The sequence below is a fragment of the Choloepus didactylus genome, chromosome 25 (genome assembly GCF_015220235.1).
Source record: "Choloepus didactylus isolate mChoDid1 chromosome 25, mChoDid1.pri, whole genome shotgun sequence".
NCBI lineage: Eukaryota > Metazoa > Chordata > Mammalia > Pilosa > Megalonychidae > Choloepus > Choloepus didactylus.
Genome location: NC_051331.1, coordinates 176,823 through 321,001, shown reverse-complemented (window position 1 = coordinate 321,001; position 144,179 = coordinate 176,823). Strand labels below are relative to the sequence as shown.

At 39.2% G+C, this 144,179-nt stretch overlaps 1 long non-coding RNA gene and 3 pseudogenes across 1 annotated transcript; all 4 read left to right on the top strand.

Annotated features, from left to right (window-relative positions):
* The window catches only part of LOC119520176, a 60,771-nt pseudogene extending 17,250 nt beyond the window's left edge, over positions 1-43,521 (top strand).
* Positions 43,522-52,066: 8,545 nt separating this feature from the next.
* LOC119520174 lies at positions 52,067-59,628 on the top strand (annotated as a pseudogene).
* A 19,409-nt stretch (positions 59,629-79,037) lies between these two features.
* LOC119520173 lies at positions 79,038-135,178 on the top strand (annotated as a pseudogene).
* Positions 135,179-135,241: 63 nt separating this feature from the next.
* Positions 135,242-139,160, top strand: LOC119520471. Its single transcript, XR_005214186.1, has 4 exons — positions 135,242-135,426; positions 136,435-136,503; positions 136,961-137,091; positions 139,059-139,160. It is a non-coding gene; the product is annotated as an uncharacterized LOC119520471 (long non-coding RNA).
* The last annotated feature ends 5,019 nt before the right edge of the window (positions 139,161-144,179 follow it).

Below are 144,179 nucleotides of genomic sequence, written 5' to 3'. Positions count from 1 at the left end.
ACTTCTATAAGTTGATAGTCTATAGACAAAATGCTAAAGAAAGAAAGATATTATGTAAGAAAAATGGCAATAAAAATTTCCTGAAAACTATGGTAATTCTTTTAAATGTATATCTGTGTCCTCAGGAATGTACGAGGAGTTATCTGAGAGCAGTAAGTGAGGACCAGGAGTTTCACTTTTCTAATGGCTGAAGGAGGTCTTACAGGATTCAACCCTCCTGTAATTAACAACTACAACCTCAGGGAAGATAACAAAAACTGTGACCTGAAGTCATAGAAGACTGAACAAAATCAGAGAGATTCTTGAGTAAAGTTTACAAGAAAAAAAGGACAGCATGAGTGAAGTATCTAGTTTCTTGGCTTTTAGCTTGGAGACATGTAGAGGCTAAAATTCTTATAACCTCCCCTTACACAAACAACACGTCTACAGTGCTTTTGGATGAAGAAACAGAAGACTGAATCAGAGAAACCATATTTACTAGAAAGGGAGAGTGGGATCCCAGAAAGGAGAGAACTTAAAAGGAGATCTCTATAGTCTGTATTTAAGCCATTCCCAAGTATAACTAACTACTGAACAACACTTGAGCAGGGCAAAATCTATGCAACCAAACCCAACTGTGGATACATAAATGAAGATTTTATCCGTCACTCAGAAAGCAGAGTTTGCAATTTGAATTTAAAAGTTAATTGCCTCCTAAAATAAAATAAAACACTCTTCAAAATACTATAAGGGAATCTAGAATCCCCACAACATAACATCATAATACACAGAATAAAATCCAAAATTAATCAACACATGAGGAATGAGGGAGATATGACCTATTCTCGAGGAGGAAAAAGCAACCAGACCAATATGAAGATTTCCAAAATGATGAAATTAGCTGATAAGAATTTGGAAGCAGAACAATAATTCTAGAAAAATAAGCCCTGGGGGAAAATGAATAGATTCAGTGTAAAGAGAGCAGAAAGAGAAGAGAACATGGATAAGTTTACTTGAGGAGTAAGAACAAATGCAAAGAACAAAGAGAAGGAGAAATTTTGAATCATGAGACTCACCATGAAAGTTCCCCCTCAACAGTGTGAAATAGACTTTATGAAGAAATAATCTTTGTGCTGCTCATGCCACTGAGATATTGTACTCATTTTCAGGAAATAAGGCCTCTTTGGAATTTCTGATCATTAGAAAAGAGAAATGTCAAAAAATATAACTTAAAGTACAGTAAATTAAAAAAAAATTTCTCCCATCTGTGGAGTCTGTTGAGGCCAAGGAGAAACTGGGAATTCACTGATTCAAATAAATAAATAGAAGTTTCTACTTGGGGAAATATTGAAGAGAGAGTAATGACAGTCACATTAGAAATCAGAGAAGATCTACCCTCTATGAGAAGCAATAGCTGAACTTGAGTTTTATTGTTTAAAATGAAGATTCAAAAGAAGGATAAATACAAGCTTTGTGGAGGTTTTTCAAGTTGGAACTCAAGCAATGACCCTTCGCATTTTCCTACGGCTATCGAGTTAAACTGAAGGTGGAATATCACAGTATGGCAACAGATATCCACCATCAAATCTTGAATAGCTTTATGGGTGATTCTCTTGAACACAAGTGAAGAACACAGACTCATTTCACAGTAATCTTCTATTTACATAAATCCTAAAAAGATTTAACTACCTTGCCTGGGTCCAGTTGAGTCCACTGAATCATTTTCCTTTTCAGTTCCTCTTCATATTTCTTTGCATCTGTACTCTTGATGACTACTTTATTTTTGAAGCAAATGAGTTCTTCAGGTTCTAACTCCTAGAAAATGGAAACCATAGATACCAAAGAAATTGTAGTCATCATGCTTTCCAAATTTTCCACATGCATCACTATCAGGTAAACTTATCAAACTGCTTAATTCCCCCACCCCCAATGTTCAGTTACAGCCTCAATTGCATATATGATGACAGTTCTGTTCTCTAGATTATTGTTGCTTTTTTTTCTCATTACTAACTACCAAGACATATAATAAGTCATTTTTAAAAGACATTATGGTTAACTTTAGAAATATTAAAAAAAAAGAAAATTGTGTAGTGCTTATTTAAAAAATACATATTGTAGGTATTATTCTTTCCTTTTGGCAAAATGCTATATAGAGATTTTAATTTCCCGGTTCTGGAGAAAAATGTCTCCAGAGTTTATGCTCTTAACAATGAGCTAGGCTGCCTTTACCTATTACCAGAATAAATGCTTTTGGACAATCTGCTTATTATTGATGTGCTGCTGTAGCCAAGGGACCTTAGATGCCAGCCACAGCATATATATACACACACCTGCCTTCTTGATCATTCGGGCCAAATGTGAACCATAGATAGCATCATAAAGCAGTAGGCTTTCCTGAGAAGAAAATCCAAGATCCAAAGGGATTCCATATTTCTTTATCTAAAAGCCATAAAATGCAAAAATATTAATTTCACATCCTTTATGCAGATGTATAACAATCTGGAGAATTACTCACTTTCCAAAGTGGTTTATACTTGCATGATTGACTGTAAGTGCAGCAAGTGGTGATAGTGTTCAATAACAAAGTCATTGTCCTTCAGAGAGCACACGTACTTTACTAGATCATTGTACTGCTCTTTGTACCATACTGTAATTACAGGATTGAAATGATAACTACATTCTCTTTGTGTTTTCAAAGCTATCATGTAACTTTGATTTTCTGTATACAAGCAAGTCTAGGGAGAGCTGTACGTGAGTTCATTCTCAATACAGCTCTAGAAATAGTGCTGAATAGTGAGAAGAACCTTGAACAGGAGTCAGTTTAACTATAAAACATAACTGTGCTTTACTTTTCCTCCTGTCTTTATCTTCAGTTATAATCTATAATTGCCTTTCAGGTCTTGGTTTTTAATTATGATTTTTCTACTTTATTTTTGTATATATTCTTGTGAAGCATGCCTTTGTGTAAAGGAGCATAGGATGAATAACTAGTTATATAGTTATATGATTATTTAATTTGTAGCTTTAATTATTAATATTATTTGTTATTGTATTATGTCTCTGTCATTGAGAATAACAAGTCACAAGATGATAATGAGCTTTTGTTCCTTGTCCATTTTTTTGAAATCTAAATATTTGATATTCCATTATGTCTATTAATATTATACTTGGCTTTATTTTTTCATAGGGTTATCATCTAACTGCTATTTGTTTTACTTAACTATCTTGTTTATTTCCTTTATTCACATTAAAATTTAATGTAAGCTCTATGAAACAAAGACTTTTGTTTTCTCTTGTACTTCTAGGAACTAGAGTGGGGCAAAGTACATACTAGGCACTTTAATATTTGTTCAGTGAAAATATGAATGTCACATTAGGGGACCTGCAGATTTTGGTTGAATGTAGCCAGAAAAATATGTTTTTATATTACCACAGAAAATTATGAAAATAGTCATAAATAAGCTATAGCAACATTGATTAATTCAATAATAACATAGTGCATATAAAGTATAAGATATTAAAATATGGATAAAAATATCAAAAGGTGTGGTCTCTGTGAATGTCTAGTGTTTTCAAAGGAAATTAAGGCATACACAAAAATAACTAAAATAGACTGTAAAAAATCTCATAATATAGGAAATAATATAGGACTTGAAACTGAGGAATCAAGATAGTATTTGAGCTATGCCTCAACAGAGTATTTTTTAGATAATGGATAGAGCTTTGCTTCATAAAGTGTAGAGGTAAGATAAAAATGAAATGTTAGTCATTTCACCAAAAAGAATTAAAGCAAAGTCAGTCAAGCATTGGGTAACAATGAATAATGCATATATCAAGAAAATTCATGAAAGGGAAGACTTCTGAGATATGAAACAAGAATGATAATATGGAACTGAACCACATAAATAGAATATTTTGAGGCAATCATTTCACAGTGGTCTAAAATTGCCTGTGGATATGTTTTTACTTTTTTCTTACAAAAGTTTGGAGTGAAAAAGTTATCATTGCTATTATTCCTTCCTTAATCACACTAAACTTACATAGGGAATTCACATAGACTGAAATAGATAAACATGGGAGCGCCTGATCTTAGAGGTTGATAGATCCACCATCATTTAGCTGTGTGGACGTAAGCAGGTCATTTAACCCCCTAGAGACTAGTTGTATAGTCTGTAAATAAAAGTGAAATCAACTACCTTTCAAGGTTTTATTAAGGATAAATTGTTTTGCATATAGAAGATGCGAAAATACAATGCAAGAACAGAGTGTTATAATAATTTTGAGCTCCCATTCTCCTATATTAAGATATCCATACCCAATCTAATTCTGTATGATGGTTTTCCTGTCCTTTTGTTTTGTTGTTTTTTGAACATTTCATGGTATTTTGTGATAGACCAGAATTTTCCATTTTGCTCTCAAACTGTTGCCATTATCTTTAAATTAACACCACCCATCTAGAAAGAAAGAAAAGTATTGTCACAGTAAACAAATTGACATTGCTTGCTTTTCAAGAAAATAAAAAGCTAAAAAGACATTTTAAGAGAATAAAAATATTCTCTAAATCCTAAATATATTAAAAATGTATGTGTAATAAAATAATGTGTGGTTAATTTTAAACAATCACCAAAGGCTGAAACTTTGAATTTCATTGACCAAATATAGTAATTATATCCATTTCTGTAATGAAATTTTGACCAATTTTGAAAACATTTCTAGCTTTTTTGTATGGGGAAGTTAGCGATGTGCATAGTACAAAAGAAGGATCATTCTAAACTGTCTCTCACTTCTCTCTGAGAATCTAAATATCAAACAATAAATGGAAAAATTAAATCACTCTAACACAAACTTCATGAGGTGTCATGTAAGGATGTATAATTATATTATGTCAAGTGGTGAGAGGAGATGCTTTCCAGTTAAATATAACCAAACTCAAAGAAAATAAATCTTAACTTGAGGAGGTTTTATTTCATTTTGTTTTAGAAATTAACTGAATCAAAGATGAGATAAAATTACTTATCCATTAATAGCAACAATAATGAATTCAAAATTCATTCTTAGTGAGAGCTTCAGGATTACTGATAGTAGATAGTGCCAAAAAGGGACATCGGATCTGAAGAAGAAGGTAATCCCAAACTTCTGCTCCAATTCTGTCCCAAGACAGTACACCATTCAATGTAAAAAAATAGTCTGAAGAAAAAATTAGTGACAATTTTTCCAAAATTTTAATAGATTATGCCACCAAAATCTATTAGTCCCTTCTCCGCCATTCAGTGTTGTTCATTCTCCCACTGACAAAGTTGGTCAATGATTCTAACAATCTTTTAAGCAGAATTAAAGTGGATTTGAGACTTTTACCAATAATATATCAAGAGAAGTCTTGATCCATCTTGTGTATGATAGCTGAACTATATATATTTTATTGCCATGGCAGTAAAAACTCATAGAAAAGAAAGATGAATGAAAGAAAAGGTTTTATAAGTCTTATTTATGAATTAAATATTGGTTAAATTATAGAGATTGCCATAAAAAGATAGTAAGGTGAAGAAAAATCTCTGTAAAAATAAAATATTTATTCATGTGTCTCTAAACCCATCACTGAAATACAGTTAAAAATTTTTGATGAAATAAACTAATTTGAAACAACTTTTTCAGTCTTTGGTCTACAGGTTTTATAAAAGCACCTATTCTACAGTAGTGAGAAATCAAGCAAAAGTCTGAGTTCCCTGACTGTTACTGGAGGCAAGATGAGTGCAGTGATTAGTACAATTATTAGTTTGGCAAAATATGTGTGATTAGTAATACATGAAAGCAAGAACAACTTCATTAGACTTGATTATGATTAATTTCTGTGAAATTCTCAACTAATAAGCCTATATTTCCTAAAATTAGATCCTTCTGTATATTACACCCTAGTTTTAATAGAGCAAGAAAAAGAATTTAAAAAAACCCATTTCAAAAGGCCTATGTTTATGCTTCATTTCTGATTTTACTAAAGTATTTATCCTTTACAGATTTGAAACAGGCACTGTGGAGAGGTAACAGAAGATATCAAAGAGCTTTTAGTCAAAATAGGAAAAAAAAGGAAAACAGATATAGACACCAGAAACATGTTGGTAACAAAGTCATTTTAATAAACTGCAACATTTATGAGTGTGTGTATGACCTGTCAAAGAATAGTCAATAAATCGGAGATGGGCATGGAATTTATAATGATGACATGAGAACTTGATAGGAATCACTATTACTAGTATTTTAACCAGACTCAAAAGATAAGCATCAAAATACTTTGACATAGACATTTCACAACTTTTAAATTCATTGTTATGTTTGAGAACATTAAATCTTGTCATTTTGCACATGGAGATAACTCTGTGCTAGAATGTGACTTAACCATTAAAAGTACAGAAAATGGAAGCAGGCTGCCTGCATTCTAGTCTTGCTCTGCCACTTAAAAGTGTGAACTTGAGAAAGTTAATCTCTCTCTGCTTCAATTTAGTAGCCATAATAATGTCTTCATAGGGTTTCTCTGAAAAGTACACAATGTTAGAGTTGGAAATTGTACAGATGTCCATAATAAACTTTAAAATGATGTTAGCTATTATCACTCTCTGTATAGCAATATGTGTAATATAATTATTTATATCTAAATCAAACTTTACATTCTTTTTCTACCTTTATTTTATTGCTAAATGTATCAGTCCATGTTATATAAAACAAATATTCAGATTAACAAAGCATGATAAAGCAAACATCTGTGTAACTTTCCCTCTAAATTAAGATAAATAATGTTGCCATCACTTCAGAAGTCCAGGTAGCAGTGCAGATTATAACAGCCCCTTCCTCTGGAGGTTACTGTGTTGCTATTTTTATTAAGATTTGCTTAGCATGTTTTTCATTATATGTGTGTGGGTCAGTATGCTCATTCATAAGCAATATAAGTTGGTTTTTCCAATCTTCTAATATGTTATAAATGGAAACACATAGCATGTGTTCTTACATGCCTAGCTAACTTTGCACGTTATGGTTTTAAGATTAATCTCTGTAGCATTCATTTCTATTGCTCTCTGTACTGTATTGTGTGAAATTATATATTTTGGTTATAATATCTACTTTTGTGGACATTTGAGTTGTTTCTAATTTGGTGCTTCCATTAATATTTCTGCTATGAACATTTTGTACACACATCTTGTGATCCATGTATGTAAGAGTTCTTAAAATTCAGTCTTATTTCTAAAACCTTACAGATTATTTTTCTAGTCCTAGGATGTATCATCAGGAGTGGAATTCCTTGTTCATGAAATATTGTCATTTTCCTTATATTTTGTCCGAAGAATTTCCAAAGCAGTACCCACCAGCAGAGTATGAGCCCACCTGTTGCACTATCTCCTCTGCAACACTTTTTATTGTCAGATTCTTATTTTTGCTGATCTAGTTGAGTGAGTTTCATTGTAATTTTAATTTTAATTTTCAGGGGTATATTGGGCATTTGGATATTCACTTTGTGAGTGGATTTTTATCAATTTAAAGTAAATCTTCATATTTTTATATGAATGTTCTTTATCCATTATAAAGTTTCAAATACTTACCACTAAGTGGCTTGTCTTTTTCTTTGCTTAATATTATCTTTTGATGACTGCAAGTTCTTAATTTTAAAATAGTTAAATTTGTTAATTTATTCTTCCCAGGTTGTGCTTTTTATGTCTTACTTACAAAGCCTTTCTCTATTTCAAAATCATGAAGATATTCAGATATTATCTTCTAAAAGTTTCATTTTACTACTTTTCACAACAAAAAAACAAATCCAAAGACATTTTAATTATACACCTTGACCCAGTAGAATTTGTCCCTGCTATGAAAGTTTGGGTCAAGATAAGAAAATCAATTAATGTAATCACCACATTAATAGAATGATGGAACAAAATCACATGATCATCTCAGTTGATGCATAAAAGGCATTTGACAAAATCCAGCACCCCTGCTTGATAAAAACACTTAGAACAATAGGAATAGAAGGAAACTTCCTCAACATGTTAAAGGGACTATATGAAAACATACAGCTAATGTCATACTTAATGGTGAAAGACTGAAACTTTCCCTCCAAGATCAGCATGAGACAAGGATGCCCACTTTCACCACTGTTATTCAGCATTTTACTGGAAGTTCTAGTCAGAGCAATTAGGCAAGAATGAAAGGCATCCAAATTAAAAGGAAGAAGTAAATCTTTCCTTATTTGCAGATGGCATGATCCTATATACAGAAAATTCATACAAATCCCCAACAAAATCTTAATGCTAATAAATGAATTCAGCAATGTGGTGGGGTACAAGATCATTACCCTAAAATCAGTAGTGCTTCTATACACAGGTAATGAACAATAGGAAGAAGAAATCAAGAAAAAAATTCCATTCACAATAGCAAGTAAAAGAATCAAATATCTAAGAATAACTCTAACCAAGAATGTACAGAGAAAACTACAAAACAATGCTATAATAAATTAAGGAAGACCTAAATAAATGGAAGCATATTGTGTTCATGGACTGGAAGATATCAATCCTACCCAAAGCAATTTATAAATTCAATGCAATCCCAATCAAAATTCTAACAACCTTCTTTGCAGAAATGGGAAAGTCAACCATCAAATTTATATAAAAGTGTAAGGAGTCCTGAATAATATGAGCCATCTTGGAAAAGAAGAATTAAGTTCGAGGTTTCACACTTACCTATCTTAAGACTTATTACAAAGCCATGGTAATCAAAATGATTGGTACTGGCACAAGGACAGATTTAGAGACCAATGGAATAGAATTAAGAGCCCAAAACTCAGCCTTCTTTTTTTATGGCCAACTGATTTTTGAAAAGGTGACAGAGACGGTTCAGTTGGGAAAGAATAGTTTCTTCAACAAATAGTGCTGGAAAAACTAGATCTCCATTTTCATAAAAAGAACAACACTTCACACCATATACAAAAATCAACTCAAAATGGATCAAAACCCTAGAGGGAGGAGCTAAGATGGTGGCATAGGGAGGAGTGGAAGACTGTTAGTCCCCCCCAGAACAATTTATAAATGACCAAAAAACTAGTAAATAACCTGGAATAACAGTGGGGAGACAAACATGACTGTCCACTCATCATCCACCAACCTGAATTGGGAGGAATGCCCGAGATCACAGCATAAAATCTGTAAGTAAAACTGCGGACCCGTGCTGAGAGCTGAGAGCTGAGAGCCGAGAGTCCCTCCCTCATGGAAGCCACGTGGTGCACTCTCTCAGCCCAGCTCCAAGTGGGGTTTTAATGTTAACTGCTCATTACAGACAGCGAATCCTCAACAAGCAGACAGAGGCTTTTGGTGACAACTGACCTTGGGAGAGTCAGGGAACATATCTGTCTCAGGACAGGGAGCCCAGAGGATTGGGTGCTATCTCTGGCTGATGGGTGAACCTGGGAGTTTTTCTGTCCCTTTCTCTCTCTCTGGAGAAAACCTCAGCTGTGCTCTGCCTGCAGCACTTTGCAGTAAAGACAGCCTCAGCCGTTTTAAAATCAAAACACTTTATCAGCAGAATCACAGAAAAAAAGAACTTATTGATATACAGATGACATCTCTGGAGGGGGCATAGCTACCCAAGAGGAAAGAGAGGGGCCCAGCACTACTGCCCTTCTTTTAGTCTTTCTGGAACCAGACCCCAAAGCCTGGGGGAGGAGAGCCACAGGCCATACCCTCTTACACAGGCAGTGACAGGCTGACAGGTGCATCTGCTAGCCAGAAAAGCACAGGTGTCTCAATCCTCTAAGAAAAGCCATAAGGGAAACCAGATACTGAAATATTACCTCCCTCTGTGACCTGAGCCTGTTCTCATCTTGGAAAACCTGATTGGGGTGGCCTGGGAGGTCAGATGCCTAGACAACAGAAAACCACAACCTAACACTAAGAAAAATGAAGCTATGACCCAGTCGAACAAATGTACACTTCAACTGAGATACAGGAATTTAAACAACTAATGTTAAATCAATTCAAAAAGTTTAGAGAATATTTCACAAAAGAGACAGAGGCTGTAAAGAAAACACTGGGCATATATAAGGCAGAAATTGAAAGTTCAAAAAAACAACCAGTAGAATATATGGAAATGAAAGGCACAACACAAGAGATGAAAGACACAATGGAAACACACAACAGCAGATCTCAAGAGGCAGAAGAAAACACTCAAGAACTGGAGAACAAAACACCTGAAAGCCTACACGCAAAGGAGCAGATGGAGCAAAGAATAAAAAAAATGAGCAACATCTCCGGGAACTTAAAGATGAAACAAAGTACAAGAATCTACATATCATTGGTGTCATAGAAGTAGAAGAGAAGGGAAAAGGGGCAGAGGCAATAATAGAGGAAATAATCAATGAAAATTTCCCATCTTTTATTAAAGACATAAAATTACTGATCCAAGAAGCACAGCATACTCCAAACAGAATAGATCTGAATAGGCCTATGCCAAGACACTTAATAATCAGATTATCAAATGTCAAAGATGAAAAGAGAATCCTGAAAGCAGCAAGAGAAAAGCAATCCCTCACATACAAGGGAAGCTTAGAAAGACTATGTGCAGATCTCTCAGCAGAAACCATGGAGGCAAGAAGGAAGTGGAGTGATACATTTAAGATACGGAAAGAGAAAAACCGCCAACCAAGAATCCTATATCCAGCAAAGCTGTCCTTCAAATATGAGGGAGAGCTCAAAATATTTTCTGACAAACAGACAATGAGAGACTTTGTGAACAAGACACCCAGCCTACAGGAAATACTAAAGGGAACACTGCAGAGGGATAGGAGAAGATGGGAGTGCATGGTTTGGAACACAGTTTTGGGAGATGGTAGCACAGCAATGTAAGTACATTAAACAAAGATAACTATGTATATGGTTGAGAAAGGAAGGTTGGGAGCATGTGAGACACCAGAAGAAAGGAGGAAAGATAAAGACTGGGACTGCATAACTTGGTGAAATCTAGTGTTCAACAATTGTGATAAAATGTACAAATATGTTCTTTTTACAAGGGAGAACAAGCAAATGTCAACCTTGCAAGGTGTTAAAAATGGGAGGCATTGGAGGAGGGATGCAATCAATGTAAACTAGAGACTAACTAACAGAACCATTGTATTATGCTCCCTTTAATGTAACAAAGGTGATATACCAAGGTAAATGCAGATAAGAGGGGGGGGGGGATAGGGAAGGCATGTTAGACACTTGACATTGGTGGTGTTGTCTGACTCTTTACCCTACTTTGATTTAAGGTTACTTTTCCTTTTGCTACTTCCTAGCTGTCATTTTTCTCCTCTTTCTTTTCCCTCTCTACCTTCTTTGATGCTCCCTCCTGCCTTGCAGAAGAAATGTAGATGCCCTTACATAGATAGTGGTGAAGGTGGTGAACACATAAATATGTGACCATGCAGAGAACCATCAATTGTTTACTTAGGATGGAATGTATGGGGTGTGAACAAAACCATCTTAAAAAAAAATGGGTTGATGTCAAAACCTCAAGGGCAATATACTGAGTGAAATAAGCCAGACACATACGGACAAATATTGCAGGGTCTCACTGATAAGAACTAATTATAATATGTAAACTCATAGACATGAAATATAAGGTACCAAGATATAGGATGAGGCTTAAGAATGGGGAGTGGTTGCTTAGTATGAGCAGAATGTTCAACTAGGATGAACTTAAATGTTTGGAAATGAACAGAGGTGTCAGTAGCAAGATGTGAAAATAACTAACAGTGCCGAATGGCATGTGAATGAGGTGGAAATGGGAAGCTCAGAGTCATATATGTCACCAGAAGGAAAGTTGGAGGTCAAAAGATGGGAATGTATAAAACTGAATCCTATGGTGGGCAATGTCCGTGATTAACTGTACAAATATTAGAAAACTCTTCCATGAACCAGAACAAATGTATGACAGTACAACTAGAAGTTAATAATAGAGGGGCATATAGGGAAGAAATATATACCTATTGCAAACTATATACTACAGTTAGTAGTATTTCAACATTCTTTCATAAACAGTAACAAATGTACTATACCAACACTACGAGTCAACAAATGAGGGGGGTTAATTAGGGATATGGGAGGATTCGAGTTTCCTTTTCTTTTTCTTTCTTTTTTTTTCTTTTTTTTTCTACCTTTAACTTTATTTCTTGTCTGGAGTAATGAAAAGTTTCTAAAAATTGAACAAAAATTAAGTGTGGTGATGGATGCACAGCTGTATGAGGGTACCGGTGGCAACTGATTGTACACTTTGGATCTTTGGATAATTGTATGGTATCTGAACAATCCCAATAAAAATTTAAAAAAAAAGTATCAAAAACCTAAATAGAAGAGCAAGAACTATCAAATTCCTAGAAAAAAAATATAGGGGAGCACCTTCTAGACATTGTTTTAGGTAATGGTTCTTAGACTTTGTACCCAAAGCACAAGCAACATAAGAAGAAAATATACCTCATCTAAGTTAAAAACTTTTAGGCTTCAAAGGATTTTATCATGAAAGTAAAACATTAGCCTACACAATGGGAGAGAATATTTGGAAACCATATATCCAGTAAATGTTTATTATCCAGAATATATAAAGAAATCCTTCAACTTAACCACAAAAAGACAAACAACCCATTTAAAAAATGGGCAAAAGATGTGACTAGACATCTCTTCAAGAAAGCTGTACAAATGACCAGAAAGCTCTTTAAAGGATGCTCAACTTCATTAGCCATCAGGAAAATGCAAAACAACCACAATATGATACCAAATCTCACACATTAGAATGGCTGCTAAAAAAAAATGAAAAATAACATGTTGGAGAGGATGTGGAGAAATAAGAACACTCATTCATTGCTTGTGGCAATGTAAAATGGTGCAGCTGCTGTGAAAGACAGAGCCTCAGAAAGTTAAGTATGGAAGTACCATATGGCCTGGCAATCCCACTAAAAGGTATATACTGAAAAGAATTGAAAGCAGGGACTTGAAGTGAGATTTGCAAATTGATGTTAATAGCAGCTTTATTCGCTATTGCCAAAAGTGTCCATCAACCAATGAGTGGATAGACAAAATGTGTTAATACGTAAAATGGAATATTATTCGGTCATAGAAAGGAATGAAATCCTGATACGTGCAAGAACATGGATGGACCTTGAAAACATCATTTTGAGTGAAATAAGCCAGACACAAAAGGTTATATAATATATGATCTCACTGATTTGAAATAATTAGAATAAGCAAACTTATAATATCAAAATCTGTAATATAGGTTACTAGGGAACAGGTAAGGATAGAGAATGGGAAGTTACAGCTTAAAATGTACAAGGTTCCAGAATGATTGAAATGTTTTGGTAATGGATGGTGGTGATGGTAACACAATTTTGTGAACATTATTAATGGTACTGAAATATTTATCTGAATGTGATTTAAAGGGGAAATGTTAGATTGTATATGTGGTATATGCTCCATCTGAAACCTATAGGGAGGATCCTTGGCATTCCCCAGCTTCTATAGTGCATCACTCAAGTTTCCACTTCCATCTTTACATGGCCATCTGCCCTCTGTGTGTGTCTGTCTTTCTGCAAATCTCTTTCCTTATAAAAACCTAGTCATTGGATTTAGGACCCACCCTAATCCAGTATAACATCATTTTAACTTGATTACATCTGCAAAGACCCTGATTCCAAATAAGCCCCATTCACAGATACCAAGGATGAGGACTAAAATCTGTCTTTTGGGTTGATACAATTCAACCCACAATAGCCATGTGAATTCTTCAACCCCACCCCAAGCACACTCATCCAGAAATTCTGGGGGTGAGGCCACCCAATCTGTTTTTACACCCTTTCTATGTAAGGCTAATGCATGCTGAAATGTGAGCACCACAGCTACATGGCTCTGGGCAGCTCTCTTTATTTTTTTTCTTTGTAGATAAAACTATACTATAATTCAGAGATTCCTGCTTCTTTGATATTTTTTATTTTGTTGTGAACTTTAGGTAGCCTCCTGACTCACCTGGTTAGAGCTAAGCTGTCCAATGCAGTAGCCAACAGCCAGCCAAAAGTTGCTAATGAGCACTTGAAATGTGGGTAATCTGAATTGAAATATGCTGTGATAGAAAAAAACATCAAATTTTGAAAAATAAGTATGAAGAAATGTAAAGTATCTTGTTAATATTTTCATATTGATTACATGTTCAATTGATAATATTTTGGGTATAGTAGTTTAAATAAATAAATTATTAAGATTGATTTCTGCTCTTCTTATTTTTTTAAATGTGGCATCTAGAAAATTTAAAATAACTTATGCAGCTTGCCCTTGTTACATTTCCCCTGGACAGTGCAGGGTTAAAATTCCATATCAATACAGATAAATAAATAGTTCACATGTGGAAAGGCATTTGTTTTTCATCATCAAGGGAATATGGAGCAGATAAGTCTCATTTCTTCCTCTCACAGATTAACCCTTACACACTATTGTGACCAAAAGGTTGACCAGATGCTCACTTGCCAGTGATATGCATTTATGTCTACTGTGAACTAAGCAAGTGGGTTGGTGAGGACCATCTGCTAATGGGAACATAGCCTCATTTTTTAAAACTGATAGCTGCACACCATTTTCGGTGGAAGGGATTCTTTCAGTTTGAAGGATTCAGCATCTTCTAGATTCCTAACAATCAAAATGCTCTTTAAAAATGTTTTTTTGATATGAAAGCAAAATTGGAAAACAATAAAGCCTACATGAAATCAGAGGCACACTGGAAAGCAGAAATCTTCTGTGGCCTTGGGACTGTACCTGTGGATTACAGTGTGAGAAAATAAATCATACTAAAATTTGAATACTGATTTCCCCAATGCAGAATAAGGGACTATACTGAATCTGCTTGTCAGTTTTTATTTTATTTTGTACTTTAATCTTTTAAGGTAAAAGCCTTCATTATTACCCAGCCAGAATGGCCTTCTGTTAAATAATGGGATAGCCCTGCCACTCTGCCGTTCACCTGGATTACCATAGGGTATGCAGTATTTCTATAGTTTATTGCTAATATAAAGAATAACAATAACTTTGTCTTGTTTTCAATTTTCAGAAAAAGTGCTGTGACTATTTCATCCTAAGTTATATAAACAATTTTGAAATTGGGAATCTGAATTTAATTCATCTTTCCAAATTAGGTGATGAACTTTTCTTGAAGAATATTACATTTTAGTATGAAAATGAAAATGTTCAATGTACCACCTTAATACATATTACAATAATTAAAATTTCACCCAGAGATAAACATACTAAAGGATTAAATACTTCAAAAACATTTCCCCATACTTCCAGCATATAAAAAAGCAATCAATTTCCTTTCTTCCAATATTTGTTTATATATGTATATAATTTTTATTTAATAGAAATCACTTAATTTTTAAATCATGAATTTATTTTCATTTAATATTATTCCAGAAGAAGTTTTGGAAAAATATGAAATTTGGTTGTTTGGCATTTCTGCATAATTTTAACAATTGAATTTTTCATTTAAATGCATGCATAATATTTCTTCATAACATTTGCCCTAAAGTAGTCATTCTGTCAGTATTATCTATTTATGATGATTTAATTTCTCTTCCAGAGATAAAGCTCCTTTATAATCTGTTGTATGTAATTTGGTTTTCTTTTTTCAATTACTTCCTTAAAATATATTTTCTAGTGTTTCTTGTTAGTAACACACACACACACACACACACACACACACACACTCTACTAAAAGGACTGTTACTGACTGAGCATTATTGAAGCTTCTTTGACCTCTAAGAACTGGTTCGTTCCAATAGAAAGCATTGGAATTAAATAGCTACACATATATTTAGCAATATTCTACAAATTTTCTGGCCTCTTAAAAACCATAGTTTTTATTCAGTTTTATTGATTGCAAACTTGTACTTGGTATAGCATTTTTTGTTACCTTAAAGCATAATTAAATATTCAGCATCTGTTCTTGTTAGTTAAGATAGTCATAATGTTAATACTTAGTTATCAAATATGAAAACAAGATACACTTTTAAAATCTGCAATCACATGGTCAACACTAGTGACTATTTTCATTTAGGTGCAATGGGGCAGTCACTGAAAATTTCACTGTTTGACAAGTATCTTGGGGCTCTATGAATTTGGTTAAAATATATGTTTCTGTAAATACATGAAGAATTTTCAATATTTAGCGTTTTTAATCATTATGTAGCCCTAAATTTGAATTTGAGCAATGTCATTATGAAGGAATATGAACATCTCTGGAAACCATGTCAAACTTGGTCAGAGTTTGATGTTGGAAAGCCATTTCCTCTCCAAACACTAGAACTTCATTTTCTTATGAACAGTCCATCACCAGTAAAATGTAATAAATCCTTAAATTAATTTGGAGTTAAAGCATCATTCCCCTGAATATGTTTTGAAAACACCATTAACTCAGTTCTACAAGTATAAACCATTTCCTGGCACTATGCATTTTAATAACAAAAATAAATTATCTTTATTGTCATTTTGAGATAGTATGTGATGACTCTGATTTTGAAGATTTATATGTTTTATTTGTAATTATGTTTTTGCCAGTTAAAGAAAAGCCAGATATATGTGACTTCCATTTCCAACAAGAGTGCAGTGTAGATAAACTGAAAAATCTCTTTATGCAAAACACTTGAAATGCTGAATAAAGATACCAAAAAATTTTTGGATAATTATAGTTAAGCTTAAAAATGTAAGGAAAATCCTAGGGGAGCAGAAATGAAAGGGGTGTGTGTGCTAGAAACCATTGTGGAAACTCAACCCTGAAGCCATCACTGGCCTTGGGAACATTTGCTGAACACAGTGATACAGAGGCTTGCAGTAGAACTGAGGACCCTGCACAAAGCCATGATCTCAGGAGTATACTGAAAAGGGTAGAGGCCCCAAGACTGCTTTTCAGCAAAGGAGTTCCACAAGGCTTCACCAGGTCTGGTCTCTGGGTAGAACAAATAAATCAATCTGAATATTTGTAACCATAGACCCACCTTCCCAAGAATCTGGGGATTAAGTTTACACTACTGATAGGCACAAGACGACCATTAGCCAGGAAATTAAAATGGCCAAAGGAATCTGACAAATTCTCTATAGAAGAACAGACAACTTCTCTATAGATGATTTCCAGAGATAAGACACTACCAAATGTGAGCTCAAATACAAAATTATAAAACATAGAGGAATTCAGCCACTAAGAAAAACAGTAAGCCACAGAACTAGAAATCCAAGTACTTTAAATTTTAGAATTATCACAAGCATGGTATATTATACATGTGTTTAAAAATGTTTAAAGAAATACAATATGAAATTTGAAATATGGGAAAAGAAGAAATATAAAAAATTAGTCACAGTTTAAAATAACAAAATAGAACTTTAAAAGTGAAAAATATCGCCAATACATGGGTTCAAAAGTTGCTTGGAGAATTCATGAACTAGGAATAGATCAATAGAATTATTTAGTTTTACCACTCAGGGTTCTCCAGAGAAACAGAATCAACAGGATATGTATCTGTGTGTATATATGTTAAATGTATATATAAAGAGATTTATTTTAAGGAATTCACTTGCAACTGTATGATTGGCATGTCCAAATTCCATAGGGCTGGTCAGAGGCCAGAAATTCTGGTGAGTTGATGTTGGAATCTTCTGTCTAAAATCCATAGAGGAGGAAGCTCAGAGAGAAGTAGAGTGTGTAGTCTTCAGGCAGAATTTCTTATTTCTGGAACTCTCAGTTCTTTTCATTTAAGGTCTCCTACTGATTGGATGAGACTCACCCACATTATTGAGGGTAATGTCCTTCATTTAAAGTCAGATGATGGTAGATACTAACCCCATTTACAGAATACCTCCACAGTTTCATCTAGGCCAGTGTTTGACCAAATAACTGGACACCATAACTTGGTCAATTTTATGTGTAAAATTAACCATTACAGTAGTTAAAAGCAGAGATGAAACATATGAAAGAGATGGTAAGAAAGTTGGAGGATAGTTAGAGAAAGCTCAACCTTAACCATGTGGAGGTTCAGAAGGAGAGAAAGGACTTGTGTGGGTTGGGCAATATGTGAAAAGACAATAGCTGAGCACTTTCTTGGATTAATGAAAGACAAGAATTTGCACATTCAGGATGTATTATGAGTCACAAATGGAATAAATTAAACACATGCCCATATACACTCACTAATAGACAAGCTAGACGTGACATATTGAAATTGCAGAATACCCAAAAAAAAAAAATCTTAAAAGAGCCAGAGTTAACTACAAAGGAACAAAAATTAGCCTAATAACAGAATTCCCAATAAAACAGATAGAAGTCAGAATACAGTGGAATTACATATGATTCTTAAAATATTATTTAAGAGTGAAGAAGTAATTATGGACAATTTCAGAAAAAAACAAAAATTTATTTATCCATCAACACATCACTGAAGGTATTTCTATATGATTAATTGCAGGCAGCAGGAAATGATCCTGGAAGGATAAAAAAAGCAAAGCTCATGGGCATTTAGGATGCTTTGACATAGGATATTTTTCAGAATATGGGGGAACAACATACACCACTTTCCCCTTTGTCAGGATAGGTTCCATCAGACAAAGACCCTGGAGTGCAAGCCCTTTATTGATCCCAAGGAGCCCCAGTAGGAGAGTGGGGAGGTAAGATTAGGAAGAAGAGAAAATGAATGCAGGATGTGTTAATGAGTAGGTTAGCACTGCAGGCAAACAGAGGTAAATTTCAGGTTGAATCTCTGGGAATGGTAGATAGCTATGGTATTAGTCCTCTGAAACCTGCCCAGTCTTTAGCTGAGGGCTGTCCTCAGCACTTCTAGCAGACTTCACATGTGTTGTAAGAAGAAGTGCAAGACAGAGAGCTGAGAGCTGCAGGGGCTCATAGCCGGTAGGCATCAAGGCAAACAGGAACATGGGCACCAAGGGGACAGCAGGCAGGGAGGTAGCGGTTTCTACTATATTTAACTAGAATACAAAACAGAAACCAAGTAAAAAGTTATTCATTAGCCCATTGTGTTTGGATTGTTATATACATGTATCTTTATATAATAGGATATATATATGATATTTTGCATGTAATACTCAAAAATATAACATAGACATGTATTTGGAATGCAATGTATACACACCCACATTTATGTACACACACACACACACACACACACACACACACACATACATATATGAAATCAAGGATTGCCCAAGAGAATACTGTAATGGAATCAAGTAATTTCATTAATATATGCATTTTTCCCTACCTTTTAAATTTCATTTTCATAAAAGTGTGTGTCTGTGTGTGTGTGTGTGTGTGTGTGTACACAGGAGATCTCTGAATGAGACTTCCATCTTTGAGATTCTTATCTCATATAGGGAATTACAAAAGGAATAAACACTTTAAATAGGAAACTTAGGTAACTTTGTTTCTCCCTTTCTTTTTTTTCTACTGTCTACCCAGCTACCTGAATGCTTAAATGTCATCTATACCTTTATACTCTGCTTTGTGCCAAAATGTTTAATGTGAGAACTAGTTTTATGGGAAGGGCTGAAATTGATCTATGTAAATAAGAATAATACAAATGTTTTCTAATGTGAATTTTAGAAAATAATGTGTAATATTTCTAAATGACAGTTTTACATTTGACTTTGTCTTAATTTTTGATTTGCTTACAGAAAGCTCCAAGGAAAATATTCCTAATTGGGCTTTATTGCAAGGTCATCTAATATGGTTAATACATTTGTGGGAGATATTTTGAAAGAGTTGCCTTTTTGAAATGGGTATAGAACCAGAAGTGTGCCTCATGAGATACTTGTGAAATTTGTTAATCTTTAATCAAAGAATATTTAAAATCAATATATTAAATCAGTATATTAAATGGAATATGTCTTTAACACAAAATAAATTTAATATTAAATTTATCAATGTCCTTTAGTCATTGCTAGATAAAAATCTATGTGGTCTTAATCTTAGAGCAAAATCATTCCAGCCACATGTTTTTAATGAATATTTGTTGATGTTGATTGTACACTTAGAGAAATGAAGAGGATTCTGGATTCTTAAACCTCTAATCAACTAACTCTTGGATTTTATCATTCACATCGTATCACAGAAAGAGAAAAGTGAGCTATGGATTTTTAAAGTACTATAAAGTTGAAATCTTTGTGTTGTATCTGGAGGCATGCTATTTATAATATACATGTGTTTCCTTTTGTCTCACAGTGATGATCCCATTGTTACTTCACTGGTTAAACAAAAGGAATTTGATGAACTTGTACATTGGCATTCTCATAAACACTTAGTGATGATTGTGAAAGCACAAAGTATCAGTTTGATGGTAAGCTTTGTGACTCTGATTAAATAATTTAAATTAATTTCACTTTCTGCTTTTTATTGTACACCAAAAACTTATTGTATTATCAGGAAGGAAGTTAATAAAAATTACCCACTTTGTTTACTGATGTGTACATATAGTTAGGTATGCAGATGTCTTAGGAGGAAGTGCACAAATATGATATCTGTCTCCTCAAATGTCAAAACTGTTTAAAGGAAGGATGGTAGTTTAAAAAATCTGAGTATTCTTTGATGTCAAGCATTTTGAAGAACCATAGACTTTCAAGTAATTTCAGCTGCTTTCACTCAGTCCAATTCATGGCAGGTAACAAGTGCAAGCATTTGATCTATATTCATGCTCAGGGGGGTTGAAACTGCACCAGGAGTTGGAACCACTCAGAGTGGGTCACCAGAGATTGAAATAGGGGTTTTATCTCTCTGGCTAATTCCTTGTCTTCATCCCATCTTTTTCTACTCCCATATTCACCCTACCCTTTGGGCTGACAATTTCAGATGAGTGTAAAAGTGTGCACAGTAAGCATGCTTTTATGGCATACTTACCATTCTTGCTAATATAACCAGCTACCAATACTGTGCAAGATGTGAGGTGACACTATGGATTAGCCATTAACAACCTTTAATGTGGCTTGATTTGATATGTGTAGATTCAGGCACAGAAAATTTTAATCAACTAGATTTTTTCCCTTTAAGTGAGTTTTCTTTTGGTATGAGAGTTAATCATACCTGGATTGCTGGGATTTCCTGCCACTGGATTTTACAGTAGTGAATGAGATTTTTGCTTTTCTCATGTGCCAACCTCCTGACTTTATGGCTATTTTCCCCAGCAGGGATTTTCCTACATGGGGATGCAAGAAGCCAGAATGTCCTGTATGATACCTTCTCATCTCTGCCTCTACTTTCTTCTCAACACCATTTTCAGGGCACATGGCAGAGGTAAAGTCCAGAATTTGTCATTTTTTGGTAGCACCCTTATATTTGCTTTTGGAGGTGGACCATGAAAGACTTTTTTGTCACCTCCCTATTATAATAAGACCAGGAATTATTTTACATGCAAGAGCTAGCTGAACTAATTATTCCTCTTTAGCAAAGGTAATCAGTTTAAATTATTGATTCAAAACTAAAAGGTTCATGTGTGGTTGGATGGTGTGAAGAATCAGTAATAATGTTAATGAAAAATGTGGGAATGTTACATTGAAGTCTTTCTTTTTCTTCAGAAAAATCTAAGGATCCTAGTATTCTTAACTCTGTGCAAAAGTTTCATGTTTTCCAATGATTTTATGGGAATTCACTAGAATCAGCCTCATCAAAACTCACTGTAACTCAGGCTATGGAGCCAAAGAAGGGTTTCAGTCAACCCAAGAGCAAAAAGGCACATGTAGTTTTATAGGTTTAGCAAATTCTATCAAGTGTTTTCACTGTGCTTTTCTGTTTCTTAAGCTGTTGTTTGTTTACCCCTTCGGTGTTTCTTTTAATGCTATGCTTTTTCCTTTTATATATGATTGCTTAATACTTTACTTACTTGTTAAGAAAGTTAAACCTGCATATAAAAGTATGTGTATGGGTCCTATGCATAATAAAAATGTTTATTTAAAAAAGATCATAAAGCATTAAATGAATAAAGGCATGGATTTAGAAATGTTGAAATAAGGTTAAAATATAGATGTTTACTAATTAGTGACAAAGAAACTTTTTATACATAGGTAGATAAAATGGATATACAATACTTTTCTGCTTTTTTTGGCTTGAATTATAAAGTTTGTCTACACTTTTCCAAATATTTAAGTAATTAATCAGTCTACCACCTTGGTATAAGTGGAAAGTAAGAACTCTCAATTTCTTACCATCTGATCTTCCTTCTTAGGATGTCATTCTTCAACCCCTTTCCCAGTTGTGGATTGTACTGGGAGTAAATAAGGAAAATTTAAATGCATTCTTGAAATAGTGATACTAATAACTTGTGATGTGAAAAATGATCAGCTAATAGTCCTGATAGTATTAATATATAAGTAAAGAAATTTTTATGTTAAAACTGTATTTTGTGATTTTATGTTTTTAGGGTAATAATTTTGCTATCTTTTTAATGAAAATGGACCTCTCATTAGGCTGCTGTATATTTCTGCTTGCCTCAAAATTGGTGAAGACATCTGTACTCTTTACACTAAAAGCTCTTCTTAAGGTCAAAGGTTTTAAATATTAGTGAACACCCATTTAACTAAACCAATCATGAACAGAGGCATTGGCTGCACATCTGCCTTGCCAAGTCAGCAAAGTAAAGTTATGGGAAATGAAACTAAAGTAAAATTGATCAGAATAAACTAGTTAAGTGGTGATAACTGTAATTTACTTCATTATAGGAAACATTTACATATATCATGACTTAGTGGTATGATGATGACTGTTTTAATTCTTTTGCTATTAGAACAGTTTTAATTGGTGGACTAATAAATCAATTTGTTCAACATAGTAAAAGTAGTTCCAATGGGCACTTTAAGTAAATCTTTAATGCATTTCTAGTTTCCTAAACAAATCAGTTGGATTTATATTGTTCTTCTATCAGCACCTTTACTTGATTCCCTTCCCCTTTTCTCATTCATTCATCAAACATTGTGGATGAACTGCTTTGTACTTGGGACATTTGGATGATCATGGTAGATTCTTGACTTGAGAATCTCAGTGTAGAGAGGAAAAATGGTAAGTAAATCATGACTACAGGACATGTTGGTGAGTACTTTACTAGAGAGATGCTTGGGTTATAAGAGAAAAGCAGGCTAGGGAGAGTCAGGGAGGGGTTTAGGAAAGAAGGTCTTCAAAGGTGAAGAGAGGTGGGAGAGGAGACTGGGGAGGAATGAAAGAGGAAAGGGGATTCCAAGAAGGCAACAGGTACCGGTGCATGGAGATGTGAAAGAACCTCCATCTAGTGTCTCATTAATTTTTGTAACATTTACTCCTTTATATATAATCTATGGCATTGGAAATCTAGAACATTATCTTAACAGAGCCTTTATACTTACTAAATTGAATTTTCCTAAGGTTTCAATTAATAGGTGCTTTGATTATAAGAAACAGATATGGAAACCAAAATTGTGCCTATTCAAGAATATGATAATGGTAAAAGTCATCAATACAACCTTTAAAATACTGTCTCATTAATGAAATGTCTTTTGGCATACTTCCATTATGTTTCATGATGTGTTTCTTTCCATTTTGGGCAGGAGACCAAAGCTGAAATAATTGCTAGAGAGAAAAAGAAGAGGTTATTTGCCAAAGAAGAACAGAAACAAGAACAAAAATGGAATGCTCTCTCATTTTCTATTGAACGGAAAAGGAAAGAGAATTTAAAATCTGAAATAAAGAAGTTGGAAGATGTTTTGAAACCATGTAAGAGTAATTCAGTGACATTTCAAGTTGAAATGGTAGGGTTAGCTGTGTGCTTGAAAGCATGGAAAGAATATTGCCAAGATAAAGGTATGCAGTTCTATTTTTCTTGCTTCAGTGAATTGGAAAATTAATAAAAATATAATGATGATAGCTGGCATTTATTAACCAGAAATTTGCATGGAAGCTTTGCATACATAATCTGATTTTATCTTTACAAAAACCTCTGTGCCAGTTTGAATGTATTATGTCCCTGAGAAAAAGCCATGTTCTTTCATGCAATCTTGTGTGGGCAGACCTATCAGTGTTAATTAGATTGTAATTCTTTGAATTTTTCCACGGAGATGCGCCCCACTCAACTGTGGGTGATGACTGACTGGATATTTTCCATGGAGGTGTTGGCCCACACAATCAGGGTGGGTCTGAATTAAGTTACTGGAGCACTATATAAGATCAGACAGAAGGAGTGAGCTTGCTACCACCAAGAGGGACACTTTGAAGAAAGCACAGAAGCTGCAGATGAGAGACTGTTGGAAGATGGCCATTGAAAGCAGACTCTTGCTCTGGAGAAGCTGAGAGAGGACAGATATCCCAAGTGCAACTAAGAGTGACATTTTTGAGGAACTGCAGCCTAGGGAGGAACGTCCTGGGGGAAAGCCATTTTGAAACCAGAACTTTGGAGCGGATGCCAGCCATGTGCCTTCCCAGCTAAGAGAGGTTTTCTGGACACCATTGGCCATCTTCCAGTGAAGATACCCAGTTGCTGATGTGTTACCTTGGACACTTTATTGCCTTAAGACTGTAACTGTGTAACCAAATAAACCCCATTTTTTTATCTTCATTTTATTGAGATATATTCACATACCACGCAGTCATACAAAACAAATCGTACATTTGATTGTTCACAGTACCATTACATAGTTGTACATTCATCACCTAAATCAATCCCTGACACCTTCATTAGCACACACACAAAAATAACAAGAATAATAATTAAAGTGAAAAAGAGCAATTGAAGTACAAAAGAACACTGGGTACCTTTGTCTGTTTGTTTGTTTGTTTCCTTCTCCTATTTTTCTACTCATCCATCCATAAACTAGACAAAGTGGAGTGTGGTCCTTATGGCTTTCCCAATCCCATTGTCACCCCTCATAAGCTACATTTTTATACAATTGTCTTTGAGATTCATGGGTTCTGGGTTGTAGTTTGATAGTTTCAGGTATCCACCACCAGCTACCCCAATTCTTTAGAACCTAAAAAGGGTTGTCTAAATTGTGCGTAAGAGTGCCCACCAGAGTGACCTCTCGGCTCCTTTTGGAATCTCTCTGCTACTGAAGCTTATTTCATTTCCTTTCACATCCCCCTTTTGGTCAAGAAGATGTTCTCCGTCCCACGATGCCGGGTCTACATTCCTCCCCAGGAGTCACATTCCACGTTGCCAGGGAGATTCACTCCCCTGGGTGTCTGATCCCACGTAGGGGGGAGGGCAGTGATTTCACCTTTCAAGTTGGCTTAGCTAGAGAGACAGGGCCACATCTGAGCAACAAAGAGGCATTCGGGAGGAGGCTCTTAGGCACAATTATAGGGAAGCCTAGGGAGGCCTAGCCTCTCCTTTGCAGCAACCATCTTCCCAAGGGTAAAACCTACGGTAGAGGGCTCAACCCATCAAACCACCAGTCCCCTATGTCTGTGGTCATGTTAGCAACCATTGAGGTGGGGTAGGCCAATACCCCTGCATTCTCCACAGGCTCCTCAAGGGGGCACTATATATTTTTTTACTTTTTTTTTTTTTTTTTTTTAACCCTTTTTTCCTTTTTAAATCAACTGTATGGAAAAAAAAAATTTTTAAAAGAAAAACATACAATAAAAGAACATTTCAAAGAGACCTTAACAAGGGAGTAAGAAAAAGACAACTAACCTGAGATAACTGCTTAACTTCCAACATGTTCCTACTTTACCCCAAGAAAGTTACCTAATATAGCAACATTTCTGTGAACTTGCTCCTACTATATCCATCAGAAATTAACAGACCATAGTCATTCCTGGGCAATCCCAGAACGTTAAATAGCATATCTGTTCTTGGATTACTGTTCCCCTTCCTTAATTGCTCTCTATTGCTAGTTCCCCTACATTCTACATTATAAACCATTCGTTTTACATTTTTCAAAGTTCACATTAGTGGTAGCATATAATATTTCTCTTTTTGTGCCTGGCTTATTTCGCTCAGCATTATGTCTTCAAGATTCATCCATGTTGTCATATGTTTCATGAGGTCGTTCCTTCTTACTGCCGTGTAGTATTCCATCATGTGTATATACCACATTTTATTTATCCACTCATCTGTTGAAGGACATTTGGGTTGTTTCCATCTATTGGCAATTGTGAATAATGCTGCTATGAACATTGGCGTGCAGATATCTGTTCATGTCACTGCTTTCCGATCTTCCGGGTATATACCGAGAAGTGCAATAGCTGGATCGAATGTTAACTCTATGACTAGTTTTCTAAGGAACTGCCAGACTGACTTCCAGAGTGGCTGAACCATTATACAGTCCCACCAACAATGAATAACAGTTCCAATTTTTCCACATCCCCTCCAGCATTTGTAGTTTCCTGTTTGTTTAATGGCAGCCACTCTAATCGGTGTTAGATGGTATCTCATTCTGGTCTTAATTTGCATCTCTCTAATAGCTAGTGAAGCTGAACATTTTTTCATGTGTTTCTTGGCCCTTTGTATTTCCTCTTCAGAGAACTGTCTTTTCATATCTTTTGCCCATTTTATAATTGGGCTGTCTGTACTATTGTCATTGAGTTGTAGGATGTCTTTATATATGCAAGATATCAGTCTTTTGTCAGATACATGGTTTCCAAAAAGTTTTTCCCATTGAGTTGGCTGCCTCTTTACCTTTTTGAGAAATTCCTTTGAGGTGCAGAAACTTCTAAGCTTGAGGAGTTCCCATTTATCTATTTTTTCTTTTGTTGCTTGTGCTTTGGGTGTAAAGTCTAGGAAGTGGCCGCCTAATACAAGGTCTTGAAGATGTTTTCCTACATTATCTTCTAGGAGTTTTATGGTACTTTCTTTTATATTGAGATCTTTCATCCATTTTGAGTTAATTTTTGTGTAGGGTGTGAGGTAGGGGTCCTCTTTCATTCCATTGGATATGGACATCCAACTCTCCCAGCCCCACTTGTTGAATAGACCATTATGACTCAGTTCAGTGACTTTGGGGGCCTTATCAAAGATCAGTCGGCCATAGATCTGAGGGTCTATCTCTGAATTCTCAATTCAATTCCATTGATCTATATGTCTATCTTTGTGCCAGTACCATGCTGTTTTGACAACTGTGGCTTTATAATAAGCTTCAAAGTCAGGGAGTGTGAGTCCTCCCACTTCGTTTTTCTTTTTTAGAGTGTCTTTAGCAATTCGAGGCATCTTCCCTTTGCAAATAAATTTGATTACTAGCTTTTCCAAGTCTGCAAAGTAGGTTGTTGGAATTTTGATTGGGATTGCATTGAATCTGTAGATGAGTTTGGGTAGAATTGACATCTTAATGACATTTAGCCTTCCTATCCATGAACATGGAATATTTTTCCATCTTTTAAGGTCCCCTTCTATTTCTTTTAGTAGAGTTATGTAGTTTTCTTTGTATAGGTCTTTTACATCTTTGGATAAGTTTATTCCTAGGTACTTGATTTTTTTAGTTGCTGTTGAAAATGATATCTTTTTCTTGAGTGTCTCTTCAGTTTGTTCATTTCTAGCATAGAGAAACATTACTGACTTATGTGCATTAATCTTGTATCCCGCTACTTTGCTAAATTTGTTTATTAGCTCTAGTAGCTGTATTGTTGATTTCTCAGGGTTTTCCAGATATAAGATCATATCATCTGCAAACAATGACAGTTTTACTTCTTCTTTTCCAATTTGGATGCCTTTTATTTCTTTGTCTTGCCGGATTTCCCTGGCTAGCACTTCCAGCACAATGTTGAATAACAGTGGTGACAGCGGGCATCCTTGTCTTGTTCCTGATCTTAGAGGGAAGGCTTTCAGTCTCTCACCATTGAGTACTATGCTGGCTGTGGGTTTTTCATATATGCTCTTTATCATATTGAGGAAGTTTCCTTCAATTCCTACCTTTTGAAGTGTTTTTATCAAAAATGGATGTTGAATTTTGTCAGATGCTTTTTCAGCATCTATTGAGATGATCAATTGATTTTTCCCTTTCAAATTGTTAATGTGTTGTAATACATTGATTGATATTCTTATGTTGAACCATCCTTGCATGCCTGGAATGAACCCCACTTGGTCATGGTGTATGATTTTTTTAATGTGTCTTTGGATTCAATTTGCAAGTATTTTGTTGAGGATTTTTGCATCTATATTCATTAGGGAGATTGGCTGGTAGTTTTCCTTTTTTGTAGCATCTTTGCCTGGTTTTGGTATTAGATTGATGTTATCTTCATAAAATGAGTTAGGTAGTGTTCCATTTTCTTCAATGTTTTGAAAGAGTTTGAGTAAGATTGGTGTCAGTTCTTTCTGGAAAGTTTGATGGAATTCCCCTGTGAAGCCATCTGGCCCTGGGCATTTATTTGTGGGAAGATTTTTGATGACTGATTGGATCTCTTTGCTTGTGATGGGTTGATTGAGGTCTTCTATTTCTTCTCTGGTCAGTCTAGGTTGTTCATATGTTTCCAGGAAATTGTCCATTTCCTCTACATTATCCAGTTTGTTGCCATACAGTTGTTCATAGTATCCTCTTATAATTTTTTTAATTTCTTCAGGATCTGCAGTTATGTCACCTTTTTCATTCATTATTCTGTTTATATGGGTCTTCTCTCTTTTTGATTTTGTCAGTCTAGCTAGGGGCTTGTCAATCTTGTTGATCTTCTCAAAGAACCAACTTTTGGTGATATTTATCCTCTCTATTGTTTTTTTGTTCTCTATGTCATTTATTTCTGCTTTAATCCTTGTTACTTCTTTTCTTCTACTTGGTTTAGGATTGGTTTGCTGTTCATTTTCTAGCTTCTTCAGTTGATCCATTAGTTCTTTGATTTTGGCTCTTTCTTCCTTTTTAATATATGCGTTTAGTGCTATAAATTTTCCCCTTAGCACTGCTTTTGCTGCATCCCATAGGTTATGGTATGTTGTGTTCTCATTTTCATTCGTCTGTATATATTTAGCAATTTCTCTTGCTATTTCTTCTTTAACCCACTGATTGTTTAGGAGTGTGTTGTTTAACCTCCAGGTATTTGTGAATTTTCTAAGTCTCTGATGGTTATTGACTTCTAATTGTATTCCATCATGGTCAGAGAATGTGCTTTGAATAATTTCAATCTTTTTAAATTTATTGAGGCTTGTTTTATGTCCCAGCATATGATCTATTCTGGAGAAAGTTGCTTGAGCACTAGAAAAGTATGTGTATCCTGGTTATTTGGGATGTAATGTTCTATATATGTCTGTTAAATCTAATTCATTTATCAGATTGTTTAGGTTTTCAATTTCCTTATTGGTCCTCTGTATGGTTGATCTATCTATAGGAGAGAGTGTTGTGTTGAAGTCTCCCACAATTATTGTGGAAACATCAATTGCTTCCTTTAGTTTTGCCTGTGTTTCTCTCATGTATTTTGTGGCACCTTGATTGGGTGCATAGACATTTATGATTGTTATTTCTTCTTGCTGAATTGCCCCTTTTATTAGTATGTAGTGGCCTTCTTTGTCTCTCAAAACATCCCTGCATTTAAAGTCTATTTTATCTGAGATTAATAGTGCTACACCTGCTTTCTTTTGGCTGTAGCTTGCATGAAATATTTTTTTCCATCCTTTCACTTTCAATTTCTTTGTGTCCCTGTGTCTAAGATGAGTCTCCTGTATGCAACATATTGATGGTTCATTTTTTTTGATCCATTCTGCGAATCTATATCTTTTAATTGGGGAGTTTAATCCATTTACATTCAACGTTATAACCGTGAAGGCATTTCTTGAATCAGCCATCTTATCCTTTGGTTTATGTTTGTCATATATATTTTTCCCCTCTCTCTATTAATATCCTTTATTGTACCCATACCGAATCTCTTTAGTACTGAACCTTTCTCCAAGTCTCTCTGTCCTTTCTTTGTCTCTCTGTCTGTAGGGCTCCCTTTAGTATCTCCAGTAGGGCAGGTCTCTTGTTAGCAAATTCTCTCAGCATTTGTTTGTCTGTGAAAAATTGAAGCTCTCCCTCAAATTTGAAGGAGAGCTTTGCTGGATAAAGTATTCTTGGTTGGAAATTTTTCTCACTCAGAATTTTAAATATATCATGCCACTGCCTTCTCGCCTCCATGGTGGCTGCTGAGTAGTCACTACTTACTCTTATGCTGTTTCCTTTGTATGTGGTGAATTGTTTTTCTCTTGCTGCTTTCAGAACTTGCTCCTTCTCTTCCGTGTTTGACAGTGTGATCAGAAAATGTCTTGGAGTGGGTTTATTTGGATTTATTCTATTTGGAGTTCGCCGAGCATTTATGATTTGTGTTTTTATGTTGTTTAGAAGATTTGGGAAGTTTTCCCCAACAATTTCTTTGAATACTCTTCCTAGACCTTTACCCTTTTCTTCCCCTTCTGGAACACCAATGAGTCTTATATTCGGATGTTTTATATTATCTATCATATCCCTGAGGTCCATTTCGATTTTTTTCAATTTTTTTCCCCATTCTTTCTTTCATGCTTTCATTTTCCATTCTGTCATCTTCCAGGTCACTGATTCATTGTTCAGCTTCCTCTAGTCTTGTACTATGAGTGTCCAGAATATTTTTAATTTGGTCAACAGTTTCTTTAATTTACATAAGATCATCTATTTTTTTATTTAGTCTTGCAATGTCTTCTTTATGCTCTTCTGGGGTCTTCTTGATATCCTTTGTATCCCTTCCTATGGTCTCATTGTTCATCTTTAGTTCTTTGAGTAGCTGCTGTAGGTGCTGTGTCTCTTCTGATCTTTTGTTTTGGGTGCTTGGCTTGGGTTATCCATATCGTCTGGTTTTTTCATATGCTTTATAATTTTCTGTTGTTTTTGGCCTCTTGGCATTTGCTGAACTTGATAGGGTTCTTTTAGGATTTGTAGACCAATTGAAGTCCTTATCTCTAATTTATCAGATCTACAGCTTCGTGGAGTACACTTTCTCTAACTAACCAGCAGGTGGCGTCCACGAGCCACCTGTTCTCCACAAGCCAGTTCTCCCCTGCTTTGCCTTTGTGGTGAGTGGGGGAGTGAGTCTTGTGGGGTCCAATTGGTGTACCAAGCTTGCGTGTGTAGTTGGTATTGCCCGCCCTGTATATGGGGCGTGTTTCTGGGCAGTCAGGGAGGGGGGGTGGCTCTAACAATCAAATCTCCCTGGTGATCCAGGAGTTTTAAAGCTGCTGCAATAGTCTAATCCTTCAGTTCAGTCCTGCCACAGTTTGTCTCTGCCACTGACCCACAAGTCCTTGGTATTGGCATATGGCTCCTGAGACTTGCAAGTGGGTCCCTCTTCCAGGCCGTGCACCCCGGGTCCTCTGTTGGGGGATGACTGTGCTTTGTCACAGGTGAGTTCCGTCCCCCCAGGGTGGTTCTGGGCTGCTGGGCCATGTAGGGAGGCTCCCAGTCTGCTGAAATGATGGCTGAATGGGGCTTTGTTAATTCACACTGCTCCACCTTCCCAACTCTGGGACAATCAGCTGAGGTTGCAGGGAAGGCTAATGTCCATGCCCAGTTTTGTGGAGTATGCCTGTTATTTGAAGCACTTCTGTCACACTGGGTTGTGTGGGGCAGCTCTGGGCTGTGGGGCTGGCGATGGGCAGGAGTGTTTCCTGTCCACCAGGATGATGGCTGTGAGTGGACACCCCCGTTTTCTTGGGAAGTTATGGTGTTTAGTGAATTTTCTCAGCCACTGGATTATTGCCTTTTGTCTCAGAGCTCTCTTAGTTCTGCTCTTGTCTTGATCTGCCCAAATTGCAAGTCTTTGAAGCTTTCTGTATTGGGCTTCTTAGAGTAATTGTTTTAGAAAAGGAAAAAAGGATTAAAAAAAAAAAATGGCCCTCCCCACAGATCTAATAGGTTATTGAAATGCTAAGAGACAAAGCAGTTAGGGCCATTAAGGAAAGGTCCACAGGGCAGAGAGATCAGCTTTTCTTCGGGATTTGCATATGAGCCTGAGGGCCTGAGCTCTGTCCTTCCCCTTTCTATGTTCACCAGAACTCCAAAAATCCTCCACTTTTAGTTTGGAGTTTTTCGTGGTGTTGTTTTCTATGTCTGTCTCCTCTCTGCTGGGCTGGCTGCTCTCAGATTCTCTGGTGTCCGGTCTCAGTCTATCTATGGTTGGAATTTGGATCAGTAGAATGAGTTTCCGATAAGGGCTGCCACTGCAGTTCTCCCTTCTCCTTCCCAGAGCTGACAGCCCCTCCTCCCACGAGACTGAGCCTGGCAGGGAGGGGCGCGGGTCCCCTGGCCGCAAAAACTTATAGATTTCGCTGATCTCAGCAGTTCGACATTTTCATGAGTGTTGTATGAAGTATGCCCAAAGTCAGATTCCTCTGTGGTGTCCAGTCCACACAGTTCCTGGCTTTCTACCTACTTTCCTGGAGGATTAACTAAAACATACAGCTCACCAGTCCACCATCTTGCCCCTCCTCTAAACCCCATTTTATAAAAGCCAATCCATCTCTGGTGCTTTGCATTCCAGCAGCATTAGCAAACTAGAACACCCTCCAAGACAAGTATTATTGTTTCTATTTTACTAATGAGTAATGAAATCTCAGAGAGGGTCCTAGCAGAAAATATTTTGCATATTCAAAAGCAAAATCAATGGTAGTGTTTTAAAAAGAACTGTTTACAAATTCTGAGCATTGCTAAATGGACCAACAAAGATGGTGAGGCACTCAGGTAGAATCTGTCACTCACCCTTGCAAGATCCAAACCATAATTATTCCCCCTGTGTAAAACTAGGATCATGCCTGCCTAGCACATAGAATTCTTCTGAGGGTTTCTGTGGCTTTCCATTTTCTGTGCTTTATCAATCCCTATAGCAGGTAGTAGAAAAGAAAAGAAGACACAGCAAGAGAAAGATAAGGTGGAAATAAGGCTAGGTAGAGATGGGTAAATTGATAACAGTTGAAATGATCAGGAATCAGAACACGCCCAACCAGCAAGTCTTCCAAGTAAACCTCATTGATCTCTCAGTCTGGAGCATCTCCAAACTCAAATCCATTTTACACATCATCACAAGTTCTTAGTTTTCATTTTTTATCCCAACCCTCATTGTATCCTGAATTCTGCCCTCAGTGTAGCATGACAGCAAGAGAAATAAGATTTAGCTTATGTATTTTGCCCCATCCAGAATGTTAGGATTTGTAGTTGGCTGCCTCTAAGAGAGATTGGAATTGACAGTGGCCAAAGAAGACAGATGTTCATTTCACTCACATTTAGAAGAAGTCCAGAGGCAACCAGTCCTGGGCTGCTGTGGGAGCTCCACAGGGCCATCAGTGACCAGTTTCTTCTATCTTTGTACTCCATTATCCTTGGTGATTGACTTCCATTCTTCAAACTGCCTCATATTCCTGGATGACTCCATTCCAGCAGAAATTAGGAGAAAGGGAAGAAGACAAAATTTTTTCATTCCAGCTGTATGTTTCTCTTTAAGGAGCTTTCCTAGAAATTTCATCAAACAACTTTTACTTAGATATCATTAACCAGAACCTAGTGACAGGTATACATCTTACTGTAAGGTGTATTGGAAAATGTAGATTTTTTTAACCTGGACACATTGCAGATTGTGATGCTATAGGGATATGTAAGGAACATTGGGTGATATATATTGAGTAGACAGCTAGCAGTATTTTCTACAGATATTTTCCTCTTTGTCTTTCATCTTCCTAAATTCTACCTGTCTTCCAAGTCCATTACATGGGACATCTTTCCATAAAGCTTTCCTAAAATATTCCAGTTAGCAAAAATTTCTATTGCCTCTAATGCTTTATTTGTGGAGGTCAAGGGCTGTGCATTCTCTCTATATGGACAGCAGGCAACTGGAGTGGAAGAGCTCAGCATTATGTTTCTTTTGGACCCACTTACAGCATTCAGTAGGAGTTCAGTAATGTTTGTTAACCATGTAAAGCATGAGGTTGTTAAAAGAAATGGGGCACCAAAACAGCCCTGACCTAGTGAGTATGAAAGCATTGACAGTGGCAGTGGAATGAAGAGGATACACATGGTACAACTCAACATACGGTAATGGAGAGATTAGCAAAGTCTGTATTTGGAGGTTCAAATTGGGAAGGTTGAAGTGATTACTGAAAATGGTTATCCATAGACAAGAGTAGGATTCAAAACATGTTAAGATTTTGACTAGATATTTAAAGCCATATGCATATTTTTATTTGAGCATAGTACAGAAGTAATATGAAAATAATAGGTGGAGGGAAGATTGTATCCTAGAAACTTATACAAACCTGAGCTTTAATGATCTTATTTCTGTCATGAACTATGAAGGTTTTCTTTTTATCTAAATACTTGCTGTGCTACTTCCCATTATCCATGGAGGTGATGAAGTGAGGATAGTTGCACTTTAAAGTTACATTAGTCATTAAGTTCAGTCCTCTCTCCTCTAAATAAATCTTCATTAATATCAAGTAAGATATAAGTTCAAATAGTCTATCAATTAATTGATAGACTGAATGATTAATCTTAGATAATGAAACATTTGTTAGTTCTGATCATCTTTATAAAGCAATTTTATTATTTACTTTTAATAATAAAAATTTTATAAAGCAATTTTTATTATTTACTTTTTTGAGGCAAAACCTCAAAGGATCTAAGTATAGCTTTTCAAATGATGAAATGGATCCAATCCTTAATGAAAAAATATCCAGAACTTTTGCAAGAAGCAGGTCACCAACTTATAGCCAGATGTCTTAAATATTTAGGATTTGATTAATTGGCAAGTTCTTTATATCCAAACCAGGTAATGTGTTTAAAATAGCTACACTTTAATCTACTAGAGTAATTTTTGCATATACATAGTGTCTTGTAAATAGTCATCAATGCAAATTTTTTTTACTGAAAATATTTGCTTTGTTCATAGTCATTATTAGTAATCAAGCTAACCAACCTTGAAGTAATCAAGAATTAGGAAGTTTGTATAAATGTTTACCTGGAAAAAGAGATTAAATGTCAGATAATCTCTGGAGACACTTAAAACAAACCCTATACTTAATTCTAGCAAAATATCTCAAAACTGTAGTGTGAAAAAAAAAAAAAAAATCTGAAAAAAAGTCCAGACTTCAATTAGTGATATAAATGAAGCAGGTCTGGTTAAGACCAGGGCAAGTCATGCCAAAGGGTAAAGGTTGAAACTGACTGTGTTTTAAAACTTCAATTTCCATATAAGACCAAGGGAAGAGATATCTATTTGGTACAGGATCTAAATTTTCTAAATGGTACAACTCTACAGTCGATTTGTTCAAACACCACAATTGCATGGAACTTTGAATAGGAAGTGAGATACGGTAGGTTAGTATAGGCTGGAGTGAAATAGTGACACATCCCAGAGTAATTTGGGCAGATAATAAAAAATATATTTACAGCCTCCCCCTCCCCAGTCCCGAGGATCTGGGGGAAGGTGCGGATGTGTTGGACTTCCTCACCTGGACTGGTGTTGATGTTGTCACAAACATTGGGACTGGTGGTTTGATGTGCTGAGCCCTCGATCATGGGACATGCCCTTATGAAGCCCATAACTGCAAAGGAGAGGCTAAACTTGCATATAATTGTGCCTAAGAGTCTCCCCCTGAGTACCTTTTTGTTGCTCAGATGTGGCCTTCTCTCTCTCTAACTGAGCCATCTCGACAGGTGAACTCGCTGCCCTCCCCCCTACATGGGACTCGACTCCCAGGGGTGTAAATCTCCCTGGCAATGCAGAATATGACTCCCGGGGATGAATGTGGACCTGGCATTGTGGGACTGAGAGTATCTTTTTGACCAAAATGGGGATGCAAAATGAGATGAAATAAGTTCAGTGGCTGAGAGATTTCAAATGGAGTTGAGAGGTCACTCTGGTGGACATTCTTATGCACTATATAGATAACACCTCTTAGGCTTTAATGTATTGGAATAGCTAGAAGTAAATACCTGAAACTACCAAACTCCAACCCAGCAGTCTGGACTCCTGAAGACAATTCTATAATAATGTAGATTACAAGGGGTGACAGTGTGATTGTGAAGACCTTGTGGATCACACCCCCTTTATCTAGTGTATGGATGAGTAAAAAAATGGGGATAAAAACTAAAGGACAAATGGGGTGGGATGGGGGACGATTTGGGTGTTCTTTTTTCACTTTTATTTTTTATTCTTGTTCTGGTTCTTTCTGATGTAAGGAAAATGTTCAGAGATAGATTGTGGTGATGAACGCATAACTATGTTATCATACTGTGGACAGTGGATTGTATACCATGGATGATTGTATGGTGTGTGAATGTATTTCAGTAAAACTGAATTTAATAAAAAAAAATAAAGATTGAAATATACTTTGGCATGAGGAAGTAGATTCAATAGTAAATGACCTGTTAGCACAATAAAAATTCTGTTGCTTCCTGTGGAAAAAAAAAAACAAAAAACAAAACTATAGTGTGATTATTCAACAATCTTTAAACATATCTGGTTGAGGCTATAAATACAATGACATGTTTGAAAATCTTGATGTCTGCTAATTTATTCATAGTAAAGGTCATTTCAGTGGCAAAGAATTTCTTTAATAAAAACGACAGTTTAAAATGTGTTAAAAATGCTTTTCCCATAGGAGGTAGTCAGTAAAATATAATTATTTAAATATTATACTTAAAATCTCTTTCAAAATAAATAATAAAGATTGTAGGGGAAGACATAAAGGAGAAGAAAAAGAATAAATATTCAACTGGCATTGGTCCAGTTCAGTTTCAGCTACAATTCATGGACCACCATTTGATAGGAGATGAGAGGAAAAAACCAAATCCCTGAGTCCTGGATTTTATTCCTGACACTTGACAGGTAATGATGTGAAGTGAAACTAACATTCTGGTATTTTCTTCTTAAACGTGATCTCAAGAGTTTCTTATGATTGTGTCTCCACCTATTATATTTCACATGAACTTCTTAGTATTGCATCATGACACTGTCATTTAAAATCATTCTGTTATTGAAAATGTGAAATGGAGACATTTTCCATTTAAAGAAATTGAAATTTTTATATATAGACCATTTTCTTGGAGATCTCTTGATGGATTCACAAATATGTTTTTAACACCTTGCAATGTTGACATTCATTTGTTCTACCTCATGTAAAAACATATTTATACTTTTATTATAATCGTTGAGCACCCTAGGTTTCCCTGAGTTACACAGTCCCAGACTTTATCATTCGTCTTTTGTTCTGGTGTCCCACATGATGCCAACCCTCCTCTTTCAACCATATTCACAGTCATCTTTGTTCAGTGTCCTTACATTGCTGTGCTACTATCTCCCAAAACTGTTTTCCAAACCGCTCACTCCTGTCTTTTCCTTTCTGTTTGCAGTGCTTCCTTTAGTGTTTCCTGTAGAGCAGGTATCTTGTTCACAAACTCTGTCGTTTGTCAGAGAATATTTTAAGCTTTCCCTCATATCTGAAGGATAGTTTTGCCAGATACAGGATTCTTGGTTGATGGTTTTTCTCTTTCAGTATCTTAAATATATCGCCCCACTTCCTTCTTGCCTCCATGGTTTCTATTGAGAAATCCAAACATAGTCTTATCAAGCTTCCTTTGTATGTGATAGATTGCTTCTCTCTTGCTGCTTTCGGGATTCTCTCTTTATCTTTGATGTTTGATAATCTGATTATTTAAATATTATACTTAAAATCTCTTTCAAATGTCTTGGCATAGGCCTATTTAGATCTATTCTGTTTGGAGTATGCTGCACTTCTTGGATCCGTAATTTTAAGTCTTTCATAAGAGATGGGAAATTTTCATTGACTATTTCCTCTATTATTGTTTCTGCCCCTTTTCCCTTCTCTTCTCCTTCTGGGACACCAATGACATGTAAATTCTTGCTTTTCATTTTGTCTTTAAGTTCCCAGAGACGTTGCTCATATTTTTCCATTCTTTTCTCTATCTGTTCTTTTGTGTATAGGCTTTCAGGTGCCTTGTTCTCCAGTTACTGAGTGTTCTCTTCCACCTCTTGAAATCTGCTGTTGTGTGTTTCCATTGTGTCTTTCATCTCGTGTTTTGCCTTCCATTTCCATAGATTCCGCCAGTTGGTTTTTTGAACTTTCAATTTCTACCTTACATACATCCTGTGTTTTCATTATACAGTTCAGCTCTTTCACCATATCTTCCCTAAACTTTTTGAACTGACTTATTATTAGTTGTTTCAATTCCTGCATCACAGTTGAAGTGCAAGTTTGTTCCCTTGACCGGGCCATAACCTCATTTTTCTTGGTGTAGGTTGTAGTTTTCTGTTGTCTGGGCATGGTTTCCTTGGTTACCCCAATCAGGCCTCCCCAGACCAGAATGGGCTAAGGTCCCAGAAGGAAGAAATATTCAGTATCCAGTTTCCCTGAAGGTGTGTCTTAGAAAATTGGTACACCCTCTGATGTCTCCGGTCACTGTGCTTTTCTGCCCAGCAGGTGGCACCTGTTAGCCTGAAATTCTTGACTGGTGTAGAGAGGTGTGGCTCTTTTTTCCCCAAGTTCTGAATGAAAGGCGGGTAGTAGAACTGGGCCCCACCCCTTTCCTCTTAGAGAAGACAGACCCCCTACACAGAGGTCATTAGCATTTCAATGGTCTCTCTCTGTCTGTGCTATACCCTTGTCTGGGTCACAGAACTGGGAACTGAAAATGACTGAGGCTTTCTCCACTGAGTCAAAAAAGGAACAGAGAGTCCACTTCAGAGCTAGTCTGAGGCAACCCTCTGACTCTCCAAGGTCAGTCATCACCCAAAGCCTCTGTCTGCTTGTTGGGGATTCATTCCTCATAGTGAGCAGTTCACACTCACTAATTAAAACCCAGTTGGAGCTCGGCTGAGCTATATTCACTTGCTGGGAGAAAGCTGCTCTCTGGCACCAGAGGCTTTGCAGCTTGGATTGCGGGGGAGGGGTCTCCCGATTTGGATCCACAATTTTCACTTACAGATTTTATGCTGTGATCTCAGGCATTCCTCCCAATTCAGGTTGGTGTATGATGAGTGGACGGTCATGTTTGTCCCCCCACAGTTATTCTGGATTATTTACTAGTTGTTTCTGATTTTTTTAGTTGTTCCAGGGGGACTACTTAGCCTCCACTCCTCTCTATGCAACCATCTTAGATCCTCCCACGTATATGATTTTGATATGACATCCAGACATATCATTAGGGAACAACCTCCAGGTTTTGTGTGTGACAATAGGAATTCATGTGCAAAAAATAAATGTTTGCAGAGAAATTTGAGTAGTGTAAACAATAGGACAGTTGTTTAAATGTTTCACACATCACATGTCACTGTAGTAGCTATTCTACCAATGTATATAAAATCAATATTGACTGATATAAAATTTGAATAAAAAGTGTCTTCCTGTACATATTGAACTGTATAAAATTGCTGATAAATTGAACATAAAATGTGATTTCATAGATTCAGTCTAATTGAATTTCCCATTCAGAGTCTGACTTTATCTTTCTTATGTTGATGATGGTGGAATATCTTTAAGGATTCATGTCTCCTTTTCTAGAGCTGGGGGATCATTTCCTCAATTCAATGCAGGGCACAATGCGGCCAGGTGGTCCCCATGACTGCCCTGCTCACTGTCATTCTCCTGAGGCCCACTTTGCTCTGAATCATGGCCAAGCGTGGACCTGGATTGAACAGGGGGCATAGGGTGGGGTCTTTTTCCATATTCTGCCCATCAGACAGGCTTTTGGTTCTTTGACTAGTCATTTTTTTGATGTGATAAGAGCATAGGCTGATGGAATGAGAGCCCATGAAGCTTTCACATGCTCTCCAAGGTAAGCACTTGGCATTTTCTTTATAGAAAATAGGAAATAAATAGTAAAGGTACGAGTCTTTTATGTTTTCTATCCTGGCATTTTTTACCATCCGATGAATACATATTAGCCACTTCTTAGAACTTAATGTCTCACAGCCATTCTGCACTTACTAAATGAAAAGTAATTAGAAAAATGCCTTTGCAATAAAAAAGATAGTATTTTCTTTAGGCTCACTCTCCATTTTTTTCACTCTCTATGTTTTAAGCAGAAAACTCACCTTCCAGATACCTAGTAGAATAAAATGATCTCTTCTGGGAGAATGACACAAGTTCTTCTCATTTTCCTATGAATCTCTCTATGTATTTACAGCACCCAGTCATTCCATTTGAGGCTCAGATAACCATATTGAATTATTTAATCTACTTCAGTAATATAACACTCACTTTCTTGACACAAATTGTCCTCTGAACCTGCAATGAGAGTTCCTTGATGTTGTGGATAATAATGAATCAGCAGCAATTATTGCCTCAACATCTTCAGGAAAAAACCTATGCTTCCTTCTTGCATGGAGAAGGTCTTGAAGGAGAGCGATGAAGGGGTAGTTGTGTATGTCACATCAACAAAGGTAGAGCCTAAGTGACTATATGACTATAATTTTCTCTTTTTCCCAAAACTCCTATTTTCAAATATTTCACATGGCCACCTAGGGGGTCTATTTTACTTTATTTTTTAACCTGTGTGTTCTCCTTCCTGTTTCAGAAGCCATGACAATACTTTCCTCAGAACTGCAGTTTGGAAAATTCTGGCCATCCCATGTTGCTATTAGGTATTCTGTTTGGAGTGAGAGAAGCATCCACACTTTTGTTGGGCTATTTGGCAAGTCCCCAGAGGATCTAACCTTGCCTGAGCAGGGTTTTTGGGATGTATCTGAAGTGTTGCTGGGTACTAGCAACTGGCCTGTCTCTCAAAAGAGCTCATTTTGCCATTTTTCTTTTATGTCTAGCACTGCTTGATTTTGAACCTGAAAACAGAAAAAAACAGTCTTTGTCATTTAGGAGACAGTCTGATTTACAGGAAGTTTGCATATTCTCATTATCAACCCTTTGAATTTAATTTGGTTATTGTTAAGAAAGACCAGTTTAGTTGGGTTGACTAATTCTTTCCATTTTGCTCTGTAGAAAAATGTGTGGTTATAGAGTGACTTGTGGTTTGTCTTAGAGTGGAATTGAACTATATGATTAATTTTAATTAATACTTCATTTTTGAGTAAGCTTTCTTTGTTTTTTATAATGATAAATGTAATATGAGCCCATTGCATGATATTAATAAAATATAACAAGAAAAACTAAAGTTACTAGAAGTGGAAGCGCTAGGTCAAATGCAATCTTATTGCCAAATTACTATTCTAAAAGTTTGAGTCCATGACATCTATGAAAAGTTTTGCCATAATTATAGGTGAAAACTGTTATACTTAACTCTACATTTCTGTGATTAATAGTAATTTGAGCATCTATAAATGTGATTTTGGTGCATTGATGTTTCTTTTTTTTGTGAATTACCTGTTATTGCATTTTCCCATTTTTCTTTTTCTTGAAGGGCATTGTGTTTTATTGATTTATCAGAGCTTTTCATTAAAAGCTTATTAACTCTTTCTCTGACATAAATTTAACAAATAATCTTTCACATTTATCATTTTATCTTTTACTGTATTTAAGTTATTTTAATGATAATGCTTAATTAATATCTTTGAATAGTTAGATATATCAATATTTTCATTTAGGGTTTCTGGTGTGTGCACAAAAGTGTGAAAATATATGAAAGTGTTCACTTTGAGTATATTTATAGTTACCTTTTAAAATTTACATTTTAATCTATGTGGTCTTTTTCTTTTTGCCTAAAGTATGAAATAGAGGGAGCTCTGTAGGCATCTCCACACTCAGAATCCACTGGCTAGGCTACTTGCTTGAGCTAGAGCATGGTTCTACTCATGGAGGCATATATTCAAACTGAAGAAATTGGGGAATTCCTCAAACATATGAGGTGCAAATCTATTTGGGCTATGTCTTACTTGACCTTTTCTTGTATAGAAAACTCACAGCTTTTTTCTAAACTTGGATCATGCAGGCATTCAGCAGTTTGTTCTGATGTGTAGGGATCATTTTCATTTTTTCCTTCTGATGAAGGCATCCTTTTTGTTACCATTTTACTGAAGTTTGAGGATTTTCAATAAGCATTACATGTTGGTCCAGAACACTTTAGTGTATCTAGTGTAGATGAGTATAAGAAAAGGATTATTAAAATCCTTTACATTAGTAAAAGAACATTCTTTCAGACAGATTGTGTTCTCTAAGGTTTCACCTATCTATATTGAATTACATGACTAGTGAATCTCTTTCTTTTGTCAATCAGGCCTTTGTTAATCAAGTGGCAGCAACTGTCCAGAATCATTTTAGCAAACACATGCCAAATGGTGCATCTCTGTGGTGTTTTTACAAGAGATTATCATCTTGATGCTTTAAACTGTTAGGTTGGGTGTATTAATTAATTTGTTGTCAAGTTATGGAAAAGCTCTTATATATATATATATTTTTTTTTTTTGCTATGAACTCTACATCTTCATAAGGCATTGGGAAGTAATCTCCTTGAATTTATGAAAGACAAAATGACTTTGTTGGAAATCATTATCCTTACATCCCAAAGAGTGAGAAATATAACTCATCTTTCCCTAAGGACACTTAACATTTTGAATTCTATTTCAATTAAATCATATTTTTTATAAATGGATTCAGAATGATTTGAAAAACTGAATATGTTATAAAAATTAACAAAAATCCCAATGAGTTAACTTTTTCTTGATAAATGTATATAAGGTTATACATTGTAGTTTCAAAAATGATGAATAATTGATGTTATACTTGGTGTTACGTAAATCATAGAAAAATATATACTTTCCTCCTTAGTAAACTCATAGATAGACAAGACTAAACAAAAAGTGAAGACATGATTACAGAACATTGCATTGTAGATTTGTAGATGTGCTACCCAAGTTGCCCATTGAGGATGGACTTTCTATCTGGCTGAGGGAAATGAGGTCAAGACAGACTCCAGCTATCAGCTCCCCCACATCTGCCTCCATAGTCCACATTGTGGACTGAGATAGGCAGGAATATAAATGCCTAGCCATTTCAGCTTGATGTGGGACACTCTGGCAGGCAATATGCTCTCCAGAAATCTGAGCTGGGTAGGCCAAGTCTTTGCCAGGCCTGATTTGCAGTTTGATTTCCCTCCATACAACCCAGCTTTCTCCCCCTTCTTTTCATAGTTGTTAATCCTTAATAAGTGTCTTGCACCCCAAACTCCATCTCAGGGTCTGATTTTCTAGAACCAAACCTGTGATATGAACTATTTTTGTGTTTATTACTCTGAATGCTTGCTCCTAAATAAAGGAATTTAAACTTCAAGTCTGATATTTTACTTCTATTGACCTGCAAAAATGTAAATGTAATGTGGGCAACTATTACATCACAATTTTAATGAAACTAAGTCTCAGAAGCAATATCATACCCTAATTATCAATAGTTGCATTCAATGACTCATAAACCTACCTGTTATTGTCTTGTAACTATGCCAGCACATAGTAAGTGCTCAGCAATGTTAGCTCACACAATGTTATTATTTTTAGGCCCATATCACAGTGCCTGCCTGCTCTGAAATTCTTCTGCTTGCTCCAGTAATGCACACCAGGCCATTAACCCAGAGAAACAACACCAAACTTACCCATCACATATGATGTATGGAAATACCCTCTAGGACCCAAAAGATACAGGTGTATTGTGCAAACACTATGCTAAATACATCGTCATGTTTAAGTCTCACCACAACCCTTGAGAAGTAGTTATTGTTATCTCTGTTTCATAAAGAAATTTTGAATTTTTTCTGGCCTTTATGAATGTTACAAAATAGAGACTTGGAATTCTATTAAATTCCTCCAAAGAGTGTTCATTTATTTTAGTAGGCAATAAACTTGTTAGAATCAAACTTCAGACTCTGTCTTGCCTGCAGTGGGTGGCAGCTGAAGTGTCAGTTGAGTTATTTTACCCTGTAGCTGTGCTGTGTGCAGGTCTGCCCATGCATGCATGGTTCAGGGGTCAGCTGGAGACTTGAGTAGAGTACACAGAGAATACCTTTCTCTTTCTCCCTGCTGGGCTTCCCTCTTTACTCTCTGGAGGCTATGCCCTCTCTGGGTCTGTCTTCTGATCTTTCAAGCCAGAAAGATGGCAGGTTTTCTATCAAAGCTTCAGCTTGTCTGTATCACACCATGACCATGGGTCACCCTAAAGACAAAGTTAAACTGACCCTCTGTTGGTCTCTCCTTCAAAGTTTCAGCTCCTCTCTAAAATCTGCCTTCCTTTGTTGGCTCTCCTGAGCCTTCAGCCTTATTTTACTTCTATTATACCCAACACATCCATGATTGATCCTACCATCATCATCTGCCCCCTTTTTAGCAACAAAGCTCCCAAGGCGCAGAGGGGTTAAACACAGTTCAAAGGTGCGAAGGATAATAGAATTGGTATTCAAAACCTGTCTAGCTCCAGAGTACATTCCCTTAATTATCATGCTATATTGCCTTCCTGTGTGTGTGTGTGTGTGTGTGTGTGTGTGTGTGTTGTGTTCATAGAGACATTGAAAGTATGTTTTGTAGGTACACAAAACACAGGGAATTTCTGTAGTGTGCAGCCTTGAAGACTAAGGCACTTACTCCCCCATCTGCCCAATGCCTTAGGGGCTGATGGCTCGCAGCTGAGTCCCTCCCAGCACCCACCCTCTGCTGAAGGAAGCTCTTCCAAATTCATACCCTCCTTCCACAGGGGCTGAGGGGCAACTCACATCCAATAAACAGTGGAAGGGGGTAGCATGTGAAGACCTGGCCTTCCTGCCTCTTTATGGGAGAACTCAGCTGCTGTGCTTCCCCTTGGAATCAGTTGAGGCCATAATTGTAATTACATCACCATTTTACTTAAACCTCTGTTTTGTCCTAGGTTCTGCTTGCTTCTGTTCTTCTTCAGTCTGGTTACCAAGGGCACATTGCAGTAAACTTCCTGCACACTAATCTACTTCAGAGCTATGCCTCAGGGAGCTGGAAGGTGGGGAGTGGAAGGGATAGGTGAAAAAGGGAGTTCCATGTAACATATGGTTCTATTTTATGTGAATTTTGTTTAATGAACATTTGCTAACTTTTTAATGTTTGTCTCCCCTCCTGGGTTGCAAATTTAGTCATAACTTTCATTGTGATGCATGCTACCATCCCAGAGTCTAGTGCTCAGCAATACATAGTAGGTACTCAATAAACATTTGTTAAAGGATGAATTAATTAATTGATTAATTAATTAAAGCCAATTCTGAAATCTGGGTCTATTGAGACCTGCTCTGAACTCTTTCTTTTATATCATGCTGCAGAGAACAAAGTATTGGCTCCAACACATTCTGCAGGAAAGGGAAGGGGGAAAATCCCTATTTAAAAAGTCCAATTTCTCCCCAAATATGAGGACACTCCTAGCAGAAGTTATTGCACTTACACACACAGAGCCTGGGTGCCTCACGCTGTCCTACCACCATAGCAGCTGTATTTGCAGAGAAAGCACAGAGCTCCCAGTTCCTGGTTGGGAACCATGGTGAAGAGTTTCTTAACAGAGCTGGGCTGCCACAAGCTGGAGCCTCCAGGATCAGCCTAGAGGCCTTGGTGCACTGACTGGCCATCTCCAGCTGCTGGTGGTAAGTCTGCCCTGTCTCTGTGGGATTCAGGATGAGCTCCTGGTGGGGTCTCATTCATCTGGGACCACTTGCCCTGCTCCTTGGGAGCCTGGCCACTGGCCTCTTAAACCTGAATGGGAATCCATTTTCTTCCTTGCTCTGACTTGGAGGGAATCCAAATCTCTGCCCTCCTGCCTTGTTGCACATTCCCACCCCACACTGCGGACTCCACCTCCAGTGAGGTGTAGCTAGTCACTTTCCCACTGGTTAACTGAACCCTGGTCTACCAAGAATCAATGAGTTGCTCACCTGCCTCTCTCACAGACATTTATCCATCAGACCTGCTCAAATGATACTTAGTTGCTGCTCACTGCCTTCCTGCTTTTCCTTCAGTCTCTGAGTCTCTCTCTTTGAGATATGATCTTATTAATTTTTGCTGAGAAATGCATGATATATCCAAAAATAATATAAGTAAATATTGAAGCCAAAACCTCTTATAAATGGCCAAAAAAGAGAAGATATGTAGAAAAAGGTGGATTATTAGGAACAAATCCCATGATGAAAATGCATATGGGAGGGAAAAATAAAACAGACAAGCAAACAAAAATAGATCAAGAGAAAATGAAGAATCGGCCACCTCTAACAAATGGAGACAGATCTTTGTGCTCTGCTTTGGGAGTGGTGATAGGCTTAAAACACAGCAAAACCCTAGTGGCAGAAGTCATTGAGTTATTCCATTAAATCAGAAGTGCACTTGAGATCAGTATGAGCAGAATAGTTGCTTCAGCAGCACAGCACATGGACCCAAAGATAAAAATGCTAATCTGAGAGAGAATCTATAGACTAAGTGAAGGGTTTTGCCATGACTAGGTGTAAGGCAAAACCCTCAAGTAGCTAACTACAGATGAAATCTTCTTTGCTTCATAAATTAAATTCATTCATGCAATGTTATGAATCTTAGTGACATATAGAGACAGACATTTTAGGACAATCATTATTACAAGTCAGGTAGTGTCTTTTATTACAGTAAGAAGTCATTTTTTACCCATCCAGGAATAGTTGGGCATTTTATAGTTCTAGAGCTTGTTCATTGGCTAAAAATCAATATAAGGCCATTCCTGAGGGAGCTGACTAACAAAGAATGGCCCCCTCCAGAATGGGGAGACAGATTTAGCCATGGTTGCTACTTTAATCTGATTTACTGTTTATATGAGTCATTAATATGAGGAGCTAGTCTGGTTGTCACTAAAGTCAATATTCTCCAGCTTATGGTCTTCTCTTTTTCTCTCATTTTTGTTTTTTAGTTACTAAAGTAACACATGATTGTAAAATAGTCAAGCAGGAAAGATATATGCAGAGTAAAAATGTAATTCTCTTTTCAACACATATGCTGAAGACAAATTAATTCCCTTCCCTTTCAAGAAATAACCAACATGATCTGGTATGTATCCCACAGATAACTCTTTTCTTAACTTACACATCAATATACACACAGAGATTATACATAATAAGTACACATAGCAATGTTGGATTGTTTTAAACTTGTAAATAAAGTCACACTATATAATTTTGTCTTCAAGTAGCCCTTTAATGTAAGATTATACATGTCTTGGAGATCTTTTCATGCCAATATGTATAAATAGACCTAATTCATTTAAACGATTGCGAATTATGCACTCTAAATTCCCAGTTTATTATACTTTTCTCCCATTGCTGGATTTAGATTTTCTTCATTTCTTAGGATAAGAAACATGTGTCAAATGTACATACATATGCACATATGTGTATATGTGAGTCTATATATAATCTATTTATATGCATATATATAATCTTTATGCATATGTTTGAGCATTTATGTAAGATAAACTCTGTAAAGAGGAGCTAATTGAGGTAAACTGTACGTGCAGTTTAAACTTTGAAAGATACTGTCTCACTGATCTCCAAAAGCTAGTTTTTGCTGCCACCAATGGTGCCCTTTCCCCACACCTTCACTACTATTGTATATTATCGATCATTTTCATTTTGGCTAATCTGAGAGGCAGAAAATTATGTGCCATGGGTGATTTCACTTGCATTTCCTTGGTTGGGAGTGAGGTGGATCCAGCCTTTCTTTAGGTATTTTGATGTCTCTTCAGTCTAAATCAAAAACAGTGAGTGAGAATTTCACCTAGAACAAGAGACTGAGGTCCCAGAAGGAAACAGAACTTCATACAACAGGAGCTCTTTCTTCACAGTGGAAAGGAGCCCCAGGTCAGCTTCTTTAATGAGGCAGTGCTAATGATGTTTACAGAGAGCAAGACAAACAGAAAGAGCTCTGTTTAACTTGTCACATACTGTGTAGAAAACAGATAAATACCAAAAGAAACAACCCTCCCCATCCAAGGAAAACCTCTACCCTCAGACATATTGAAAGGAGAAAGAGAAGAAAACCCCCTTCCCTGTAGAGGAACAGGGGTAAGAATCACATGGGACATCTTATCAGAAATCATGCAAACAAGAAGAGAGTGGAGTGACATTTTTAAAATGTTGAAAGGAAAAAGAAATGCTGTCAACCTGGAATTCTTTATCCAGTGAACTTATGCTTCAAAATTAAAGAAAGATACTTTTCAGAAGAACAAAAAATATGGGAAATCTTTCACCAGTACATCACCCTTGCCAGGGCTGCAAGAAGTTCTTCATTAGAAAGAAAATGGCAGGCGTCAGACACTCAGATCTACATAAAGAAAGGAAGATCCTCAGAGAAGGAAGAAAAGAAGGTAAAATAAAATAATTTTTAACTTTTTTTATTCTTTCTTGATCAAGTAATAACAGTTTGTCTAAATAATGGCAACAATGTATTGGGGATTATACGGTATGGATAAGTGGAATTAATCCCTGCAAGGTTGAAAGGCACGGGCGGGAGGGAGCCCGGCCGCAGCTGAAGCTGGTCCCGGCGGCGGGGTTGGCCCGGGCGGCGGGGTTGGCCTGGGCGGGCCGGCGGCTGGGAACCGAGGCTGGGGGCGGGCGGCCTCGGCCCCTCGCGGCGGTCAGGCAGGGCTGTGCTCCCGCTCCGGGGCAGTCCCGGGGAGGATGCAGCCGGGGCCCCCGGGGCGCGGTGGGCGGCGACAGCTGCAGCGGTAGCCACTCCCCCGGGGCGCCTGGGGCGGGCGGCGGCGGGAGCTCCTCAGCGCCTCCTGCGGGAACCAGGCCCTGCCCGCGGCCGCGTCGCTCCCGCTGCAGCTGCTCGCGGGACTCGCCCGGCCCTGCCCGCGGGGTCCCGGCTACTCACGCCCTGCTCGCCGCCTGCGCCACCCCTGGTGACCATTCTCCGTGCAGCCCCGGAGGCTGCTCACGTGCCCTCCCCCAGGACACGCCCGCGGAGCTCAGGCCCTTTTCGCCAAGGCCGCGGAGACCACGCTGCAAGCCCGGGGCGGCGAGGTCGGAAGATGGCCTGGGTGCTCGAGGTGGAGGGGGTGATTGAGCCCGGGCTGGTGCACGACTTCGCCGCCAGCCTCTAGGACAGTGCAGGATCTGGGCGCCGGCGCCTACAGCATGAGCGATGTGTTGGCATTGCCCATTTTCAACAGGAAGATTCCAGCCTCCCACTGGATGGTGAAACTAAACATCCACCCTTTGAGCAGGTAATGTGTGCTGCAACATCACCAGTAATACAATTGCATGATGAAACACTCACTTCAACCAAGGTCAGTCTTATGAAATTTGATGCTGGATAATCAGAAAATGATACAGTTCCCAGAAGTAGCCTGTGCTGTCTTTTTACACTGTATGTGGTCTGGAAATGAATGTAAAGACTTACTGTGGGCACTTCCCTTTCTGTGCCCGTTTGACTTTTATTGCCTGAACTTCATGCTGATTTGGGGCAGGGGTTGGGACAGCGCTGCTGCGGGGCCCAATGTGATCTGTCTGTGGGGAGCTGCGCTGTGCTGACGTGGCACACAGTGGTCAGGTCGGAGAGGCACTGCACCTTCTCGGAGGAAGGCATGTCTACAGGTGCACATCTGATGCGATCATGCCAGATGGGGGAAGATCCAAGCCAGAAAGGTGGGTTGAAGGAAACTGCATTATCATGAGTACCTTGGTGAGACCATCAGTGTAAATCCTAATAGTTACAAAGACTTCCGTGTTTTTGCTTTATCACAGATTTATTGAAAAACTTTCGAGGACTGTAGGAATGAAGTTGAGAGCTCTTCTTCCTGCTACCAACTTTGAATCTCTCTGCGTCAGTGATAGAACTGTAAGCAATATGGTGATGGGTCATCACAGTTTTCAGAGCTGACACATTCTCCACATTGTGAGGTTGAATGGCTGCTATGTAGAACGTGTTTTTGCATGGATGTCTGTGTCATTTGAGTAAAAGTTTCTCTAAATTGGAATCCCAGTTCCTATACATCATCATGTCCCCTCTCTGCTTCATGGCTCCTTGCTCTCCATCACTTTCAATTTAATGTCCAAATCAACCTGGTGTACAGTTGACCTTCCCTGTGTCCAAACCACATCTGAATACCTGGAGGTGTCCCCCACTCAGCATCTCTTGTGAAGCATCAATGGCAGGACTCCAACTGGAAAACAGCCCAATTAGGTCCATAGCAAAGCTGTATTTAGAACATGTCTTAAAGCATTTGAACATTTTTATACTCATCCTTGAACATATATGCATCTCATTTTTAGTTCTAACTTGAATTTCCTTTCTTGCTTTTAGATTCAGGAAGGAAAGATGATCAAATGTAGCACATGGAGATAAGGTTGCTGGTATAAATGCAATTTAATGTTTGAAAGTGGAAATGAGCAATATATATTACTTCATATGTTGTAGAAGTTAAATATATAGTTGCATCTAAACTAATAAATAGTATTTGTAAATATTTGATTTCCATAAGTGTTTATATAATCAGGAAGTCCTCAATAGACTTTTTATTACTGCATCATAAATTTGACTTATAAAAGCTAAGATTTGGTGTCAACTTGTCTTGGATATATATATTGTGTGTGTGTGTGTATTTAATTGGAGCATCCTGTACATACTTTTTGGTAACTTCTATTTTTTACTTAATATATTGCAGATACACAAATATTTCTATGTTTGTATTAAAAATCATCAATTCTTGCCTTGTTTATTTCCTTTTCTGTTTTCCTTGTTGTTGTCTTTATAAACTGCATGCCATGAAAAGCCTTAATGCAGTCTCCTGGGCCTAGAGTTCCAGCCCTGGCCTAGCTCTGCAGTTGCCTGTCCAAACCATCCCTGGGTCCCCAATGGGCTGCCACCACCTTTCCACAGGCCATCACCTTTCCCACTCAGTGTCCCTGTACTTTCTTTAGGGAACACTCCCTCACCTTTAGACAGCAACACCTGCTCCTCCTCTTTTCTCTCTCCTCCAGTTCCTGCTTCACCTCTAGGCTGGGAACTCCAGGGGGCAGGGGACACATCTGTCTTGTTCACCACTGTGTGCGCATTGCCTCCTTCAGAGCCTAGCACCTTGCCAGGGCTCCTTAAATGATTATTGAATGAATGCATGTGAGAGACGAGGCTGGAGAAAGAAAAACAGCCCCTGACTTGAGGAAACATATCTAACACTAATGTCCATCTGGACAAAATCTCACAGAACATCAGCAGCTGACAAGTCCACTCTGAGACCGTGGTAAGATGAGAAAAATCATTGTCTCTGTGCAGCCTGCAACATGTCAAATATCTTTGTCTCTCAGCTGAAATAAGTGGCTGCTGCTTCTTACCCAATTACATACAGCTTTACCCTTGCTCTAGTCTGCCCCTCCCCCCAGAATTGCCCCCACTTTCTGACAGCATCCAGTCTAGAGCACTGTTAGACTCTCTACCAAATCTGCCAACTAAATCCCAGTCTAATAATCATTTATTTCTCACACTGTCTTATGGAGACATGCATGTCCGTGTTACATGCTCTCCCACACTGCAATGAGTGATAGCCCCAACTGTTCAACTGCAGGTGTGTCCTGGTGGTCTCTGGCTGAATGGCATATGCTGGCCCCCTTGAGAGACTGCGTGGGCTGTGACACTCTCTTGTCACATGATGATTATGATGACAATGGTGATGATCATGAACTTGTTTACTGGTGTTACTTTGTGCCAGATCTATTCTGAGCTCTCCACATACACTACCCTATAATGAATCCCCACAATAACTCTGCAAAGTAGGTCTCGGAATCCCTGCTGTTTGACAGCTGAGGGAGTGAGACATGCAGAGGTTTAGCACACTGTCACCCAGCTGGTCAGTTACTGGAGCAGGGTTTGAACCCAGGTGGTCTGGCTCATCCTCTGATCTGGGTCCTCAGCGGTCTTCAAGGCCTGGGTAGGACTTGGGTTCCTGACCTGCCTTCACCTCTCAAAGGTCTTAGAGCTCATTGGAGTGTGGTGGGGAGGAGAAGGTACTGGGGTCTCTACACATAAGGCCTGGGGGCAGGGGTGGCACCTGTCATCTCAGAAGGGCCCTAGATCCCAGGTAGCCATATTTGCTGTCCTAAAATGACCACTACTAGGCCCACTAGAGCCTTTCCCAGGGACTATGGCTCCCATCTCAGCATCATTGTCTGCATAAGGAGGCCCAGGCCTGACCATGTCTCCCTACCAGGCTAGAGTGCAGAGTCTCAACCTTCATCACTCATCTGGCCAAGAAGCCTCAGTGAATCCACAGTTCTTGATCATGACCCAGGGGAAGCACAGCCCAGCCCTGTGAGTTATTTAGGAGATATTGGATGTAATAGTGTGTGTGTGAGCATGTTTTCCTTACCATTAGAACAAAGCAGAAGAGATAGCCAAATGGATGGGCTCTGAAATGTAAAGTTTAAGTTCAGAGGCTTATGGAGTTTAATTTTTGTTTCTAGGAGGGAATTCATTACTGTTATTCCTTTTCCTTCTCTTCTCCACCACTGGTTACATCATCCATTGAAATAGCCTCCCTAGAATATAAATGAGCCACTATAATCAGTCCACTAAGCACTCTAAAATTATCAAGGTGAGGATTATGATAACGATGACAAGGAGGATGACAGAAATCAAAATATAACAAAAAGTTGTCTTAGGCTTCCTAGTGCAAGGCACTGAGCTCAGTTTTCTAAATACCATCTTCGTTTCAACAGTATATTCATTCCCAAAATACATATGCAAATATTATTGCTCTTTTACAGATGAGGACATGAGCATGTCATTTTTGTTATTTTTTAACAAGTGCTGGTGTTGAAAGGATAGAAGCCAGGTATATCTGGGTAGTGAGAATCCAAACGGGGGGAAACTGTACAGAATGCTCCCCTAGAAATCCAACCTGCAGTTTTACTTTTGTTGTTTGTCCAGAGTGGTTGGAGGGAAATTACTTTGTCCCATTCATCTGATTCCCTAGAACCTGTATAGTGCATGGCATAATAGGGAAGCAAATTTAAAAGATCTCTGTTAAAAATATTGATTATACTTCTTTAGTTCACAGGGAGAACTGGAAGTATTATGGAAACCACACAGTGGGTGGCTTCCTACTTGTGCTTTCATCATTTCCAGGGAGAAGCATTAGGACTTGAGTCACGAAAACAATTGTATTTAATGTTCTGTGTCCTGACTTTTGTACGGAACCTGTTCTTCACTTAATAGGCTCTCCAACATATTACTTAAAAATTTTGGCAGATTTTCATAAAAATTAAAGCAGTAAGACTAAATGGAGAAGGACAAGGAAAAAGTGCATCTTATTGTGTGGTCTGAGTCACATTTTAGGGTTTCCAGTTATTCCATCATCCCATGTTTTCAGATAAGATAGGTTTCAACCTCTCTGTCATATAATTGAAAATAAAAGTTAAATATTTTAGGGTTAGTATTTCTTCAATAAATCTGCTGCACAAATAGTCATTAAAATCTAATTCCAGGGGTTGAAAGATATGGGACTCATATTTAGTTTCTCTGGCTCCTGTTCTAGGGCTATGTCCTTTCCATCAGAGAGGGATGAGTGTTTCTCTTCTTCAAAACTGCTTTGGTCCCTGAGAGCAGATTGAAGCAAAATCATTGATTTCTTCACAGGGAGTGAATTCATCTTTGAATTACCCAAATAAGCTACTTTTAAAAACTGAATTTTATACAATAAAAACAGCTCACCATTTGGATTTTCAATGTGTAGTACTTCATTTTGAAGCACAACTTTGAGTCTGAGAATATAGATACTTACTATGCAAGTTGGAAATTTTATGTGGTGCATTCATAAAATGACTATTACTTAAATGACATCAGGTTCATATCTGATTCTAGGGCTTAATAACAAGTGCAAGTAGGTAATTGTTACATTTTTCTACTGTGGAACAAATATAAGTAATTAATAGTAAAATTAATTAAACAAGCATAGATCAGTACTATTTATATACATATCATTCATGAATTCATTATTAAAACTCATTTTTTAATGGAGAGAAGAATTTTGAAAGGTTTGTTAAAATAAGAAACTGATAAGTAAAGTGGAGTTCATCCCCCAGGCAATACCATGCATCAGTTAAACTAGATTTTAATGAGATGTATGCACTCTACATAGACATGAAACACAATGTTGCATTAGGGATCAAGTAAAGCAAATGTCAAGATGCCAAAAACCAACAGAAAATCTTAAAGCATATGATAAAACCAGATAATATGGAGAACCCAAACCCAAACATGCAAATCAAAAGGTCAGAAGACACTCAGTATTTGGCACAATTAATCAAAGAACTACAGATGGGCAATAAGAGCATGGCACAGGATATAAAGGACATGAAGAAGACCCTAGAAGAGCATAAAGAAGATATTGCAAGAGTAAATAAAAAAATAGAAGATCTTATGGAAATTAAAGAAACTGTAGGTCAAATTAAAAAGACTCTGGATAATCATAACACAAGATTAGAGGAAGGTGAACAACAACTCAGCCTCCTTGAGGACCACAGAATGGAAAATGAAAGAACAAAAGAAAGAATGGGGGAAAAATCAAAAAAATCAAAATGGATCTCAAGGATATGATAGATAAAATAAAACATCAAAATTTAAGAATCATTGTTGTCCCAGAAGGGGAAGAGAAAGGTAAAGATCTAGAAAGAGTATTCAAAGAAATTGTTGGGAAAACTTCCCAAACCTTCTGCACAATATAAATACACAAAGTATTAATTCCCAGCAAACTCCAAATAGAATAAATCCAAATAAACCCACTCCAAGACATATTCTGATCAGACTGTCAAATATTGAAGAAAAGGAGCAAGTTCTGAAAGCAGCAAGAGAAAAATGACTCACCACATACAAAGGAAATAAGACTAAGTAGTGACTACTCAGCAGCCACTATGGAGGTAAAGAAGGCAGTGGCATGAAATATTTAAAATTCTGAGAGAGAAAAATTTCCAACCAAGAATACTTTATACAGCAAAACTCTCCTTCAAATTTGAGGGAGAGCTTAAATTTTTCACAGACAAGCAAATGCTGTGAGATTTTGCTAATAAAAGACCTGCCCTACTTCAGATACTAAAGAGAGCCCTATTGACAGAGAAACAAAGAAAGGAGAGAGAGAGATAGAGAATTTTAACAGACATATATAGAACATTACATCCCAGGTCACTGGGACATACATTCTTCTCTAGTGATTATGGATCTTTCTCCAGAATGGTCCATATGCTGGGACATAAAAACAAGCCTCAATAAATTAAAAAAAATGAATTTGTTCAAAGCACGTTCTCTGACCACAAATAGAAGTCAAAAACCATCAGAGACTTGGAGAAGTCACAAACACCTGGAGGGTAAAAATGGGGAGATGAAAACTTTGCTGGATAATCAAAAGCTGAGGGACTTCACCACCAGTAGATCAGTCCTATAAGAAAAGCTAAAGGGAGTTGAGCAGGCTGAAAGGAAGGGACACTAAACAATTGACTGAAACTACATGAAGAAATGAAGATTTCCAGTAAAGATCCCATGGTAAATATAAATACCAGTACTACTGTATTTTTGATTTGTAAGTCCACAATTTACTTCCTACAGGATATAAAGTACATAAACTGTAATGATTAATCAGTGGTTTTGGAATCAATGTAAAAATATGTAATTTTTGACAAGAACTACATAAAGGTGGGGGAATAAAGGAGTAAAGGAACATAGTTTATGTGTCATATTGAAGTTAAGTTGGTATCAAAGAAAAACAAGATTTTTATAGATTTAAGATGTTAAATTTAAGCCCCACAGTAAACACAAAGAAAGTGTCAGAGAATATGACCATAGAAATGAAAAGTAGAGTAGGGGTTCTGAGAAATGGGGGAAGGGGCAATGGGGAGTTAAGAAATGAGTGTAGGGTTTCTGTTTGGGGTAAAGGGAAACTTCTAGAAATGGATGGTGGGAATCTGATAGCATTGCAACATTCTAAATGTGATTAACCCCACTAATGGAATGCAAGGGAGGGGGTGGAATGGGAAGATTTAGGCTGTATATATGTTTCCACAATTGAAAAAAAAGGCAGTCTAAATAGATGACAATTAAATGTCAAGGATGATCCTGGATGGGATCTGATGATGGAGGAGAGGAGGCTCAAAGGGACACAGATGGGACATAAGGGGAAAAAAAAGGAAATATAGAATGTAAGCTTTGTATCAATGTTGAATTTCTTGAACTTTTTAGCTGTGCTTAATGGGATTGCATAAAAGAATATTCTTGTCCCTGGGAAAGATGTATGTGAATTATAGTGTTTGTTTAAAGATGCATGCAGCTTGCTCTCATAAGTTCAGAGGACAGAGCAATAGATGATGGATGACAGATAGGGAGGGAGGGAGGGAGGGAGAGAGGGAGGGAAAGAAAGAAATGGTGGTATGACAGGATGTTAAAGGTGGTGGATTGGGGTATCAGGGGAGGGGGTTTGGGGTATGCTGGGGTTCTATGTATGGGGTTTGAACTGTTTTTGCAACTGTTCCTGTAAGTTTGAATTTATTTCAAAATAAAATTTCTTAAAAAAACACAATGTTGCTAAATTAGAATGTTTTGTAGGTTGATGTGACAAGTAAAAGAAAATTTGGGTAAATTTATAAGAAAACTCTTTATCAATACTTAACTCATTGCTAACATTATAGAAACAGTATCAGGTAAAAGTACCAACCACATTCAGGACAGTGATTGTCTTAGAGGGACATAATTACAAGTAAAATGGAAAATGTAGGAATAGTAGGAAAGATCAAATGTTACTGGCAATCCTTTAAGACCCTGTAACATACGAAACAAATATTTTAAATGTTTGCATTTTAATATGGTGCATGGGTACTCATGATAATAATAGTAGGTGAAATTAATGGACCATTTACTAAGAACCTGGCATTTTTCTACGGCAATAGTTCTTAGCTCTAGATGTACTTAAGATCACCAAGGGCTTCCTATGTAGGCTTTCTGATTTTGTTAGTTCTAGACTGTAGCTTGGGCTTCCATACATTTTGACAGAACTAGGGTATTTATAAGTATCAACCACAAAATGGTACCACCACACTGAGTATTCTGTCTATAATAGTTTACTTAATTTCTTCCAACAAATTCCTTATGCAGGTTAAAGTATTACCTATAAATAGCAACAGCTTAAATTCACTTGCCTTTAGTATGGAATCACATTGTCAGGTTCTAGGTTTCTCTGACTCTTTTAAAGCCAGAGAATGGACCACCACACAAAACGTGGTTCAGATTTCATGACAGATTATGGACACACACATGTGCACACACACCAAGAGTGTCTGGAAATGTTATAACTTGTGTAAGGTAGTTGTTGGTGTACAGCAGGATAGGTCTCCAAGTTTTCTCTGAAACTGGCTTGAGGAAGAAAGATAAGAGGTGGGACTTGTGTTTCTATTCTGGTTAGTGGGTGAGACTGTGCTTAGAGTCCTCATGCTGGGACTTTTCTTGTATGGCTTAAATCTCTGGCTAATGCTAAAGAAGAGAGCACCAGGATTTCTTATCACAATAACCCTATGTGGGGTGGAAGCAATGTTGATGGTGAGCCTTAAATGCTATCAGGAGTCAAACATCAATAAAATGGCATTAGACTATTTATTGCATAGTTCTAAAAGGTATGAATACAATTGCCCAAAATCAAGAGAATTTATTTCATGTCATTTTGATAAAATAAAGAACCATTGACTGCTTCCTAATATCCTCTAAATAGACCATTTTTTTTTCTTAAAAGGAGAATATTTCTTATCCCTTATGTTTCTTCAACAGAAGAAAACAGATATTTAACTGCATTCATGAATATTTTCAGGTTGATGTTCTTATACCCAGTGTCTCTAAGTGGGTGTCTAGAGAAACAGGTGAACAGAAAATAATATAATGAAAAGTGATACTAAGAAGAATGGGTTTCTAACAACTGAGAAATATTGCTAAGGTACCAGGATATGTGTTCCTGAAGGGTGAATATTTGTCTATTAATTACTTGAATTGGAAATAATGACACAATGATGAGTGTATGTGTAATTATAACAAAACCCTCTTTTCTTTTTTAAATATGGCTTGGCTTTGAGGAACCAGTGTCTCAGACTTCATCCACTTAGGGCTCTCAGCTGACCCAAAACTACATCCCTTCCTGTTTGGGCTGTTTTTGTCCTTGTACCTGGTCACTGTGCTGGGGAACCTACTCATCATGCTGTCAGCTCTGACTCCCAACTCCACACCCCCATGTACTTCTTCTTCTTCTACCTGTCCTTGGATGACTTCAATTTCACCTCTACCACAGTCCCAAAGATGGTTATGGATATCCAGACTCACAGAGGAGTCATCTCTTTTACAGATTTCCTGATACAGTTGTCCTTTTCAAATTTTTTGGCTGTTTTAATAGTCTGATTCTGACTGTGATGGCTTATGACAGGTTTGTGGCAATCTGTCATGCCTCCACTATACTGTTATCATGAACCCCTGGCTGTGTGGCCTGCTGGTTTTACTGTCTTTTATCATCAGTATTTTGGGCTCCCAGGTGCACTGGTTAATGGTGTCACAACTAATGTTTTGTTCAGATGTGGAGATTCCTCATCTCTTCTGCAACCCTCCTCAACTCCCCAAACTTGCCTGTTCTGACACCTCATTCAGTAATATATTAATGCATTTTATTAGTGCCATCTTTGCTGCAATTCCATTATCGGGGTGTGATGGTTAGGTTCATGTGTCAACTTGGCCAGGTGACCCAGCTGTCTGGTCAAGCAAACACTGGCCTAACAACTGCTGTGAGGACATTTGAGGCTGGTTAATAAACCAACAGGCTGGTTTATTAAATCATCAGTCAATTGGCTGCAGCTGTGACTGATGACTCACCAAAGGGCGTGCCTTCCACAATGAGAGAATGCAGTTGGCTGGATTTGATCCAATTAATCAGTTGAAGACTTATAAGCAAGACAGACAGAGGACCTTCACTTCTTCTTTGGCTGCCCAGTGAAGGATTTCCTGAGGAGTTCATCGAAGTTGCCAGTTCATTTCCTGAGGAGTTCATTGAACACATTCATTGAAGATCCCAGTTCATTTCCTGAGGAGTTCATTGAAGTTGCTGGTTCGTTTCCTGAGGAGTTCATCAGACATCTTCCTTGGAGTTGACAGTTTGTTGACAGCTCTGCAGAATTTGGACTCATGCATACCCACAGTTGTGTGAGTCACTTTTACAATTTGATAATCAGAGACACCTCTCATTGATTCTGTTTCCCTAGAGAACCCTAACTAATGCACAGGGTTTCTTTTCTCTTACACTAGAATTGTTTCATCCATTCTGAGAGTCCCAATTTCAAGTGGGAAGTATAAAGCCTTTTCCACTTGTAGCTCCTAGTTGTTTGCTTATTTTATGGGACAGGTCTGGGAGTGTACCTGAGTTCAGTTTACTCTCATTCACCCAGGAAGAGTGCAGTGACCTCAGTGATGTACCTGTTGGTCATCCCCATGTTGAACCCCTACATCTACAGCCTGAGGAACACAAACCAAGAGGGCCTTGGGGAAGATACTGAGGAGAACATCATAATCTCAACACTTTGCCATATTTTTAAGTTTGTAGATAAGACAGTAAAAACAAATATCTGGAAATTCAAATATGCCTCTTGGGTGACAGTATTTTTATTACTTTGCTTTTTTTTCATACCACTTCTGAATATTGCTCCTTTGGCTGTCTTTTGGGGTTGCAGGAGCATAGCTGTGGAGTAGGACATCTTTTTTTTTTTTTTTTTTTTTTTTATTTAATTAAGTTTTATTGAAATACATTCACACACAATACAATTGTCCATGATATACAATCCACTGTCCACAGTATGATAACATAGTTATGCGTTCATCACCACAATCTATCTCTGAACATTTTCCTTACATCAAAAAGAACCAGAACAAGAATAAAAAATAAAAGTGAAAAAAGAACACCCAAATCATCCCCCCATCCCACCCCATTTGTCCTTTAGTTTTTATCCCCATTCCTCCACTCATCCATACACTAGATAAAGGGGGTGTGATCCACAAGGTCTTCACAATCACACTGTCACCCCTTGTAATCTACATTATGATAGAATTGTCTTCAGGAGTCCAGACTGCTGGGTTGGAGTTTGGTAGTTTCAGGTATTTACTTCTAGCTATTCCAATACATAAAAGCCTAAGAGGTGTTATCTATATAGTGCATAAGAATGTCCACCAGAGTGACCTCTCGACTCCATTTGGAATCTCTCAGCCACTGAAACTATTTTGTCTCATTTTGCATCCCCCTTTTGGTTAAGAAGATACTCTCAGTCCCACAATGCCAGGTCCACATTCATCCCCAGGAGTCATACTCTGCGTTGCCAGGGCGATTTACACCCCTGGGAGTAGGGTCCCAGGTAGGGGGGAGGGCAGCGAGTTCACCTGTCGAGATGGCTCAGTTAGAGAGAGAGAGGGCCACATCTGAGCAACAAAGAGGTACTCAGGGGGAGACTCTTAGGCACCATTACATACAACTTTAGACTCTGTGGTAATGAGCTTCATAAGGGCAAGTCCCATGCTCGAGGGCTCAGCACATCAAACCGCCAGTCCCAATGTTTGTGACAAAATCAACACCAGTCCCGGTGAGGATGTCCAACACATCCGCACCTTCCCCCAGATCCTCGGGACTGGGGAGGGGGAGGCTGTAAATATATTTTTTATTATCTGCCCAAATTACTCTAGGATGTGTCACTATTTCACTCCAGCATATACTAACCTACCGTATCTCACTTCCTATTCAAAGTTCCATGCAATTGTGGTGTTTGAACAAATCGACTGTAGAGTTGTACCGTTTAGAAAATTTAGATCTGTACCAAATAGATATCTATTCCCTTGGTCTCATATGAAAGTTGAAGTTTTAAAACACAATCAGTTTCAACCTTTATCCTTTGGCCTGGCTTGCCCTGGTCTTAACCAGACCTGCTTCATTCATATCACTAATTGAAGTCTGGGCTCTTTTTCAGCTTTTTTTTTTTTTCTTTTTTTTTTGACAGTGGCTGTATGCACTAATACTGACATTCATATCAGCCGAGCTCTAGCTCTGAGTTTCAGGTGTCTCAGAGATATGCATTGTTCCAGAGACCAATCAGGTTATACGCTAGGGGATCAGCATCTCAAAGTTTAGAGATAGGCCTTACAATTCAGGGATAGAGTTAACTGCTGTAAGAGCTTACAATCTAGGGACTATTACAATTATTGTGTCCATGTTAGGCTATGTTCTAAGATTCAATTCTGAGTTTACACATTGTAGTTAGTCCATATTGGTGAGGCATCATCCCTCTCACCATGTTTTCTCCAATACTTTTACTCCTATATATACTTTTTCCTACAATTTTATAGAGTTATATTCACATACCATACATTTATCCACAGTGTACAATCAGTTGTTCATGGTATCATCATAAAGTTGTACATTTATCACCACAATCAGCACTTGAACATACTGATTACTACAAGAAAGATTGTTTTGTTTTGTTTTGTTTTTTAGCAATAAGAAAAAATGATAAAAAGAAAAATAACATGTCATACAATACAATATACTACTAAGGACAGCAAATAACACCACTACCAAGAATCTCATATTACTCCCCTATATCCCCCTCTCATACACATTTAGCATTGGCATATTGCCTTTGTTACATTTCATGGAGGTATATTACAATGTTATTGTTGACCATAGACTCCAGTTTGCTTTGATTATGTTTTTTCCTGAATACCATCCCTTTTTCAAATTTCTACATGGTTGACATTCATTTGCTTTCCCACATGCAAAAACATTTTTATATTTGTATATTTAGTAACAGTCATTGGCCACTCCAGTTTTTGCCACGTTATACAGTCCCAGTCTTTATCATCTATCTTTACCTCTGGTGTCATACATTCTCCTATCCCACCTCTTTCAGCTTTACTCACAGACATCTTTGTTCAGTGTACTTACAATATCGTGCTACCATCACACAGTATTATGCTATCTATTTCTGGATCTATGCAATCAATCCTAAACATTCTGTAGTCCTTCAGCATCAAATGGCTGATCTCTGTCCTCTTTCTATCTCCTGGTCGCCTGTGTTGTCAGCTTTTAACTCCCAAAGTTTGTTCATTAATGTCTGTTCATATTAGTGAGACCATACAGAATCTGTCCTTTTGTTTCTGGCTAACTTCACTCAACATAATGTCCTCAAGGTTCATCCACATTATTACATGATCCATGTCTTTGTTCTGTCTTACAGCTGCATAATATTCCATCATGTGTATATACCACAGTTTGTTTATCCACTCATCCTTTGATGGACATTTGGGCTGTTTCCATCTCCTGGCAATTGTGAATAATGCTGCAATAAACATGGGTTTACAAATGTCTGTTTGTGTCTTAAGTTTCAGTTCCTCTGAGTATATACCCAGCAATGGAATAGCTGGGTCATATGGCAAATCTATATTTAGCTTCCTGAGGAACCTCCATACTGTCTTCCAGAGTGATTGCACCATTCTACATTCCCACCAACAATGAATAAGTGTGCCTCTTTCTCCACATCCTCTCCAGCACTTGTCATTTTCTGTTTTTTGGATAATGGCCATTCTGGTAGGTGTGAGATGATATCTCATTGTGGTTTTGATTTGCATTTCCTTAATAGCCAGTGAAGTTGAGCATTCTTTCATAAGCTTTTGAGCCATTTGTATTTCCTCCTCAGAAAAATGTCTGTTCATGTCTTTTGCCCATTTTTTAATTGGATTGTTTGTCTTTCTGTTATTGAGATGCAGGATTCCTTTATATATTCGGGATATTAAACCCTTATCTGATATGTGGTTTCCAAATATCATTTCCCATTGTGTAGGTTGCCTTTTGACTTTTCTAACAAAGTCCTTTGATGTACAAAAGTGTTTAATTTTGAGGAGATTCCATTTGTCTATTTGTTCTTTGGTTGCTCGTGCCTTGGGTGTGAGGTCTAAGAAACAACCTCCTTTCACAAGATCTTTAAGATATTGCCCTACATTTTCTTCTAAGAGTTTTATGGTCTTGGTGCTAATGTTTAGGTCTTTGATCCACTTTGAATTAATTTTGGTATAAGGTGTGAGATGGACATCCTCTTTCATTCTTTTGGAAATGGATATCTAGTTCTCCAAACACCATTTATTGAACAGGCTGCTCTTTCTCAGTTGCTTCGGCTTCACTGCCTTATCAAAGATCAGTTGTCCATAGATGTGAGGGTCTACTTCTGAACACTCAATTCGATTCCATTGATCAGTATATCTGTCCTTATGCCAGTACCATGCTGTTTTGAGCACTGTAGCTTTGTAATATGCTTCAAAGTTGGGTAATGTGAGACCTCCCACTTCTTTCCTCTTTCTCAAGACATTTTTGGCTATTCGGGGCACCTTACCCTTCCAAATAAATTTAGCTATTGGTTTTTCTATTTCTGTAAAGTAAGTTGTTGGGATTTGAATTGGCATTGCATTGAATCTGTAAATCAGTTTAGGTAAAATTGCCATCTTAACTATATTTAGTCTTCCAATCCATGAACATGGTGTGTTCTTCCATTTTTTCAGGTCTTGTTCAATTTCTTTTAGCAGTTTCTTATACTTTTCTATGTCAAGGTCTTTTGTGTCCTTGGTTAAATTTATTCCTAAATACTTGATTCTTTTGGTTGCTTTTGTAAATGGGATTTTTTTCTTGATTTCCTCCTCTTGTTGCACATTACTTGTGTATAGGAACACTACAGATTTTTGCATGTTGATCTTGTAGCCTGCTAGTTTGCTGTATTCATTGACTAGTTCTAGTAGCTTTGCTGTAGATTTTTCTGGATTTCCTACGTATAGAATCATGTCATCTGCAAATAGTGAAAGTTTTACTTCTTCCTCTCCAATTTGAATGCCTTTTATTTCTTTTTCTTGCCTAATTGCTCTAGCTAGAACTTCCAGCACAATGTTGAATAGCAATGGTGATAGTGGGCATCCCTGTCTTGTTCCTGATCTTAGAGGAAAAGCTTTCAGTCTCTCCCCATTGAGTGTGATGTTAGCTGTGGGTTTTTCATATATTGCCTTTATCATATTGAAAAAGTTCCCTTCTATTCCTATCCTTTGAAGTGTTTTCATCAGGAAAGGATGTTGAATTTTGTCAAACGCCTTTTCTGCATCAATCGAGATGATCATGTGGTTCTTCTGCTTTGATTTATTGATGTGGTGTATCACGTTAATTTATTTTCTTGTGTTGAAACAGCCTTGCATACCTGGAATAAATCCCACCTGGTCGTGGTGTATAATTCTTTTAATGTGCTGCTGGATTCGATTTGTGAGTATTTTGTTGAGGATTTTTGCATGTATATTCATTAAAGAAATTGGTCTATAATTTTCTTTTTTTGTAGTATCTTTGCCTGGTTTTGGTATTAGGGTGATGATGGTTTCATAGAAAGAGTTAGGTAGGTTTCCCTCTACTTCAATTTTTTTGAAGAGATTGAGCAGGATTGGTACTAATTCGTTCTTGAATGCTTGGTAGAATTCACTTGTGAAACCATCTGGTCCTGGGCTTTTCCTTTTTGGGAGCTTTTTGATGACTGACTCAATCTCTTTACTTGTGATTGGTTTGTTGAGTTCATCTATTTCTTCTTGAGTTAATGTTGGTTGTTTATGCTTTTCTAGGAAGTTGTCCATTTCATCTAAGTTGTCTAGTTTATTAGCATATAGTTGCTCATAGTATCTTCTGATTATCTCCTTAATTTCTGCAGGGTCGGTAGTTATATTTCCTTTCCCATTTCTGATTGCATTTATTTGCATCTGCTCTCTCTTTTTTTTTGTTAGCCTAGCCAGTGGTCCATCGATTTTATTGATTTTCTCAAAGAACCAACTTCTGGTTTTGTTGATTCTCTCTATTGTTTTCCTGTTCTCCATTGCATTTATTTCTGCTCTAATCTTTGTTATTTCTTCCCTTCTGCTTGCTTTGGGGTTAGTTTGCTGTTCTTTCTCTAATTCCTCCAGGTGAGCAGTTAACTCTTCAATTTTTGCTCTCTCTTCTCTTTTAATATAGGCATTTAGGGCAATAAATTTCCCTCTCAGCACCGCCTTTGCTGCATCCCATAAGTTTTGATAAGTTGTGTTTTCATTTTCATTTGCCTCGAGGTATTTACTGATTTCTCTTGTAATTTCTTCCTTTACCCACTGGTTTTCTAAGAGGGTGTTGTTTAGCCTCCATAAGTTTGTGAATTTTATGACCCTCTACCTTTTATTTATTTCCAACTTCATTCCATTGTGGTCTGAGAAAGTGTTTTGTATAATATCAATATTTTTAAATTTGTTGAGACTTGCTTTGTGACCCAGCATGTGGGCTATCCTAGAGAATGTTCCATGAGCACTTGAGAAAAAAGTGTATCCTGCTGTTGTTGGATGTAGTGTTCTATAAATGTCTGTCAAGTCTAGTTCATTTATCATGCAATTCAACATCTTTGTTTCTTTAGTGATCCTCTGTCTAGATGTTCTATCCATTGATGAGAGTGGTGTATTGAAGTCTCCAACTATTATTGTAGAGGTATCTATTTCTCCTTTCAGTGATCGCAGTGTTTGCCTCATGAATTTTGGGGCATTCTGGTTTGGTGCATAAATATTTATGACTGCTATGTTTTCTTGATGAATTGACCCTTTTATTAATATATAGTGTCCTTCTTTGTCTCTTTTAATTGTTTTGCTTTTGAAGTCTAATTTGTCTGATATTAATATAGCTACTCCCACTTTTTTCTGGTTGTTGTTTGCATGAAATATCTTTTTCCAACCTTTCACTTTCAGTCTATGTTTGTCCTTGTGTCTAAAGTGAGTTTCTTGTAGACAGCATATAGATGGGTCCTGTTTTTAATCCATTCTGCCAGTCTGTGTCTTTTTATTGGGGAGTTTAATCCATTTACATTTATTGTTATTACTGTAAGGGCAGTACTTTCTACTACCGTTTTGTTTTTTGGAATTTATATGTCATGTCTTATTTTTTCCTCTCCTTTTACCTTTCCTGATAATCTTCATTTCTGCACTCTTCTCCAACTCTCTCTCTCCTGTCTTTTCCTATCAGCCTGTAGCACTCCCTTTACTATTTCTTGTAGTGCCGGTCTCTTATTCACAAACTCTCTCAGTGTCTGTTTGTCTGAAAATGTTTTAATCTCTCCCTCATTTTTGAAGGAAAGTTTTGCTGGATATAGAATTCTTGGTTGGCAGTTTTTCTCTTTCAGTATCTTAAATATATCATGCCACTGTCTTCTTGCCTCCATGGTTTCTGCAGAGAAATCTGTACATAGTCTTATTGACCTTCCCTTGTATGTGATGGATTGCTTTTCTCTTGCTGCTTTCAGAATCCTCTCTTTGTCTTTGACATTGGACAATCTGACCAGTAAGTGTCTTGGAGTAGGTCTATTGGGATCTATTCTATTTGGGGTATGTTGTACTTCTTGAATCTCTAATTTTCTGTCTTTTATAAGAGTTGGGAAATTTTCAGTGAATATGTCTTCTATTACTCTTTCTGCCCCTTTTCCCCTCTCTTCTCCTTCTGGGATACCCATAACACGTATATTTGTGCATTTCATGTTGTCGCTCAGCTCCCTAAGACCCTGCTCATATTTTTCCATTTTTTTCACCATCTGTCTTTTGTGTGTATGAATTCTAATGACCTGTCTTCCAGTTCACTGATCCTTTCTTCTGCCTGTTCAAATCTACTGTTGTGTCCCTCCATTGTGTTCTTCATCTCCTGCATTGTGGCCTTCATTCCCATGAGTTCTGCCATTTGTTTTTTTAAGTTTATGAATTCTTCTTTATGGTCAGCCAGTGTCTTCTTTATATCCTTCAGCTCTTTTGCTATATCTTCCTTCATTTCATCAAATTTATTTAGCATTAGTTGCCTCACTCCTGTGTCTCAGCTGAGCTATTAGTTTGTTCCTTTAGCTGGTCCATGTTTTCGTGTTTCCTGATGTGGCTTGTTATCTTAAGTTGTCTAGGCATCTGATTCTCTTGATTAGTTTATTTTGGAGCTTGTTTTCTGTCTTTCACCTAGTGGTTTTCTTGTTGGTTGGCTTTGTTTTCTGGCCTCTGTTATTCAGTTCAACTTATACTAGACCTCTAACTTAGGTTCTGTTTAGTTGATCAGAATTTATCCCCTCTTGTTTTTTCTATTTCTTGCTGTGCCTCTATGTAATCTTTTTGTGAGTGGGTCTCCTCAGATATGGTCGACCCTAGTCAGATTTTCCCAGTCTAGTGAGGCCCAGGTCTCATTGGGAGAGTATGGAGTTTTCCTGAGAATGAGACCCTCGTATGAGGCCTTTAGAATTGGTGCTTTTCCTCTCCTGTCCAGCAGGTGGCGCTGGCCAGCCCGCAGCTCCCCCACCAGTGTAAGGAGGTATGTAGACTTTAGTTCTCCTGGTGACTCTGATCCTGTCAGGGGCGTGGCTGACTGAAGCTGGAATGTGAATTCCAGCCTCTGGGGTCTGAATTCCCAGAAGGAGGACTGCCAGTTGAGCTGGGCCTCCCTCCACTCTCCCAATCCTCAGAATTCCAGTTGTCTCTCAGGGGCACTATTCCCTTCTCCTCTCTCCTCTTTGGGGCCTCTCCAGGTAGATTCCTTGGTCAGCCTGAGTTGCCAATTAAAGACGGGGGTGGAGGCCTTCAGTAGTGAATACGGAATTCAAAGTCACTGTGGGTACTCTTGTCTCCCCTCAAGCCCAGCCCAGTCCCTCAACCTGGGCTTTCCGATAGAAAATAACCACATATATTATTTTTAGATTTAAAAAAAAACAAAAGGTAGAAAAGAATCAAGAAAAATAAAAAAGGAAAAAAAAAATAGAAAAGAAAAAGAGTCTCTTTTAACCGTCTTTCCCCAGCCTGGAAGTTTTGTCAGTGTCAGAATAGAGCATTTAAAGATATACTTTGGGCTATTGTCTGATAATTACTCTCCAACTGCTTCAGTTCCACCCCTGCCGGGGACTATTGAAATGCAAAAAGATAAGGGATCAGTGAGAAGCCAGAAGGGACAAAATGTAAGGGAAAAAAAAAATGGCTTTTTTGGAGTCTCCCTCCCTCCCCATCTATCATCCATCATCTATTGCTCTGTCCTCTGAACATATGAGAGCTAGCTGCACACAGCCTTGAACATACACTATAATTCACATATACACTTCTCATGAACAAGAACATTCTTTTATGCAATCCCATTAAGCGCAACTAAGAAGTACAAGAGATTCAACAATGATACAAAGCTTACATTCTATATTTCCTTTACCTTATGTCTCAACTGTGTCCCTTTGAGCCACCTGTCCTCTATCCTCCAATCCCATCCAAGTTCATCCTTGGTTATTCAGTCATCATCTATTTAGACTTTTTTTTTTCAGTTGTGGAAACATATATACAGCCTAAATCTTCCCATTCCACCCCTTCCCTAGCCTTCCATTAGTAGGATTAATCATTTAGATTGTTGTAATGCTCTTTCCCACCATGCATTACTAGAAATTTCCCTTAACCTCAAACAGCAACCCTACATTCATTTCTTAACTCCCCATTGTCCCTTCCCCCATTTCTCTTAACCTATACTCTACTTTTCATCTCTATGGTTATATTCTCTGATAATTTCTTTGTGTTTACTGTGAGGCTTAAAACTAACCTCTTAAATCCTTATCAATCTTGTTTTTCTTTGATACTACCTTCACTTCAATAGGACACAAAAACTATGTTCCTATGCTCCTCTATTCCCCCACCTTTATATAGTTGTCTAAAATCACATATTTTACATTGAGTTCAAAACCACTGATTCGTCCTTAGAGTTTTTGTATTTTATATCATGTAGGAAGTAAATAGTGGAGTTACAGTTCAAAAATTATTGACTTCTATTTGTAGTCCATTGTGGTTGGAGAATGTGCTTTGAGTATATTCAAATTTTTTTTTTTTAATTTCTTTAGGCTTGTTTTATGTCCCAGCTTATGGTCCCTTCTGGAGAAAGATCCGTGATCACTAGAGAAAAATGAGTGTCCTGGTGATTTGGGATGTAAGGTACTATATATGTCTGTTAAAATTCTTTATATCTCTTTCTCCTTTCCTTGTTTCTCTGCTGGTAGGGCTCCCTTTAGAATCTGAAATAGGGCAGGTCTTTTATTGGCAAAGTCTCTCAGCATTTGTTTGTCTGTGAAAAATTTAAGCTCTCCCTCAAGTTTGAAGGAGAGTTTTGCTGGATAAAGTATTCTTGGTTGGAAATTTTTCTCTCTCAGAATTTTAAACATGCCATGCCACTGCCTACTTGCCTCCATGGTGGCCGCTGAGTAGTCACAACTTAGTCTTATGTTGTTTCCTTTGTATGTGGTGAATTGCTTTTCTCTTGCTGCTCTCAGAACTTGCTCCTTCTTTTCAGTATTTGACAGTCTGATCAGAATATGTCTTGGAGTGGGTTTGTTTGGATTTATTCTATTTGGAGTTCACTGGACATTTATGCTTTGTGTATTTATATTGTGTAGAAGGTTGGGGAAGTTTTCCCCAACAATCTCTTTGAATACTCTTTCTAGACCTTTACCCTTCTCTTCCCCTTCTGGGACACCAATGAGTCTTAAGTTTGGATGTTTTATTTTATGTATCATATCCCTGAGATCCATTTCAATTTTTTTGATTTTTTTCTCCATTCTTTCTTTTGTTCTTTCATTTTCTGTTGTGTGGATTTCTAGGACACTGAGATGTTGTTCACCTTCCTCTAGTCTTGTATTGTGAATATCCAGAGTCTTTTTAATTTAGCGAACAGTTTCTTTTATTTCCATAAGATCTCCTATTTTTTTTTATTTACTCTTGCAATGTCTTCTTTATGCTCTTCTAGGGTCTTCTTTATGTCACTTATATCCTGGGCCATGGTCTTCTTGATGTCCTTTAAATCCTTGGCCATGTATTCATTCCTCGATTGTAGTTCTTTGATTAATTCTGCAAGGTACCTTGTCTCTTCTGAAACTTGATTTGTGTGTTTGGAGTTGGATTCTCCATGTCATCTGGTTTTATTGTACGCATTGAGATTTTCTGTTGTTTTTGGCCTCTTGGCATTTGCTTTGCTTGACAGGGTTCTTTCAAGTTGTAAAAAAAAGAAATACCTATCTAATTTTTCAGAAACACAGTTTGGTGGTGTACACTTTCTCTAACTAACCAGCAGATGGCATCCATGAGTCACCTATACCCCTCAAGTCAGTTCTTCCCAACTCTGTCTCTGTGGTGTGTGGGGAAATGATTTTTGTGGGGTTCAGCTGTGAGCTCAGTTTGGGTTTGTTGTTGGAGTTGACTGCCCTGAATGTGGGGCATGTGTCCCTGTGGTGAGGGAGGCAGAGCTGCTTTAATATTCAAACCTCCCAGGTGTTCCTGGAGATTCAAGGCTGTTGCAAGAGTCTAAGCCTTCATTTCAGTTTTGCCCCAGATTTTGTCTGTTGCTGATCCACAAACCACTGGCATTGATGTAGCATCCCTGGGTTTTCTGAGTGGGCCCCCCTTCTCAGCTGTGATCTTCCAGGACGTCTGCTGAGGGAAGGCTGTGCTACATCACTAGTGGACCTTGTCCCTGAAGAGAAGCCCCAGGCTTCCTGGCCATGCAGTGGCTCTCCCAGCCTGATGCAAAGATTAACCTATAATTCTTGACTGGTGTAAGTTCTGAATGGAAGGCAGGTAGCAGAGCTGAGCCCCACCCCTTTCCTCTTAGAGTAAATGCCCTAGGGGGAGGTCATTAGCATTTCAATGGTCTCTCTCTGCCTGTGCCAAACCCTTTTCTGGGTCACAGAGCTGGGAACTAAAAATGGCTGAGGCTTTCTCCACTGAGTTGAAAAGGGAACAGAACTAGTCTGAGGCAACCCCCTGGCTCTCCAAGGTCAATCATCACCCAAAGCCTCTGTCTACTTTTAGGGCTTTGTATCTCTTTAGTGAGCAGTTCACACTCACTAATTAAAACCCCATTTGGAGCTCAATTGAGCTATATTTGCTTGCTGGGAGAAAGCTTCTCTCTGGCACCATGAGGCTTTGTAGCTTGGGCTGTAGGGGGAGGGGTCTCCCGGTTTGGATCCACAGTTCTTACTTACAGATTTTATGCTGTGATCTCAGGCATTCCTCCCAATTCAGGTTGGTGTATGATGAGTGGACAGTCACGTCTGTCCCCCTGCAGTTATTCTGGATTATTTACTAGTTGTTTCTGTTTTTTTTTAGTTGTTCCAGGGGTACTACTTAGCTTCCACTCCTCTCTATGCCACCATCTTAGATCCACCTGTAACGCCTATGTTTTATGAGCAGTTCCAACGATTATATACAGAGGGTACATACTTTCATCAGATAAGAATATTGTTACAAAACACAAGAAAGGACTCAGCAGGAAAGGCAAATTACAGGGCAAAATCTGAACATGGATGATAGAACGCACACCAAATATTTGCAATCTGGATGCAGATATAATAAAAAGAAGAGAAACTGAGATTTTATGGTGGGATTTCCATGGGTGATAGGAGAGGACACAGGTTAGTGAGCGGAGCCTTGGAGAATGGTGAGAAGCGACACCCCCTTAGTGGATGAGCACATGGGACCTTAGGGAAATAGGGCCTGTGGGTGTTCAAGAGATTCCTGGGTGGGGTATCCAGGCTGTGGCTACAGAGTGTCCTCTAAGAGGAGAGGGGACTCTCTCCCCTGCCAGTGCTCATCCAGGACAGTAAGTTGAAGACAAAGCTAATTAGCTGCAGAGCTGTCATTGTCCTTTGTTCTGAGCAAGCTTGTGAGTGAAGCAGAACTCTCATCACTTGGGATGGGGGAGTGACCCATGGGAAGACTCACACAAGGCAGCTGGCAGTGTGAATATTTGGGGTAGTAGGGCCAAAAGTTTGGGCATCCTGTGGCCCTTCAGAGGGACCTCATTTGGGGGAATTTTGTGTCATATTTTGGGTCAAGGCCTTTACTTTTAGTCAAGAGAGTGGATGAGGATTTGAGCCCATCTCTTCCCTGTAATAGAGAAGTCTGACAGCCTATGTTACAGCCCCTGGAAGGTAAGTTGTAAACCCTGGAATTTTCTAAGTGATGTAACTGTCTACATTTTCTACCTGGGATTGCACACTCAGTAGTACTGTGACCATGCAGGGCTGATGTGGAGATCACAGGGCACAGCACATGTGTCCTGACACCCTCCCTTGTCCTGGAGCCATGAAGCACCCTCTCTGGGGCAACCACTGCAAAATGTATTGCCTGTTCCTACCAAGCTTTGAAACTGAACTCTTCTAGAGTCCTTATGACATACCTGCCATTTTCCTTAAGGATTTACTTGTATTTACTCATTTTAATTTCATAACATACACTAATAAATAGGCCTTATTAAAATTTTCATATGATAGTGCAGCAAATTGAGCACCAAGAGATTACATAACTTTCCCGGCCTTCAGTGGCCTCTAAAAGGGATTTGAAGCCAGCCATTCAGGCACCAGCACCCGTGCATTCAGTTGCTAAGCTGTGCTGCCTTCCTATGCCGTCTCATCTACATAAATGTATTTGCTTTCACATACGACTTTTGAGTGTTTTAACTGAACATAAAACTACAAGATTTTCTTGAAACCCAACTTTGATTCACATGGGTCTCCTAGGCAGCTTGTGAATGAGAGCATCCAATTTTGAACTGTAAATAAATTATTAAAAGTTTTCCTAAGTTCCTCTGTCAGTAAGATGTAAACTGATATTTCCATTGTCAATTCATTTCCCAGGTCATTGCCCCAAGTTTAAAAGAAGAAAATTTTCCCCCCTCAGAAAAATCTACTGCCCACCACTCCCATTTGGTCAGCAACATCAAAACCACCTTCTGGCCAAAGAAGACTGAGCATCTTCATGTATCCCCCAAACAACTGTTCCCAAAGACTACTGTGGAAGTGCAATTGTTATTTTTATTCAACAATGATGGCTGTAGTTTATTCAATGTGCCATACACAGGAAAACACTAAAAAACATGTAAGCCATGTTCCTTCTTTTAAGATGTGTGAAATATTTAACTTACTAAGTCAATCAGAGGTGCCCCAACTACAGAATTAAAGATGAATTTACCACTCAAATTTGCTTTACATTTAATAGTAGACAGCATTTCAAGCTCATGTTTAGATATTAGTCTATTTTTGAATATTATCTGAAATGGAAGACTTCTAAAAAAGTGCTGCAAGATTGCTAAAAATTGACACTTATTTTAGAGCAATTTCAGATTCATATAAAAAATTGAGCAGATAGGACAAAACGTTTCAGATGTTCCCCTGTCACCCTCCCCCTCCCATCCCAGCAGTTTCCCTTGCTATTAACATCTCACATTACTGTGGTATGTGTGTACAATTAAAGGGAACTATTGATACATGTTAATGAAGAATTACTCTTTATTTTGTACAGGTCTGTGGGTTTTGACAAAGGCCTATTTTCACCATGGCAGAATGCAAAGGGTTGTTTTATGTTTCTCAAAATTATGCTTTGAAATCCTTGGTTCCCTGTGTGACCTCATTTGGATATCGGCAGATTACAGGTGTCATTAAGATGAGGTCTACTGAACTAAGGTAGTTGTGCTGGTTTGAAACTCTTATGTACATCAGAAAAGGCCATGTTCTTTTAACATCAACCTATTGTGGGTGGAACATTTTGATTACGTTGTTCCAATTGATATGTGACCCACCCAATTAAAGGTGGGTCTTATTGGAGTCTTTTATGAAAGGATAAAGGACAGAAAAAAGCCCAGAGAGTTCAGAGAGAGAAACACCCAGAGAGAGCTCAGAGAGAACATGAGGTGAAAGCAATGAAACCTAGTATTCAAGGAGCAGCAGACTCCAGCCATGTGCCTTGCTATCTGACAGGAACCCTGGATGCTAGTGGCCTTTCTTCAGAGAAGGAATTATCCAGCTGATGCCTTAATTTGGACATTTTCATGTCTGTATAACTAAATTTGTAAAATTATAAATCCCATAGTAAAATTTGTAAAATTTGTAAAATTATAAATCCCATAGTAAAATTCAGAGAAGGAATTATCCAGCTGATGCCTTAATTTTGGACATTTTCATGTCTGTATAACTAAATTTGTAAAATTATAAATCCCATAGTAAAAGCCTGCCCATTTATTGCATTCTGGAAGCTTTAGCAAACTGAAACAGTGGGCCATAAATTGATACGACTAGTGTGCATATGAGAAGTGACAGAGAGAAGAAGGCTGGGTGAAGACAGAGACACACAGGACATATGAAGAATGAGGCAGAGATTATAGTTGAGCTACCACAAGCACAGGACACCTGGAGCCACCAGAACCTGGAAGAGTCAATGAATGATTCCTAGCCAGTCTTCAGAGAGGGCATGTCAATTCTGACACCTTGATTTTGGACATCTTGTCTCTAGAACTGACACAGAATAAGTTTCTGTTGTTTAAGCCACCTAGTTAGTGGCAATTTATTATGGTAACCCCATAATACAGATTTGTTACTGGGAAGAGGGGGTGCTATGGTAACAAATACATAGGGAGACCTTCACAGAGGCTTATAGTCAAAACCCAGCTTCCACTCAAACTTGGGTGAAGGAAACCAGATGTTTCCAAGCCATCCCCAGTGAGTCTTACCATTAAGGCATCAGTCATCAAAGAGCACAACTGAACATGGCCACAGTGTCCTCTGTGGATTCCTAACCCCAGGATATAAAAGCAAAGTGAAAAGATTGTTTCATTCCACTATTTGGGCAACTAGGGTTTTTGCACAATAATAGCAAGAAAAGCATTTCACTTGTAGAAAATTGAAAATGTATGACAAACTTGTACATTGAAATCTGAGTGACTTTCCCTCTCACTTCTGCAGCTGCCCAGGTTCTGCCTCTCCAGTAACAACTGAAAAAGTTTTGCATATCCTTCCAGATTTGTTCACTGAAAATCCTTTCATCATTGACACTGAACCAGTATTTTTCAAAGGGCTTTACCTCTATTTTCTAACTTATTCTTCATTTACCATTCAGAGGAAGCAGCAGAGAAGTTCTCTATTTCTTTCCAAATATTGCCTAAAAATGGGAAATATGGGCTGCATGCATAACACAGCCTGTAGAATGCTATTTCAAAGGGTACATATTTCTTACATGTTTCCTAATACTTTTTCATTACTCTTCCAGGTGACATCAGAAGAATGACCTGTTTTCTACTTTTTGTTGTGCTTCTCGTTCTATATTTTTCTTATTTTTCTATCAGACTGGGGCCATTAGAAATTCTCCACTTAGGACATTGGAGTATTACCTCTTCCTTAGCCCCTTGCACAAAAAAATCCCCTCATTTGGGTAAGCACTGGAGATAATATATCATCATTTATATTAGGTAGTTATATACCTCATCAACAAACTAATTCATGTATTAGTTGAAATAAATGTGCAGAAGTCTGAAATCAAAGTGTCACAGGGCATGCCCCCTCTGAAGGCTCCAGGGGAAGAGTCCTCCTTCGCCTTTCCCTGGCTCCTGGGGGAGGATAGTGACCTTTGGTGTCCCAGGGCTTGTAGCTGTGACTCCAGATTCTGCCTCCACCTTCTCAGGGCCTTCTCCCCTTTATGTTTCCTCCTTTGTTCCTTCTTATAAGGAACAACAGTCATATGAGATTAGGAAATCTGGGAATGGAATTAAACACATATATCTCCAGCAATGAGCTGTTCTAGCTAAGAAAATGTTTCATGTTTCTCCAGAGGTCTAATTCTATTTCTGTTGTCTTGTTGAGTTCCTGCAAAGTTTATTATGAATGTCTTGCTTTTGACCTGATTTTTCTGCTTCTTTTTTTTTCCTTTTTCAAGTTTTACCTAAAGGTTTGGAATTTTGTGATAAACACTTATTGTATTACAGTCTTCAAGAAATATTTTTCAGTTATTTCTAGGGTCATTTGATAATTACCCATTTAATAAATGCTTAAATCACTCTTTCAGTCAACTGTAGCCTACATTGCAGGAACAAACCTGACAAAATGCTGGTGAGGTGCCTTCTTTTCTCTCTCCTAAACAGTCCCCTCCCAACTACCTTTCCATTCCTCCATCCTGCACCCACACAATACAACCCTGCAAGGAAATATTTTCAATTTTAAGTGCTTCAACTATCAGAAAGTGGACTCAGTTTTCCTGCTTCTTCAACCAAAGCTCTTTTCAAAAGCTAATTTATGGTTAATTCCATAACTTCATGAGTATATAAATGGGGCACATATTTACAATGAAAAAATAATACAAAATGATATTATTAGGTTTTGGAACACAGGACTTCGTAATAAATAACACCACCACCACTTGTAACTGTGTTTCATCTCATTTGACCAGGTATCACTTCCCAGTCAGGAAATTGGTTCATTTAGGAGAAAGTTATCACACTCAGACAGTCACCAATAGGTTTTTTTGACAGCTTTATCATATTCATTCAAAAGTGAGATGGTGTTAAAATAACATAGCTGTTGTTAGGTAAAGCAGCTGAATTGGAGCATGGACTCCTGGATTTGAATCCAGTTCTGAGCCTTGAGTAGATATTTCTTGTAAGAATATATATAAATTACCAATAAGCACATGAAAAGATACTCAACATCATTAGTCATTAAAGAAATGCAAAATCAAAACCATAATAAGATGTCACTTACACCCATTAGGGTGGCTAATATTCTTTTTAAAAAATGAAACAAAAAATGGTGTGGATGTGAAAAAATTGGAACCCCATACATTGGTGGTAGGAATGTAAAATGGAACAGACACTGTGTGAAATAGTTTGGCAATCCCTCAAAAAGTTAAATGTTGGGTTACTGTATGAGCAGCCACTTAACTACTAGATATGTTATGTGAAAGAACTAAACAGAGGACTCAAAGAGATACTTGCAAACCAATGTTCACAGCAGCATAACTCACAATAGCCCAAAGTTGGAAACCACCCAAGTGTCCATCAGCAGATGAACTGGTAAAAAAAAAAAGGTTGCATATGCATACAATGGAATATTATTGAACCATAAAATGTAATGAAGTTTTGATACAGACTATGTTCCAAGTACGGCAAAGGACTGTGCAAAAGACAGCCTGCCACCAAATGTGAGGTATGACAGACCAAAAATGACTCAGACATGTCCAGTTTGGTAAGATATTTACTGGGGGCCTACATGGGGCCTTCACCCTCAGTGGCAGGAGAAGAGAGAAATTCCTTGCTATGATGGTCTGCAACTGACCATAGGGGAAGACAGGGTCTTATAGGGGGAATGGACAAAGAAGGCATGGAGCCAAGAGAGTGCACACACGTAAGTGCAAAGTTAAGTGTTTCTTAATGTTTGTGCCTCTGTGCACAACTTCCCCATGAAGTTAACCTTGGGGAAAGATAATGAAGGCACAGATCTAAGAGAGTATGTGCATGAATGTGCATAATTGCTGACAACATTGGAAGAGTTGGGGGATACTGGACAGTGTGACAGCATTACTATATTACAATACAACCTGTCCCACAACTCTTACAATCTTTCTGCCACTTCTTCCACAGAAGTCCCTGAGCATGGGAACAGGAGGGTACAGGTTTACGGCCTGTGAAATTTAGAAATAAGGTCATAACTATAATATAAAAAGCAACAACATAGACAAATAATCAATACAGTCAGTGTGCCAATGAGAGCATAACTTCAATGCAAGAGAAGGTGAGCGAGCCATGAGGAAAAGGAGTCTGTGAACCTAAACTTATTGATATGATTTATAGAATTTTCTACATATGCTAAGGCAATGGTGACAAACACATGCTCATCTGCTATACATGAGCAGCAAGCTGTGCCAATCAGGGAATAAGTACTATCCTGAGTGGCAGTAAGCATCTAAGGACAAATGGTTTTGTAACACTACTTTTTTCCTATGGGTTGTTTCTTCATTTAAAAGGCTTATGCCATATTTAGTATCATTAAGGGCACTGCAATCAAGTTTGCTAATGCTGTACCTTGTGTTAATGCATCTAATGCTCCAGCACTGGGGCAGGGGGTGGAGGGTGGATAATAAGCAGTCATTCCTATCAGGTGAAGGAGTGTTTTACTCCTGGACCAAAGCGATCTTGTAAAGGTGGGAAATTTGGTGGTGTGCTAGGTAAAACTTGCAGGAAGGAGGCATTTACACTCTTGCATGTTCAGAGCTGCTTTGTTTTCCTGTCCACCTGTTCTGCCATACAATGATGCTTTGACCACATTCTAATGCAGACAGCCATCTCAGGTGTCAGTGCACAGCTAAATCAGAAGCGTTATGTCTCTCAATACACAAAGGAGTTCTGGCACTTAGGATGCAACAGTCAGCAATCATCCAGGTCAAGCCATCCCAAAGAGATGTCACAAATGGGTGTGTCTTGTGTAGATGTTCTCAAACAAGAGAAATAACATGTTGAATAGAGAAGGAATAGTTATAGAGACCATTGGAATCATGTAGTTGCCACCTTGGGGGACATGCATAATAGTTATTATCCAAGTCCCCCAGTTAACTAAAGACAATGGGAGACTACTCCATGGTAGGCCAGAGCTTCTTGAAGCTGGTGCATATCCACATACCCAACAGTCAGTTTGATTGTGGACAACAGACCATTGTGGCTCATACCAGAATTTAGATGAGCTTGCATGCAGCAAGGAAAGGAGCCTAAGGGCATAAACATACATGTTTAGTGGGTACTCTAATAGGAAGGTCTTTACCAGGAAGCAAAATGATGATAGCATTTTCTCCCATTGGTCCAAAACATTGGCTTCCACTGGGCAAGTGCCAGGCTTACAACACCACACATGCTGTCACTCCATAGGAGCAGGTTTTAGTGCCACCTGCATACTTTTAGATCCTGCCCACATCACTCTGGCTGTTATTTCCTTAGTGGATGTATCCCTCATGCATCTTTGATATTGTAGCATCATCAGTCCTGTTGAGAACAGGAAAATGGGTTCCAGGGCTCCACTCACCTGTCTCATAGCACCCTCTGGCACTAGGAAAGACGGCCAGTGAGGCAGTGTCCCTGAAGAGCCAAGATGATGGAGCCCTTTCTGCAGGCAGGACTACAGGTGCCCACAGGCATGTCCATCCACCTCTGGGGCATGACCACAAGATGTGGCTGATACCTTTCTAGTTTTGAGGGCCACGGAAATCAGCCTTGCCAATATCTCAAATGGGGAAACACCATGTGCAGTACTGGAGCCTGGATAAGCAGGTAAGAGAATATGTTAATATAGAAGTTCAATTATGCAGGTTATGGGTTTTATTGAGTTGTCTTACTTGCTGTTTTAATAAACCATGTTTTTCATTCTGTTAACCCAAGTCCTGGAGGGGTGTGAGTTAAAAGTGAAAATGCCAATGTATTTCTTGTTCTTTAGCCCTTGGCTGTGCATCATGCTCACTATTTACGTGGTGTGGGATTCCATATAAGCTACTGAGCCATTTTTAAAAATTCAGTTTTATTGAGACATATTCACGTATCATACAATCATCTGTGGTGTACAATCAACTATTCATAGTGCCATCATATACTTGTGCATTCATTCCCAATCTATTTTTGGAACATTTTCCTTGTACCAGAAAAAGTAAAAATAAGAATAAAAAATAAACATAAAACAGAACACCCAAATCATACCCCCCTTCCCACTATATTTTTCATTTAGTTTTTGTCCCCATTTTCCTACTCATGCATTCATACACTGGATAAAGGGAGTGTGATTCACAAGGATTTCACATCACACTGTCATCCCTTGTAAGTTATATTGTTAAACAATCATCTTCAAGAGTCAGGGCTACTGGGTTGCAGTTTGATAGTTTCAGGTATTTACTTCTAGCTATTCCGATACCTTAAAACCTAAAAAGGTTACATATATAGTGCATAACAGTGCCCACCCGAGTGCACTTGACTCCATTTGGAATCTCTCAGTCACTGAAACTTGACTGTTTCATTTAGCATCCCTGTTTTGGTCAAGAAGATGTTCTCAATTCCATGATGTTCCATCTAGATTCAAACTTGGGAGTCATATCCTGCACTGCCAGGGACATTTACACCCTTGGGAGTCAAGACCTACATAGGAGGGAGGGCAGGTGAGTGTCTCAACCTTCATCACTCATCTGGCCAAGAAGCCTCAGTGAATCCACAGTTCTTGATCATGACCCAGGGGAAGCACAGCCCAGCCCTGTGAGTTATTTAGGAAGATATTGGATGTAATAGTGTGTGTGTGAGCATGTTTTCCTTACCATTAGAACAAAGCAGAAGAGATAGCCAAATGGATGGGCTCTGAAATGTAAAGTTTAAGTTCAGAGGCTTATGGAGTTTAATTTTTGTTTCTAGGAGGGAATTCATTACTGTTATTCCTTTTCCTTCTCTTCTCCACCACTGGTTACATAATCCATTGAAATAGCCCTCCCTAGAATATAAATGAGCCACTATAATCAGTCCACTAAGCACTCTAAAATTATCAAGGTGAGGATTATGATAACGATGACAAGGAGGATGACAGAAATCAAAATATAACAAAAAGTGTCTTAGGCTTCCTAGTGCAAGGCACTGAGCTCAGTTTTCTAAATACCATCTCGTTTCAACAGTATATTCATTCCCAAAATACATATGCAAATATTATTGCTCTTTACAGATGAGGACATGAGCATGTCATTTTTGTTATTTTTTAACAAGTGCTGGTGTTGAAAGGATAGAAGCCAGGTATATCTGGGTAGTGAGAATCCAAACGGGGGGAAACTGTACAGAATGCTCCCCTAGAAATCCAACCCTGCAGTTTTACTTTTGTGTTTGTCCAGAGTGGTTGGAGGAAATTACGTTTTGTCCCATTCATCTGATTCCCTAGAACCTGTATAGTGCATGGCATAATAGGGGAAGCAAATTTAAAGATCTCTGTTAAAAATATTGATTATACTTCTTTAGTTCACAGGGAGAACTGGAAGTATTATGGAAACCACACAGTGGGTGGCTTCCTACTTGTGCTTTCATCATTTCCAGGGAGAAGCATTAGGACTTGAGTCATGAAAACAATTGTATTTAATGTTCGTGTCCGGACTTTTGTACGGAACCTGTTCTTCACTTAAATAGGCTCTCCAACATATTACTTAAAAATTTTGGCAGATTTCATAAAAATTAAAGCAGTAAGACTAAATGGAGAAGGACAAGGAAAAGTGCATCTTATTGTGTGGTCTGAGTCACATTTTAAGGGTTTCCAGTTATTCCATCACCCCATGTTTTCAGATAAGATAGGTTTTCAACCTCTCTGTCATATAATTGAAAATAAAAGTTAAATATTTTAGGGTTAGTATTTCTTCAATAAATCTGCTGGCACAAATAGTCATTAAAATCTAATTCCAGGGGTTGAAAGATATGGGACTCAATATTTAGTTTCTCTGGCTCCTGTTCTAGGGCTATGTCCTTTCCATCAGAGAGGGATGAGTGTTTCTCTTCTTCAAAACTGCTTTGGTCCCTGAGAGCAGATTGAAGCAAAATCATTGATTTCTTCACAGGGAGTGAATTCATCTTTGAATTACCCAAATAAGCTACTTTTAAAAACTGAATTTTATACAATAAAAACAGCTCACCATTTGGATTTTCAATGTGTAGTACTTCATTTTGAGCACAACTTTGAGTCTGAGAATATAGATACTTACTATGCAAGTTGGAAATTTTATGTGGTGCATTCATAAAATGACTATTACTTAAATGACATCAGGTTCATATCTGATTCTAGGGCTTAATAACAAGTGCAAGTAGTAATTGTTACATTTTTCTACTGTGGAACAAATATAAGTAATTAATAGTAAAATTAATTAAACAAGCATAGATCAGTACTATTTATATACATATCATTCATGAATTCATTATTAAAACTTCATTTTTTAATGGAGAGAAGAATTTTGAAAGGTTTGTTAAAATAAGAAACTGGTAAGTAAAGTGGAGTTTCCATCCTCCAGGCAATACCATGCATCAGTTAATAAACTAGATTTTAATGAGATGTATGCACTCTACATAGACATGAAACACAATGTTGCATTAGGGATCAAGTAAAGCAAAATGTCAAGATGCCAAAAACCAACAGAAAATCTTAAGCATATGATAAAACCAGATAATATGGAGAACCCCAAACCCAAACATGCAAATCAAAAGGTCAGAAGACACTCAGTATTTGGCACAATTAATCAAAGAACTACAGATGGCAATAAGAGCATGGCACAGGATATAAAGGACATGAAGAAGACCCTAGAAGAGCATAAAGAAGATATTGCAAGAGTAATAAAAAAATAGAAGATCTTATGGAAAATTAAAGAAACTGTAGGTCAAATTAAAAAGACTCTGGATAATCATAACACAAGATTAGAGGAAGGTGAACAACAACTCAGCCTCCTTGAGGACCACAGAATGGAAAATGAAAGAACAAAGAAGAATGGGGGAAAAATCAAAAAAATCAAAATGGATCTCAAGGATATGATAGATAAAATAAAACATCAAAATTTAAGAATCATTGTTGTCCCAGAAGGGGAAGAGAAAGGTAAAGATCTAGAAAGAGTATTCAAAGAAATTGTTGGGAAAACTTCCCAAACCTTCTGCACAATATAAATACACAAAGTATTAATTCCCAGCAAACTCCAATAGAATAATCCAAATAAACCCACTCCAAGACATATTCTGATCAGACTGTCAAATATTGAAGAAAAGGAGCAAGTTCTGAAAGCAGCAAGAGAAAAATGACTCACCACATACAAGGAAATAAGACTAAGTAGTGACTACTCAGCAGCCACTATGGAGGTAAAGAAGGCAGTGGCATGAAATATTTAAAATTCTGAGAGAGAAAAATTTCCAACCAAGAATACTTTATACAGCAAAACTCTCCTTCAAATTTGAGGGAGAGCTTAAATTTTTCACAGACAAGCAAATGCTGTGAGATTTTGCTATAAAAGACCTGCCCTACTTCAGATACTAAAGAGAGCCCTATTGACAGAGAAACAAAGAAAGGAGAGAGAGAGAGAGAGAATTTTAACAGACATATATAGAACATTACATCCCAGGTCACTGGGACATACATTCTTCTCTAGTGATTATGGATCTTTCTCCAGAATGGTCCATATGCTGGGACATAAAAACAAGCCTCAATAAATTAAAAAAATGAATTTGTTCAAGCACGTTCTCTGACCACAAATAGAAGTCAAAAACCATCAGAGACTTGGAGAAGTCACAACACCTGGAGGGTAAAAATGGGGAGATGAAAACTTTGCTGGATAATCAAAAGCTGAGGGACTTCACCACCAGTAGATCAGTCCTATAAGAAAAGCTAAAGGGAGTTGAGCAGGCTGAAAGGAAGGGACACTAAACAATTGACTGAAACTACATGAAGAAATGAAGATTTCCAGTAAAGATCCCATGGTAAATATAAATACCAGTACTACTGTATTTTTGATTTGTAAGTCCACAATTTACTTCCTACAGGATATAAAGTACATAAACTGTAATGATTAATCAGTGGTTTTGGAATCAATGTAAAATATGTAATTTTTGACAAGAACTACATAAAGGTGGGGGAATAAAGGAGTAAAGGAACATAGTTTATGTGTCATATTGAAGTTAAGTTGGTATCAAAGAAAAACAAGATTTTTATAGATTTAAGATGTTAAATTTAAGCCCCACAGTAAACACAAAGAAAGTGTCAGAGAATATGACCATAGAAATGAAAAGTAGAGTAGGGGTTCTGAGAAATGGGGGAAGGGGCAATGGGGAGTTAAGAAATGAGTGTAGGGTTTCTGTTTGGGGTAAAGGGAAACTTCTAGAAATGGATGGTGGGAATCTGATAGCATTGCAACATTCTAAATGTGATTAACCCCACTAATGGAATGCAAGGGAGGGGGTGGAATGGGAAGATTTAGGCTGTATATATGTTTCCACAATTGAAAAAAAAGGCAGTCTAAATAGATGACAATTAAATGTCAAGGATGATCCTGGATGGGATCTGATGATGGAGGAGAGGAGGCTCAAAGGGACACAGATGGGACATAAGGGGAAAAAAAAGGAAATATAGAATGTAAGCTTTGTATCAATGTTGAATTTCTTGAACTTTTTAGCTGTGCTTAATGGGATTGCATAAAAGAATATTCTTGTCCCTGGGAAAGATGTATGTGAATTATAGTGTTTGTTAAAGATGCATGCAGCTTGCTCTCATAAGTTCAGAGGACAGAGCAATAGATGATGGATGACAGATAGGGAGGGAGGGAGGGAGGGAGAGAGGGAGGGAAAGAAAGAAATGGTGGTATGACAGGATGTTAAAGGTGGTGGATTGGGGTATCAGGGGAGGGGGTTTGGGGTATGCTGGGGTTCTATGTATGGGGTTTGAACTGTTTTTGCAACTGTTCCTGTAAGTTTGAATTTATTTCAAAATAAAATTTCTTAAAAAAACACAATGTTGCTAAATTAGAATGTTTTGTAGGTTGATGTGACAAGTAAAAGAAAATTTGGGTAAATTTATAAGAAAACTCTTTATCAATACTTAACTCATTGCTAACATTATAGAAACAGTATCAGGTAAAAGTACCAACCAAATTCAGGACAGTGATTGTCTTAGAGGGACATAATTACAAGTAAAATGGAAAATGTAGGAATAGTAGGAAAGATCAATGTTACTGGCAATCCTTTAAGACCCTGTAACATACGAAACAAATATTTTAAATGTTTGCATTTTAATATGGTGCATGGGTACTCATGATAATAATAGTAGGTAAATTAATGGACCATTTACTAAGAACCTGGCATTTTTCTACGGCAATAGTTCTTAGCTCTAGATGTACTTAAGATCACCAAGGGCTTCCTATGTAGGCTTTCTGATTTTGTTAGTTCTAGACTGTAGCTTGGGCTTCCATACATTTTGACAGAACTAGGGTATTTATAAGTATCAACCACAAAATGGTACCACCACACTGAGTATTCTGTCTATAATAGTTTACTTAATTTCTTCCAACAAATTCCTTATGCAGGTTAAAGTATTACCTATAAATAGCAACAGCTTAAATTCACTTGCCTTTAGTATGGAATCACATTGTCAGGTTCTAGGTTTCTCTGACTCTTTTAAAGCCAGAGAATGGACCACCACACAAAACGTGGTTCAGATTTCATGACAGATTATGGACACACACATGTGCACACACACCAAGAGTGTCTGGAAATGTTATAACTTGTGTAAGGTAGTTGTTGGTGTACAGCAGGATAGGTCTCCAAGTTTTCTCTGAAACTGGCTTGAGGAAGAAAGATAAGAGGTGGGACTTGTGTTTCTATTCTGGTTAGTGGGTGAGACTGTGCTTAGAGTCCTCATGCTGGGACTTTTCTTGTATGGCTTAAATCTCTGGCTAATGCTAAAGAAGAGAGCACCAGGATTTCTTATCACAATAACCCTATGTGGGGTGGAAGCAATGTTGATGGTGAGCCTTAAATGCTATCAGGAGTCAAACATCAATAAAATGGCATTAGACTATTTATTGCATAGTTCTAAAAGGTATGAATACAATTGCCCAAAATCAAGAGAATTTATTTCATGTCATTTTGATAAAATAAAGAACCATTGACTGCTTCCTAATATCCTCTAAATAGACCATTTTTTTTCTTAAAAGGAGAATATTTCTTATCCCTTATGTTTCTTCAACAGAAGAAAACAGATATTTAACTGCATTCATGAATATTTTCAGGTTGATGTTCTTATACCCAGTGTCTCTAAGTGGGTGTCTAGAGAAACAGGTGAACAGAAAATAATATAATGAAAAGTGATACTAAGAAGAATGGGTTTGTAACAACTGAGAAATATTGCTAAGGTACCAGGATATGTGTTCCTGAAGGGTGAATATTTGTCTATTAATTACTTGAATTGGAAATAATGACACAATGATGAGTGTATGTGTAATTATAACAAACCCTCTTTTCTTTTTTAAATATGGCTTGGCTTTGAGGAACCAGTGTCTCAGACTTCATCCACTTAGGGCTCTCAGCTGACCCAAAACTACATCCCTTCCTGTTTGGGCTGTTTTTGTCCTTGTACCTGGTCACTGTGCTGGGGAACCTACTCATCATGCTGTCAGCTCTGACTCCCAACTCCACACCCCCATGTACTTCTTCTTCTTCTACCTGTCCTTGGATGACTTCAATTTCACCTCTACCACAGTCCCAAAGATGGTTATGGATATCCAGACTCACAGAGGAGTCATCTCTTTTACAGATTTCCTGATACAGTTGTCCTTTTCAAATTTTTTGGCTGTTTTAATAGTCTGATTCTGACTGTGATGGCTTATGACAGGTTTGTGGCAATCTGTCATGCCTCCACTATACTGTTATCATGAACCCCTGGCTGTGTGGCCTGCTGGTTTTACTGTCTTTTATCATCAGTATTTTGGGCTCCCAGGTGCACTGGTTAATGGTGTCACAACTAATGTTTTGTTCAGATGTGGAGATTCCTCATCTCTTCTGCAACCCTCCTCAACTCCCCAAACTTGCCTGTTCTGACACCTCATTCAGTAATATATTAATGCATTTTATTAGTGCCATCTTTGCTGCAATTCCATTATCGGGGTGTGATGGTTAGGTTCATGTGTCAACTTGGCCAGGTGACCCAGCTGTCTGGTCAAGCAAACACTGGCCTAACAACTGCTGTGAGGACATTTGAGGCTGGTTAATAAACCAACAGGCTGGTTTATTAAATCATCAGTCAATTGGCTGCAGCTGTGACTGATGACTCACCAAAGGGCGTGCCTTCCACAATGAGAGAATGCAGTTGGCTGGATTTGATCCAATTAATCAGTTGAAGACTTATAAGCAAGACAGACAGAGGACCTTCACTTCTTCTTTGGCTGCCCAGTGAAGGATTTCCTGAGGAGTTCATCGAAGTTGCCAGTTCATTTCCTGAGGAGTTCATTGAACACATTCATTGAAGATCCCAGTTCATTTCCTGAGTTCATTGAAGTTGCTGGTTCGTTTCCTGAGGAGTTCATCAGACATCTTCCTTGGAGTTGACAGTTTGTTGACAGCTCTGCAGAATTTGGACTCATGCATACCCACAGTTGTGTGAGTCACTTTTACAATTTGATAATCAGAGACACCTCTCATTGATTCTGTTTCCCTAGAGAACCCTAACTAATGCACAGGGTTTCTTTTCTCTTACACTAGAATTGTTTCATCCATTCTGAGAGTCCCAATTTCAAGTGGGAAGTATAAAGCCTTTTCCACTTGTAGCTCCTAGTTGTTTGCTTATTTTATGGGACAGGTCTGGGAGTGTACCTGAGTTCAGTTTACTCTCATTCACCCAGGAAGAGTGCAGTGACCTCAGTGATGTACCTGTTGGTCATCCCCATGTTGAACCCCTACATCTACAGCCTGAGGAACACAAACCAAGAGGGCCTTGGGGAAGATACTGAGGAGAACATCATAATCTCAACACTTTGCCATATTTTTAAGTTTGTAGATAAGACAGTAAAAACAAATATCTGGAAATTCAAATATGCCTCTTGGGTGACAGTATTTTTCATTACTTTGCTTTTTTTTCATACCACTTCTGAATATTGCTCCTTTGGCTGTCTTTTGGGGTTGCAGGAGCATAGCTGTGGAGTAGGACATCTTTTTTTTTTTTTTTTTTTTTTTTAATTTAATTAAGTTTTATTGAAATACATTCACACACCATACAATCGTCCATGATATACAATCCACTGTCCACAGTATGATAACATAGTTATGCGTTCATCACCACAATCTATCTCTGAACATTTTCCTTACATCAGAAAGAACCAGAACAAGAATAAAAAATAAAAGTGAAAAAAGAACACCCAAATCATCCCCCCATCCCACCCCATTTGTCCTTTAGTTTTTATCCCCATTCCTCCACTCATCCATACACTAGATAAAGGGGGTGTGATCCACAAGGTCTTCACAATCACACTGTCACCCCTTGTAATCTACATTATGATATAATTGTCTTCAGGAGTCCAGACTGCTGGGTTGGAGTTTGGTAGTTTCAGGTATTTACTTCTAGCTATTCCAATACATAAAAGCCTAAGAGGTGTTATCTATATAGTGCATAAGAATGTCCACCAGAGTGACCTCTCGACTCCATTTGGAATCTCTCAGCCACTGAAACTATTTTGTCTCATTTTGCATCCCCCTTTTGGTTAAGAAGATACTCTCAGTCCCACAATGCCAGGTCCACATTCGTCCCCAGGAGTCATACTCTGCGTTGCCATGGCGATTTACACCCCTGGGAGTAGGGTCCCAGGTAGGGGGGAGGGCAGCGAGTTCACCTGTCGAGATGGCTCAGTTAGAGAGAGAGAGGGCCACATCTGAGCAACAAAGAGGTACTCGGGGAGACTCTTAGGCACCATTACATACAACTTTAGACTCTGTGGTAATGAGCTTCATAAGGGCAAGTCCCATGCTCGAGGGCTCAGCACATCAAACCGCCAGTCCCAATGTTTGTGACAAAATCAACACCAGTCCCGGTGAGGATGTCCAACACATCCGCACCTTCCCCCAGATCCTCGGGGCTGGGGAGGGGGAGGCTGTAAATATATTTTTTATTATCTGCCCAAATTACTCTAGGATGTGTCACTATTTCACTCCAGCATATACTAACCTACCGTATCTCACTTCCTATTCAAAGTTCCATGCAATTGTGGTGTTTGAACAAATCGACTGTAGAGTTGTACCGTTTAGAAAATTTAGATCCTGTACCAAATAGATATCTATTCCCTTGGTCTCATATGAAAGTTGAAGTTTTAAAACACAATCAGTTTCAACCTTTATCCTTTGGCCTGGCTTGCCCTGGTCTTAACCAGACCTGCTTCATTCATATCACTAATTGAAGTCTGGGCTCTTTTTCAGCTTTTTTTTTTTTTCTTTTTTTTTTGACAGAGGCTGTATGCACTAATACTGACATTCATATCAGCCGAGCTCTAGCTCTGAGTTTCAGGTGTCTCAGAGATATGCATTGTTCCAGAGACCAATCAGGTTATACGCTAGGGGATCAGCATCTCAAAGTTTAGAGATAGGCCTTACAATTCAGGGATAGAGTTAACTGCTGTAAGAGCTTACAATCTAGGGACTATTACAATTATTGTGTCCACGTTAGGCTATGTTCTAAGATTCAATTCTGAGTTTACACATTGTAGTTAGTCCATATTGGTGAGGCATCATCCCTCTCACCATGTTTTCTCCAATACTTTTACTCCTATATATACTTTTTCCTACAATTTTATAGAGTTATATTCACATACCATACATTTATCCACAGTGTACAATCAGTTGTTCATGGTATCATCATAAAGTTGTACATTTATCACCACAATCAGCACTTGAACATACTGATTACTACAAGAAAGATTGTTTTGTTTTGTTTTGTTTTTTAGCAATAAGAAAAAATGATAAAAAGAAAAATAACATGTCATACAATACAATATACTACTAAGGACAAGCAAATAACACCACTACCAAGAATCTCATATTACTCCCCTATATCCCCCCTCTCATAGACATTTAGCATTGGCATATTGCCTTTGTTACATTTCATGGAGGTATATTACAATGTTATTGTTGACCATAGACTCCAGTTTGCTTTGATTATGTTTTTTCCTGAATACCATCCCTTTTTCAAATTTCTACATGGTTGACATTCATTTGCTTTCCCACATGCAAAACATTTTTATATTTGTATATTTAGTAACAGTCATTGGCCACTCCAGTTTTTGCCACGTTATACAGTCCCAGTCTTTATCATCTATCTTTACCTCTGGTGTCATACATTCTCCTATCCCACCTCTTTCAGCTTTACTCACAGACATCTTTGTTCAGTGTACTTACAATACCGTGCTACCATCACACAGTATTATGCTATCTATTTCTGGATCTATGCAATCAATCCTAAACATTCTGTAGTCCTTCAGCATCAAATGGCTGATCTCTGTCCTCTTTCTATCTCCTGGTCGCCTGTGTTGTCAGCTTTTAACTCCCAAAGTTTGTTCATTAATGTCTGTTCATATTAGTGAGACCATACAGAACTGTCCTTTTGTTTCTGGCTAACTTCACTCAACATAATGTCCTCAAGGTTCATCCACATTATTACATGATCCATGTCTTTGTTCTGTCTTACAGCTGCATAATATTCCATCATGTGTATATACCACAGTTTGTTTATCCACTCATCCTTTGATGGACATTTGGGCTGTTTCCATCTCCTGGCAATTGTGAATAATGCTGCAATAAACATGGGTTTACAAATGTCTGTTTGTGTCTTAAGTTTCAGTTCCTCTGAGTATATACCCAGCAATGGAATAGCTGGGTCATATGGCAAATCTATCTTTAGCTTCCTGAGGAACCTCCATACTGTCTTCCAGAGTGATTGCACCATTCTGCATTCCCACCAACAATGAATAAGTGTGCCTCTTTCTCCACATCCTCTCCAGCACTTGTCATTTTCTGTTTTTTGGATAATGGCCATTCTGGTAGGTGTGAGATGATATCTCATTGTGGTTTTGATTTGCATTTCCTTAATAGCCAGTGAAGTTGAGCATTCTTTCATATGCTTTTGAGCCATTTGTATTTCCTCCTCAGAAAAATGTCTGTTCATGTCTTTTGCCCATTTTTTAATTGGATTGTTTGTCTTTCTGTTATTGAGATGCAGGATTCCTTTATATATTCGGGATATTAAACCCTTATCTGATATGTGGTTTCCAAATATCATCTCCCATTGTGTAGGTTGCCTTTTGACTTTTCTAACAAAGTCCTTTGATGTACAAAAGTGTTTAATTTTGAGGAGATTCCATTTGTCTATTTGTTCTTTGGTTGCTCGTGCCTTGGGTGTGAGGTCTAAGAAACAACCTCCTTTCACAAGATCTTTAAGATATTGCCCTACATTTTCTTCTAAGAGTTTTATGGTCTTGGTGCTAATGTTTAGGTCTTTGATCCACTTTGAATTAATTTTGGTATAAGGTGTGAGATGGACATCCTCTTTCATTCTTTTGGAAATGGATATCTAGTTCTCCAAACACCATTTATTGAACAGGCTGCTCTTTCTCAGTTGCTTCGGCTTCACTGCCTTATCAAAGATCAGTTGTCCATAGATGTGAGGGTCTACTTCTGAACACTCAATTCGATTCCATTGATCAGTATATCTGTCCTTATGCCAGTACCATGCTGTTTTGAGCACTGTAGCTTTGTAATATGCTTCAAAGTTGGGTAATGTGAGACCTCCCACTTCTTTCCCCTTTCTCAAGACATTTTTGGCTATTCGGGGCACCTTACCCTTCCAAATAAATTTAGCTATTGGTTTTTCTATTTCTGTAAAGTAAGTTGTTGGGATTTGAATTGGCATTGCATTGAATCTGTAAATCAGTTTAGGTAAAATTGCCATCTTAACTATATTTAGTCTTCCAATCCATGAACATGGTATGTTCTTCCATTTTTTCAGGTCTTGTTCAATTTCTTTTAGCAGTTTCTTATACTTTTCTATGTCAAGGTCTTTTGTGTCCTTGGTTAAATTTATTCCTAAATACTTGATTCTTTTGGTTGCTTTTGTAAATGGGATTTTTTTCTTGATTTCCTCCTCTTGTTGCACATTACTTGTGTATAGGAACACTACAGATTTTTGCATGTTGATCTTGTAGCCTGCTAGTTTGCTGTATTCATTGACTAGTTCTAGTAGCTTTGCTGTAGATTTTTCTGGATTTCCTACATATAGAATCATGTCATCTGCAAATAGTGAAAGTTTTACTTCTTCCTCTCCAATTTGAATGCCTTTTATTTCTTTTTCTTGCCTAATTGCTCTAGCTAGAACTTCCAGCACAATGTTGAATAGCAATGGTGATAGTGGGCATCCCTGTCTTGTTCCTGATCTTAGAGGAAAAGCTTTCAGTCTCTCCCCATTGAGTGTGATGTTAGCTGTGGGTTTTTCATATATTGCCTTTATCATATTGAAAAAGTTCCCTTCTATTCCTATCCTTTGAAGTGTTTTCATCAGGAAGGATGTTGAATTTTGTCAAACGCCTTTTCTGCATCAATCGAGATGATCATGTGGTTCTTCTGCTTTGATTTATTGATGTGGTGTATCACGTTAATTTATTTTCTTGTGTTTGAAACAGCCTTGCATACCTGGAATAAATCCCACCCTGGTCGTGGTGTATAATTCTTTTAATGTGCCTGCTGGATTCGATTTGTGAGTATTTTGTTGAGGATTTTGCATGTATATTCATTAAAGAAATTGGTCTATAATTTTCTTTTTTTGTAGTATCTTTGCCTGGTTTTGGTATTAGGGTGATGATGGTTTCATAGAAAGAGTTAGGTAGGTTTCCCTCTACTTCAATTTTTTGAAGAGATTGAGCAGGATTGGTACTAATTCGTTCTTGAATGCTTGGTAGAATTCACTTGTGAAACCATCTGGTCCTGGGCTTTTCCTTTTTGGGAGCTTTTGATGACTGACTCAATCTCTTTACTTGTGATTGGTTTGTTGAGTTCATCTATTTCTTCTTGAGTTAATGTTGGTTGTTTATGCTTTTCTAGGAAGTTGTCCATTTCATCTAAGTTGTCTAGTTTAGTAGCATATAGTTGCTCATAGTATCTTCTGATTATCTCCTTAATTTCTGCAGGGTCGGTAGTTATATTTCCTTTCCCATTTCTGATTGCATTTATTTGCATCTGCTCTCTCTTTTTTTTGTTAGCCTAGCCAGTGGTCCATCGATTTTATTGATTTCTCAAGAACCAACTTCTGGTTTGTTGATTCTCTCTATTGTTTTCCTGTTCTCCATTGCATTTATTTCTGCTCTAATCTTTGTTATTTCTTCCCTTCTGCTTGCTTTGGGGTTAGTTTGCTGTTCTTTCTCTGATTCCTCCAGGTGAGCAGTTAACTCTTCAATTTTTGCTCTCTCTTCTCTTTTAATATAGGCATTTAGGGCAATAAATTTCCCTCTCAGCACCGCCTTTGCTGCATCCATAAGTTTTGATAAGTTGTGTTTTTCATTTTCATTTGCCTCGAGGTATTTACTGATTTCTCTTGTAATTTCTTCCTTTACCCACTGGTTTTCTAAGAGGGTGTTGTTTAGCCTCCATAAGTTTGTGAATTTTATGACCCTCTGCCTTTTATTTATTTCCAACTTCATTCCATTGTGGTCTGAGAAAGTGTTTTGTATAATATCAATATTTTTAAATTTGTTGAGACTTGCTTTGTGACCCAGCATGTGGGCTATCCTAGAGAATGTTCCATGAGCACTTGAGAAAAAAGTGTATCCTGCTGTTGTTGGATGTAGTGTTCTATAAATGTCTGTCAAGTCTAGTTCATTTATCATGCAATTCAACATCTTTGTTTCTTTAGTGATCCTCTGTCTAGATGTTCTATCCATTGATGAGAGTGGTGTATTGAAGTCTCCAACTATTATTGTAGAGGTATCTATTTCTCCTTTCAGTGATCGCAGTGTTTGCCTCATGAATTTTGGGGCATTCTGGTTTGGTGCATAAATATTTATGACTGCTATGTTTTCTTGATGAATTGACCCTTTTTTTAATATTTAGTGTCCTTCTGTGTCCTTTTAATTCTTCTTACTTTTGAAATCTAGTTTGTCTGATATTAATGGAGCTAGTCCCACTTTTTCTGGTTGTTGTTTGCATGAGCAATCTTTTTCCAACCTTTCACTTTCAACCTATTTCTGTCTGTGCATCTAAAGTGAGTTTCTTGTTGACAGCATATAGATGGTTCCTGTTTTTTAATCCATTCTGCCAGTCTATGTATTTTTATTGGGGAGTTAGTCCATTAACATTTAATGTTAATACTCTAAGGGCAGTATTTTCTCTTACCATTTTGTCCTTTGGATTTTATACATCATATCTTATTTTTTCCTCTCCTTTTACCTTTCCTGATAATCTTCATTTCTGCACTCTTCTCCACTCTCTCTCTCCTGTCTTTTCCTATCAGCCTGTAGCACTCCCTTTACTATTTCTTGTAGTGCCGGTCTCTTTTTCACAAACTCTCTCAGTGTCTGTTTGTCTGAAAATGTTTTAATCTCGCCCTCATTTTTGAAGGAAAGTTTTGCTGGATATAGAATTCTTGGTTGGCAGTTTTTCTCTTTCAGTATCTTAAATATATCATGCCACTGTCTTCTTGCCTCCATGGTTTCTGCAGAGAAATCTGTACATAGTCTTATTGACCTTCCCTTGTATGTGATGGATTGCTTTTCTCTTGCTGCTTTCAGAATCCTCTCTTTGTCTTTGACATTGGACAATCTGACCAGTAAGTGTCTTGGAGTAGGTCTATTGGGATCTATTCTATTTGGGGTATGTTGTACTTCTTGAATCTCTAATTTTCTGTCTTTTATAAGAGTTGGGAAATTTTCAGTGAATATGTCTTCTATTACTCTTTCTGCCCCTTTTCCCCTCTCTTCTCCTTCTGGGATACCCATAACACGTATATTTGTGCATTTCATGTTGTCGCTCAGCTCCCTAAGACCCTGCTCATATTTTTCCATTTTTTTTCACCATCTGTCTTTTGTGTGTATGAATTCTAATGACCTGTCTTCCAGTTCACTGATCCTTTCTTCTGCCTGTTCAAATCTACTGTTGTGTCCCTCCATTGTGTTCTTCATCTCCTGCATTGTGGCCTTCATTCCCATGAGTTCTGCCATTTGTTTTTTTTAAGTTTATGAATTCTTCTTTATGGTCAGCCAGTGTCTTCTTTATAATCCTTCAGCTCTTTTGCTATATCTTCCTTCATTTCATCAAATTTATTTAGCATTAGTTGCCTCACTCCTGTGTCTCAGCTGAGCTATTAGTTTGTTCCTTTAGCTGGTCCATGTTTTCGTGTTTCCTGATGTGGCTTGTTATCTTAAGTTGTCTAGGCATCTGATTCTCTTGATTAGTTTATTTTGGAGCTTGTTTTCTGTCTTTCACCTAGTGGTTTTCTTGTTGGTTGGCTTTGTTTTCTGGCCTCTGTTATTCAGTTCAACTTATACTAGACCTCTAACTTAGGTTCTATTTAGTTGATCAGAATTTATCCCCTCTTGTTTTTTCTATTTCTTGCTGTGCCTCTATGTAATCTTTTTGTGAGTGGGTCTCCTCAGATATGGTCGACCCTAGTCAGATTTTCCCAGTCTAGTGAGGCCCAGGTCTCATTGGGAGAGTATGGAGTTTTCCTGAGAATGAGACCCTCCTATGAGGCCTTTAGAATTGGTGCTTTTCCTCTCCTGTCCAGCAGGTGGCGCTGGCCAGCCCGCAGCTCCCCCACCAGTGTAAGGAGGTATGTAGACTTTAGTTCTCCTGGTGACTCTGATCCTGTCAGGGGCGTGGCTGACTGAAGCTGGAATGTGAATTCCAGCCCCTGGGGTCTGAATTCCCAGAAGGAGGACTGCCAGTTGAGCTGGGCCTCCCTCCACTCTCCCAATCCTCAGAATTCCAGTTGTCTCTCAGGGGCACTATTCCCTTCTCCTCTCTCCTCTTTGGGGCCTCTCCAGGTAGATTCCTTGGTCAGCCTGAGTTGCCAATTAAAGACGGGGGTGGAGGCCTTCAGTAGTGAATACGGAATTCAAAGACACTGTGGGTACTCTTGTCTCCCCTCAAGCCCAGCCCAGTCCCTCAACCTGGGCTTTCCGATAGAAAATAACCACATATATTATTTTTAGATTTAAAAAAAAACAAAAGGTAGAAAAGAATCAAGAAAAATAAAAAAGGAAAAAAAAAATAGAAAAGAAAAAGAGTCTCTTTTAAACGTCTTTCCCCAGCCTGGAAGTTTTGTCAGTGTCAGAATAGAGCATTTAAAGATATACTTTGGGCTATTGTCTGATAATTACTCTCCAACTGCTTCAGTTCCACCCCTGCCGGGAACTATTGAAATGCAAAAAGATAAGGGATCAGTGAGAAGCCAGAAGGGACAAATGTAAGGGAAAAAAAAAAATGGCTTTTTTGGAGTCTCCCTCCCTCCCCATCTATCATCCATCATCTATTGCTCTGTCCTCTGAACATATGAGAGCTAGCTGCACACAGCCTTGAACATACACTATAATTCACATATACACTTCTCATGAACAAGAACATTCTTTTATGCAATCCCATTAAGCGCAACTAAGAAGTACAAGAGATTCAACAATGATACAAAGCTTACATTCTATATTTCCTTTACCTTATGTCTCAACTGTGTCCCTTTGAGCCACCTGTCCTCTATCCTCCAATCCCATCCAAGTTCATCCTTGGTTATTCAGTCATCATCTATTTAGACTTTTTTTTTTTCAGTTGTGGAAACATATATACAGCCTAAATCTTCCCATTCCACCCCTTCCCTAGCCTTCCATTAGTAGGATTAATCATTTAGATTGTTGTAATGCTCTTTCCCACCATGCATTACTAGAAATTTCCCTTCACCTCAAACAGCAACCCTACATTCATTTCTTAACTCCCCATTGTCCCTTCCCCCATTTCTCTTAACCTATACTCTACTTTTCATCTCTATGGTTATATTCTCTGATAATTTCTTTGTGTTTACTGTGAGGCTTAAAACTAACCTCTTAAATCCTTATCAGTCTTGTTTTTCTTTGATACTACCTTCACTTCAATAGGACACAAAAACTATGTTCCTATGCTCCTCTATTCCCCCACCTTTATATAGTTGTCTAAAATCACATATTTTACATTGAGTTCAAAACCACTGATTCGTCCTTAGAGTTTTGTATTTTATATCATGTAGGAAGTAAATAGTGGAGTTACAGTTCAAAAATTATTGACTTCTATTTGTAGTCCATTGTGGTTGGAGAATGTGCTTTGAGTATATTCAAATTTTTTTTTTTTAATTTCTTTAGGCTTGTTTTATGTCCCAGCTTATGGTCCCTTCTGGAGAAAGATCCGTGATCACTAGAGAAAAAATGAGTGTCCTGGTGATTTGGGATGTAAGGTACTATATATGTCTGTTAAAATTCTTTATATCTCTTTCTCCTTTCCTTGTTTCTCTGCTGGTAGGGCTCCCTTTAGAATCTGAAATAGGGCAGGTCTTTTATTGGCAAAGTCTCTCAGCATTTGTTTGTCTGTGAAAAATTTAAGCTCTCCCTCAAGTTTGAAGGAGAGTTTTGCTGGATAAAGTATTCTTGGTTGGAAATTTTTCTCTCTCAGAATTTTAAACATGCCATGCCACTGCCTACTTGCCTCCATGGTGGCCGCTGAGTAGTCACAACTTAGTCTTATGTTGTTTCCTTTGTATGTGGTGAATTGCTTTTCTCTTGCTGCTCTCAGAACTTGCTCCTTCTTTTCAGTATTTGACAGTCTGATCAGAATATGTCTTGGAGTGGGTTTGTTTGGATTTATTCTATTTGGAGTTCACTGGACATTTATGCTTTGTGTATTTATATTGTGTAGAAGGTTGGGGAAGTTTTCCCCAACAATCTCTTTGAATACTCTTTCTAGACCTTTACCCTTCTCTTCCCCTTCTGGGACACCAATGAGTCTTAAGTTTGGATGTTTTATTTTATGTATCATATCCCTGAGATCCATTTCAATTTTTTTGATTATTTTCTCCATTCTTTCTTTTGTTCTTTCATTTTCTGTTCTGTGGATTTCTAGGACACTGAGATGTTGTTCACCTTCCTCTAGTCTTGTATTGTGAATATCCAGAGTCTTTTTAATTTAGCGAACAGTTTCTTTTATTTCCATAAGATCTCCTATTTTTTTTATTTACTCTTGCAATGTCTTCTTTATGCTCTTCTAGGGTCTTCTTTATGTCACTTATATCCTGGGCCATGGTCTTCTTGATGTCCTTTAAATCCTTGGCCATGTATTCATTCCTCGATTGTAGTTCTTTGATTAATTCTGCAAGGTACCTTGTCTCTTCTGAAACTTGATTTGTGTGTTTGGAGTTGGATTCTCCATGTCATCTGGTTTTATTGTACGCATTGAGATTTTCTGTTGTTTTTGGCCTCTTGGCATTTGCTTTGCTTGACAGGGTTCTTTCAAGTTGTAAAAAAAAAGAAATACCTATCTAATTTTTCAGAAACACAGTTTGGTGGTGTACACTTTCTCTAACTAACCAGCAGATGGCATCCATGAGTCACCTATACCCCTCAAGTCAGTTCTTCCCAACTCTGTCTCTGTGGTGTGTGGGGAAATGATTTTGTGGGGTTCAGCTGTGAGCTCAGTTTGGGTTTGTTGTTGGAGTTGACTGCCCTGAATGTGGGGCATGTGTCCCTGTGGTGAGGGAGGCAGAGCTGCTTTAATATTCAAACCTCCCAGGTGTTCCTGGAGATTCAAGGCTGTTGCAAGAGTCTAAGCCTTCATTTCAGTTTTGCCCCAGATTTTGTCTGTTGCTGATCCACAAACCACTGGCATTGATGTAGCATCCCTGGGTTTCTGAGTGGGCCCCCCTTCTCAGCTGTGATCTTCCAGGACGTCTGCTGAGGGAAGGCTGTGCTACAATCACTAGTGGACCTTGTCCCTGAAGAGAAGCCCCAGGCTTCCTGGCCATGCAGTGGCTCTCCCAGCCTGATGCAAAGATTAACCTATAATTCTTGACTGGTGTAAGTTCTGAATGGAAGGCAGGTAGCAGAGCTGAGCCCCACCCCTTTCCTCTTAGAGTAAATGCCCTAGGGGGAGGTCATTAGCATTTCAATGGTCTCTCTCTGCCTGTGCCAAACCCTTTTCTGGGTCACAGAGCTGGGAACTAAAAATGGCTGAGGCTTTCTTCCACTGAGTTGAAAAGGGAACAGAAACTAGTCTGAGGCAACCCCCTGGCTCTCCAAGGTCAATCATCACCCAAAGCCTCTGTCTACTTGTTAGGGCTTTGTATCTCTTTAGTGAGCAGTTCACACTCACTAATTAAAACCCCATTTGGAGCTCAATTGAGCTATATTTGCTTGCTGGGAGAAAGCTTCTCTCTGGCACCATGAGGCTTTGTAGCTTGGGCTGTAGGGGGAGGGGTCTCCCGGTTTGGATTCCACAGTTCTTACTTACAAGATTTATGCTGTGATCTCAGGCATTCCTCCCAATTTCAGGTTGGTGTATGATGAGTGGACAGTCACGTCTGTCCCCCTGCAGTATTCTGGATTATTTACTAGTTGTTTCTGTTTTTTTGTTAGTTGTTCCAGGGGGTACTACTTACGCTTCCACTCCTCTCTATGCCACCATCTTAGATCCACCTGTAACGCCTATGTTTATGAGCAGTTCCAACGATTATATACAGAGGGTACATACTTTCATCAGATAAGAATATTGTTACAAACACAAGAAAGGACCTTCAGCAGGAAAGGCAATTACAGGGGCAAAATCTGAACATGGATGATAGAACGCACACCAAATATTTGCAATCTGGATGCAGATATAATAAAAAGAAGAGAAACTGAGATTTTATGGTGGGATTTCCATGGGTGATAGGAGAGGACACAGGTTAGTGAGCGGAGCCTTGGAGATGGTGAGAAGGGACAGCCCCTTAGTGGATGAGCACATGGGACCTTAGGGAAATAGGGCCTGTGGGTGATCAGGAGATTCCTGGGTGGGTTAACAAGGCTGTGGCTACAGAGGGTCCTCTAAGTGGAGAGAGGACTCTCTCTCCTGCCAGTGCTCTTCCAGGATAGTAAGTTGAAGGCAAAGCTAATTAGCTGCAGAGCTGCCATTGTCCTTTGTTCTAAGCAAGCTTGTGAGCCAAGCAGAATGTTGGTCACTTGGAGTGGGGGAGTGACCCATGGGAAGACTCACACAAGGCAGCTGACAGTGTGAATATCTTGGGGTAGTAGGGCCAAAAGTTTGGACATCCTTTGGCCCTTCAGAGGGACCTCATTTGGGGGAATTCTGTGTCATATTTTTGGTCAAGGCATTTACTTTTAGTCAGGAGGGTGGATGAGGATTTGAGCCCATCTCTTCCCTGAATAGAGAAGTCTGAAAGCCTGTTACAGCTCCTGGAAGGTAAGTTGTAACCCCTGGAATTTTCTAAGTGATGTAACTGTCTACATTTTCTATCTGTGATTGCACTCGGTAGTATTGTGACCATGCAGGGCACAGCACACATGTCCTGACACCCTCCCTTGTCCTGGAGCCGTGAAGCACCCTCTCTGGGGCAACCTCTACAAAATGTATTGCCTATCCCTACCAAGCTTTGAAATTGAACTTTTCTACAGTCCTTATGCATATCTGCCATTTTCCTTAAGGATTTCCTTGCATTTACTAATTTTAATCTCATAGCATACACTAATAAATAGGCCTTATTAAAATTTTCATATGACAGTGCAGCAAATTGAGCACCAAGAGATTATATAACTTTCCCTGCCTTGAGTGGCCTCTAAATGGGGTTTGAATGCAGCCATTCAGGCACCAGCATCCATGCATTCAGTTGCTAAGCTGTGCTGCCTTCCTATGCTGTCTCATCTACATAAATGTATTTGCTCTCACATCTGACCTTTGAGTGTTTTAACTAAACATAAAACTACAAGATTTTCTTGAAACCCAACTTTGATTCACATGGGTCTCCCAGGCAGCTTGTGAATGAGAGCATCCAATTTTGAACTGTAAATAAATTATTAAAAGTTTTCCTAAGTTCCTCTGTCAGTAAGATGTAAACTGATATTTCCATTGTCAATTCATTTCCCAGGTCATTGCCTCAAGTATAAAAGAAGAAAATTTTCCCCCACTCAGAAAAATCTACTGCCCACCACTCCCATTTGGTCAGCAACATCAAAACCACCTTCTGGCCAAAGATGGAGCATCATCATGTATCCCCCAAACAACTGTTCCCAAAGACTACTGTGGAAGTGCAATTGTTATTTTTATTCAACAATGATGACTGTAGTTTATTCAATGTGCTATATACAGGAAAACACTAAAAAACATGTAAGCCATGTTCCTTCTTTAAAGATGTGTGAAAAATTTAACTTACTAAGTCAATCAGAGGTGCCCCAACTGCAGAATTAAAGATGAATTTACCACTCAAGTTTGGTTTACATTTAATAGTAGACAGCATTTCAAGCTAATGTTTAGATATTAGTCTATTGTTGAATATTACCTGAAATAGAAGACTTCTAAAAAAGTGCTGCAAGATTGCTAAAAATTGACACTTATTTTTAGACCAGTTTTAGATTCATATAAAAAATTGAGCAGATAGGACAAAACATTTCAGATGTTCCCCTGTCACCCTCCCCCTCCCATCCCAGCAGTTTCCCTTGCTATTAACATCTCACATTACTGTGGTATGTGTGTACAATTAAAGGGAACTATTGATACATGTTAATGAAGAATTACTCTTTATTTTGTACAGCTTTGTGGGTTTTGACAAGGGCCTATTTTCACCATGGCAGAATGCAAAGGGTTGTTTTATGTTTCTCAAAATTATGTTTTGAAATCCTTGTTTCCCTGTGTGACCTCATTTGGATATAAGCAGTTTGCAGATGTCATTAAGATGAGGTCTACTGAACTAAGGTAGGTGTGCTGGTTTGAAACTCTTATGTACATCAGAAAAGGCCATGTTCTTTTAACATCAACCTATTGTGGGTGGAATATTTTGATTAGGTTGTTCCGACTGATATGTGACCCACCCAATTAAAGGTGGGTCTTATTGGAGTCTTTTATGAAAGGATAAAGGACAGCAAAAATCCCAGAGAGTTCAGAGAGAGAAACACCCAGAGAGAGCTGAGAGAGAACATGAGCTGAAAGCAATGAAGCCCAGTATTCAAGGAGCAGCAGACTCCAGCCATGTGCCTTGCTATCTGACAGGAACCCTGGATGCTAGTGGCCTTTCTTCAGAGAAGGAATTATCCAGCTGATGCCTTAATTTGGACATTTTCATGTCTGTATAACTGTAAATTTGTAAAATTATAAATTCCATGGTAAAATCCTACCCATTTATGGTATATTGCATTCTGGAAGCTTTAGCAAACTGAAACAGTGGGCCATAAATTGATATGACTAGTGTGCATATGAGAAGTGACAGAGAGAAGAAGGCTGGGTGAAGATGGAGACACACAGGACGTATGAAGAATGAGGCAGAGATTATAGTTGAGCTACCACAAGCACAGGACACCTGGAGCCACCAGAACCTGGAAGAGTCAATGAATGACTCTTCAGAGATGGCATGTCAATTCTGACACCTTGATTTTGGACATGTCTCTAGAACTGACACAGAATAAGTTTCTGTTGTTTAAGCCACCTAGTTAGTGGCAATTTATTATGGTAACCCCATAATACAGATTTGGTACTGGGAAGAGGGGGCACTATGGTAACAAATACATAGGGAAACCCTCACAGAGGCTTATAGTCAAAACCCAGCTGCCACTCAAACACGGGTGAAGGAAACCAGATGTTTCCAAGCCATCCCCAGTGAGTCTTACCATTAAGGCACCAGTCATCAAAGAGCACAACTGAACATGGCCACAGTGTCCTCTCTGGATTCGTAACCCCATGATATAAAAGAAAAGTGAAAAGATTGTTTCATTCCACTATTTGGGAGACTAGGGTTTTTGCATAATAGCAAGAAAAACATTTCACTTGTAGAAAATTGAAAATGTATGAACAACTTGTACATTGAAATCTGAGTGACTTTCCCTCTCACTTCTGCAGCTGCCCAGGTTCTGCCTCTCCAGTAACAACTGAAAAAGTTTTGCATATCCTTCCAGATTTGTTCACTGAAAATCCTTTCATCATTGACACTGTACCACTATTTTTCAAAGGGCTTTACCTCTATTTTCTAACTTATTCTTCATTTACTATTCAGAGGAAGCAGCAGAGAAGGAAGTTCTCTACTTCACTCCAAATGTTGCCTAAATATGGGAAATATGGGCTGCATGCATAACACAGCCTGTAGAATGCTGTTCCAAAGGGTACATATTTCTTACATGTTTTGTGATACTTTTTCATTACTCTTCCAGGTGACATCAGAAGAATGACCTGTTTTCTACTTTTGTTGTCCTTCTCATTCTATATTTTTCTTATTTTTCTATCAAACTGGGGCCATTAGAAATTCTCCACTTAGGACACTGTAGTATTACCTGTTTCCTAGCCCCTTGCACAAAAAATCCCCTCATTTGGGTAAGCACTGGAGACAATATATCATCAATTATATTAGGCAGTTATATACCTCATCAACAAACTAATTCATTTATTAGTTGAAATAAATGTGCAGAAGTCTGAAATCAAAGCATCACAGGGCATGCTCTCTCTGAAGGCTCCAGGGGAAGAGTCCTCCTTTGCCTTTCCCTGGCTCCTGGGGGAGGATGGGGACCTTTGGTGTTCCATGGCTTGTAGCTGTGACTCCAGATTCTGCCTCCACCTTCTCATGGCCTTCTCCCCTTCATGTTTCCTTCTTTGTCCCTTCTCTTTTTAAAATGAACAGCAGTCATATGAGATTAGGAAATCTGGGAATGGAGTAAACACATGTATCTCCATCAATGAGCTCTTCTAGCCAAGAGAATGTTTCATGTTTCTGCAGAGGTCTAATTCTATTTCCTTTCCCCTGTTGAGTTCCTGAAAACTTTATGATGAATGTCTTGCTTTTGACCTGATTTTCCGGCTTTCTTTTTCCTTCTTCAAGTTTTAACCAAAGGGTTGGAATTTTGTGATAAACACTTCTTGTATTACAGACTTCAAGAATTTTTTTCAGTTATTTCTAGGGTCATTTGATAATTACCCATTTAATAAATGCTTAAATCTCTCTTTCAGTCAACTGTAGCCTACATTGCAGGAACAAACCTGACAAAATTTTTGTGAGGTTCCTTCTTTTCTCTCTCCTAAACAGTCCCCTCCCAACATTCCTCCATCCTGCACCCACACAATATAATCCTGCAAGGACATATTTTCAATTTTAAGTGCTTCAACTATCAGAAAGAGGACTCAGTTTTCCTGCTTCTTCAACCAGAGCTCTTTTCAAAAGTTAATTTATGGTTAATTCCATAACTTCATGAGTATATCAATGGGGGCACATATTTACAATGAAAAAATAATACAAAATGATATTGTTTATTAGGTTTTGGAACACAGGGCTTCATAATAAATAACACCACCACCCCTTGTAACTGTGTTTCATCTCATTTGACAAGGTATCACTTCCCAGCCAGGAAATTGGTTCCTTTAGGAGAAAGCTATCACACTCAGACAGTCACCAATAGGTTTTTTTTGACAGCTTTATCATATTCATTCAAAAGTGAGATGGTGTTAAAATAACATGGTTGTTGTTAGGTAAAGTAGCTGAATTGGAGCATGGACTCCTGGATTTGAATCCATTTCTGAGCCTTGAGTAGATATTTCTTGTAAGAATATATATAAATTACCAATAAGCACATGAAAAGATACTCAACATCATTAGTTGGTAAATAAATGCAAAATCAAAACCATAATAAGATGTCACTTATACCCATTAGGGTGGTTAATATTCTTTTTTAAAAATGAAAAAAAAAATGTTGGTGTGGATGTGAAAAAATTGGAACCCCACACATTGGTGGTAGGGATGTAAAATAGAACAGCCACTGTATGATATAGTTTGGTAATCCCTCAAAAAGTTAAATGTTGGGTTACTGTATGAGCACCCACTTAACTACTAGATATGTTATGTTAAAGAACTAAACAGAGGACTCAAAGAGATACTTGCAAACCAATGTTCACAGCAGCACAGCCCAAGGTTGGAAACCACACAAGTGTCCATCAGCAGATGAACTGGTAAAAACAAAGGATGCATATGCATACAATGGAATATTATTGAACCATAAAATGTAATGAAGTTCTGATACAGACTATGCTCCAAGTAAGGCAAAGGACTGTGTAAAACACAGCCTGCCACCAAATGTGAGGTATGACAGACCAAAGAATGACTCAGACATGTCCAGATTGGTGAGCAAGATATTTACTGGGGGCCTACACGGGGTCTTCACCCTCAGTGGCAGGAGGAAAGAGAAATTCCTTGCTATGATGGTCTGCACTGACCATAGGGGAAGACAGGGTCTTATAGGGGGAATGGACAAAGAAGGCATGGAGCCAAGAGAGTGCACACAAGTAAGTGCAGACAAAGTTAAGTGTTTCTTACTGTTTGTGCCTCTGTGCACAACTTCCCCATGAAGTTAACCTTGGGGAAATATAATGAAGGCACAGAACTAAGAGAGTATGTGCATGAATGTGCATAATTGCTGACAACATTGGAAGAGCTGGGGGATACTGGACAGTGTGACAGCATTACTATATTACAATCCAACCTGTCCCACAACTCTTACAATCTTTCTGCTACTTCTTCCACAGAAGTCCCTGAGCATGGGAACAAGAGGGTACAGGTTTACAGCCTGTGAAATTTAGAAATAAGGTCATAACTATAATATAAAAAGCAACAACACAGACAAATAATCAATACAGTCAGTGGGGCAATGAGAGTATAACTCCAATGGAAGAGAAGGTGAGTGAGCCATGAGGAAAAGGAGTCTGTGAACCTGAACTTATTGATATGGTTTATAGAATTTTCTACATATGCTAAGGCAATGGTGACAAACACATGCTCATCTGGTATACATGAGCAGCAAGCTGTGCCAATCAGGGCATAAGTACTATCTTGAGCGGCAGTAAGCAACTCTAAGGTCAAATGGTTTTGTAACACTACTTTTCTCATATGGGTTGTTTCTTCATTTAAAAGGCTTATGCCATGTTTAGTATCATTAAGGGCATGTGCAATAAAGTTTGCGAATGCTGTACCTTGTGTTAATGCATCTAATGTTCCAGCACTGGGGGAGGGAATGGATAATAAGCAGTCATTCCTATCAGGTGAAGGAGTGTTTTACTCTTAGACCAAAGTGATCTTGTAAAGATGGGAAATTTGGTGGTGTGCTAGGTAAAACTTTATGAATGTTCCCTTGCTGGAAGGGGTATCCTTGATTATTTCTGCCTGTCCAATTGTAAAGGAGATATGGCCAAAACTGTGTTCCACATAACCAATCAGCACCTGGGAGAGGCATGTACACTCCGGCATGCTCAGAGCTGCTTTGTCTTCCTGTCCACCTGTTCTGCCATACAATGATGCTCTGACCACATTCCAATGTGGACAGCCATCTCAGGTGTCAGTGCACAGCTAAATCAGAAGCATTATGTCTCTCAATACACAAAGGAGTTCTGGCACTTAGGATGCAACAATCAGCAACCATCCAGGTCAAGCCATCCCAAAGAAATGTCACAAATGGGTGTGTCTTGCTAAGATGTTCTCAAGAGAAATAACATGTTGAATAGAGATAGAATAGTTATAGAGAGCATTAGAATCATGTAGTTGCCACCTTGGGAGACATGTATAATAGTTATTATCCAAGTCCCCCAGTTAACTAAAGACAATGGGAGACTACTGCATGGTATGCCAGAGCTTCTTGAAGCTGGTGCATATCCACATACCCAACAGTCAGTTTGATTGTGGACCACAGACCATTGTGGCCCATACCAGGAAGAAGTTAGAGGAGCTTGCATGCAGCAGGGAAAGGAGCCTAAGGGCATAAACATAAATGTTTAGTGGGTACTCTAATAGGAAGGTCTTTGCCAGGAAGCAAAATGATAATAGAGTTTTCTCCCATTGGTCCAAGACATTGGCTTCCACTGGGCAAGTGCCAGGCTTACAACACCACACATGCTGTCACTCCATAGGAGCAGGTTTTAGTGCCACCTGCATACTTTTAGATCCTGCCCACATCACTCTGGCTGTTATTTCCTTAGTGGATGTATCTCTCATGCATCTTTGATATTGTAGCATCATCAGTCCTGTTGAGCACAGGAAAATGGGTTCCAGGGTTCCACTCACCTGTCTCATAGCACCCTCTGGCACTAGGAAAGACAGCCAGTGAGGCAGTGTCCCTGAAGAGCCAAGATGATGGAGCCCTTTCTGCAGGCAGGACTACAGGTGTCCACAGGCATGTCCATCCACCTGTGGGGCATGACCAGAAGATGTGGCTGATACCTTTCTAGTTTTGAGGGCCACGGAAATCAGCCTTGCCAATATCTCAAATGGGGAAACACCATGTGCAGTACTGGAACCTGGATAAGCAGGTAAGATAATATGTTAATATAGAAGTTCAATTATGCAGGTTATGGGTTTTATTGAGTTGTCTTACTTGCTGTTTTAATAAGTCATGTTTTTCATTCTATTAACCCAAGTCCTGGAGGGGTGAGGGTTAAAAGTGAAAATGCCAATGTATTTCTTGTTCCTTAGCCCTTGGCTCTGCATCATGCTCACTATTTACGTGGTGTGGGATTCCATATAAGCTACTGAGCCTTTTTTAAAAATTCTGTTTTATTGAGACATATTCACATATCATACAATCATCTGTGGTGTACAATCAGCTATTCATAGTGCCATCATATACTTGTGCATTCATTCCCAATCTATTTTTGGAACATTTTCCTTGTACCAGAAAAAGTAAAAATAAGAGTAAAAAATAAACATAAAACAGAACACCCAAATCATACCCCCTTCCCACTATATTTTTCATTTAGTTTTTGTCCCCATTTTCCTACTCATGCATTCATACACTGGATAAAGGGAGTGTGATTCACAAGGATTTCACAATCACACTGTCATCCCTTGTAAGTTATATTGTTAAACAATCATCTTCAAGACTCAGGGCTACTGGGTTGCAGTTTGATAGTTTCAGGTATTTACTCTAGCTATCCCAATACCTTAAAACCTAAAAAGAGTTACCTATAAAGTGCGTAACAGTGCCCACCCGAGTGACCTTGACTCCATTTGGAATCTCTCAGTCACTGAAACTTGATTGTTTCATTTAGCATCCCCCTTTTGGTCAAGAAGATGTTCTCAATTCCATGATGTTCCATCTAGATTCAAACTCAGGAGTCATATCCTGCACTGCCAGGGACATTTACACTCTTGGGAGTCAAGTCCCTCTTAGGGGGGAGGACAGTGAGTTCACCTGCCAATTTGGGTTAGCTAGAGAGAGGGCCACATCTGAGCAACAAAGAGGTATTCAGGGGGAGACTCTTAGGCACAATCCTAAGCTGTTTTAGCCTCTCCTTTGCAGTAACAAGTTCTATAAGGTCAAGCACCAAGATAGAAAGCTCGGTATACCAAAGAGCCAGTCCTCAATGTTTATAAGAACATCAGCAACAATCCAGGTGAGGATGTCCATCACTTCTGCATTTTCTGCCAGCTCCTCGGGGGGGGGGGGGGGGGCACATATATTTTTATTCTCCATTGAGTCATTTGAAACCTTTGATGGTCTATTGCTGGGTAGCACGCCGCACTGGGAAAGCTTGCAAAGGCCAGTATTAGTATCTACATGGGTTAAGCCATAATGTTTGCCACCACAAACAGGTAAAGGTCCTACCTAGACTATCTGCCAATTTCTCAATGGCATATTAGCTTTATACTCATGCCCACAACTATAAGGTATAGAGCATGGTTGAAGGGAGAACAGGTATAATTTTGTACAGCATGTAGCAAGAATGTTTTATAGTGACTTCTAAAGACTTTGCAATACACCCCCCATGGCTCTGTCCATATGTCCACTTTTCCTATGCAGCCATTTGGTGGTTTCTTCATCAGATGTTGGACAAATGAGATGCATCGGGCCAAAGTGTCTGCCTCTTTGTTGCCTGGGGAGGGTGGGAGAACTTTCTGGCAGACTTTGTACATGATAAACAGAGCTGCTTCAGGAGCTGAAAGGCATGAGTAAATTTCTTGCCACATAGTAGTTCCCCAGAAACAGTACATAATTTGCCAAATTTCTTTATGCCATTGATTTATCCATAACATGAGCTCTTGGTTGACTGCCCAGCTATCTGTACATATCACAAGAGGCCAATATTCTCCTGTCATTATCACCCATGCTACCACAGTTCAGCCCTCTGGACTACTTTGTCTTAACCAGAGTCTAAGCAGATACTATCTGTTCATCAGAATAGCCACAGTTACCCAGCTTTGAATATGGCCTTGATTTGGCCCATCAGTATACCAGGCATCATCAGGTATGGGGAGTTGGCCTTCATATACTGTGGGTAAAACTGAAGCAAGGGGTCCATATGAGGCAGATTATCTGGTTCTTCAAACAAATTAGGGCTTGAAATCTGTTGGAGAGCCTGGCTGAGAGGACTAGCTGATAAAATTCATCTCTGCTTAAGTATGCACGCCATTTTTGTAAAGTTTATAATTGAGCTATTCCAGATTGAGGTTTACCCAATAAAACTTCTCTCCATCCTGTAATCAGATTAGCAGGTTTTACAGTTACAGTTTGGGTTCCTGTAATTGACTCAACTTGTTGAAAGGCTTTATATACTGCAAATAACTGTTACTCCATTATTGTGTATTTGGATTCTGTCCCTCTCCAGCGTTGTGAACAAAACCCCACAGGCACAGTACCAGTAAGCTGTTTTGCCACAAGCCCCAACTCATGCTTTCATCACTCCAGATTGTTTCAAGTATGTATGGTTGTTGGGATAGAGGGGAAATAAAGCTTTGGCTTGGGAGACCAAGGGCTTTCCTGCATCAAAAGCTTCCCATAATTACTTCCCCTAGTCCCATGTTTTCTCTCTTTTAATAAGTGCATATAATGGTTGAAGAACTTGGGCTAAGTGTAGTATACACATCCTCCAGTGATTTAAAAGTACTATAGGAACTTGTAATTTTTTAACAGTGGTAGAGACAGGTTGTTGTAGAATTTTCTCTATGACTCTGGAATATTTCAGACCTTACCCAACCAGATGACACCCAAGAACTTTACAGCCTTCCCAGGAACTTGTATTTTTGTCATGTTGACGTCCCATCCTCCATGATTTTACCTGTTGCAGACAACTCTTATGGTAACTTCTAAATCTATGAAAGAAGAAGAGGTTAACATAACATCATCTATAAAATGTAACAATGTAACAGCAGATGTTCGATCTAGAGTTGATAAATCCCAGGCAACCATTCCATGACAGATAAAAGGACTGTGTAAATATCCTAGTGGCAGGAAGGTAAATGTCCATTGTTGGCCTTCCCATGTGAAGACAAATGAATTTTAGGATTGAGAATCTAAGAGTAAGCTAAAGAAAGCCTTTGCCAGGTCTATTACAGCATGAGTGGTCCCCAACTTAGTGATCACTTGATCAAGTAGTTCAGCTATATTGGGTACAGCAGTGTGTATGGTGGGCGGGGACAACTTTATTTAGTTCTTGATAATCTATAGTCATTCTCAGAGTTTCACTGGGCTTTTTTACTAGCCAGACAGGGATGTTAAAGGGCCTCTGCATTGATCATACAATTTGCACTTTTGCTAATTCTTTAACTGTATCAGTTAGTTTTTGCACATGTGACTGTTGGTATTGTTTGGTGTGCACAATTTGCCATGGGCTTGGCAGACTGACTGGATTCCATTTAGCCCATCCCCACAAGACCACTTTTACTATGTATATTCAGAGGAGAAACTCACCTATAGTATTGTGCAGAGTATGACTCACTAGAACATCAATCCCTAAAATATTTTCATATTTGGTGGATACACACACACACACACACACACACACACACACACACACACACACTATATATCCCTTTGGGGGGTAGTTACCAATTACAAGAGTTAAACATGTTCATTTTACCCATATGGCAGAGTTGCCATAGCCATCAACAGTAACCCAGTATCCTTGAAGTTTTTTCAGGATTTACATATATTAAAATTTATTTAGTCCCTGTATCTAATAATACGCATTCTTTTTCCTTATTTCAGGGTGCCAAACATATGGTGAGCTCCACATATGGCCTCTGGTCACATTGTAGGGCCATATCATGTGGGCAACCTTGGTCTTCTTATCAGCAGAGGCTCCAGGGGTGTGTCTCCCAGAGAGTCATCTCTCCGTGGAGGTGTAGGCATCACAGTTACTTCTCCTTCAGAGGTATCAGGTTCAGTAAATTTTTGTTCAGGTTTTAAAATTTTCCAGAGACCAGCTAAACCAACATTTGTTTTCCCATCTATTTCTGCATAGGCAGTGCCTGCTCTCAAGAGATTGGCCCACATTTGTTTATGGGGCACTCTAATGGGACCCTTTGTAAGATTTATTTTTTTCTTTGAGCTGTTCTTGACTTTGTTCTCTGGTGTGCTGGTTTGAATGTATTATGTCCCCCAAAACACCATTATCTTTGATGTAATCTTGTGTGGGCAGACATATCAGTGTTGATTAGATTGTAATTCTTTGACAGTTTCCATGGGAATGTGCCCCACCCAACTGAGGGTGATGACTCTGATTGGATAATTTCCATGGAGGTGTTACCCCACCCATTCAGGTTGGGTCTAAATTAAACCACTGGAGTCAAATAAATGAGCTGACAAACAGAAGGAACTTAGTGCAGCTGAGAGTGACATTTTGAAAGAGGAGCTACAGCCAAGAGGGACACTTTGAAGAATGCACTGGAACTAAGAGAGGAGCTTCAGCTTACAGAGACATTTTGGAGACAGCCTTTGAAAGCAGACTTTTGCTCTGGAGAAGCTAAGAGAGGATATATGTCCCAAGAGCAACTAAGAGTGATATTTTGAGCAGCTGATGCCTATGAAGGAATGTCCTGGGAGAAAGCCATTAAGAAACCAGAACTTGAGAAGACACCAGGCACATGCCTTCACAGCTAACACAGGTTTTCCAGATGCCATTGGCCATCCTCCAGTGAAGGAACCCAATTGTTGATGTGTTACCTTGGACCTTTATGGCCTTAAGACTGTAACTGTGTAACCAAAATAAACCCCCTTTTATAAAAGCCAATCCATTCCTGGTTTTTTGCATTCCAGCAGCATTAGCAAACTAGAACACCTGGGTTTTGATTCCATTATTATCTTCTTACTTGCTCTCTGTTCTTGTCTAGACACTAAGGTCAGTCAGAGCTTCTCCCACTACATAACTCTCTTGAGCCACTTGGGGACCCAAGAGGGTCACTAAAGCACCATACCATTCCCTACATCCTGAATTAATGATCTTTTTCCCAAATTTATCCTGTAAACATTGTATGGTCAGGACCTGTAAGCCTTTGGTCATATATTGCCTCTCGTGCCTCATTCTTTTAACATTCCCTGACCTCCTTAAAGAGTTTACCAACCTGTGCGTGGATTAGGAAGTTCACCAGGTGTCATTATATAATCTCTGCAGGCTAGAATCAGCCAGTCCACAAGGGAAAGAGTCCTAGAAGTAGCTTTTAAATTATGCAGCTTTTGTCTTAAATTTGGATTGGTGTTAACGTTACTGAGTTTTTCTGCCTCTCAAGTCTTTAAGCTTTAAGATTTATTAATCTTTCTGATTAGGATGTTGCTGATTGAGTGTTTCCATGGAGATGTGACTTAATAAATGGTGGGCTAAACCTTTGATTAAATTCTTTCCATGGAGATATGAGCCCTGCCCACTCAGGGTGGGTCTTGATTTAATCACTGGAGTCTTATAAAGGAGCTCACAGAAGAAGGAGCTTAGAGCAGCTGAGAGGCACATATTGGAGAGAAGCTTAGAGATACATGGAGATACAGACAGAAGGATGTTTAGCTATGAGATGAAGCCCAGAATTTTCCCCAGGGTATGCTAAGAAGGACCCCCAGTCACTTAGAAATATCCTGGAAGAAACAACCAAGAATGAACAGGAGCAGAGATAGGGGCTGGAGCACAACCCTTGATCAACAGATGCCAGGCACATGCCTTCTCAACTAACAGAGGTTTTCTGGACACCATCGGCCATCCTTCAGTAAAACTATCATCTGTAAATGCCTAGTTTGGACACTTTTATGGCCTGAGAGCTGTGGATTTGTAACCAAATAATCCCCTTTATAAAAACCACCCATTTCTGGTATTTTGCATAAAGGCATCATTAGCTAACTGGAAAAGTGATAATGAACCAGTTCCTTTACCTTTAATATTGTGTCCATCCTCTCTAAAGGAAGTGGAAACCTATGGGGATGTTGAGAGAATGAATTTTTTGCCACATACCTAAGGTCATACCAGGCACATGACAATCACTTAATTTGTGGAGTTGGTGATCACTGTCTTCCATAGGAATCAATTCAACTCCCAGCCTCTGAGAGTTGCTCCCTGAGTAGGTTGAATACGTAACTGATCAATTAATTGACTGGATAAGGTGGTAGCATACCACTGATCATTACTCCTTGGTGGAGGGTGACAAGAAGAAAGGAAATTGCCAGTAATTAGGAGAGAGAAGGGAGGCCAGAAGGTAGTGAGGGAGGGAAGATGGAAAGGATGGAAACATCATGCTTAGCAAGACATGGAGAGAGTGAGTGAGGACCCATATGCATTGTTAGATGAGGGAGAGAGACAGGAAATCATGATCAAAATCACAGCCATCCATATTAAAAATCATCACGACTACATTTCACAAATCAAAACTGCAGCTGAAGTCATTTCCCTGAACATTTCAGTCCAGTTCCTTAGTAGATAGAATGCTTGATGTGGAAAAGGCTATATAAATAAATACTTATAATGGGCAACTAAGTGAATTACAGAAAGAAGGAAAATCTGAAGAAATATTTAAGATAAAATAAAAACTTGAAGTGGGACAACTTAGTTTTTTACAGTTCAGATCAATATAAGATGGTTTTTTAGGCTGATTTAATAATGTTATATTTGGAGAGCATTAGACAATCAAGCTTTTACAAACCCTTCATTAAATCTACATCAAAATTGGGTACTTTGGAGGAGGCGGGGCAAGATGGTGGCATAGAGAGGAGTGGAAGCTAAGTAGTCCCCCTGGAACAACTACAAAAAACCAGAAACAACTAGTAAATAATCCAGAATAACTGTGGGGGGACAAATGAGACCATCCACTTATCATACACCAACCTGAATTGGGAGGAATGCCCGAGAACACAGCATAAAATCTGTAAGTAAAACCTGCGGATCCAAGTTGTGAGGCCCCCTCCCCCATAGCCCGAGCTGCAAAGCCTGGTGGTGTCAGAGAGAAGCTCTCTCCCAGCAAGCAAATATAGCTCAGCTGAGCTCCAACTGGGGTTTTAAGTAGTGTGTGTGAACTGCTCACTACAGGTACGCATCCCGAAAAAACAGACAGAGGCTTTGGGTGACGACTGACCTGGGAGAGCCAGAGGGTTGCCTTAGACTGGGTCTGAAGGGGACTATCTGTTTCTTTTTGGGCTCAGTGGAGAAAGCCCCAGTCATTTTCAGTTTCCAGGACTGTGACTCAGGGAAGGGTGGGGACAGCGCAAGCAGAGAGTGAGACTATTGAAATGCTAATGACCTCCACCTGGGGGATCTGTTGTCTCTAGGAGGAAAGGGGTGGGGCCCTTTCCATATAGAACCAGACCCCAGAGCCTGGGGGAACACGGCCACACTTCCTCACACCAGTCAAGAATTATAGGCTAACAGGCATCACCTGCTGGGCAGAAAAGCGCAGTGACCTGAGGCATCAAAGGCTGGAGCAATTTTCTAAGACACAGCCACAGGGAAACCAGATACTGAATATTTCTTCCCTCTGGGACCTGAGCCTGTTCTGGTCTGGGAAAACCTGATTTGGATAACCAAGGAAACCATGCCTAGACAACAGAAAATTACAACCTACACTAAGGAAAACAAAGTTATGGCCCAGTCAAAGGAACAAACATACACTTCAACTGAGATACAGGAATTTAAACTAATGCTAAATCAAATCAAAAAGTTTAGAGAAGATATTGCAAAAGAGATAGAGGCTGTAAAGGAAACACTGGGCATATATACGGCAGAAATCAAAAGTTCAAAAAAACAACTAGTAGAATCTATGGAAATGAAAGGCACAACACAAGAGATGAAAGACACAATGGAAACATACAACAGCAGATCTCAAGAGGCAGAAGAAAACACTCAGGAAGTGGAGAACAAAATACCTGAAAGCCTACACACAAAGGAGCAGATGGAGAAAAGAATGAAAAAATATGAGCAACATTTCTGGGAACTCAAGGATGAAACAAAGTACAATAATGTACGTATCACTGGTGTCCCAGAAGGAGAAGAGAAGGGAAAGGGGGCAGAAGCAATAATAGAGGAAATAATTAATGAAAATTTCCCATCTCTTATGAAAGACATAAAATTACAGATCCAAGAAGCGCAGCATACTCCAACCAAAAGAGATATGAATAGGCCTATGCCAAGACACTGAATAATCAGATTATCAAATGTCAAAGACAAAGAGAGAATCCTGAAAGCAGCAAGAGAAAAGCAATCCATTACATACAAATGAAGCTTAATAAGACTATGTGCGGATCTCTCAGCAGAAACCATGGAGGCAAGAAGGAAGTGATGTGATATATTTAAGATACTGAAAGAGAAAAACTGCCAACCAAGAATCCTATATCCAGCAAAGCTGTCCTTCAAATATGAGGGAGAGCTCAAAACATTTTCTGACAAACAGACAATGAGAGACTTTGTGAACAAGACACCTGCCCTACAGGAAATACTAAAGGGAGCACTACAGGGTGATAGAAGACAGGAGTGCATGGCTTGGAACACAATTTTGGGAGATGGTAGCACAACAATGTAAGTACACTGAACAAAGATAACTATGAATATGGACAAGAGAGGAAGGTGGGGAGCATGTGAGACACCACAAGAAAGGAGGAAAGATAAAGACTGGGACTATGTAACTTGGTGAAATCTAGAGTATTCAACAATTGTGATAAAATGTACAAATATGTTGTTTTACGAGGGAAAACAAGAAAATGTCAACCTTGCAAGGTGTTAAAAATGGGGAGGCATTGGGGGAGGGATGCAATCAGCATAAACTAGAGACTGTAACTAACAGAATCATTGTATCATGCTTCCTTTAATGTAACAAAAGTGATATGCCAAGGTAAATGCAGATAAGAAGGGGGGATAGGGGAGGCATGTTAGACACCTGACATTGGTGGTATTGTCCGATTCTTTATTCTACTTTCATTTAAGGTTATTTCTCCTTTTGCTGCTTCCTAGCTGTCATTTTTTTTCCCTCTTTCTTTTGCCTCTCTACCTTCTTTGACTCTCCTTCCTGCCTTTTGGAAGAAATGTAGGTGCCCTTATATAGATAGTGGTGAAGGTGGTGAACACATAAATGTATGACCATGCAGAGAACCATCGATTATTTACTTGGGATGGAATGTATGGTGAGGGAACAAAACCATATTAAAAAAAAAATGGGTTGATGACAAAACCTTGAGGGCAATATACTGAGCGAAATAAGCCAGACATATAAGGACAATTATGGCAGGGTCTCACTGATAGGAATTAATTATAATATGTAAACTCATAGACATGAAATATAAGGTACCAAGATATAGAACGAGGCTTAAGAATGGGGAGTGGTTGCTTATTATCAGCAGAATGTTCAACTAGGATGAACTTAAATGTTTGGAAATAAACAGGGGTGTTGGTAGCAAGATGTGAGAATAACTAACACTGCCGAATGGTGTGTGAATGAGGTGGAAAGGGGAAGCTCAGAGTCATACATGTTACCAGAAGGAAAGCTGGACGTCAAAAGATGGGAATGTATAAAACTGAATCCTATGCTGGGCAATGTCCATGATCAACTGTACAAATACTAGAAATTGCTTCCATGAACCAGAACAAATGTATGACAATACAATTAGAAGTTAATAATAGACGGGTATATAGGGAAGAACTATATACCTATTACAAACTATATACTACAGTTAGTAGTATTTCAACATTTTTTCATAAACAGTAACAAATGTACTATATCAATACTAGGAGTCAACAATTGAGGGCCGTTGGTTAGGGATAGGGGAGGATTAGAGTTTCCTTTTCTTTTTTTTCTTTTTTCATCTTTCACTTTATTTCTTGTCTGGAGTAATGAAAAGTTTCTAAAAATTGAACAAAAATTAAGTGTGATGGATGCACAGCTGTATGAGGGCACCCAGGGGCAAGTGATTGTACACTTTGGATCTTTGGATAAGTGTATGGTATCTGAACAATCTCAATAAAAATGAAAAAAAAATTGGGTACTTTGAAGAGAGAACTACCTTGTAGATAAAGGATTTTAAAGATACATCTACCTGTTAATCCAACATTTAAAACTTCATATACCTCAGAATTCCATAAGGAAAAAAAACAATGTTAACAATGGGCACAAGCAATGCCACCCTGGAGTATTTAAACCCAAGAGAATTGAAAAATCCATCCACACAAAATGTGCACACAATGTTTTTAGCAGCATTACTTATAATAGCCAAAAAGTGGAAGCGATCAAAATACCCATCAACTAATGAATGGATAAACAAAATGTGGTTTATCTATACAATGGAATATTTTCCAGGTATAAAAAGGAATGAAGTTCTAGTAGGTGATATAACATGAATGAACCTTGAAAACATGATGCTGCGTTAAAGAATCTAGACCCAAAGGACCACATGTTATGTGATTCTCCTCATATGAACTGTCCAGAAAAGACAAATCCATAGAGACCTAAGTAAATTAGTGGTTGTCAGGGGCCAAAAAGGTGAGGAGTGGTATGGGTTTGTTTTGGGGGAGAGGTGAAAAATGTTCTAAAATTAAGAGGGGTGATAAGTGCACAACATTGGAATATATAAAAAACTGAATTGTACAGGTGAAAATTTAGAATTTCATGGTATATGAATATTTCAATAACCAGCCTGTATTATATGATCCCATTTATTTATGTATGTGTGTGTGTGTATATATATGTATATATATATATATATGCGTATATATCTGTGTGTATATATATATTTTTTTTTCTCTGTCCAACTACTCATCCATCCATTTATCTGCCCTTCAATCTGCATATTGCAGAAATGTCTGGAATACTGTTAACTTAATATTAAAATAGTTATTTCTTGGTGGTGGGATTTATGGTGATTTACTTTGTTATTTTTATTTTTCAGCATTTTCTGAATTTATAATGAGCATGTGTCTATGTAAAAAAATCAAGAATCATATTCTTTACAAAATAGGTAAGAGATTTAAATAACTTCACTATAGAAGTTAAACGGATGGGCAACAAGCCCACGAAAAGATGCTCAGCCTCATTGGTCACTGGAGAAATGCAAACTGCAACTGCAATGAGAAGGCACTACACCTTAAACTAGCTTAAAAAGCTGAAAAGTCTAAGTGGTTCCAAGGATTTGAAGCAACTGGAATATTCGTGCACTGCAGGCAGGAATGTAAAATGGGACAGACCATTGAAAAGAGTTTGGAAGATTGTCATAAACTCAAACATGCACTTATGATACAACCCTGCAATCCCACTGCCAGGTATTTACATGAGAAAAATGGAATTCATTCACATCAAACCTGTATATATATGCTTATAGCAGGCTTATTCATAATGGCCCAAAATTGGAGACAACTCAAGTGCCAACAACTGGTAAACAGATAAACTGTGCTGAATCCATGCATTGGGCACCACTTGGTGATAATATTAAGCAGACTGTTGACACACTCAACAACTTAGATGAGTCTCAAATGCATTCTGCTAGGTATGAGAAGCCTAACAAAATAGTACATACTATGATTTTATATATACGGCATTCTGGAATGGCATCAGCCTTGTCCTAGCATTTATTATAAAAAAACCTCCAATTGTGTCTTATAGCCCAGAGATTAAATTCAAACTCCTCAGCCTGGAATGCAATGCCCTCCATAACTGACCCCAACTTACCTTCCACCTTTATATCTATGTATCTCCAATTCTCCATCCAGTCAAAGCAGCGTGCTCCTTTTTCTTTGGAACATACTCAATGTTTGCTTACATCCAGGTAAAAAATGTTCCAACCATCTCCATGTATCAAAATCCTGTGCATCCTTTAAAAGCTAAGGACCACCTCCTCCAGAACATCCCAGGCCAAATGGGTTCCCTTGCTCTTGGTTCATAAAATCTTGGTACTCCATTTGTAGAGAAATTAAACACATGTATGCTAGAAAAGCCCATGGAGTATGATCTTGTTTCACTCTAAGATTTCACTTTACCTATATCACATAAATATTTCTGGTCTGTATCCACCTATTCCATAAACTCACCATGGGCAGAAATGGTCTTCATATCTTCATATTCCTCAGAGTCCTTCTTAAAGTATGACAATGAGTATTTGCAGAATAATGACAATATTTTCATACTATACCTTTAAAATTACCTCTCACACACTGTATTCAAGAAGCTGCTGGGAGTTGTCCTACACAAAATTCAGTGTCTAAGTCAAGAAAGACGAAGGTACAAGAAGCATGACTTTACCAGCCACAACACAGGGGGAAGCTAGATGGCTCTTAAGTGAAGGGGGAAAGGGGATCCCAGAAAAGAGGCAAGGAATCAATTCAGAGCATATTTGCTGGTCCCACCATGTCAGCTTGTGCTGTCTTGTTTTAAGTAAAAACAAACAAACAAACACTACTGAAGGATGCACTCAGACACAATGAGGAAATAAACCCAAACTGCAACAAAACAAAGCAAAACAACAACAAAAATAAACCTAAAGCATTATATGCAGGAAATCAGAAATCCAATTCACAATCCACAGAACACCCAGGATGGCGGCTGTGCAACAGGTCTAGAAAGCACATCCACAAGAAAAAAATATGAGCAGTGATGGATGGCTTACTATGCCCTACTCAATTGAAAACTGTACTTTTGGGCCACTAGAAAGGTAAGAAAAATTAGCAATATGTACAAAGAAAAGAAACCATATAAAAATAATTCATTGTTATTTTCAGGTCAAAGAAAGAGGAAACAAAATTTTAGTGAACCTCAGGCTTGGTGGTTAATGATGTTTGGGCAAGAATAATTATGTCAACACCGAACATCTATTTATCTAAAAATGCAATGCTGAGGAAGGAGAAGAGGGGAGGGTGGCACGTGAAAGCTCTATCCTCATTTATCACAATAAGACTTCAACAGACAATTTTGAATAGTGATGAACTTTGTTCACTTTATTTAGAATATGGAAATGTAAAAATGGCATAGGAGACCCCAGCTGCTCTGAGGAAGGGGAATTGTGGCCAGTGGAAAGTAACAATAATTATTCCCCATTATGCACTCTTTCATTTGAGAAAAGTTTTTATTAATTACTTTTTGTACAATGATAGCATTGTGCTTAATTTGGTAATGTTAGCAGGAAATTAAAAATAACACAGGTGTGAGGCAGGGGGAACAGAATTAGTCATTATATTTTAAAAGTTTTTATACTTAATTTCAAATATAATACACTTTCCCCTTACATGATGACATGGGACAATTTACAATCATAATTTTTATAAACTGGAGGGAAACACACAGAGCATCAAGATTCTCCTTCAACCTTATCTTATAAATAGGAAAATCCAAGCCACAAGTGAGACTGCCCTGGGTCATACAGTTAATTAATGTCATTAATTCATTCATTAAATTTATTTAATCATCACATAGTCAAGTGACTACTTTAGGATGTGGAGTACCTAAAGGTGAAAAAGACCTTGCCCAGATCTATAAGGATTTACATATCAGGAGTGAAGAACTGACGTCTGCCCATAACTATAATACCAAGTGTTATCATGTAAGAGGCACTAGAAAGCGTATGGTATCATAAAGGATCTTAAGAGCTATAAAATGAAAGTTCAGAGCAAAAACTTCAGAAAGGACAAACTTAGAATTGAGTAGTAGAGGCTGGGGAGGCTGGAAGAGAGTCAAAAACGCTTGTGAGAGGAATGTAGACCTGGCATCGTTGGATGGAGAACATCTTGACCAAAAGGGGGATGTGAAAGGAAATGAAATAAGCTTCACTGGCAGAGAGATTCCAAAAGGAGCCGAGAGGTCACTCTGGTGGGCACTCTTATGTACAATATAGACAACCCTTTTTAGGTTCTAATGAATTGGGGTAGCTGGTGGTAGATAACTGAAACTATCAAACTACAACCCAGAACCCATGAATCTTGAAGACAATTGTATGAAAATGTGGCTTATGAGGGGGGACTGTGGGATTGGGGGGGGAGGGCATAGGGATCACACTCCCATTTGTCTAGTTTGTGGATGGATGAGTGGAAAGGTGGGGGAAGGAAACAAACAAACAGACAAGGGTGCCCAGTGTTCTTTTTTACTTTAGTTGCTCTTTTTCACTTTAATTATTATTCTGGTTATTTTTGTGTGTGTGGTAATGAGGGTGTCGGGGATTGATTTTGGTGATGAATGTACAACTATGTAATGGTACTGGGAACAATCAAACGTACGATTTGTTTTGTATGACTTCATGGTATGTGAATATATCTCAATAAAATGAATATTAAAAAATAAATAGCCAGGGTAGGAGCTGCTGTCTGGAGCTTTAAAATTTTGAAATTCTGAGATAATTGACTCTGGCCTTTGGGCCTAGTTAAGGTTTCCTAAGTGGGGATGTCAGAAGAAAAATAGCTAGAGCGGCAGCATGATTTAGCAGAAAGAGAATGGGTTTAGGAGTCAGCAGATCTGCCTCTTTATAGCTGTGTTACCTCAATCTTTCAGCCCCAATTTCCACATCTGTAAAGTAGGGATAGAAATACTTGCAGGAATGGTTTGAGGATTAAATGAGATAATATATATTAAGTATTTAATAAAGTCAGCACATAGTGGGCACATGATAAAATGGTTGCTATTGTTATTAATAGTTATTGTTGTTAATATAGAAGCAGTATTTATAGCCAATGGATGATAGTATTGGGCTCTGAAGTAGATTTGCCTGAGTTGGAATCCTGGCTTTGCCACTCATTAAATGTGTTAAATTGGGCCAGTTGATGGTGATAATAATAGTTCATACCTCTTGGGGTTGTTGTAAAGTTTTAAAGAGGTAATACATGTAGAGCACATAGCAAGGTGTCTGGCTTATAATATAGCTTAATATGTGTTAATGGCCACCAACATTATCATCAATTACACTAATTTTTTTTAACCTGAAGGAGGTATGGTAATTAAACAAGATTACATGTGTTTACAATTCTGTAATTAATAACCAAGTTAAATGGCTAAGAAATCTGCTGATTCACTTTTAGCATTCATTCTTCAACTTTTTTCTGCATTAAAATCATATCTGGGACTTTATTAAGAACACAGCTGAGTCCCACTTAAGATTTACTGAATCAATTTTTAGGGTGGAGTGCAGGTAGCTTTGTTTTCCACAAGATTCATGGGTGATTCTGATACATAAGAAAGGTGGAAAACTTCCATCCAATCTGCCAACTGGTTATTACTTGGTGCCTAAGTAGATCGTACTTTTACTTTAGACTATTAGGTCACTGGTGGAGAGTTTTAAAACATTTTCTTCATTTCGAGGATAAATTTTGATTTTTGTTTTCATTTACCACCATCTTACTACATACTTTACTGTTCATGATAATTCTTTGAACATATTCATCATCAGAACCAGAAGGGAATTTAGGGAGTAACTAGTCCAACATCCAGATATTTTTTTATTATTAGCATTTATCTACTTGGAATAACTCTTGGAAACCATTCCGATCAATCAGGGCTTCTTTAGTAGCTCCCAGTGGTGCTGGTGGTTTGGGGATGTTATCCGGTGTGCGTGCCTGGCTCTGCCCTTTTCGTCTGCCTCCTCGCCCCCCAAATCTTCCATCAGCTCAGTGCCTGGAAACCTGAGCATCGCCTCTAGGGGGCGCTTGAGTCCCTACCAATACTCCTTGGCCTCCTTGGTTTGGAATTCCACTCACCTGCCGAAAAATTCCTTATTTCAGGTTACACAGGAGAGGGAGGCTTGTGGAGTCCCACTCAGTGTTCTGCACTCTCTGTTTTCTTCATGGACTCAGGGCCAGGTTCCCTTTCTATACCTTAGATCACGGAGCACTCTTAAATTTTCCACAGGTACCCCCTTTCATGTGCTGCTCCTGAACTACAGGGTATTGATGGTAAAGCTCGCTGCTTTCCCTCTGCAGGATCCATTCTCAGGGGTCTAGTGGTCTGAGCAGCCACTCTAATGACCTGTTTCTGTGCTGACCCAGGTAGGGCACAGGGCCACAGAGGAAGACTAGGATCAGGTAGGGATGGACCCCAAAGCATACTAATGTAGATTTGCAAATGAAACCTTGAAAACTACCCCAGGAAGCATCAATAATATCAATTTCCAGACAGAAATAAGTGAAGTTGTTTTTTGTCAATCCAAAGAAAGGTAACTTTGACCTTTTTGTACTCAGTAGACTGCTTGAAGTAAAAATTGTTTACACGGAATAGCTGTCATTAATATAGGTGATCTAAAGGTTAATATAGCCCAGGGAATGCTTTCCATTGTTCTGTATTGTTTGTTTCCCTTTTGTGAAATTCTGTGGCCAGGGAAATGCAGAGTTCCAGTGTGCAGTCCAATAGCACATTACTAATTGCATACTTTAAAATACAGATTTATTCTGGTTGTTTGGCCAAGCCAGAAGAGAAAGCAATGTAGGGGGTTATAAAGCATCAAGGTTATAAACTTCATGGGGCTTTCTGGTACATGAGGAATTTTTATTAATTCTTTAAATGCAAATGTCCAATAATGTCTCTACTTGTCACACCCCCTGCAGTGCTCCAGGTAGGAAAGGATTGCAATCTGCTCAGATGGGGGCCAGCTGGAGAAAATATTTGTCATTATTCAGAGGTTTCTGGTTCCAAATAGTACAGCTGAATAGAAAAGACCCTCCATAGCCCCTGACTCCTTTCTTAAAGGAGAGGAATCCCTTCCATTTGTCCCACTGACAGGATACATTTTAGAATGGAATGAGCAAGTACCTTGGTAGGCACCCAGGATATCAGGTAAATTGTTAACTATCTGAATATTCTTTTATAACACCAAAATTGAGTGTGATGTTAAAGCAAAACCTCTTTATTTTAAACTAGTAGTTCATAGTCCTATTTTAGATTCCCCTAAATACTCCTTCTTAAGAACTTTAAAAACATGCTTTTCTTTTTTCTTTCTTCTTCAATTTTCTTTTTGTACTATAAAGAAAACGTCCAGACCTAGAATGATAAATCAACATGTATTAATCACCTTCATATTCCAGTGAAGGGCATGGACTACTAGGAAAAAGATTCCAAATCTGTCTTCTTGTGACATGGGACAAACTTTTCATGCTCTGCCTGATTACCTGTAATCAAATACTATTCCTGACCTGTGTTTTTGTTGATAATGCATAGAGTACAGTTTTGGTGGTCAAAGAAGAAGGAAGAAATTGCTTACCAACAGTAGCTCTCAAACTGTGAGCTGAGGCTCCTGGGAAACGAGATTTAGAGACAGGGTTCTCTAGTCTGCATGTGCAAAAAGCATTGTCTGTAGCCTCAATAACTAACAAGTCTAGCACCTATACATGTGCTCTATGTGGTCAGGCACCATATTGTTTTTTTGTAGAGGGCGATTAAGGTAGCATGCATGAAGCCCACCTTCAGCTATGCCGGAGATGTGCAACATGGCCGCCAGGGCTGATACAACAATAGCTTAAGTTACCCTCAGCCTTCTTTATGGAAGTAGTTCGCACCAAAAGTGCTAGTTCGCGCCAAAAATGCTAACCCTACATCTGCCATCCACCCTAGCAACAGCAATCACCAATCCCAGACCGCTACCTGTCCTTAATAGCCACCCCCTCTCCCTCCAGGGCATATATACCCTGCCTCTTCAATAAAGTTTTGCAGCTTGATCAGAAACCTGTCTTGCTGTCATTCTTCGCGTCTCTTGTCCCATACCATTCCTCCCTCACAGGTATCAGAGCCTCCGTTGATCGTCCCACGGGCCGGGACAAACTGGCGCCCAACGTGGGGCTCAGAGTTCTGTGAGAGACGGAACGCCACACTCAAGGAGAGAGGCCTCTCACACTCATCGCACCCGGGATTGCCGTGAGGAAGTGCGCTCGCGAGACAGATCCGTTCACCAGTCGATCAGTGCCGGCGAAAGGAAAAAACAGAAGAAAAGAAAGCAACAAAAGGTAAGCCCCCATCCCCAACATGGGACAAGCAATCTCCCAACATGAATTATATATTAGTCAGGTCAAACAATCGCTCAAGGCACGAGGAACTAGAGTTAAGAAAAAAGATCTCACGCGCTTTTTTGATTTTTTGTTAAAAACCTGCCCTTGGTTCCCTCAAGAAGGTACTATAGATCACCAATGCTGGCTAAGAGTCGGTGACTGTTTAAAAGATTATTCCCAGACCTTTGGTCCTGAAAAGGTCCCGGTTACTGCCTTTTCTTATTGGAATCTAATTAATGAAATCCTAAGAGTCCATTCTTTAGCTCCAGACATTCAAAACCTCTGCAAAAAAGGAGAGGAAGCTTTAAGAGAGCACTCTCGTCCCGCTTCAGCATGCAGCTCAGTAATTATTAACATACCTGAAAACCCCCTAAACAAAAACCCCAACAGGGATAGGCCAAATACCCCAACCAGTCAAGCTAGTCTATCGCCCGATCAGCACAATATCGAACCAGAGGCTAAAATTTCTCCCCCTTTGGAGGAACCGGAGGCTAAAATCTCTCCCTCTTTGGAGATCAACTCCCTTCCTCCGTTTCGGCCACCCCCTTACGCACCCGATTTTCCAAAACCATATTCTCATTTTTATCCAGTCACGTCCTTAACTCAGTTTCGCGCTTTGGAAGAGGCCACAGAAAACCTCCGGCTACATGCCGATAACTTTAGAGAAACTTTTAATCAAGAGTGGCTGCGAGCCGCCAATTTGCTCGCCGACCTCCGGTCGGCAACTCAAAACGTTGCAGCCCTTGTGCTTCCAGAAAACGCCCCCTCATCACGTCCCCATTGCGCTCACCACACCTACGCCTTTCCAGTTACATGTAGTCAAACCCAAAATGGCGCCGCCAGCTCCCAAAATGGCGATTCTAGTAGCGAAAGCGAGGAAAATGAACAATCAAATCCCCCTAGTTCTAACGAAGAAGAGCGGGAAGAAGCTAGTACTACCTCAACAGTTAAATATAAAAAACTCAGTTTAAAATATTTAGAAAAATTAAAAAAGGCAGTGAGTGATTATGGCGCTACCGCCCCCTTCACGCTCACCCTATTAGAGAGTCTCAGTGAAAAAGAACTCACTCCTAACGATTGGTCCCAATTAGCCAGAGCTGCCCTGTCTGGCGGTGATTTCCTGTTGTGGAAATCCGATTATGAAGAGCATTGTAAAAAGTATGCCACCCGTAATGCCCGTAAAGCCACCTCTAAAACCTGGACAGTAAACAAATTTTTAGGTCAAAGCCCCTACCATCAGAATAATAAGCAAGCTCAATTCCCCCCAGGTCTCCTAGCGCAAATACAAACTTCCGCAAAAGGGTGCCGCCACTGCCTCTCTTGCTAAATTAAGACAGGGGCCCGATGGACCCTATAGCGAATTCCTTAGCTGCCTGCAAAACATGGCTGAGCGCCTATTTGGGGCCAGCGAAAACGAAAGTGATTTTATTAAACACCTGGCCTATGAAAATGCTAACGCTGCCTGCCAAGCAGCAATCCGCCCCTTTCGTAATACCAATCTTAATAATTACATAAAGCTCTGTTCTGGCATTGGGCCCACTCAAACTCTTGGAATAGCCATTGGTGCTGCGCAGCATAAAAATTTTACGGCACAAGCAAAGCCTCCAACGTGCTATAACTGTAAACAACCTGGCCATTTTTCAAAAAATTGCCCCGTGCCACAAACCAGTTCCTCCTTACCCATTACTAATAAACCCCCATTGCCGCCCTCTATTTGTCCCCGCTGTAAAAAGGGGTTCCATTGGGCATCTGAATGCCATTCTCGAGCAGACATAAATGGCCAACCCCTTAAGCCTAAGCCCCAGGGAAACTTCCAATGGGGCTGGCCCCAGGCCCCAACCAGAATGAACCCAGGGGCAGTACGGTTCGTTCGACTATCCTCAGTCACAATACCAGCTCTCCCCACCATAAACCATGCTGCCGTGTCGCAGACTTATGGAGAGCAACAGCAGGAAGCGCAGGGATGGACCTCTGTACTACCTCCAAATCAATATTAACCCCAGAAAACAGTCTTCTCCTCATACCAACGGGAGTTTATGGACCACTGCCCCCAAATACCTTTGGCCTCATCTTAGGAAGATCCAGTACCGCCCTTCACGGGATTCAAATCACCCCAGGTGTGCTAGATAATGACTTTAAAGGTGAAATACAAATAATTGCAGCCACCTCAAACAATATTATCCCTATTCCTTCTGGCTCTCGAATAGCCCAACTTATAATACTCCCCATTCAGCATATCAACTCAAACTTCAAAAAACTCCAGCGCCCTACAGAGGCCCCTGGATCCTCTGATATTTTTTGGGCACAACCAATATCCCATAATCGGCCCATCTTACGATTAAAGTTAAATGGTAAACCGTTTGAAGGAATTTTAGACACAGGGGCTGACGCCACAATTATATCCTCAAATCACTGGCCTAAATCCTGGCCTCTCACGGCCGCTGCCACCCACTTACAAGGAATAGGCGAAGCCACAAATCCCCTACAGAGTTCACAAACCCTTAAATGGGAGGATGAGGAAGGAAACACCGGTACAGTTATACCATATGTTATCCCCCATCTCCCTGTCAATCTATGGGGCAGAGATATCTTAACTCAAATGAAAGTTTTTATGTGCAGCCCTAGTGATACAGTTACTGCTCAAATGCTAAAAATGAATTTTCTCCCTGGCAAAGGCCTAGGCAAAGCTAATCAAGGAATAAGACAGCCTATCTCTATAACACCTAATATAGCTAGAACAGGACTCGGGCTCTCCCAAAATTTAGCCTGATGGCCATTGACATCCCTGTACCCCATGCTGAAAAAATCTCTTGGAAATCCATAGAACAAGTATGGGTTGATCAATGGCCCCTAACTCAGGAAAAAACCTTAGCGGCTATAGAGTTAGTACAGGAACAACTTAATGCCGGACATATTGAACCTACTCAGTCCCCTTGGAACACTCCTATTTTTGTTATAAAAAAGAAATCAGGCAAATGGAGACTTTTGCAAGATTTACGAGCTGTAAACAAAGCAATGTTGCCCATGGGAGCACTGCAACCTGGCCTCCCTTCACCAGTTGCTATCCCTACTAATTTTCATAAAATAGTCATAGATTTAAAAGATTGTTTTTTCTCCATACCTCTTCACCCGGAAGACAGGCAACATTTTGCCTTTAGTGTTCCTCAAATCAATTTTCAAGGCCCTATGCCCCGATTTCAATGGAAAGTCTTGCCACAGGGCATGGCCAATAGTCCGACTTTATGCCAAAAATTTGTTGCTGACGCCGTTAACCCTGTCAGACAACTATGGCCACAGATCTACATTCTCCATTACATGGATGATATCCTGTTAGCGAGTCAGGACATGTCCAACCTACATTCTTGTTTTCAAGACCTTCTTAAAAATTTAACAGCAAAAGGTCTTCAAATAGCCCCTAACAAAGTACAAACTTCAGACCCCTTTTCTTATCTAGGGTTCGAGCTTTGGCATCAGCAAGTTTTAACACCCCGCATTCAACTGCGAACCTCCCATCTACTAACGTTAAATGACTTCCAAAAACTTTTAGGGGACATTCAATGGCTTTGCCCCTACCTAAAGCTACCCACTGAAGCTCTTCTGCCACTCAATAATATCTTAAAAGGAGACGCAAACCCCTCCTCTCCCCGAAGCTTAACTCCAGAGGCAATGCAGGCACTTACCATCGTAAACCAAGCTATCCAAAATCAAACTTGCTATCAAATAAATTACCACCAACCCTTAATTTTTATAATTCTTGCTACAACCCACATGCCTACAGGCATATTCTGGCAATCCAATTTAAAACAACCAAACGGGCGAGGCCACCCACTACTCTGGGTTCATCTCCCAGCTACTCCAACAAAGGTGCTCTCACCGTATATTTCTCTTATAGCTGCCCTCATAACTAAAGGCCGACAAACTAGTCGCCAATTGTTTGGAAAAGACCCTGATTCCCTTATCGTCCCGTACACCCAAGATCAAATCCATTGGCTTTTTCAAACCGACGACGAATGGGCTATCGCATGCTCTTCATTCCTAGGCGATATTGATAATCATTACCCAAGCGATCCATTAATTCAGTTCACCAAAATCCATCAAATTCACCTTCCCAAAAATCACTAAAGCAAAACCCATAGACTCTGCTACCTTAGTCTTTACTGATGGTTCAGCAAATGGGACCGCAGCATACGTCATCCAGGGTCAAGCATTTTCCGTGCACTCTCCCTATACTTCAGCTCAACTCGTCGAGCTCTATGCAGTCCTGCAGGTTTCTTCCCACCTTCAAAACCAACCTTTTAATTTATACACAGATAGTGCATATATAGCTCAGTCCATACCGCTATTAGAAACAACTCCATTTATCAAACCGTCCACCAATGCAGTCCCCTTATTCTCAAAGCTACAAAAATTAATTCTCAAACGACAGCTCCCTTTCTTCATAGGACACCTCCGTGCCCATCAGAACCTGCCAGGCCCTCTAGCGGAAGGCAATGCGCTAGCAGATGCTGCCACCCAATTAATATGTCCCAATCTTTCTAATTCTCTAACCTTAGCTTCCCAAGCCCATGCCCAACACCACCTAAATGCAAACACCCTCCACCTAAAATTCAATATTACAAGGGAACAAGCAAGGGAAATTGTTAAAGCCTGCAAAAACTGTGTAACCCAACTGCCAGTCCCTCATTTGGGAGTTAACCCAAAAGGGCTTATCCCAAATGAAATCTGGCAAATGGACGTCACCCACTTTGCCAGCCTTGGGCAACTCAAATATATTCATGTTTGCGTTGACACATATAGTGGATTTATTCAAGCTAGTTTGCAAACAGGAGAAGCTTCAAAACATGTTATTTCTCACTTGCTGCATTGTTTCACCATTTTAGGCCAGCCTAAACTCATTAAAACAGACAATGGGCCTGGATATACTGGCAAAAATTTTCAAACCTTTTGTCAGCAATTACAAATTAAGCATATTACGGGAATACCATATAACCCCCAGGGCCAGGGAACAGTAGAACGAACACATTGCACCCTAAAAAATGCTTTGTGTCACCTAGCTGAAAGCACTCTCAACCTCACAAAACAACGTCCCCGAGACCTTTTACATCATGCTCTTTTTGTTCTTAACTTCCTAACTCTGGATGATAAAGGTCAATCTGCAGCCGACAGACATTGGCATCCCAAAACACAGATGCAACAAGCCACTGTTATGTGGCGTGACCCCTTAACGTCAGAATGGAATGGGCCTGACCCCGTGATCATTTGGGGACGAGGCTCTGCTTGCATATACGACCAAAAGAGGGAAGGTCCTCGCTGGCTTCCAGAAAGGCTAATAAAACATATTAATTCCTCATTGCCAAAACAAACCCCTGAGACACTTCCCTCCCCTCCTCTTAATGATAACCTTTCCAGGGTAGAAGCCTCTCCCTGAGAAAAATATCTTTCTTCTCTCTTCCAGCGCATCAATAACTCCTGCTATAACCCATCCGGAGACGACCAGCCCGCATACAACCGGAAGTGGAAAGAAGTCCTGCTTACAGGTTTATTCCATCACTAATCACATGAATTACCACTTGAATTACTATTGGCTTTTACCAATTGGTTTTTTGGCCTTGCTGTTTGCAGCCGGATTAGCAACCGTTGCCCCAAAAGATTGGAACCCATTAGAAAAAATCCTGCTTGCTATAACATATTTGTGCGTCGTAGGGTGTATCACTCTGCTAGCTTGCTTCCCTTAATAGAAAGAACCAATAGCCTCTATTAGTATGGCTTTGTTAAGCCTACTGCCATTTAAAGTTGCCACCTTATATTTTCTCCTGCAAAGTGTGCGTGCCACCTTCGGCAATTCCAACCCCCATCAGCCCTGGAAATGGACTCTAGCGCGGTGGGAAGATTCCACAATTATACGAACCAATATCACTATACAAGCCTCCTTTTCCATTAACGCCTCCGATCTATTCACCCCAGGTCACTTTCCTACCAGTCTTAACCAAGCCCAATATTACATGTGTCCTCAAGTAAATCTTAAAAAACCGTATTGCAATTCCCCCAACGAGTATTACTGCCCGTACTGGGGGTGTGAAACATTAGCCACTGGATGGAAACCTCCCATCTCTGATCATTTTCTAACCCTTACAGAAGTTCCTTATCCCTGCATATCCAACCACAGCGTGCCTACGTTTATGTCACTCACCTGCCCAAAAAAACTTATGCTCACTGTGCAGCTTCCTACTGATCCCTCTTGGCTACTCAGTCGAACATGGGGCTTCCGAATTTACGTTACAGGAAGCGACCCAGGGTCCCTTATATTAATAAAGAAGGAAGCAGTACAACAAAAACCATCTGCCATTGGACCAAATATAGTGCTCGCGCCTCCAGCTACCCCTCCTATCCCTTGCACGCCGAGCACGCCAAGCAAAAATCCTTCCAAAATTCATTCCACTACTTCCCCCTCTACTAACATTTCAATATTGTCGTCCCCAACCCCTCCCATGTCGCTTAATACACCACTTTGGTCAATACTCCAAACCGCCTTTCTCTCTCTAAACTCCTCCCAACCTAACCTTACTCGCAGTTGTTGGCTGTGCTTCTCTGTCAAACCCCCTTATTATGATGCTATAGCTCTTAATGTCACATTTAATATTTCCAATGAGGACAATCCTCCACAATGTCCTTGGAATGCAAACAGAAAAATCGGCCTTACTGTGCAATCCGTTCTTCACTCTGGACATTGTGTTGGTAACATTTCCTCCTCCTCCTTAAAAAAGGTCTGTGCACAGTTGTCCTTTCCAGAAGGTAAATTCTATATTCCCCCAATAGGGGCAAAATGGCTGTGCTCTTCCACGGGGCTTACTCCTTGCGTATCAGCAAAAGCCCTCACTGAAACAGGGGAAATGTGCCTCTTAGTGGCTGTGCTACCCCATGTCCTCTTCCATGCAGAGGAAGACCTTTATCACCACTTAACCGCGCAACCTCCAACCATGCTAAGGAACAAAAGAGAAATTATCACGGCTGTCACTATTGCTTCTCTTTTAGGTATTGCTGGCCTAAGCACTGGAACTGCCTCTATTATCCTCCACAACCAAGGCTTCTCCCACCTAAGAGCTGCTATAGACGAAGATTTAGCCTGCATTGAAACCTCCATCACCCATCTTGAAAAATCTCTTACGTCCCTATCGGAGGTTGTTCTCCAAAACAGAAGAGGTTTGGATCTGCTTTTCCTTAAGCAGGGAGGGCTTTGTGCTGCACTGGGCGAAGAATGTTGCTTTTACGCTGACCATTCTGGCACAGTTAAAGATTCCATGACCAAACTTAGGGAAGGAATTGAAAACCGCAAACGTGAGCGAGAAACCCAAGGAAGTACTTCCTGGGGGCTCAGCGGAATCCTCCCTTACCTCCTCCCTATATTAGGCCCCTTTATAACCATACTCCTTATAATATCTTTTGCACCTTGGGCCATAAAAAGAATAATACAGCTAGTTAAGGACCAAGTTGATTCTGCCCTAGGCAAGCCTATTCAAGTGCATTATCACCGGCTTCACCTCGCTGACCAAGGTGTGGATCCAGAAAACCTACCTGCTACCCACCCTTTCGGGTAAGAAAGCCCCCTCCTACGGGAGCAGCATATAACTCGAAAGTATGCTTCTAGCTTATGCTATGATTGGTACCACTGGGTGCGAGGCAAAGCACTGCAAAGGAGGGCCAAAACAATTAAAGGCCATTTTCGAGCTCCTTGAGAAGTATGCCTCATTTGCATAGGGGTTCGTTCTGCACAAATTCCCCTCCCCAGAAAAACAGAAGCCACAAACAACTTGGGGAATGAGGCCTCTACTTCCCCCAGCAGGTTAATGCCAAAAGAATGCTCAATCAGCATTCTTCCTCCATCCTTTTGAAAAACAAAGGGAGGAGATGTAGGGGGCGATTAAGGTAGCATGCATGAAGCCCACCTTCAGCTATGCCGGAGATGTGCAACATGGCCGCCAGGGCTGACACAACAACAGCTTAAGTTACCCTCAGCCTTCTTTACGGAAGTAGTTCGCGCCAAAAGTGCTAGTTCGTGCCAAAAATGCTAACCCTACATCTGCCATCCACCCTAGCAACAGCAAACAGCAATCACCAATCCCAGACCGCTACCTGTCCTTAATAGCCACCCCCTCTCCCTCCAGGACATATATACCCTGCCTCTTCAATAAAGTTTTGCAGCTTGATCAGAAACCTGTCTTGCTGTCATTCTTCGCGTCTCTTGTCCCATACCATTCCTCCCTCACAGGTATCAGAGCCACCGTTGATCGTCCCGCGGGCCGGGACATTTTTTACTCACCTTTGCATCTTTAGTGCCTTCCTCAGGGCCTGGTGTATCTTAGCCACTTAGTATAAAAATAAATGAGTAAGAGAAAATTATGAATGATTTTTCTAATATATGTAAGTGCTGTTGTAATAAATATAAATTTATCTTAAAAGCATTATTAAATTTATACTTTGTCATCATGGTTTCTTAACAAATACTAACAGCACAAATACTAACTTAGAGATCCTTAGAATTTTTTATGTTAAAAGCATTCCTCATCCCTGCAAAGGTTAGAAACCACTCATGTTCAACTTCCCGGACAGAATGCAGTCCAATCTTGACTGTTTAGGTCATGCTGCATCTCACCTCTTCAGGGACTAATGTTTCAATATTGGGCAGATAAAAGTGTTAAAAGTTCTTTCTTATATTGAGTTGAAATCTGCCTCCCTGCATTTTCCCGTTGGTCTTATTGATTCTAGTTTAGAGAAACAGAATCTGTATATTAGGCCTTTCTCCACGGGACTCCCCCACCCCTTGTCAGTTGCCACTTCTCATTTTTTTAAGCAACTTATTTTAAACTAGAGTCTTTTTCAAACATAACCAAAATTCCTACTTCTGAAATTTAAAACTGAACACTATTAAAATTTTGCTCTTTCTATCAATTCTGGGCCTTAAAAGACATGGATAGTTATAAAAAATACATGTAGGTTGTAATCAGGGCAATGAACTCAAGTGGGAGCCATCATGCAGTGTGCAATGAATGCCTTATTGTCAGAAACTTCATTACCAGAGGTAGAAAAAATATGGGAGAGGAAGAGATATATTTTTGAATATACAGCTCTGCCTTACTGCCACCCCATCTATCTGTGGACACTTTTTGCTTCCTTCCTTTCTAGAAGAGATTTGTATCTTTACTCCTTTGTCTAGGTAATAGAGCCTCCCCTTCTCCCAGGTGCTCACCACAGAATAGTGGTTTGATAGGATGGGCATGTCTTCCCCATTCCCAAAAAACAGGTGCCAGTGGGACAGCCCAGTCCACGGCTTCTGCAGGAGAGGCCTTACCCAAGAGAGAGCATAACTCACTCCTCATCAATCAGCACTGATGAGGCCCCTGCTGGGCTTTCTTCTCTGCTCTTCCCCACCATCTGCCAGGCATAGAGACTTGAAGTTCTCCCCCACAATCCTCCGTGTGCTCTGGAAACTTTTAAAAACATGCTTTGAACCCAAAGCTATTACCATAATTTATTTTCCCTTCACTTTCCTTCCTTTTAGTTTCTGTTTCATCAGATATTTGGAGTATTAAACAAACTACTCTTTCTTTCTCCTATGTTCTTCTCCTGTCACTCCCTTTTCTCTCTACCATTTTGCCTTGTGTCCCACAGACCACTGATTTCCTTCTGTGATTTGTTTGCCAACAATACTGTCTTTCTGATTTATCCATCTTAATTAAAAGTGAAAGTCAGTGTGAAAACAGGCTGCTGTCTTCACGTTCTGATGAAGAATTATTATGTTCAGAACACAGTGGGCCTCGGGCTAGGTCACACTCTAATGAATGCCAAAGGAGAGCTGACTATTGAGTGAAAGATAAAAGAACAGAACAAAACAAAACAAGCTGGTTGGAGCTGCCAGTCCATACTCGGCTGTCTCCTGTGTTTCCCTGATTACCAAGAGCCAGAATTAGCTACAAGTGGGAGATCTGCTTTCTTTTTCCTAACTCTACCCCTCCTACTCCATCCAACTCCCATGAACATTTCAAAAGGATTCCCAAGTCCAAAATAATTCACAATGAATGCAAATACTTCATTTCTAATTTTGGTCTTTTATTAATGTCCACAAAGGAATTTTGTACTTGATGTTTAAATAAAGTATATGGGAACAACAACAACAACAAAACTCTTGTGAGCAGGAGGTAGATCTCGCTTCATTTGCTACATCAACGAGGTAAGTAACAGAGCTGGAGAGTTAGGCTGGGGTCACACTGCGGAAACCTAGAGCACCCTACAAAGAAAGCTTGACTTCATTAAGTTAAAACAAAAATGAGTATCCACAGCGTCCTTACCGTCCATTAGCGGTGCGAATCTCCCGCGGTGAAACCGCCCCGCAGCGCTCCCCACGCGAAGCCCGCAGCAACGAGGCCTCCTCAGGCCCTGGCGCCGCCGACGCCCCCCCACACCCGCTGCAACCGCTGATTGGCTGCTGGTCCCGGCGCGTGGGCGGGCACTGGTCAGGCGCATGGGTGTGCACTTGGGCGTCCCCGGGGCTACCTGATGCGGGAGATATGAGGCTGAACGGTGAAGAGGCGCATCTGTGGAGAACCTGCTCCGGCCCTGCAATGTCCTTCTCCCGGCTCAGCGTCCCCTCCAGCCGCCGGTCCGCGGGCTCTCCTCAGCATTCTGAATTTTCCGGCGTGGTGAGACTCTGGAGAAGAGATTTGTTGGTGAGATAAGAAACAAACTTAACGAAGAACGTTTTGGAGAGAAGGGAATCCGGGGGAGGGAAGCCGCCATTTCCGGGTAGGCAAAAGTGGGGTAAAGAGCAGCGGGCGTCCCCTCTGGAGGAGGGAGCGGGGCACCGGGGTCGAGCCTCGCCCGCCGTTTGCTGTTGAGCTCAGCACACCCCTACAGACCAGGCATTGCACCCCTAATCTGAAGGAGTAAAGTGGGCACCAGAAGAGTAGGTTGCGCAGGTGGGCCCTGGTCTCGCTTCTTCCATTCTACAGCCCAAGTATTTGGTGGGTGTGGTCATGGGGGAAGCAGCCCCGCACCCAACCCCAAGCCCCACACCTTCTAAACCCTCAGGCCTCTCCCAGTCCCCTCCCCCACCACACCTCCAGCCCCTCCCCAACCCCACTACCAGCTCCTCCCCCACCCCAGGACAGCCCAGCCCCTTCCCCCACCAGAAGCCCAGTCCCTCCCCCACCTCAGGAGCATGCCAGCTCCTCCCCCCACCAGAAGCCCAGTTCCTCCCCCACCTCAGGATAGCCCAGCCCCTCCCCCAACCCAGGACCAGACCAGCCCCTCCCCCAACCTAGGACTAGCCAAGCCCCTCCCCCACCAGAAGCACAGTCCCTCCCCCACCTCAGGAGCATGCCAGTGCCTACTCCCACCAGAAGCCCAGTTCCTCCCCCACCTCAGGAGCATGCCAGCTCCTCCCCCCACCAAGCCCAGTTCCTCTCCCACCCAGGGACCAGCCCTTTTACAGACCCCAGGCCAGGGCCCAATCCTGCACTACCATTTTATCATCCCTCTCTCACCCCATATGCTCCCCCACACCACTTAACACCTATCAATCCCCTGGCTCCCAGCCCAGGAAAACAAACCCCTTTTGGGTTCCCTGATTGAGTCTATTAGAGATCTTCAAGATCTCATGAGATTTTGCCCTGTAAAGAACTAGAAACCAGGTTTGGTCAGACAACACCAACACTGATGTTTCTCTCCTGCTGAAGGGGAATTTGCTGAGTCGGCACACTCCTCCTTTCCTCTAGCTGCTGGAAGACTGAACATTGTGGTGAGAGGTACATGATTTGGATGAAAATCAGGTCTATGTTCAAGCCCTGATTCCTCCGTTTTCATGCAGAGAGACTTTGGGCTACACACTAGTTATCCTCTGGGGTGTCTGCTTCCCTTTGGTAGAAGGGGGATACCACAGTGAAGGCAGAATAAAGTCACATGCTCCTCTCAGGTCAGCCCAGGACGACTTCTTGGTAAAAATATGACAGAACAATTTGGCAGAAATGTGGGTGGAAGGACAGTGCTCAATTTGTTGGAGTATAAGGTGCATCACTAAAATTGTCCCCTGGTTTAGCCAATAAGGAACTGGAGCTCAAATTGGAAGATGAAGAGGAAAGACACACTGAAAAGGCAGAACTAGCTTTCTAGTTTTCAGTTTCCTTACCTCATTGGTAGAAGTTATCCAGAGAGATCTTTGCTTTATAAATGGATGGGTTAAAGACACAGTTTCTTTGTTTGTAGAGCATCTTGGAAACTGCACTCTGACTTGGGTGGAAACAGGCTACTGAGACCATAGGAGACCCAAGAAACAAAGGTTTGGAAGATTTGAGGCAGGTCTGAGCTGGACCAGAGTGGGCAAAAGATGTCTTCAGGTAAGATGGCCCCTAAACCATCATTCCCTACACTGTGTCTACCTGCTGAGGCCCCTAGTATGGGAAAGAGGAAGCAGGTGCACTTTTCTTGCTACCTCTTTGTGAGAAACAACCACAGTGTATAATGCTGCCTTTTCGAAAGCCACTGTGATGTTCAGAACTACTGCTTAGGATGAAGGAGCAGGAGTCAGACAACAAGACTCAAACTTCTGTTTGGGTTTCAAGCAGGGGATAATGTGTGAGCTCCATCATCAGAGTACAGGGTCCTGCCCATTCCATCTCAGGCCTACATTCCCCATTTCCCAGAGAAGCACAAGGGAGGAGAGTGGGTATGAAGAAAAGGATGAAGATATTTCAGAGGAAGTGACTCTAGAAAAAAACATCATGTTAAAAGAACCCTCAGATATTAGGCAGTGTCAGATGGGAAAGGAAGCTGATCCAAACTTAGAGAGGAGTGAGACGTACTTTCTAATCTAACCAGTATGGTCAGTTTTTATAAACAGCTTAATTACATGGAACCTAGAATAGAGAATGATTGTTATTTTGTGCAGGTTAATGTAATACCCTGATACATCCTAGAGTATTTTGGGCAGGAAAGAACAATGTATTTGCAAAGTCTCCTTGGGTGACTGGGAGAAAGTATAGAAATACTAAACTCTCTCACCTGGGGAATACCTGATATTCTCACAGATATTGGGTACTCCCCATTTAATAAGTCAAGCCCTCAATCTGGGAGTTTGCCCATGTGTAACTTATTCTTGCAAAGGAAAAGCTAAGCCTATTTATAGTTATCCTAAGGGCCACCCCCAGAGAAAATCTTTTGTTACTCATATGTGGCCTCTCTCAACCAGCTCTGCAGTTAAACACACTACCTTCCTCCCTATGTGGGACATGAATTCCCTGACCTGTCTGATCCCAAATGTGCTGATGCCAAAGAGAGTAGCTTCAGGGGTACTGATGTGGTCCATTCTTCCCAAATCCCCTGAAAGGCAGCTTCTTGTAAGTTCCCCCTGCTCTGAGTTTCTCCGTTCAACAGGAGGACAAACACTACCTGTGAAATGTATTTATTTCATTTTTTACAACATATTAACATTTCCTTAAATTTCTGTTCTTTGGAAATCTATTTTGCTGAGCCATTGAAATTAATGCATAAAAAAAAGGTGTCAATGTTTTTGTATACTTCTAGCGTTTCCTTTAAGATCAAACACATTCCCTTATATATTAAAAGAAATATTCTCACATTAGGGATTTAACCTTGGTGTACTGCTGGTAACTTTAGGCATAATCCTTATCAAACCAGTAACAGCAGTAATGCCTGTTGTTACACGGCACTCCTGAAAATCAAAGATGATGATAGAAATGGAGGAAAAAGGTTAAACACCATTAACCAGTCTAGATACGTGTCATGTATTGTATTCCCTGGTTCAGTATATATTCATCTCATTCCGAATATCTTTAACTAAATAAAGAGGTATATTTTCCTTAAGGTTGTCATGTTTGAAGATGGGGGGGGGTATGCATTTTAAAGAAGTTTCCTCAATTTGGATTTATTCTGCGTTTCTTCTTGGTAATTTAGAGTTTGCAGATTTTTGGACGGATGCTGGAAATGTATTAATCCATCATGGGATTATTTATTAATCTTGATGTTTTTTCTAATTTTTGTTACATTTTATCACATTTTAAGTGAATCTCATTTGAAAATCTACACAGACACACCGAGAAAAAATGGTCTAACACATATAGTAAATTGAAAAAAGCAAAACTTAAGAAATCATATTACCTCAAGTAACTAATTTCCTTCAGCATATTGCTCCCGGGTTGCATTAATGTGTTCTCTTCAGGTCATTTGCTGATATACGTTTCTTAAATTCTTATATGTAGTGTTAATTGAGGACATATAACTTGATACCGGTAATGTCTTCTGGTGCACACTCCTATGTCACTCATTTTCCTGTCATTTCTTGTAGGTACGTGAATATACACTGCTTCATTCCCAAGATTTGCATGATCAGATGTAGATTTCTCAGCTGAAAGTGATGTGCAGAATCTGCTATAGTCAACACCAAAAGGTAAACATTCTTTCCATCACTCCAAGGAAGATTTCCTTCCCCATTATCTGTCACCTAACCTTTGGGGAAAACCTGTGCAAACAAACCTCCTGAGGTAACCTTCAGTTGCGATAGAAACTGGAAAGGAAACAGAGGCACACAAGGTTCACAAAGCAGCCTAGATTTCAGGTGCTTCCTCCAAATGGGAATTCACACATTCCCTGTCCCTCCCCCCCCCATACATGTCAGTGATCTCTGGGTTGCTAAGAGACAGGCCTCAAATACAATGTCTCTTTCTGGGGTCATTAAATTGAAAGGGCAGCAAACCTCAGTAGAAATTGGTAGGAGGAATTGTGGCCCCTACCATCCAAAGTAGCTTTGTAGGCATGATTTTGTAGCCCACAAGATTGGCTACACCCCTGAGATTTGGTGAGAATTTGGCTCTCCCAAATATTTCGCTGAGCTTCCTAATACATTTGGCTGCTTGGGGCTTTTAGGTAAAATCCCTTGGCCATTTATTGGCTCAAGTTTCTTTTGATTTTCTTAGAAGCCTTGTATAGATTTGAGGATGGGTGCTTAGATTGCCTGGTTCACAGTCTTACCATGGCTCCTGTGCTGGTTTGAATGTATTGTGTTCCCCAAATGCCATTATCTTTGTGGTCTTGTGTGGGGTAGACGCTTGGGTGCTGTTTAGATTTGCTTGGAATGTGCCCCACCCAGCTGTGGGAGATAATTCTGATGAGATGTTCCCATGGATGCTTGGTCCCACCCTTTTGGGGTGGGCCTTGATCAGTGGAGCTATATAAATGTGCTGACTCACAGAGAGGGAACTGAGTGCAGCTGGGAGTGATGTTTTGAAGAGGAGCAAGCTTGCTAGAGAGGAACGTCCGGGGAGAAAGCCGTTTTGAGGCCGGAGCTTTGGAGCAGACGCCAAGTGCCTTCCTAGCTAGCAGAGGTTTTCCGGTGCCATTGGCCATTCTCTGGTGAAGGTACCTGATTGCTGGGGTGTTACCTTGAATGCTTTGTGGCCTTAAGACTGTAATTGTGTAGCAAAATAAACCCCCATTTTATAAAAGCCTGTCCATCTCTGGTGTTTTGCATTCTGCAGCATTAGCAAACTAGAACAGCTCCTGACGGGGCTCGGGCATGAACATTCCCTGAAACTGCTTGATACCTAGGAAGATGTGGGCACCAGGGATGAGTCAGAACAGTCAACAAGTCCTATTTGATAGGAGATTTGTTACCCCTCTTGTGTGGTTTCATTGATTTCTTGTTCTAGTTTGTCTCTGCCCAGGATTTGTGTAATGGCATATATACTGAGACACGTTGAAGAGGGTTCATTGATGCAGTATCGAAATGGTGATGATTTTTCGGTGTTAGCTTTCAGTATTTTGTAGGTTAATTTTGGAGAGGAGAGGGGACTTTGAGAAGGCAGGGATGATGGAGTCACCTGAATATGGTTTGAACCTCTGTACATCAATTATACCCCTAATGGATTCTGTGCCCGGGGGTGCAGAATCCCTTGTCCCTGATGCTCAAAGGGATCCCTTGTTAGCTGTGAAAACCCACGGTGCATCCCACTTTCAACATGTTGCTGACCTTGAGAGACAGGATACCCTGATTGGGCACAATGTATGTTCAGCCTCGTATTGAAATTTAGTAGCAGTGGAAATTCAAGGAAGACTTCCCTGACCTGTCTGATCCCAAATGTGCTGATGCCAAAGAGAGCAGCTTCAGGGGTACTGATGTGGGCCATTCTTCCCAAATCCCCTGAAAGGCAGATTCTTGTAAGTTCCCCCTGCTCTGAGTTTCTCCGTTCAGGAGAAGGACAGCCACTACCTGCGAAATTTATTTATTTTATTTTTTACAACATATTAACAGTTCCTTAAATTTCTGTTCTCAGGAAATCTTTTTTGCTGAACCATTGAAATTAATGCATAAAAAAAATGTGTCAATCTTTTTGTATACTTCTAGCATTTCCTTTAAGATCAAACACATTCCCTTATATATTAAAAGAAATATTCTCACATTTCACTGGCAGCCTTCTTTGGGGGGTGTGGGTGGGGGCTAACAGGCCTAGGCTGATGTGAATAAATATACAACACACAGGGCCAATATGCAGAGCCCTCTTTAGCTCATTTATATAACAGTGGGTTGAGGAGGGAATGGGAAGGGCACATAACTAGTGGAGAGATTGTCCACTGGAACAGCCAGTGATGGCCGTAGCATGAATTCTGGAGCAGGTGATGGGACTCCAGTAATGACTATTTGTGAAAATCATTTAAGGTGGGTTCTGCTTCTAGAGTGGCAACATTAGGTGTTGTACAGACCTGCTCCCCAATGAGACCAGTGAAAGGGAGAGAGAGAGAGAGAGAGAGAATAACAACCATTTGAAGTCTCTGGAAATGGTCCTAAGGGCATACAGCAAATTAAGAGACATTTGGCCAATATAATCTACTAAAACTCAGTAAGAACAGTGAGAGTATATGGCATTTGAAGTACATCTTGCTCCCTCCCATCTTCCTCTCAGCTCACTGTGATGGAAACTTCTCTAGATGGAGATGAGCCAAAAACACAGGGATCTCTCTGGCCATAGACCCCTGCAGAGGGATAGGGTATCTTCCTGTGGTGAAAAGGGTAGTCAGGGTGGTCTCACTCTGGCATCAGTTACCTGTTGCCAAGGTTAAGGTCTCATTTGTTCCTGTGGTGATGACAGCATATGAGAACTTGAATCCCCAGCAAATGAGGAGAACTGAATATGGCAAGCAAGAAGGCTGACATGACAAACTCTAAACATAAGCAAGCTCTAAACAGATACTTGCTGTCTTTTCTTCTCTCAGTTTTTTAAAAAGCCAAATATACAAAGTGATAATTATACTAATAAACTTTTAAGATTTGTAGCATATAGACACAATATGTATAACAATAATACCATCAAAAGGGGAAAAGTGAAATAAAGCCATACAGAAGCAACATTTCTACATCTTACTGGAGTTAAGTTAATATAAATCTGAAGCAGATTCTGGGAAGTTTTTTTTTTTTTTTTGCATACCTGATACCTTTTTATTCTTTGAGAACCTTCTGAGACACTTGGCTCCATTTCTATAGAAGAGAAAACTGAGGTTGGAGGAAACCAAATTTATCCAAAACACTGAAATCTGTTTTTAGAAAAGGTGAGCAAAGCCATAAGCTCTTTGCACAGACATTTTTCCACCCCAAGAGTGAAATATATCCACCTCCTTTTTCCAAAATTGCCATGTGTCCAGGTAACTTTAAATGATGGACAAAGGGGGGATACTCAAGCCACACAGATAGAGAAGTGGGAGGTTTTCTGATTAGACTGGAAGGTTTTTCAAAGTCTTAAAAAAGCAAGTTTCAGCAAGAGATTTGTGAGTGTTTGGAGGGCCCCTGAGTCGCCTGGGCCTGGCTTCGGGGGGTGCAGCCTGCAGGGTTTGCAGCTCTGCAACGTGGGGCGCTCTGTGCAGGAGCAGCCACAGGGACTGAGGCCAGGCGGCTGAGTGTGGGGCACGTGGCTGCCGTGGGGCCTAGCCCGGTCGCAGGGCTGGGGGGGCCTGATGCTGGAAGATGGCTGCAGGAGACCACCACATGCCTGGCACACGATTCCTGAGGGGAGATGCCAGATGGAGTGTCCACTCCCTGGGGGCCTTCTGTGCCTGCGGGCTGAGCATCTGGGCCTTTGTTGGCAGAAGTTACCCAACCAGGAGCTGTTCCCGGGACATGGCCCCTCTCCTTTTTCCTGGGACACGCCCCAAAGCAAGACAGTTGGGTTATCACAGGCAGCTGCCCCCAGAGAGGACCCATCGCCCTCCAGGCTTCTTATGAAATCATTATTGGGACAAAAGGGACAGGAGATGGTGTAGATCTATTTGAAACCTCTTGAAAACTCAAGATTTCGCCTTGATGGTTTCTGAGCCTGATGTGTTTTTCTTCTAACAGTAAGCCCTCTCAACTGGCTGAAAGGGACCTTAGAGGCTGCACTGACCTGTGTTCAGGTTGTAAGTAAATGTCCTTCTATGAGAAGACTTGCACTTCGCTGGCACCCTGCCCTTCTGGAGGAAAGGGCCGGGCGAGAGAGGACTGTTACCAAGCAAAGGCTGTGAATTCTTCCCCACTGTGCTCAAACAGGAGAGCAGATGGCCTTCCTTTGGTTAAGGTATCCTCGTAGTTGATGCCTTAATTTGGACATTTTCATGGACTTCAGACTGTAAATTTGTGATCAAATAAACTCCCTTATTAAAGCCAATCCATTTCTGGTGTTTTGCATAATGGCACCATTAGCAAACTGGAATGTAGTATAAAAATAAAATATTTGGCAACAACACTTAGGGATAAGAAAGTTCTGAAAGGCAACAGAATGAAATAAATCCAGGACATTTTTTCTAGAAATGGTAAGCTAGATTATTTGGATGAGCACTTCCCTGAATATAGTTAAAAGTGCTGAGTGAAAATATACTATCATCATAAAGGAACAAGAACTGGGGAGTTGCCAGTCAAGATTCCAGGGGAAAGTCAAAACCTGGAGAGACAAGGGGAATATAAGCATATCAAAGGTGCCTTGTCTCTGAGGGCGTTTTTTGACCCTTAACAAACTTGAGCTTTGGTTCTGTAGGCTTGTATGGTAAGGAGGAAGTCCTCGTGGGCTCAATCAAGGCATAAAGTCATAGGGAAGACCTCCCCCCATATCAAACTAGAACATCAGAGAGCTACATTCTCAGAGGAAAGGTTAATCAAAGCAAAGCCTCACTCCAGCCACCCCAGAGTACTAACAGAAGGTATCCTAGGCACTGAGTTAAGCAGAAGAAAAAGTGGCAAAGGGGAGAAGAAAAAAAGAAAAGATGAGTTCTCCCTCTGATTTGCAGCCTGGGCCAGGAGGAGGAGAGTGGTTTGTGTTTTTCTTTTCTTTTTTGGTGAAGGTGGGCAGTTGGGGAGGGAGTGTTCAAAGAACCTCAAGCTTTGGAATTGGTTTAAGGCACCTTGCAGAAGTAAATGCAAATCCTTTCTAAAGGGAGGCACTATCAC